Genomic DNA, 130,912 nt, shown 5'->3' with positions numbered 1-130,912 from the left:
TCACTAAAATTTATTCAGCATTATAGAAGGTATTTACAGATAATACTTAGATTGAATCTGGGTGGCTAAGAATCAATTTTAGTGAGGTGGAATGACCCACCATGGTTAGGTCCGATGCGAAAGAAAATTTTTGAAATCATACCTTCCAGAAAGGTTAAAAGAACATCTTCCAGACCAAGTTTAAGAAAATACTATATCGTTCTGGATATTTGACGTTTGTCAGAAGAACAGAGTTTATTGTTTCTTGGGAGAAATTGGGGAGGGGAAGAGTACATAACTCTTAAACTCTAGTGACAGACGTTGGGGGAAAGAAAGAAAGGGTGACTTTGCTCAGAGTGGACATTTTTTCGCAATGTTTACAACAGACAATCGCCATACTGACGATTTTCACTTTTTCAAAATGAATGTTTTCTTTCGAGAGCAAGCGATTTTTTCCTGAAACCATATCGGATTCGAAAAGATAAGGATATATTTAAGAACTTTTCGGGCTCAAAAGGAACACTTTTAAAAAAATCGAGGCTAGGCAAAATTCATAGCATTCTTACAATAGAGAGTGTAGTCATTGCCTCTTTCTATAAAATTACTTCTTTATCGACGTACTACTTTCACGCAAATTAATTTTATTCCTTGCCCTCTTTGTCTTTTGGCTTTGATGCTAGCTACAGTTGAAAGCAAAAAATCAGAATTTCTTTTTTATGTCTATGCTATTTTCATGTCTATATGTGTATTTAAAATAAAGGAGCTATTATTGAGATCTTGATACTGCAATTCGACTAATAAAGGGCCAGAAACTAGGATCTTTTACGGCCCTTCTATGAAGTGTCACTTTATTAAAGAAACATGAACGAAAAATGTAGAAATTGGAAGCAAATTGCTTAAAGCTACTTATTGGTGAAAAAATTATAACTGAGATAGTTATTTTAGCAGTGCACTTTAATCAGTGGCGTCACCAAAGGGGGTGCAAAGAGGGTGTGGTACCCCCCAATAATTTATCCGTCGGCATATAAAGGATTTTTTCCGGGCAAAAGAAGCTATTCTTGTAGGCACCCTGGAACCTTTTTACAACAATTGTAAGGTATTAACTTTTCTGTAGTAGCTGAACTTCTAAAATAAGACGGTTCAATTAGAATTTTCTGAAAAACAGGCTGTTCAGCCAATAATGACAATATATAATAATAATATAAACATGGTCAACTTACTTAAAGTTGGGGCTACAGTACATAGCTATTTACAGTGAAAATAGCAAATCCAATCCAACTGTTAAAACTACTACATCAAATAAATGCATACAAGATTGAATACATAAAATTTTAAGAACAGAGTAAACTTTAAAAGCAGAATGAAAAGCGCGGTACTATAAAAATCTGAGCTATTCAAAACGATGGTTTTACAAAAATCTAAGTTGTGGTACGAGCGTCCTACATATTTTGCATATGCAGTCGGTGTCATTCCAGCTTTCAATTTCTTTCTTAAAATCAATGATAGGTTGAGCATTCCTTATGTGCTGAGGTAAAAAGAGCCAAAGACGCTGCCCTATAAATTTGATAGTTTCGGATCCGTAAATGGTTGCTCTTACCCTTGGTAACAAAATTTCATAATTTTCCTCGAATTATAACCAACATGACGCTGGCAGAAAATCTCCCTCATGAAAGGAGTGTTGATATTTTCCTTGGTTTTAAACATTTCAATTATTAGATTTTGCAGCTGCTTTACACGAATATTTACCGAGTCATCTTTTTCTAGTAGAGTTTTGAAGCTAGAATAATAGTCCTTGTATGCAATTCTCAGGGCTATTTTGTGTATTCTATGAATCTTACTATTCAAGTGCCTACTGTGGAACAGCCAGACCAATGGATAGTATTGAAAATGGTTTATTAGATTTTTAGTTGATTAGAGTTTATGTATCCAGATATGCGAGCGAGGGTTGAGAGTCTTTTGTCTATCACAACACCTAGTAGCTTTTCCTCTTCCGAATTTCCCATGATGGAATCTCTTACATTAACTGTGACCTGCTGATTAGAGCTTCTGCCAAGAATGAATAAACGACATTTGTTTGTATTCAACCTCACGAAGTTATCATCAGCAAACCATTGGATAATTATACTTGAATCATTCTCTAGCCTCGCAATTACATAATTAAGATTTTTATCGTACAATATGGTTGTATCATCCGCGTAATTGCAGATAAGGAAGGCAGTAAATCATTTATGTAGATCTTAAAGAACAGGGGACAAGTAAATGATCCTTGTGGGAAACCAAGGAACAGTTGTTTGTTAAGTACTGAATGACTTGTTAATCTTAACTCTCTAATGCCTATTTTCCAAGTAGCTGTTAACAAGACACAGTGCTTCATGGCTGAATCCGTAAGCATCTAGTTTTGCTATAAGGAGGTCCTGTTTAATACAATCGAACGCTTTGGATAGGTTCATTAGGATTGCGTCAACATTTTATCTCTTGCCTAAGCTTGTTTTCTTTTTTTTTAAGCACTCAAACCAATGCATGTTGCGCATTGTGCCCTCTACGAAAACCACATAAAAGTGACGATAAATAAGGTTCCATATAATCAATAATCTGTTTATCCACCAGTCTCTCAAAAACGTTTGAAACAGTTGGCAATACACTCACCGGTCTGTCATTTTTTTACTGGTTTTTTCCTCTGATTTATGAAGGAAGGTGACATCTGCTAGCTTTAATATGTCTGGAAAGAAACAATTTTGAACGCAGTTATTGAAAATAAGCTGCATGGATTCGGGGCAAATGTCAGAGATGTTTGTTGTTCAGCACTTTTGCAGGTATATTGCCAAAGGTTGTTGACTTTTTAGGATTAAGTCTCCCAGAGCGCAACTGTTCCCAAGTAACCTCTTGGAATTTAAAGTAATCGTTAATATGAGCAAAACTTCGATTTTTCCTAACGCTTGGGTGTTTTAAATACTCTATTTTAGCCTTTTTCTATAGGCTCTGATACACCTGTATTTACGGTAATCTCCCTGTTCTCTGTAAGACCTAATGAGTCAATAACCGATACAAAATAATCATTCATGGTTTCTGCAACTTACTTATCAATGGAGATTATCATATTATTATCGATAAGGGTAATTTTTTAATTGGATCGACTTTTATCGTAAAGGACAGATTTTACAGTTTCCCAAAATTTCTTGTTGTCAGTAATATCAGAAGTATTTAAATTTTTATAGAAATTTCCTTTTTCCTTTCTAAATAATTTGACACACAAATTACGCTGTCGACGAAACGCTTCCCAATGTTCAGCAGTAGTTTTATTCTTTTTATTTTTCAATCTAGAACGCACCATAGTAGCTTTACGAAGAACTCGATTCATGAAAGAAGCATTATTGGCCCTGGCGTATTCTTCATCGGTGCATTGTACATGCAAGTACTTTTTGAAAGCAATTTTGAATAGAACTGTAGTCTAAATCAAACGTTTTAATACTATCCAACTCTTCCTTAAGTTATCGTTTGACAAACTGCTCCGAAAAGTTCTTATAAACTCTATAGTTAATAACAGTGGGTTCAGCTTTTTGGTACGTTGTTTGGTACGTGACTATCGTTTTGTGAAAGTCAGAGAGACCTGTTTCAAAAGTGGTGGTATGTTGGATGCTCCTATATCTGTTGGTTAAGATTATGTCAATACACCGTGGATTGTCAGACTTGAAACAGGTTTGCTCCTCTACCGATCAACTGCTTTGCCAAGATTCTCGTAGAAGTGATCTTGTGATTGGGATGGTGGTCGGCAAACACGGAAAAGAGCCCACTTATTTCTCCTTAAATTAATTTCAAAACAAATGCATTCTATGCCAAATTCAAACTTGAATGATTTTAACTGTTTCATTGTGATGTCACTTTTCACATAGACCAACACGACCAACAGGCCACCACCTTCACCATTTCTATCAAGCCGCAGTGAATCAGCATAGCCATTAACATAGAATTGTCCTTTTGTAGAAAAATCATCAATTTTCATTTCCGCAACCATTAGATTAACAAGATTCCGATCTCTTTTAATGCATTAAAATTCATTTCTAATGAAATTGATATTTAGATATCCGACAGTCATACGGCCTATGATCTTCAAACGCAGACTTAATCAGATAACGCAGTAATAACGCAGCTTTAAACGCAGAGATAATGTATTTTTAAACGCAGACAACGATCCTCCTGCAGAGGTTTCAAGCTCTTGGGGCTAAAGGGGGGGGGGCTGACTCCTCATTGTAAATCCCAACTGTAGCCCTTTTTCACTTCTTACTAATGTTTTTACGCAGTTTATCTAAAAGAGGAGATTGTACCTTAGAGCCAGGGGCGGTGCTAGAAAAATTTCTTAGGGGATGTCAAGTGTTCTGTTGCAGAGCAGGATATTTTTTAAATAAATAAAGTGAAGGCATACTCGGATGTCGAAAACAGAAGGGACCTTCTCCACCGTTTACTAACTATTGAGTTTGTGATTCTTGAACAAATTTCCTACTGCAAGTGTAAATAAAAATGTAAAATTCTTCTTTTATTTCGGCGCTCCAACAACAAGCAACTTTGTCGAAATATGGCCAAATTTACCCAAATTGTATTTCATTCGACAATTTAGCAAAAGCTCGGGTAGCTCTCACCCCGATAGTTCCGCCACTGCCTCTCATCTCATTATTTCTCTGTAGACACTCTTTGATATCTGGACATCGATAGTTTTCTAGGAAGCTGGCCTGCCTTGCCAGAAATTTTGTTCCGTAACGAGCGCTCGTTTCTGACAAAAGTTCAACTAGTCTGTTAAAGAAAGCTTACGTCAGTCAAGGGTTGGTCATTAATGTTGAGTTCCTTTACCGCAGTGTTTGAGCCAGCGTTAGTTGCTTTATGCATTGCCTACTTTTACGATTTGTATCTGAAGATTGGTATCTGAAGATTGCCTCCTTTTATAATTGAAGTCTAATAGAAGATAAAAGAAATGCTTTTAGAAGGAAGACTGAATGTTTCGATGTTGATATATCCACAGCTAGGCGTTTGTATTCAGTTGACTTGTAATCATCATTAAGAGTTTTTTAGCTAACTCTTCTCACAAAAGCTACTGGAACTCTTCTGCATCTCACTACCCTCATCAGTCACTTTCTTCAAATCACATTCCAATGCAAACCCATGCAAACTCACATTCCAATTTATTGTAATATTCTGGGTCTACTGGAAGAATATTTGGCGAATGAAGCTATTAAAGTTAGAATTGAAAACGCTGATAGATTTCAGTAACATAATTCTTGCAAACCGGACAGATTATAAAAACGCAAAGAAGCAAAGTTTATTTATAAATCTACTTCGTAAACTCAAATTGAAAGTATTGGGGAAAAAATTAGTCAGAAGAAGAAATTTGGAAAAAAAGTTGAAATTCCAACGTGATTTTAATGAAATGCCAAAACCGGACAGATTATAAAAACTCAAAGAAGCAAAGTTTATTTATAAATCTACTTCGTAAACTCAAATTAAAAGTATTGGGGAAAAAATTAGTCAGAAGAAGAAATTTGGAAAAAAAGCTGAAATGCCAATGTGATTCAATACCGGTTCGTGAAATTGAGCATGAGTTGATTTACGTGAATAGCAAGCTAAGAAGTCATTTTGGTGAGTTTTCTGCTCCGGCTTAACAAAAATGTTTAATTATTGTAGCTGATAAAAAGATACACTTGATTCAAAGTAGATGTTTCAATAATCAGCAAAAAATGGGAACTTGTGTTTCACAGAAACATTAAGCAGTGGCAGACTGGCCCACCAGCCCCCAGCATAATCTAGCAAAAAGGGGCCCCCTTTTTACCGAAAAGGGGCCCCGTTAAAAAGAAATATAAGACTTGTTTTTTATTTCTTATTACAAATAATTGACAACATGGATTGCATCAAAACTGAGGTTGAATATGGTTACTATTTTAAGGTGTGATTTTGCTACTTTTAATTCATTCCATTTCAAAACGGAGTTACATAAATTTTACATTTTAACATTCTAACATTCCAACATTCCAACATTCCAACATTCCATCATTCCAACATTCCTTTTGCAAGATAGCCAAAGTGGATACCTGTTAAGTGCTGCTTTTTTGTTAATTTTTCCGTGATTAACACATAAACCTATTCCTGCGTCTTTCTGATTTTACTACCCACTTTTCATTGAGAAGGTCTTCGTACAGTTCTTCACTTCAGAATACAAGGATCTTGGGACGCATTGGTAGCAAAAGGTATTTGATGCGTTTGTAAGTTAGAAGTTATGCAGTGTCACTGTTATGACTACCTGGCTGGATACACTCGTTCCGGTAATCCTGAAAGATCATTTTCGAAATTCAAAGCCTGATCTCCTTGTAGGTAAAGCAGAACACTTTGAAGCAAAAATGGACTGTATTTGGTATTTTCATACAGTAGGAGATTAGTCCCAAAGCATGCCTGTTACGCAAGAGCATTCAAGAAGGGGCAATTTCTCGGTGTATTGACGACCAACCACGAAGAACACTGTTGCAAAATCAGGCTGGCTTCGTGAACTGCCAATCGGCCAGTTTTGTCGACAATAAGTAATCTTGAACGAGGAAGCCAGCAAGAACTCCACAAGCGACATAAGCCACTGACTCAGCAATGGTTCGATGACTGATTACTGCAAAGTAAAAATGAGTGAGCGGTATTAGTAACATAGCTTCTCTTCTAAAAGTCGGGATTAAAAGCAAGCTAATAAAACAATTCTTTCCAAACTACTTTGAGCGAATAAGAAACACAGAAACACTAGCAAGATGGATTCAGTACGAAACCTACAAACAATAACACGAACTTTAGACTGGAATCAACCAGCCAGGGCCTGATTATATAAAGAGTCTTTGACGCTGTTTTTAAGATTACATCAAGTAGTAAGAGATTGAAATATCATCTGATTTTTACAAACTTAATAATGTATTTTTTGCGTAGCATTAGACAAAACGAGTTTTTAACGATGCATTCTCAAGTACGCACTAAATTCAAAACAAGTATATATAGTGCAAGGTTGGCTCAGTGGTTGGGGTCGCTGACTACACATCCAAGGTTCTGTGGTTCGAGTCCCTGGCATGACCAAACTTTTACTCAGAGTTGGGGGAGTCACCAGCTCCCAGGCGTAGAAATCACGAAGTCTGGCCACACTGAGAGGAAGGACCAGGACACTGCTAGATAAGCATAGCTTTTCAGTGTCCTAAAACTACATTCAGAGGCTAGGTAGCAAACAACACAATACACAAATTTTACAAAAATATACTATTACTACGTTAATGCTTAGTGCTTGCTAGGAAAACTGTTTTGGCGATAAGTACATGTGAGACAGTTATATCAATGAGTAAGACAAATTTCATGAGAAACATCACTGTCTCGAAAAATCAGTTCAGCTGCTACACATGAAAGAGTTATTGTGCTACACATGAAAGAGTTATCGTGCTACACATGAAACAGTTATCGTGCTACACACGAATAAGTTATTGTGCTACACATGAAAGAGTTATTGTGCTACATATGAAAGAGTTATCGTGCTACACATGAAACAGTTATCATGCTACACATAAAACAGTTATCGTGCTACACATGAAAGAGTTATCGTGCTACACATGAAACAGTTATCATGCTACACATGACAGAGTTATCGTGCTAGACATGAAACGGTTATCGAGCTACACATGAAAGAGTTATCGTGCTACACATGAAACAGTTATCGTGCTACACATGAAACAGTTATCATGCTACACATAAAACAGTTATCGTGCTACACATGAAAGAGTTATCGTGCTACACATGAAACAGTTATCATGCTACACATGACAGAGTTATCGTGCTAGACATGAAACGGTTATCGAGCTACACATGAAAGAGTTATCGTGCTACACATGAAACAGTTATCGTGCTACACATGAAACAGTTATCGTGCTACTCATGAAACAGTTATCGTGCTACACATGAAACAGTTATCGTGCTAGACATGAAACAGTTATCGAGCTACACATGAAACAGTTATCATGCTACACATGACAGAGTTGTCGTGCTAGCCATGAAACAGTTATCGAGCTACACATGAAACAGTTATCGTGCTACACATGAAACAGTTATCGTGCTACACATGAAACAGTTATCATGCTACACATGACAGAGTTATCGTGCTAGACATGAAACAGTTATCGAGCTACACATGAAACAGTTATCATGCTACACATGACAGAGTTATCGTGCTACACATGAAACAGTTATCGTGCTACACACGAATAAGTTATCGAGCTACACATGAAACAGTTATCGAGCTACACATGAAACAGTTATCGTGCTACACATGAAACAGTTATCGTGCTACACATGAAACAGTTATCATGCTACACATGACAGAGTTATCATGCTAGACATGAAACAGTTATCGAGCTACACATGAAACAGTTATCGTGCTACACATGAAAGAGTCATCGTGCTACACATGAAAGAGTTATCGTGCTACACATGAAACAGTTATCATGCTACACATGAAACAGTTATCGTGCTACACATGAAACAGTTATCGTGCTACACATGAAAGAGTTATCGTGCTACACATGAAACAGTTATCGTGCTACACATGAAACAGTTATGGTGCTACACATGAAACAGTTATCGTGCTACACATGACAGAGTTATCGTGCTACACATGAAACAGTTATCGTGCTACATATGCAAGAGATATCTGAGATATTTAGAGGTAGCTGCAACATACCTTTTATTGCTTCAGCATTTGAAGTTATAACAAACATTTTTGTTAAAACCAAATACCAGTAGCTGTTATCAGGGTTCCAAACCAACGCTGCTAAAGCTAGCAATTTTCCATAACTTGACATTAACAAACTTTTGGGTATGCTTTGAAAGCTGAAAACAAAAATAATTATTACTGATTGGATCATCTTTACAACTGCATTAAACATCAAACAAGGGGGTAAAACATTCAGAATTAAAATACCCCCCAAACAAATAATAGCTTGGTTTGTAAGCAAAAAGAAACAAACAATTGCTTCGAATCAACGAGCATAAACTATTGCAATCTATTGCAATTTAAAAGCATAAACTATTGCAATCTATTGCAATTTAACAGCATAAACTATTGCAATCCTTTAATCAGACCTCAAACTGATTCTTTTTCACGAATCCATTTAACGAAGAGATTATGAAAACTGCAACTGCATAAGATATGAATTACCTTTCAGAAAAACTCATCTTCTTGCGATTTGCAAATGATACGATTACAGATGTAACGCAGATATTAATGCAAAGTTCTAGAAAATAGGAACATTATCTTGATAAAAATGGAGGCTTGTGAACAAGGGGTAACGACAAAATTCATTACCAAACAGTTGATGGTGCAATACACAGCAATAATGCTTTTGCAGTTTGGTCGAATTCAAGGATGATATTAAAAATATGCGAGGATTAAATCTTTGAAAGTATGCGATTCAACATTCAGCCAAAAGTCGTTGGACTGTGACTTTACAGGGTTGGCCAAAAGACCCCACCAAAATTGAATGGAACTGACAAAACGCATATTGAAACGACATAAAAAGCACCAAAACCTTCTCATTTTCTGAATAAACGACTTTCTCATTTTTGAAACCCTCTGCATTGTAAATTTTGAAACACTGCGGATAATCTTCCGCTTAACTTTCAATCAATGCATTGTAAGAATAAAATTTTTAAATGTTTTTATAAAATCGGCAATAAACACGACTCCAGTGAGACATTGAAAATAAGTTAAATTATAATTACAATCTACTGTTGAAATAAAAAGTAAAGCGGAACAGCGTTGAGAAATTAACATATAGTATTTAAGAATAACAGGAAAGGTGACTAGCATGATATAAGCTGGAGCGGTGAGAAAATGTAAGAAAAACAAAAAGTCAGGTACTGAAAGTAGATACCAAAAAGGAATAAAAATGAAAAGTCAGACGTAGGTGATGAAACGATGTAAAAAATTTAGCCATTTAACTCATTCGGAAAGAGCGATTTAAATAAAAAAAGCGACGTATTTGATGACGACACAATGTGGTGGCGTAATGGAGGTACCTAGGGACGTAAGGAAAAATAGAGAGAAGACCTCAATTTACGGACGGCAAGAACGTAGAGCATTTCGTGTGTAGAGCATTTCGTGTGTGTGTCCAATGGTGTAGAGCATTTCGAAAACAAACACCAAGGTGTTGAAAGACAATTTTCCTTTTAAATCAGGTTTAAGAGAGAACTGAGTGATGGAACTTACGAAACTTCGAAACGAGTGATGGATTAAACTAAATACGTTTACTACAGTCAACACATTTCAGAAAAGGGCTTCACATCAAGAAGACAAACTTCTGTTGCTACGAATACTTGAGTATTTAGCTAATACTTAAAAAGCCAAACAGTTGATCTGCTTATACGGAAATCATCCATACTTCATTTTTGCAGATCGTGAATGAAGCTAGTTGTTTGTCCATTCACATGGTCATAATGAAAGACAATGTTCATTGCTAGACACTTTGGCAGGACGACTTTGATTAAATGCATATAAAAGAACATGACCCTAGATCCCACATTACACATCGGGAAGTCAAAAATAGCGCTCGGTCTACTTGGGATCAGACGAATTGTTTATGAGGTTTTGATTAATCAGCTACACGCCAATGAGATCAAAGGACTAATTTGCTTCAGGGCAGTAGTTCCAAAAACAAGTTTACGGTGACGGTAGGATACAAACACCATATCAAATTTAATAATCCCTAGGGATATATAATCCTGTTAAGATTATCCTGTTTTTAATAACCAGTTGGATACAGAACACAGTTTAAGACCGTACAGAAACTCTAAAAAAAGAACAACGAGAGACATGTACGTGCACCGTGATACGCAATTTTCTTTCTTCAAATAAATGACTAGCATTCCATCAAGCACACCAATCTCGGTAGTTAGATTTTAGTAAATCTGCTACATTGCTTCAAATAGAAACTGCAGTCTATAATTTGGACAAGACATCTTAAAATTGGGTTCAAAAGCAAACAAAAATTATGATTTGAAATATTATTTGGAAGAGCGGAAACATGTTATATCATGCTAAGGTATATTTCATCAGAGTATAAACGTCGGTCTTCCACGTTACTTTCGATCCGTTATTAATTTTCGGCTATCTTGAAAACATGGAATGTGGAATATTGGAATGTTGGAATGTATTTTCTGAAACCTTCCAACATAAAAACATTCAAGCATTCCAACATTCCACATTCAATGTTTTCAAGGTAGCCATAAATTTTCTGCTTATCTTTGGACATTTTCGACATTTATACTCTGACGAGTATCAGATGAAAAGTTCTTTGGCATTAAATGAAATGTTTCCAATCTTCTGTGCTATTTTCAAATTTTTCGGTACCAAGGACCTATTTGAAAAATCATTATAGTAAGAAAATGGTAAAAAAATAATTACCCAATGAGCTGATTCCTAGCATTATGTAAAACTGCAGCTCAAGGACGAGATGCCAGTTATTAGAAAGAGATGAGTCGTCGAAACAAAACTGATGGAATGCAGCCCATCTCATGTATATAAAACTTCATCAAGGATCAAGAACCATAAATAAAAAAAGAAATGAAGACATTAGTAGAGGTTGAATTCAGTATGTTAAGGAATTTTAATTGATGCATTGTGATTCAGAGGACGCTGTGGCTTCAACAGATACCTCAGCAGACCCATTGTCAATTGTAAAACACTTTAACATAACAATTATGTGTAACTGATGTTGGCTGCAAAGCAATCTAAAAACTTTAACATTATAACTTTAAAACTTCCAGGCATAAAATTGAATTGACAGTGGTAGAATTAGAAGTAAAAAAAACCAGTGAACAACTGACACCTATTCACTATATCTCTCCCTTATGTACACCACGTTATATTGCAGGGTTTAAAAGCTAGGCATTTCGATTTAAGAGTAAAATTCTATCAAGGGAAAGGATACAGGTATCACATAATATGCTCAGGACGAGAAGCTGCCTCAAAACCTGAAAAAAGTAAAAGAAAAAGTAAAGAATTCAAACATCAGTTTAATGATTTAATACATGAATTTTTAAATACATATTAAGTTTTAAATACATGAGATGGGCTGCATTCCATCAGTTTTGTTTCGACGACTCATCTCTTTCTAATAACTGGCACCTCGTCCTTGGATAACACAGCCAATTAAAAACTTCATCAGAAAAAAAATAGGGCTTATAAGTCTTTCATCAGAAACAAACAGCCAGAGGATAGGCTGGCAGGCCATTACTAACATAATAGCTCATGGATCAAAACTAATTGAGGACGCTAAGGAAAAATACCTTACAAAAATAGGGAGAACACTCTCAGACCCTGAAACAGGTAAAAAACTCTATTGGTCCTTGACCAATAAAATCTCGAATAAAGCTAAAATACCAATAATCTCTCCCCTTTTAGAAAACGATATATTTGTGTTGGATTTTACTGCAAAGGCAGAAATTTTTAATGATTACTTCATACAACAGTGCACCACAATCGATACTGGTAGCGAACTTCCTCCGCCATCAGTACCCAATACTTCACTGCTCACTGGCTTTTCTTTTTCTGATGAGAAGATCCTGAATATTATCCGATCTTTGAACCCAAACAAAGCTCATGGCTGGGACGATATCTCAGTACGAATGATAAAAATCTGCGATGATGCACTCTTTCTACCCCTTAGATTAATATTTGAGTCCTGCTTGACCCAAGGTGTGTTCCCCCAAGTTTGGAAACAAGCCAACGTAGTTCCCATCCATAAGAAGAACAGGAAGAGTCTTAAGAACAACTATTGTCCTATTTCTCTCCTTCCAATTTTCGGTAAAATTCTAGAGAAACTTATCTTTGACTCGCTTTATCACCACCTAGATACAAACAGTCTTTTAAACCAAAACCAGTCAGGTTTTCGTCCAGGAGACTCTACTGTTAATCAGTTACTATCAATTGTCAATCCCATTTTTTCAGCATTTGACTGCAATCCAACTCTTGATGTCCGTTCGGTTTATCTAGATATTTCAAAGGCTTTTGACAGGGTCTGGCACCAGGGTCTTATTTATAAACTAAGCCAAATTGGTGTCTCTGGTAAACTAATGATTTTAATACAAAGCTTTCTCAATGATAGAAAACGACGTACAGTTTTGAATGGTAAGACATCTACATGGGGTACCGTCTCAGCTGGTGTCTCAGCTGGGTTCTATCCTGGGTCCTCTTCTGTTTCTCATTTATATTAATGACTTGACAGATGGTTTAAGGTGTAATGTGAAATTATCTGCCGACGACACATCGATCTTTACAGTTGTTCACGATCCACATACAGCTGCCCTCGATATAAACCATGATCTGAATCTTATCGAGCTTTGGGCGCACAATTGGCGTATGTCCTTTAACCCTGACCCCAACAAGCAAGCAGTTGAAGTGACCTTTTCTAAAAAGAGAATTCCAATGAATCACCCACCCATATTTTTTAATGATGTCCCTGTAAAGAACGTCCAGGAACAAAAGCACTTTGGAATCATACTAGACTCTAAATTGTCCTTTACTAGTCACATCAAGTCAATTATTTCTAAATCTAGACAAGGAATAGGGATGTTGGGATTCCTCTCAAAATACTTACCACGACGCACCCTCAATGAAATACACAAACTGTATTTCCGGCCACACTTGGATTATGGTGACGCTATATATCATATCCCTCATAAAACATGCGAATTTAGTCATAGCTTTAAATTAACGAATCAAATGGAGAAACTTGAGGCTGTACAATATTCTGCTGCATTAGCAGTAACTGGCGCTTGGAAGGGCACATCGCGTGAAAATATATATGAAGAGCTTGGCTGGGAGTCTCTCGACCTCCGTCGATGGAGTAGACGTCTTGTCCTCTTTTATAAGATTATGAAAAATTTAACTCCGGATTACACAAGAAATCCTATACCCCAACGCCAGGAGTCAAACTACAGTCTGCGCAGGCAAGCTACAATAGGGCAAATACGTGAGAATACAGAAAGATTTAAATCAACTTTCTACCCAAACTGCTTGTCGGAATGGGAAAAACTTGACCCTGAAATTCGTGAATCCCGCTGAGTGAATGTTTTCAAGAAACAACTTCTAGGACTCATTCGTCCACCCTCTAAATCGGTCAAGGGAATTTATGATCAAAACTTTTATCTGTTTTAACGCAGCTACGCATTGGACTAAGTAAGTTAAATTACCACAAATTTAAAAATAATTTTAGGGATATGCCTGATAAATGATGGTATTGAGGAGACGGAGCACTTTTTGCTGCTCTGCAGTGCCTATGACATACACACACGTGATCTTCTCGACAGCGTTGATACAATATTGCGTCCTCATGGCCTATCTAACCCTCCAAACAAAGAACTATTGCAAATACTCCTTTATGGCCATGAAAAGTACCCTTTCGATTCAAATACAAACATTCTTGATGCAACATTAAAATACATTCAGGCCTCAGGACGGTTCCAGTAAGTTATCAACTTTCTCGTGAAAACCTCTCTCGTGTAAATTATTTTCTTTTTTGTGCAAATTTTATTCCTTTTACGATTGGAGTGGTGTCGCTCATCATATCTGGGCGCAAATTCGCTTGATTAGCAAGGAACATAGGTAGACTTGATATCTTCTTTTAAAAATGCTTTTTGTGAGTATTTGTCATATCTGCAACGCTATTGGAATAATGGGCGACACCACTCCAATCACTTTTGTAGCTTATTATTGTAATATTTGTGTCTCTATGTTAAGTGTAAGTCTTAGGGTTGTTATGCATTTCCATGCTCCCTAGGCTTTTGTATTGTAACTGTTGTCGTTGTAAATTTAAAAAAAAAAAAGTTTAATGATGTATAACTTAGGTGAATATTTTCTTTAAAACTGCCAAAGTGAAAAATGAATATCCTGTCTATCTTATCAGAACGAATATCCAGTCAAAGGCAGCCAAGAATAATCACCAGATCGAAAGATCTGGCACTAAGGAGAAATAAACCTCTTGGTCTATATATGAAACAAAGGGTAAAGAATTCTTGGTCTATATATGAAAAGGTTTGTTCTAATGGAAAAAGTTACTCTTTCGTGAAAAAATAAGCTCAAACAAACAGGTTGAAAAACGAATATTTTCATTGGAAATGTGGATTTTGAAGGAAATTTGCATCTTGGAATACGGCTAGAAGAAGGTTAAGTTAAATTGGCCTTAATGAATTGGAAAAAAATAATTGACTTAAATCTTTTGCAGAATTTGCATTTAACAGGGCCGGATTAAGGGGTGAGTCCAAAAGGCTTGGGTCCTGTCACATCAAGAGGGGGCCTGTCACAAATATGGGCAATAAGCTTGAATAAAAGACTAGCCATTACTAGATACACATCACTAAAACGCAATAAGATTAGAGGTTTTAATTAATACTTCACATGGAACATGGAACCAAAAGTACCCCAAAGCAGTGGCGGACACTTGAAGGGGCAAGGGGGGGCGACCGCCCCCCAATACTTTGGAGGACAATGGTCTTTTGTTCTAAAGCAATGGGAAATGTGACGTCATCTTACTGAAACAATAGGCTTGCCCCCTCAATATTTGATAAGTGTCCGCCCCTGCCCCAAAGTCGTCCGGTTTTGTTTATGAATGAAATCATTGTTTGTAATATCATCCTTTTTTTCTATAACATTCACCTCAGAACTACCAAGCTTGATTGTTGAACAAATAACATCAGAATCAAGACCTACTGAATTTAATAAATTAAGACTTAATGCATTTAATGTAGGTATCTCAGGAAATTGATCAAAGAGATCCTTTCGCTCATTTGTAAACAAAGGGTAGAGCAGGAGGAAATTCATGTTCTCCTCTTCCCCACGCCCGCAATGAAAAATCGGACACAGGCAGTCAAAGTAATGCAGAAATCTATGTTCATTTAATGCAATAAACCTTACTGGCAGTGTTGTTAGAGTCCTTACCTCAACAATGCATGTAGATTTTAAGTTAATTTCTTTGATGGTCTAATAATGGCAAGCAGCTTACATCTGAACTCTGAAATCGGCTTTGCACTTTTTCTCATTACCGAGCAAGTTTCATTCAGAAAGTGTGCTTGAGAAAGTGCACCTGTTCCTATCCAGTTGCCAGGTATTGGGTCTTTTTAGACCATTTCATGATATTCATCATTAATTTTTTATTATCCTCATGATAAATAATATCAAGGTAATCGTGGTGTGAGAGGCATCCAGCCATAACAATGCTTTTCTTGCCTTAGAAAAAAGTGTGACTGAAAGTTCCATTTTTTGTTGATGGTCATGCCAAGATGCTTGTGCTCTATCTACTTTTATCCTTTGAAGACAAACAACAGATATAAAAGGTCTCTTGTCCCAGGGGCAAGCTAAAAATAACAGCCAACAAGCATGGTTTGTAAGATTTGGCATGTGATTACTAGTTCATATTTTGTGTTGTTCTCTTTGCCAAACGACAGGACAATTATAAGTGGAACAATAGGAAGGCACTTCACAGTGTGCTAAACACCACAACTGAATGGAGTAGCATTGATAAGCAACTCTTAATTTCACCTAAGCAGTGTTTCCAGGACATTTTAACAATTGAGCTATTTTTGAACAACTTGGCTTAATAACTGTCATTTGTCTTTAAGTGAAGAAAAGAACCTCCTCGCCTGGTCAAAATTGAAGTGCATCTTCCACTGCCATGCTCACAAACATAATATTCCTAAACTGCTATTCACAGATGTACGAGACACAGAGGTGTAAGAGCTGAAGCCCCCCTCTAAATCAGACAAAATTTAACAAATTACAGGCCTATTCTCTCAATTGATGTCAAGTTCTGCGCTTTTGATTATTCTAACCGTCCAGTAATAACTGATAAGCTTTAATACCATAAAAATAAAATTTTTCAAAAAAAGTAGAGAAACTAACCTTTACTTCAACATTGAACAAGACATGGCGATATGCTTTTGAGTTATGCAGAAGGATATCCAAAAGGACCATAACACTGTCATATTCAATATATTTATCAACAACATCACCACAAGTTACCTAGAATGTGTTGAAAAATTCATCACAATATAAATCAGATAATATATGATGCACAAAACTAACATTTCTAAACAATAAATTCAAGAAAAAAAAGCTATGAACAGTAACATATTAAAAAATTCACTTCTGATCAGCAAAACTTGATGACCAAGGGGTACTAATTAAACTGCTTCTCTTGTTGTATTCCTTGCAATAGTTTATGAAGAGGGTCTTGTGTAAGTATAAACTATTATTGAATATAAAAATTTTTTATAGATGCAATTTGAAATGGTGGTTTGAACATTAAAATAAAAAAGAAACAATCAGAGATACTTTGTCCCATCAGTGAATTGTTTATTCTTGGCGATATCAGCAAAAGTCCTTTAAATAAAGAAACTTACAGTTTAGAAATAAACTTCTGTTGAAACTTCTCCCATGTCTGAAATATTTTTGCAAGAAATGCATATTTTTGCTGATTTAGACCTTATTTAAAGGTAATGTGTCCGTATAAAAGAACTGCGTATACATAACTTGTCAAGCCACCCATCAAAATAACGGCTTGCAATTGGTTAGTATTCTTGCGATGCAAAACTGCTCACATGAAAAGCTGACCTCGCAGCAGTATAGATAAACAAAACGACCATAATGGCTGTGGTGATGACATGAAAAATCACATGTTTCCAGAAACCCCCGCAGAATCGCTTGCTTTAGCTGGACACATTACCTTTAACTGAAATCTGTGCTCTTTGAACCCTGCCTGTACTTAGAAGTAGATAAATATCTTTATGCAAAGGTTTTGAAATAATTCATCAAGATTTTTTAGTACTATACCAGTGACTATATTTTGGTATATATAAACTTTTTAACTTACAAAGCTAAATTAAAAATTGGCAAGCCAAAATAGGAAATATTCTCCAACAACTTATTGTGGTACAAAAATTTGCAATGGCTTTGAAAAAGCAAACAGCTTGATAAATACCATTTCATTTACTAAAGGAATGGGGCAGTTTTTAAAGAAAAATTCTAATTTTATATATTTTTAACTTTAATAGAAACAATAAAAATAGGTTAAATGTCTTTATGTTAGTTTTTTAATTTTATTTGTATTTCTTTAAACAGGAGGTCCACATCAGCTTGCATAGCTGCCAGTATTTTAACCTCCTCATAAAACAAATTTGTATGTATGTATTATGTATGTATATAATGAAGCATTTAATCTTACACTCTTTAGAGCATAAAATGTCAGAACATATACATAAAAAATCTAAGCTAGAAACTATTGAGTTAAAATGGGCCAATCAGAAATGCAAGAAAATGGTGCACAATCCTATGTCTGAACAAACAACCCAAACATTTGGTGATATAATAAAACAGTATGTTCCTTCTAACATTGCAGATAAAAATGATAACTAAGCTTCAGTCTTGCTCTCAGTGCCTTAACTGCCAACTTAGATTGTACCAAAAGTATAATGGTGACATGTTTGAGAATATTGGTAAAGCCTAGTTGCTGTTCTATCGGGCAGATATAGAATCTACCTACATTTTAAATGAAAAAACTGCTATTGTGAAGACAGAGTAATTTTTTACACATTTTAGCTCCACTGGCAATATTTTCAATGGAAAAATGGCACTGATTGGGCAACCTTTACAGACATGTGCTCCCATTTCTGATTGTCCTATTTGAATCCAAATGTTTTCGATCTGTGCATTTACATTTTATGCTCTTAATAGACTGTTTGATTTTCAAAGCCAGAGGCATCAATCAAACCATCCCCCCTACTTTTTCACTTATTAGAAAAGAATGCAAAATATTAGAAAGTGAACCACCAGTATTTTAGCCTCTTTCAGTTCGGTTTTAGCCCCACCCACTTTTTTATACCCCCCCCCCTTATTTTCTCAACGCTCCTCATTGCATGCTTTGGCTTAAAATGATAAAAAAATTGGCAGTTGGTTAAATTAGTGAAAACCACTGATCTATGGTGAAAACCCAGCTTGCACATCCTCGGATTCATGAAACGAAAAGCGAGGCTATGTAGTTTTGTCAGTCACCATATTTTACTCACACATTGGAAAAGCTTGATAGCTCCACTGGGGTATTTCTTGAATTTCAATGCCGAGTATGACCCACACTCTACACAAATAAAAGTTTTTGGCTTTGGGTTCGCAGATGTCACATCCATAATCCGCCTGTGTCCAAGCACACCAAGCAAGTCCAAGCAGCGCCAATGAGCAGCCCTCTCTCGAATGAAATCGAGGCTACGACATCAGTAATCAATAGAACTTCCAGAGAGAACTTCTGAAAACAAATTTTAAAAAACCAGAGCGAATTTATTGAAAATGGAAAATATTTTAAGTAGATATCTAAGATTTTCGTTGATGCGTGGGATGACTGTCGTAGCTGGTTTCAAGTTAGGACTTGGAAGACAGTCGTTTAGAGCGATTCATATATGCAAGTTCCACAGACGCCTGAAAGACAAATCGATTTTTGCCAGAGAATTTTCTTCAAGTGAAGCAAAGGATATTATCAATGATGAATCAGTTATAACTTCTAAGGACATGAGAAAAATCCTAAAAGCATACGTTGGCACAGGAGATTTCTTTAAAGACAATAGCAGAAACAGTTCAGCCTCCACTTTGTCACAGGACGATCTAGAAACTAGGACAGTAAATGACAGTGTTAAGCGAGCAGTTATACCCCTTGGGGAAGACCCACTTCGACGGGATAAATATCTTACATTCTATAAAACTGTTCGAATTGGTATGTTGCTTGAAGATATGGACACCCTTGCTGGACTTGTTGGCTACAAGTATTATAAAGGACCATCAACTGAAAGAAAAGCACCCTTTGCTCTGGTCACTGCAAGTGTTGACAAATTTGACATCAGAGAAAGCTATATTCGGTCAGATAGAAATATCTGGATGACAGGATTTGTTTCTTATGCTGGCAAAACATCACTAGAAATTACAATTCATTTAGGTGAGATATTGGCATGATGCACATGAAATTGAGTCATAAACACAAATTTCTATAGGGGCTTTTCACACAGGGAATAGCAGTTAGGCAGTTGTCAGAAGTTTGCCTGAATTATATCCAGACTGTCAGGCTCCACAATGTAAAAATTTACCAGTGAATCAACAAACAACAGTCCCTTTTAATACGGTTTTAGCCCCCCCCCCCACCTTTTTTATAGACATCCCCCACTTTTCTCAATGCCCTGCAGTGCAAAATAAAGACTGAATGTTGGCCAGAGCTACCTTTTGTTTTTTTAGGCAATTTGGCTTATGATTGGTAAACAACTTATGTAAAACAGATTAGTTAGTTCCATTAAAGTGAAGAGTAAGATAGTTATATTTCAACTGTCAGCTGTTTTAGCCAATCTATCTAAAAGATAATCCTTTCTACTGTATCGTAAAACCTTTCTTTTATAGCTAGGTAATAGCAATTATAATCAATTTTACTTGTAAAAAATGATACTTAACATCTATCTCTATAGACATTTTTGAGACCTGAAAAATATCTTTGATGATATTCTGCCAATCAAGTTTAATCTCATGACTCAGTTTTGTGTCGCCACATGTTTTACTTTATTCCTTCTTGTTGTATGTATACAGTTCCAGCCAACCAGTTAGACACAAAATGCATTCTGATTGTTGCACACCCATAAGAAGTTTTATCTTAAAAATGTTATCAAGACATATGAAGAAAAAGATTTAAAGAATACTATTTTGCAGTACAAGAACATAAAAACTTTCACATGTGCTTTGCTGGTTGATGCACATGGCTGCTTGTCCACAGCTAATCATGCACCATAACTTTCCCTCTTACACACATTTTTCTGACCCTGGTTAGAATAAAATTATTGAAGTGAGCCTATATTTTAAGATTGTGCACTTATAAAGCCAAACAGATATTTTACCCTATTAATTCCCTAATTTACTCAAAACCACAAAGCTAGTAAATTTGTCCAAGGTTTTAAGCATGCTGAGCCCTCCCTTTTTAAAAAGATAGAGTTTTGGACAAAATAGAAACTTCCAAGATTTATTAGTCTTCAGCTTGTTCAGAGAGGATAGCACCACCCTTGGTCCCTCCTACAATGCCTTTAAAACCAGCATGGCAACATTCACAAAAGGTCATTGTTGATTTCAGTGATTCAACTAGAGGCAATGGTAAGTACAGAGGGAAAGGAGGTTAATATTTTTGGGTAGGCAATTATAGTCTCAATTTTCTGATACAGTAGTTACAATCCTGTTATATTGTACTTGGTTGTAACCTCCTTCTGGATATGACATAGAGGTGTACTTTGTCCCAGCACAAGGTGCGTACTTAACATTAAACCCCATTTATAACATTCTCATTTATAATGTACTCTCTGTCATAGCATGCTTCTTCTGCAGCCCTTCTAAACAAATTCCATTGGACACAACATACTTCTTGGGTCTTCTTTGTTAAAAATCAATTGTGTTGTGTCACTTGATTCAAGTTGCCATGTGTCATAGGAAAAGTGAGATGTCAACCTTTGCAATTGTTTGATAACATTCTATTATTTGATAACCTTTGCGATTGTTTGATGAAATGCTGTGTACATTTAACAACAATTTCAGATTTGTCGAAACATTGAAAATGTTGAGCAAAATTGATGCTGCAGTCAACGATTGCATAAAAGCTATACTTAAATTCTTCTAGTCCTCACCCATCTCGCTCTTGCCCCACCCAGGGCCGGATTAACCAAAAGGCCAACTAGGTCATGGACTAGCAGGGGCAGCACCAGCCCCAAAATAGTGGGGTGGACATTAAAGGGGAGGAGCTGATAAAGGAGTCTAGATGAGAAACCGGTGCAACACAGGAGGAGAAATGGTGCTCATTATTGATAATCAAGTTTGACTTACTTTGTAACCCTCAAAAGAAGTATTCAATTTCATTGAGTAGAAGAGTTAAATTTCATAGGCAAAGGTTGACACACAAAAAAACTAATATCAATGTAATCAGAGTGGTAATTTTTAGCTAGCAGTGGTTTTTAATTTATTAATGAGGTTTCCCATGTCTTATTTATCTGCCATATCCCACTTGATGCTAATTTGAACAAGGTTTTCCAAGCTTTCGTCTGGAATTGAGGCTCAAAGGTAATTGCTGATGATCTTTACCCAATAAGGTGTCTTTACCTTGTTGTGTGGCCTTTCGCTTGATGAAACTGTAACAGGTGGGGCTGAAACTTTGCTATCCTTAGAGCTTAACAAATGTTTGGGTACAAGTTTTTAAGTTAAGTATTGCCAAAAGATCTGCAATAGTCTGGATTGGGCCCTCAAAAAACCTTTGCTGACCCCGCCCTATATTTTCACCATTAATGCGAACGGAACCACACCATTTTTCCACAAATATACTAGAAAAAAGGATTCATTAGTGGTTTTTATTGATATTGCAATTTAAATCTCAGCTAAGGCGACTGGTAATACCAGAGGTCGTGTGGTTGCTCTTTTGACAAGTCATTAAAAATATCAACATATCTGTAACTTCTTCAACTTGATGAAAAACAATGAATCAAGCGTTGAAGTATAAAATTTTCTGCTCTTTATGTTTTCTTTCTTTTTTTTCATTTTTCGACATTTTATTGTCTTCTTCAGTAGGATATACACTTGAAAACCACTATTGTTTGGAAAAATTCGACGGATAGTTAGGCCAACCATAAAAGTTCACCAGGTATGTTTCGGGCTGCCAAGAGGTTTTTGAGGTCCTGAAGATGGGAAAATGAGAAAATTTTGGCAAACACACCCTTTAGATTAGCTTAAAAATAAATTTCACAATTATTTCTTGCAGTCATTTTTTGCATTTGTTTAAATCGTTTTGCTATTTTGTAGGTATGTTTTTGTTCATTTGATAAATTTAGTTCTTAAAATGAAACTCATAACTAGATGAGGCCCCCTACATCTTGGGTAATTTACCCCCTGCTCTCCGTTTAGGCTGTGAAATTCCTTTTTCATAGTTCAGAAAGTTTGAAGTTTTTGTGAAAAATGCGTACCATTTGCCGCCATGGCTGTAAATACTATAGTTAATCATTGCACAAAAGCAGTTCATGCACTGCAAAACCTGGTTTATCACTGTACAATATCAGGTTATCACTGCACCTTAAAATTAACTTTCTGTTTGCTGACATTGTTTTTGACTGACCAGAGATTGAGCACTTTTTACGGGGGATAATTATGGCAAACTTTGATTTATTTTACTTATTTGTCATCCTCATTTACAGATCAAGAAAACGGAGAGTCAAGAAAACGAGTTGCTGATGCAACATTTGTTATGGTTGCAAGAGATCCAGTAGAGCAGCAAGGGGTGTTTGTGAATAGATTAGTACCTCAGACACCAGAAGAACAAGAGATTTATAACAAAAGTGCAAAAAGCCGCAAAGAAATGAAGCTAAGCAAACAACAGTCACTTTTTAAAGCCGCTCCAACTGCAGAGGAGAGGAATATCATACATGATCTCTTCCTGACTACACTGGATCGGACAAAATCCACTTTTCATAATAGAGTTAAGCCTCCTAACACTGTATGGATGGAACAGACAAGGTTAAAAAACCTCATAATCTGTCACCCTCAGGTAACAATATTTGAACATCGAACTGTTGGAGTTAACCACTTGTCAACTGCTAGTCGAATGATCCTTTTTACGATCGCCAATGTCGACACTTAACATTATTTTAGAAAAAGCTAATCCGGCAACATTTTGATTGGGGCGGTGCTCCCTGGCCTACGTATCTTACGCTCTGCTTGTTGAAATAGCAAATACAGTAAAGTTGAAGTAACAACATTTTGAATACGAATGTGTTTCATCTGTACTGCAGTGTCTGTCATTCAAGCTATTGATCAAATGTGTTTACATCGATTCCACTGAATTTATGAAAGCCAGCTATCTTTCAGTCTAGGAATGTGTATAACAAGATATTTGGTGGCTTTCTCATGCGAGAGGCATTTGAATTGGGATGGGCAACCACTTGTGTGCATATCAAGTCAAGACCCTCTATAATCAGCATGGATGACATAAATTTCCGGAAACCAGTAGAAGTTGGATCTCTGCTCTATCTCTCTAGTCAGGTATGGAAAGCTCTTTTTCAAACATTGTATTGTTGCAGCACCTTAACTTCGTTAAAACTGTCTGAGTTGCCTCGTCTATTGAAAAAATTGTATATTTTGTTTAATCAGAGTAACTTCATAGAAGAAAAGACACACCTGCCAGGAATTTGAAGAAAGTTCGAATATCTTTTCTGAATCTTAAAACAAGAGCTTTCTACGATGATTTCGCTAAAATGAGATTTCCAAAAGAGCAGAAAAAGAAGATATATCATTGTTTTACAATAACAGATGACAGATTTAATAAGAACAATTATAGACCCATACTGGTATTACCGTCAATTTCTCAAACATACGAAGTAGTTATCGAAATGACATTGAAGTCTATTTTGAAACCATTCATCCATAATAATTATATATTTTTCTAATGTTTCTAAAGTCTGTGTAATGTTTCAATCTATCGCATAAAGTATAGAACCGTCAGCGCAGTTGCATACTTGGCTATTTGCCATATACATTAACAAATCATTCACATTTACATTAAACATTTGAGGTCCTAAAACTGGTCCTTGTGGTACACACGAGCTCGTGAATTTCCATACAGTAATAGAGCAGTTGACCTCTTGTGCATAAATCACAGGGCGGTTTTACTAAAACCATAATCCATGGCTCAAACAATCTAAAGTTTAGATATATCCACCAGAAGTGTAATACCTGCCCATTAAGTATCTACAGCCCATTTTAAATTTATATAAACATTTGAAATTGAAGTATGCTGTGTGCTGTACTTTCTAAAACAACTTAGTAGTGGTGACAGGAAACCATGAGCGAAAACCTTCTGAGAGATTAAAAACCTTTTTGATACCAAAGCAACTCCATCTGTGCAGAGTTTTGTTTATTGTTAATCGATTCTCGCATGTTATGTATCTTTATCCCATAGAGTTTCATTTTGGCATTATTCCAATATCCCCCTACTTTTTAAATATTTTCTGACTCTCCAACCCCCTGTCTTTTTCTGACTCCCATCTTTTGAGTACCTAAGAGTATACGGGTGGGTCCGTGTCAATTTTTGAAATCCCAGATTTTCAGAAATTCAGGATCTCTGATTGAGAAAATTCATAAGTTATCAAAAACAGAAAAATCAAACATTTAAAAGAAATAATATGATAGGGCAAGGTGTAGAGCCTACCATGTAGAATTTTACGTGTAACAACAACCCTTTTTGCACATGTATGAAATATTGAAGTATTTTACATCTTTTCAAATGGTTTATAAAAATAACTGAAAAATTGAATGTATTGGGGTTATTTTTATATATTAAAATGCTGATATGGATCCCACACAGAGAGAGACAAGGAGATCCCTTTTTCCATGAAGTGACGCGCTCTTCGGCTTACTCAAAATTTGTACCTGTGTTTTGTGAATGCTCAATTTTCGTTTTCTAGGAATTTTGCCAGAACTGTTCTTGGATAAAATACTTAAAGCTCTTTTACATTTAAATGACAAATTAGAGCTTTTAATCCAAACGTGGAAAAACGAAAAATTAACAGCAACACCAATAAGGTATCTCAACTGTTAGACAATAGAACGTTGTTAAACAGTTATAAAAACAATAGAAAGCATATTACTCACCATGCGTTTTTCACTCTTGCTTCGTTCTTTGTCTTATTTTGGTTTGCGAACTGAAGGTAGAGCATCACGTTGAAACAAATGTTTTGATGTTTTCGGTGTCAAAATCAGGCAGAGAGGAGAATGTACGCGTACAATCAGTCGAAAGAAGGTGCTCTTGAGTAAGATGATGGCTCGATATCTTTACGTTGGGGCAGGTTTTCCCGTCTGGCAGTCAAGCACAACGGTATCTTCCACAAGGGGGTATTCATTTCCAAAAGTCATGTACACTGGTTACCGGAATGCTCTTGCCCGTTTTATGGTAAAAGTCTTCTAATTTTGTTCTTATAGAACATGTCTATTTTAAAATAAGTTTCCTTGCAAATAAACTTGGCTTGGCCATATGATAATATCGTGAGTTGCGAAATTATGACCATGGCTGGCGATGTATACCTCACGTTATTTCAATTTTTATCAATTATATTAGGAACGAAAAATTTTCCTAAATTACTTTCTGACCTTTGATGGCATTGCTTGAGTTATCTTAATAAAACTTGTGGGTGTTGGAAAATCCCGTTTTTTTGAGGAAAGTAAGTCGCAAATAAAAAAAACTAAGTTCACCATCATTTCCAGCGATGTCTCTTTGATGATTTAAGCGATTTAACTCAAGTTTCACGAAAGAGATCTTTATTGAGAATACTACAGGCTACAATCTGAGAAGCACATTCCGACTTGCACCATCAAAGTTGAGAGTAAGCTGGCATGGTTCAGAAAATGCAATTACAGGGTTGGTAAATTCTGGCATGATTAAATTAAACAGTCTTCAATCCTAGCAATATTTAAGAAAATACTAAAAACTTGGAATAGGGCAAAGTGCATCTGTAAGTTATGTAAACCTTTTATAGCCCAGGTTGGATTCTTGGCATAAGATTCGTCATTATCTGTACAGAACCACTGAAATATTTTGTAATTTTTTATTTAGATTGTCTTATAATACTGGAATCTATTTTTTGTGAGAACCCCCAAAAGTTGTTAAAGAATACTTTTCTTTTAATCTTAGCAGTATTTTGCAATTGTTAGGTTAATTCTTTATTTTTATGGCAGATAAATAGATAATATTTATAATGATATTATATGTCAAAGCTTGCGATAGGCATTGTAGTTTTGCATTGCATTGTAGTTTTACAAATTGCAAGTTTTCGACCACCCATTGAACTGTCACCTTTCTCTTTAAGGTGGCTAGCATAGTTTCGCAGTCTTTATTCGAACTTTTAAAGAAGGAGTGCTAAAGGCAAAAATACAGTAACAGCACAGTTGTGTATTCGCGAGTTGAGTTGAACACATCTTCGTTTGGGTGCAATCCCATTCAAATTGCCAGGTTTTCTTACAATTTTGGGCAGTAACATCTGGATAGTCCAGTGCTCCTATCTATAAGTTACGGTACACAGCGCCGAACCCTGCAATCATTCACTTGACTTTTTATTTTGTGTTGTTTTTAAAGTGATCAATAATCAATTAATCTGCTTTGTTATAGATTGTTTTTACTGATGGAAACTACTTGCAAACAAGAGTTCATGCTGAAGTTTTAGATCCAAAGACAGGACACATAGACACAACGAATGTATTCCATTATCATTTTACAAGCAAGCAAGAATTTCCACGAGTCATTCCGATGAGTTACGGTGAATACATGCTGTATTTAGAGGGAAGAAGGCACGCAGAAAACTATACAAGGAAGCAACAAAGTAGTGATGAGAGTGTTGGCTCTTTATAAAAGTTAGAAAGATTGCGTTTCGTTCCCTGAATACAAAATTGAAGAATTTCTTTGAGGTAATCTTCCCAATGGAAGTTTTTTGAGATGTTCGATGTAACTCATATATGTCAGCCACTAACTACTTTTGTCTTTATGAATAAGAGAAATGTCTTTAATCTTTCGGTATCATGTCTTGATTTACTTTCTTGGGGAGTACTTTTGCTGCTGGTAGAACTTTCATAACAAAACAGAGGTTTTTACTCTAGAATTTGCTCTCATTCCTGCCTTTATGATTCCTGGCATTTTTGTAGATGGCACTAAGACTGTGTTTAAATGAAAATGCTTCTTATTTTTACATCTACAATCAAAAGTCATTAGCTAGTAAGTCACTGTGTAGCGCTTGTCCTGGAAAAACTTTTCTGATGTAAAAATTTGTATTTTGAAACTGTTCATTTTTCTTATAAATTTGTGACAGTAGTTTACTACTTGACGAACTGTCAAGTAAAATGTATTACTGTTAATATAATTTTCCAATTGCACTTCTTCTCGAGCATCTATAAAAAATAAAATAAGTTTACATGTTATTTATTTGTTTTCATCCAATTTTGAAGTGACTTGCGTTTTTCAAAGCTAAGAGTATTTTGTTTGTCGTAAGACATGACTTTAGAAATTTAAAAGTACAGCTTACTTGGATTTAATGAGTAGGGATTTTTTCGAACACACACTTTTTAAAGAAATGCAGAATTTTCATTTTTTCCCCTTTCTAAACAATGTAACAGCAACAGAATGGTAACAGTCACAGAAGGCAAATGAAAATTATTACAGTATAAAACGTCCGTTTAATGTACCAATCTTGTTCCTCTGCGATGTTTAAATACACTTTTCTAAAGGATCGCCTTGCAAAATATGGAAACCTAAAAAGATTTAGAGTTAACGAATTAACAACGATTTATAGTGCAGCTTTAACTTTTTTATTGTCATGCAATCATCTTCGTTGTCATCCCTTTAGATTATACTAACACTACTTCGTTGTTAAGATAAATATCCAAAACTAAATGCCAACAAAATGATCAATAATGTCTCTGGAAGAGACTGAAGGACCAGTAACTTTCTGACGAACGTTTCATCGAATTAGAAAAGATTCCTCATTCAACTGCACCTACGCAGGTAAAAAATGCGCCATTGCTGTATCCGCAGGTAAATATATATTCAATTACCGTTAAAACTGTAATGTTGAAGAATTTCAATACTTTGATGACTCAGAAAATTTACTGAGACTTAAAAGTTAATGTATGCCTACGCTTTTCTTTCAAGTAGACAACTTTATTATGTGGCTGGACACATCTACTGTGGCAATGGTTAAGTACCTGGCCTGCATTAGTCACTACGACAACAGAACTGTAATGTAAGCGCTTCAAAGGTTGATCCAATAAAACACCCTCCATTCGCATCAAGGATATCCGCTTTCATTTCCACACAGGTTTATAGTGTCCATGGCATAACCAATTTACATGTGCACTTTGCCCTGTCTCGTACGTTGTGGTCGCAGTGTAGGTTGGCGAATACGTAACGGTTCAAATTTGAGAACAATAATTCTTCACAATAAATTTCTTCTTGGTCAAGTGTTTATCTATTTTCCCCAGCGGCGTAGCTGCAGGGGGGGGGGGGGGGGTTGTTGGTTTTTTCTTCAAAACCTCTTATATAAACAACCCAGGAGAATCGGTCCTACGAAGCGTTTTTCAAACACTATGAAGAAATCAATAGAACTGACAGGCGCGGATCCAGAAAAAATTTTGACAGGAGTAAATAGTGGGGGTCCGAGGGCTGAAACCCCCGGGGAATTTTTCGTGACCACGCCCTTGGGATTGGCAGAGATCGCACCTTTTGAAGATGGTAACGCCCTGTACTTCTCTTTTTCATATAATCAACATTACACTCTTTTTTTATAAGAACAATTTTATAAGAACACGAGCCTCAAAACTGGTCAAAAGTTAAGAACAAATTAAGAACAAGCTGAGGCTGAGCTTCTGCAAAATGCAATTTCGAACAATGCTTTTTCTCAAAATCGAGGATTTTTAGCGATGTGTGGGTGCTTTTTCGGTGAACATTCAAATTTGTCAGCAAATTAAGGCTGTCTTACTCACTTTGTTGGCAAATGAACACCTCCTTAGAGCGAAAAAGCTAGCAATAGCACTGCTAACACCCTCTTAATTTAATAACAAATTAAGAACAATCCAGCCTAAGATTTTCGAAAAAATTAAGAACAGTCAGTCTGAACTTAAATTTACTAGTTTTATAAAAAAAGAGTGTATTTTGAAATCCTATAGTTTTTCAACATTTTTAAACGTGCGTGCTCTTTCGACGTCAGGGTACTTACTTGGCTATATAGCTCTATCATAATCTGTTAACGTTCGTGCATTGTCTTGTGTACAGTATTGTTTTCGTGCAATGGGCTTTTTTGAGCTGTTGATTTTATGTGAATTATGTATCATACAACTGTTTATTGTGCCCTACTACGTTTACTATGGTTTACTGGAAGCTCTCTGAACTTCCAGCAAATTTGCTAATACTTCTTCAACTCAAGTGAAAAGAGGCTCCCACACTATCATAGTTCCAGGGGTAAGAAGCCTGGCTCTCTACCTTTTAGCCTTGGCCCCCTACTTTTTAGCCTTGGCCCTCCACTTTCAAATTCGTGGCGCGGGCACTGACTCCTATTATTTTTCTTGAATAAGCGTTGTCTATCATTTGCCGAGTTTAAATTAAAGTTCACTGATTCGCAAAGACCTTTATAAATAAATTTGAGTTTAGGACAGACATGACCAAACCCATTCGTATGTAACCAGAACTTTTTATGTGGAAAAAGAGGGGGTTAAACCCAGTGGCATAGCGTGACTTTTTTAACTGGGTATTCTCTATTAAACAAAAGGGTGGGGCAGGGTGTGGCTCGATGGGGCTTGATAAAAATAAGGGGATAATAGGAAGATTAAAAGGACTAGCTATTGACATTTTATCTAATTCTGTTTTTGGTTCGGTTGGCAAGTACTGCACTGTCAGGGCAATACTATGATGAAAACGATACTTTGCTAAAGAACCCAAGCAAATACACTCTTCGAACACATTCATTGCATCAAATTACCACTAACCATTTCATCAAAAGTAATTCAAATCAGAATCTATCATTGAAAGTCAGTAAAATTTTACTGGTCGAAAGTTGTTGTTGAATCCTCTAAAATTTGCACTGATGTAAAGAGAAAGTAACTGTAAACACCTACTCTTGATACCTTAATACAAAAGGGCTTTCGAAAGTTTCAAAATTATTCACATAGGGCATGACACGAGTTATAAATAGTTTATGGTATGCAGTCGTCTAGACTTTTTCTTCATGGCCTAATCGTGATATTTTCAATACAAGTTAATGTTTGAAAGAATCGAAGGTAATGAGACTGCACCAAAATGCAAATAAATGCGCTCGAATAATGCAAACAAAATAGGCCAACAATATAACTGAATGCACCAGGCAACTATAAGCATAATATCCAGGCCTATCTGCTTTTATATACTAAAATGCGTGCGGTACAATATAAAGAATTTAAATAACGACGAATGTAAGTAAATTGTACCAGGAAAATTTTTTTCTAAAATAATTTTTCTAAAAATTTTTCAATTTTTTCTATCTGCATTTTCTTTAATTCTATCACATGATACAAACAGAAGCATCCCTGATTGACAAGCAATAACAAAATTGGCATTTCAAGAGGGCACAGATCTGAGTCAGTGTAGTTATATGCAGAAGCCTACCTTTCCTTTCCACTTTGCTGTTGTTAGATTAAGATTAGGGGTCAAATGAGAGAATGATTACGAAACAGTAATACTCTAAAGTCCTTAAAAGAAGGGGGATGCTTATTAATTTTTTGATTTTTTATGACCCCCCGGAGCTTATTTTGACCCCCTGTTTATTAATTTTTATATGCACTTATTCATATTCCTTATTTCATTTGTCCTTTGATCTTGCAATTTCTGTAAAGGTTCTCTTACTGCAATTTCTGTAAGAGGTTTCATTGTACAAACGTTTTAACATAGAAAAGTAGTGACATCCTAAAAAATTTACAAGGCTTGACTGATGTCCACAATGATAATTCGCCTGCTCATTTTAGTAATGCAACAATACATTATTACATGATGATGATTGTCATTTTGCTATCGATTGTATTCAGAAGAAAATCTCATTTGACCCCAAAAAAGAATCATCACGTGATTTCTCAGATTTTTTACATTTCCGACCCCCCCACTTACTAGGACCCCCGCTTATTTATTCTTTGAAAAATTTCTGACCCCCCCAACTATCAATACTTTCTATTAAGGATCTTAGAGTATGGGCATTGCAATAGCTTTTGAATGAAGTCATGTTTACTGTTTTCGATGAAGATCCATCACTCCAACCGCTCCGACGTCCATTAACTGTTTATATCGATCTCAAAACGAGACTATTCTGAACCAACTTTGAGGCTGTACGCTGCATATTTCTCAGCGTACAGGACCATTATTTTAGCTGATTAACTGCAAATATTATTCCTGGAAAGGAGCATTTTGATTGGTTAAAGTACCATCTAGGGTATTCACTGCGTATTAATGACCGATCTCTATTCAACATGAAGTAGCTCAATCTTCAATATTAGCTTCAAAGATTTCCCAGCTTCTATTTGCTTCGCAGCGTTATTGATTCCATGAATTTCGTGATATTTTGTACTTGTACAAACTGTAGAATATCGAAGGTAACGAATTCAACCAGAATCAAGAGCCCCAAAAAATTTTTTAGCTATTACAATTTAAAGTCGTATTAATATTTTTCTGAGAAATCTCAGGGTGTTCACTGAATACCTTGAATACCCGGACGCTACACCACTGGTCAAACCTCGAAAGTCGAATTTCTAAGTTTTTTCACTCCCGCCACAAGTTTTGATCCTCTCAATATGGCCACTGATTGGCTAGCTCCCTCTGACTGGAGCAAAATTCACGTGAGTGGAGCACACATGCGTTTTCTGATTGGCCAGAGAAGAACCTTCGCATGATAAAATACAGACCAATGGAGCAGAGCGGAATGTATAATTCTAACACCACTCAAAACAAGACGATTTTCATTTGGGATGGTCTGCAGAATAAACCATAGAAAACCGGGGGCATATTGACTTATTGACTAAAGATTGCAAATGCCAATGACAATACCGTATTTAATTTATTTAACGCGGGGCATTGATTTATTTTTTATTTTTAGGGTGGGCGATGATTAAAAAGGGACGATATTTAGGAAGGGGGCGTTGAATAGATCAAATACGGTATGCATGACCCGGAAAGTCAAGGACATAAACAATGAAAATATGCTAGTGAAATAGGTGACAGAAAATTTGCAGTTTTTCAGAAACTTTCATCCTATTATTATCAGGATCATTTTCCAAAAAAGGAAAGTTGACATGCGCCATAGAAAATCTGACTGGAGCACTTGCCCCTTTTGCTCCCGTCAATGGGAGAGGGGCGGCATTATCTCATGACGGAAAATGCCAACAGATAAGATCGAATTAAATTTTTCTCTTCGCAAGCGCATTAATGGGAAACGTAAGTTGTTTGGGAAGACAAGGGAGCACAGAACAGGAGAATTCTTAGGGTATAGTGAGGTTTTGGCCTCCTTGGCCTGTTCAGTTTTAAGAAGACAAGTTCAGAAAATATTCTAATTGCTTCCGTGTATTTCCTTTTAAATCATTTTTAGTTTGGTATCAAAAACCACATATCCACTTCTGATTGAAGTTTAAAAAACAGGTTGAAAACAAAATGCAAGGGTAAGAAGATTTATTGACAGCGAAGGGTGCCCACAGCAATGTTGCTTCCCCTAACCCCCTTGAACACTCCTCCCCTTGGATTTGATATTCTACAAACTTCATCTACCACTAGACAACAGATAGCTTTTTTCAGTTACCTTTGCACTCAATAAGGAATATGTTGCAGGGCACACCACTTTGACAAGGTTGTAGTACTATCAAAATATCAAGGGGGAAGTTGCGTAAAATGTTGCAAAAAACAATAGCAAATGTAAAAATAAGCTACTTTTCGGCTCAGCCCCTTGGCATTACACCCTTGCACGCTGACATTGTGTGGCAACCACTCCTGGCTTTTCTGAAACCACTAAAGGAATAAATCGCGAGTTTCATCACACAAGTTGTTTTAAAGTTTGTTTAAATTTTAATTTAGCATTACCAGCGAATGATATAGCAAGCCGCACTTTCAAATGTTATTTGCTTGTGTATGCTTTTCAGCGAATTTCTCTAATTTGGAGATTCGATTGCAGAGCTTTGTGGTAGGAGGTTTTCGGTCTTTCGCATAATTGGGCTATCGCCATTTTGTTTGATAGCTTTGTATAAAATTGTGTGTGCGGTAAAAATGTCTTTGTCAGGGTTCAGCCAGCATGGAAAAGAAGATTTTTAATTCTGGTACCCTTGAGACAAAAAGCGGGTATTGTATTATTGTGTAGATGGAAACAATTGGCATCCCAACAGACTGATTTGAATCAGGCCCCACAGCAATCTTATGCTACGCTGTATATGTGGGCCTCCGGTTTCTGTGTCAACAAACGGCCTAGAACTCTTTGAAGATTCAACGAATTCGTGCTCTACCTGTTTACACTAATGATGGAAAAGGATAAGGAAGCTATGGCATTGCTCCAAAATAAACGGCAAGAATTTCGTTGCAATTTAGTTCTAAAGGCAGTTAACAAGGAGCAAAATATTCGCGAAAGAGAGTTATCGCACGAAAGCAGCCAGTTCAAGGTTAGATTGCAAAAGCTGATACAAAAGAGGAAGGAACTGAATCTAGATCCGATGAAAACGAGAGAACTGGAATTGTTCCTAAACCCTGGACTAAAAAGCAAAGTTGTATCTCAAAGTCCTCTAAGAAAAGTTTCACCTTGTACTATACAGGAAAGCCAGCTTACAAAAGAAATAGACAATAAAACTTTCGTTACAAAAATGAAACAAGAGAGCAATAGCAGTGATCAAATTTCTGGCGAAAGGAGAGCTGCTGTAAAGGAGCATGAAACCAGGCAGAGAGACTGTAATAATGGTGAGAACACAAGGGGTCAAGGCGTAATGGAGGACACGACCCACTCACCGTTTATACCACCCCTGGACAGGGCACAGAAGCAATATTCTAAAAGTAGCCAATCTCTAAACAACAACAACACAAATAGCACTTCTGACGCAGTGGTTGAAACCATGCCTTTCAAAGGGGGAAAGTGGCTGAGTTTTATAGAGAAAGGTATGAAAGGCGATCCAGAGATGACAGACCTGAAAGCAAGGGCACTGAAAAGAAGTGCATCCAACCTTCAATTGAAAATCGGCAACGTACAGCAGTGGCTTGAAGAGATGGACAACGCAAACGATTCTAAGTTTATATACAAAAGGTTCAGTACTTCCTCTTAAGAAAATTGTACAATTATCATATCTTGTCATTCATAGACGTCCAGTAAGTGAGTAAATATGTATCGCATCATTGCTACATAAGATTGTTATTATCGCAGATATTAACTTAGAAACAAATGACGATATTTAGAAGAAACTTCTTGAGTATAGATAAGGTTAGAAATACACTAAGCACATATCATTGAAATTATATTAGTTCAAGTAGACAATATCAGATGAAAGCGTTACTTTCTTATATATTCTCAGTTATCTGATTCAAAGCTGCTGTTGTAGATTAGCCAGGGCCCTTTACGTCACTTTCAGGTCGATTGTTGCAAATTGTGATAATTGCATGAAACTTTGCAATAAGGGGCAGATTGATACGCTAAAAAGGCGGGATGTGCCCTAGCTGAAAATTACATTCTTCGGCTATTTTTAGACTACCTTCCTACCTTGCCCCAAGACTCCTCTAACGACGTTGTTTCGTTGTTATGCTATAAGTAGTAGATACAATTGCATAAAACGTTGCAGGAATGGCAGTTTAGTAAGTTGAAAAAGATAAGATATAGACCCAAACTGAAAAATTACCCTCTTGTTTGATTTTTAGAATGGCGTACTTTGTCCAAGACCCCCTATCTATCTCAGTCTCACATTTGAACAAAAGCATGAAACTCTGCAATAAATACAGTTTGATACACAGAAAAGGATAGGATACGGGCCAAATCTGAAAAATGTACCGTTGTGCTATTTCTAGACTGGAAGACCTAAGCTAGACCTCTTTCTAATTGCCAAAAAGGCTTTTCACGATAAAGGATATCCTAATAAAACCCTCGAAAGCCTAATTGAATTACCTTCGTCTGGAATGTTCAAAACCCTTATTACAACCCCCTCTTTCATCAATAAAACCTTCGACCGATTCTACGAGTAGGCGAAAATAAATCGGATCTGTTTCTACTTCTTGCCAAAAGAGTTTCGGCGTATTACGTGATCGGAAAATCGATATTGGCCACAACGGGGAAAACAATAGCAGCTAGTTGTTTAGCCGATGAAGAAAGTGAAGAAGCACGAGGAAGCAGATACACATCTGGCATGATTCTTCACGTAAAAATGCAAAATATGCAGGACATCACGATATCGCGATTCGAACTTAGGATACAAATATGGCAGTTTTTGCTGAATTTTGTCTCAAGGTTAAATGTTCAAAAGCTGTGGATGGAGTTTGAAGCTGGAAACAACAAGCGGTAGATTCCTGTTCTTTAGAATGCGTTAAAGCGACCTTAAAATGTTCACGTCACAGTCAAACTACATTTACATGCCTTTCAGCTTGCAATGTGTTGGTTTGATTTATTTTCCCTGCAATTTACGCTCTATTCTTTAGAATAATACAGCAACAGCTGCTAGTAACATGGCACAATATACGCGGTGTAGATAAACACGAACGGGTTCCAGATAATAGAGCTGCGTGGATAATCTTGCCAGAACCATTGAAAGCTTTGCAGGAGTTAGTTGATCGCAACTATCAGAAGCATCACAGGAGAAGGTTCAAATGCAAGCAGTTTACTTTGCAGTGTACTGAAGTTTGTCAACTATTGTTATGTCTAGTTTTGGTGTGGTAAAATATGTGTGTGCTATTACAATAATATTTCATTCTGTTTACTTTGTGAAATTATAAGATCTGTTCAGCCATTTAACTTGAATCGCAGAGAGAGATTTAACTCACTGTCTCTAAATATAATACAACCAAATAGCTTTTAGCTGGGGCCCATCTGATATCATTTTTGTTGTAAAAGACTGCCTCTTGTCTCTATGTTTCGTATTGTTGTACCAATGTACGACTGAAATACGATAATACTGTCTATTAAGGTCTGGGGCAAAGTACCCGAGTCTAAAAATAGAGCAACTGGCCTTTTTTCATTTAAATTCTATATCCTATCTTTTGTATCCTATCAAATTGGACCTTGTTGCAAAGTTTCATTCTAGTATCACAATTTGCACAATCGTTTGACTAACAGCCCTGACTAGATAGAAAACCCTTTACATAAAAGAAATCATCAAGTATGACATCTACCCATCTACCCATCTATCTGGGGCATAAGCAACCGTACGGCAGGGGTATCATTTGCTCACAGAGACGTGTCATCATTTCCAAGAACGTAGCACCTAAAAAGAGAAATCCTAGAACTCGTATCAGAGAGGAAATGATTAATATCCAATTGAAGCTGGGAAGAATAGGTAATTACGAAGATAGCAAAATCGTTAAAAATAGTTTCTTAGTTTAGTTACCATTGATAAAATCTTTGAATCTGTTAAAATCTTTAAAAAAGAGAGTCACGCAGTTGACGTTTGGTACATTTGATGCTTAACTTTGATTTATTTATCATTGACCTTCCTCTGCCGTGACGATTTGTTCAATATGCCTCATGGTTGTGGCATGTTTTGGATGTGGCATGTTTTGGATGTGGCATGTTTTGGATGTGGCATGTTTTGGATGTGGCATGTTTTGGATGTGGCATGTTTTGGATGTGGCATGTTTTGGATGTGGCATATTCTGGATGTAACATTTTAGAACCAATTTTTTTGTGAAGCGTAGATATGTAAAATTTCAAGTTCTTGGGTGAGATAAAACATTAGTGCGGTTAGGAACAAAATGAAAGCAATTAAAACACTGGGTGCATTGGGTGCACATGCAATAATGCTATTTCTTTCGGCAACACTCTAAAATGTAGGAAGTTACAATAAAATAAGGTGAGTGGCGTAACGGAGGCATCTGGGGTTCTAAGCGAAAACTAAGATGGGGCCCAGAGAATGTCAAACACTAATGCAATACGTTACACTAATCCAAGTTAACTAGTAGAAGCCTCAGTTAACTAAGCCTAATTTTGAACGGAGATGTGCCATTTTGGTTAAAAAAATTTGGACCCATAATTCCGCAAACATGATGCAAACTATGCCCATAATTCCGCAAAGCAAATAACATTTTTAAAGCACAACAAAATCATCCAACAAATTTTGCATGTCCTTTGCCAAAAATCTCAATATTGCACATATTTCATACTTTCATTTATAACTGGACATTCATTTTGTTAATGCTCAATCTCCCTTCTAACAATTTTGCAATATTTTTCGAAAATGGCACCGATAGTTCTGCACATATTTCAAAAACTGATGCCGATAATTCTGCACTTTTCAGAAAAAGGTACCCCTAAAAAATGGCACGTCCCCCTACTTTCAAACTTGTTAACGTACCCCCCTCCCTCCAGCAAATGGCTAAACAACAGAATGGGAAATTTTCGACTGGCATTTTAGATTAAACGTTTTATCGGTACAAAAGTATTATGTTATATCATTTTTTTGTTATAATGCTAATATTAGTCATTGAAAATGTGCCCTTTTTGAGTAGCTGCCCCCGCCGCCTCAAAATGCTTCCGGCGCCCCTGCTTATCGCTGACAATACCCTGAGGCTAACGCCACTGCACTGCGGAAAAGCAGCTCTAATATGTTGACGACTTAACGACAAGTCAACTCTTTTTGACCCCGATGCCGCGCAATATCCAGCCGCCTAGGAAGAATCTTGGACGGCCTAATTCGCAAGTGGCCCTGTGAACATTCAAGTAAAAAAGTATCCGGAGGAAAAAGGCAAACAAAAACTTTCGGACACATTTTCGAGAATTTCGGACTAACGATTTTATATATGCTAATATTTCATTATATGCTAATGCCAACTGCAATTTTGGTCCTGGTTCACCTTTATATCCTAAGGCAAATAAATGAAAAAATAGCTATATTTCATAAAATAAGAGTATTTTGCTTACTTAAGTGTTGTGGGGTGCAAGGCCCCTGCCCCCGGTATCTCGGTCCTTGTCCCAGGGTACAATAGCGGGTTTGTTATTCAAATAGTCTTACGACCTTCAACAAAATGCTTTGAGCAATCTCTATGATCTTTACATGCATTGTTAGAATACAAAGCTCCCTTCCTTCGAAATGCAATCGTTAGAGGTGCTCAGAGTGGAAGCCTATTGAGACCCACTTGTATGGCTGGCTATTTTCGATCTCGGTTGTTTATCATCTTCGTCAGGGCTGTAGTGCTAGAGGGCCCGGGTGGGCTGAGCCACCCTTGTTAATGCCAAGATATAACCAATTTCTACATTTGCTATTGTTTTGGCAACATTATGTGCAAGAGCCATATAACCATCTTTTGTTATTTTGATAGCACTACACCACTGATCTCCGTGTAGTTCGTCTTTTGATAGCACTACACCAGTGATCTTCAAGTCTAAGGTAACATTTTCTGCGTCCGTGTACCTCTTTAAACCAATGCTGACTTTTCCTTTTCTCTGTTTGATCTTGCTTTCTATCATTCGATTTCAGCCATTCAATGACACAGAGACGAGGGTCCCACTATTCGAGCACAGGCATACTGAAATGCACGCAACGTTACAAATGTCGCAATGTGATAATGGATGTTTTCTGCACTGATTGCATGCACTGATTAGCCTCGCAAGATCAAACGGACGGCTTTCAATCTAGCACCCTAGCCAGCTTTTGCACAATTTGGTTCTTTTTGTCAACAGCAAAATTATAACACTTTACACAATAACATACCAGTTCTTGAATTTGTGGAGTTTTTAAGGTAAATACCATCTTTGGCCATTTGCCGATTCTTTTAATAAAATGCTTCAAGTCTGTTTCTGTATTGCGGAAACTTTGAAAGTAAAATATCGAGTTTATGCTCAACAGGGTACGAATGTATTGCTAATTATGATGTTACTTCGTGGTTTCCCTACCCAGTTTATGATAAGTGAGCTGCCTGGGGTCTCGCCTGGGGTATTAAAACTGATGTCAAATTGACATTGTCAATTTTGATGCAACAAGCTCAATTTTTAAGTTTTTGTAACTGTTAAATTTTTGTAGATTTAGGTGAAACAGCTCCACACTGAGCAACTGTATTGAGCGTGGGGCCCAACAATGCCTGAGAAGGGAAAGTGTTTCCATACTGTCCCGTGGTAAAAAAGATTTGACGTACATTTAAGAGGTCAGGAGTTCTTAAAACCTTTCTAAAGATTAAATAACACGTTCTTTCCAATCTAAATAAGTGCCAATTTAGAACCCTAGATACTTGGTATTTTGAGTCAATTTTTGTTTACTTATATGAATATTTATCAACAATCCCAAGCCCTGTCTTTAAGAAGTTTATGTGTTTGTTTTTTGTTAACAGCATTGAATTCGTTTCTATAAATTCTAGGAAAGTTGTCTACTTTTTAACCAAGTGTCCATTTGCTTCAGATTGTCATTGTTGTTTCATTTAGTTGGGTTATGTCGTACAATTGGTGACAGGTGGGTGTTTCGGGCAGCTTTTGAGAGACAATTAATTTTAATGGGAGGTAATAAGGTAACAAGGCCCAGATCTTGGGGCACACTAACATCTATGTTTCCTAAAGCTAAATCAACACCGTTTACACTAGTTTAGATTGGACAAGAAAATTGAAACCATAACTACAGAACAATAATGAAAAATGTTTTGAGCCAATCAGACTGTTTGTTTACATTTTCAACCAGCCAATAGTATAGCGTGAAAGACAATAGAAATCTGAAGAGAAAATAGCATCGAATCACCTGCAACACTAACGCTCGCACCTCCTATCCAAAGCTGGGGGGAAAACCCGGCGCAACGCTGAACGCGAAAATTGTCATTATATCTAAAGCTTTGTCGTCCCCATTTTTCAAATTTGGTGGTTAACCAGAGATAAGAGATGAAACGTTTAACCCCATTTTTGCCCTGATTAAATCTGCTTACGTTGGTTATGGTTGGTTGTATTCAAAGAAAACGGCATCATGTCATTCTATTGAAAAAACAGGTCATTTAATAATCCACTTACTGGTCGTTAATAAAATTTAAAGAAAAAATAAACCTTGAAGAAGAGTGCCCATTTTACTTGTTATTTCGAAAATTGCTTCATTATTGAGCATATATTTTGTTAAGTGGTACATTCTCCATCTCTTTTAATGAGACTTTTCGAAAACATTTTAAATGAATAGACATGCAAAGTTGGGAAACCTTGAACCTTTCACTCAACAAAGACGCTCTCCATTTTCACTGATAACAGTAAAGTAGAATACAATTCTTGAACACTCAAGCACTTACTTAGTACTTCTGAGTTTTTTCTTAAATTAATCTGTACTCAAGTCACTTGCGAACCAGTAGATTTATTTCAGTGGAGACAGATAGCGTGGGCCGTTGCGTGCTTAGAGAAAACATTTTCCCGTTTACTTTCTAACGTTTTGAAGCCACGATTTGATTATTCGTGCCCACAAAATTGGTTGACAAGTCGTCCTATAAAACTTTGCCATGAGAAGAACCATTGCTTGCACCTACAAAAATACCAAAATCAGGAATAGGCAGATGATTTTGGAATAAATATTTGCAAAAATGCAGCTATTTTTCAAGATATGCATTTTTGCTGTACGCAACACTCTAGAACGCACTCTATGAAAGAAAGCTGACAGACTGTCTTAGGGTAATACTTTGTAAGTGAATGACTTGTTTTTCAATAAAATGACATAATGCCGTTTTCTTGGAATCAGTGATGTGTCTAGACAATTTTGTTGGGGGGGGGGGGGGGGGAGACGTTCAGAAAAAAGTGACCAACTTTACTTGTTTGACCGATCATTTCTCCATAGAAAAATCATTAACAATGAAATAAATGATCACATGCACACTTAATGATAACAAGTAAGAGCAAATGATTGCATGAAAGTATAAGGAGATTATGTTTGCGGATATTCCTGGAGTTCGCGTTTTTGGGTGAATCCAAGAGCATCTTTTTGCGAAATGCCAATTTTAGGATTATCTGCAAAACTATAGCTTAGCTTCTGAACCATAACTCCTTTTGAGCTCCTCATAAAAATAATTTCAGCTTATAAAGTTTTCTTTAATCTATAGATTTTCATAAGAATTGAAGGGCAAATATAGCTGGAAGGCCGCCGAGAGGTTTCAGAGGCTCTGGGGCAAAATAGAAAGACGATACCCCTGCGAGCGGAGCAAGCAGAGAACTATCTTTTCTACCACACCCTTCAGATTAGCTTAAAATGCATCTCAGAAAACTTCTTGCAGTTATTTCTTGCAGTCATTTCTTATTTTAGCTTATTTTAGCTTTTAGCTTGCTCCTTATAGTAAGTTATTTGCAATACACTCTTTTTTTGTACGAACCAGTGAATTCGAGTTCAGGATGACTGTTTTTTTTAAAATCTGAGGGTTGATTGTTCTTAATTTGTTCTTAAATTAATTGACAGTGCGATTGCTAGCGTTTTCGCTCAAGGGAGGTGTTCAGACCTTATTTGCCAACGAAGTGAGTGAGACAACCTTCATTTACCCACAGGTTTGAATATTCACCGAAAAAGAACCCACATATGGCTAAAAGTCCTCGTTTTTTAGATAAAACGTTGTTCAAAATTGCATTTTACAGTACCTCAGCCTCAGCTGGTTCTTAATTTGTTTTCAACTTTTGACCAATTTGAGGCTCGTGTTCTTATAAATATGTTCTTAAAGAAAAAGAGTGTATTACAAAAACGAAAATTGACTATGACCAACCATGACCAATAAAATGGATTAATTGTGGATTGAAATTTGGTCAAACTTTCTAATTGATGCTAAGGTTCTCGCTGCATGACCAACTTTATTGAAGTCTGTAGACATTCCTCTCCCGCCCTCCCCCAGTCGGCACATCCATACAACCAACCATAACCAACGTGAGCAGATTCAATCAGGGCAAAAACGTTTCATCAATCTCTGGTAAACGACCGAATTTGAAAAATGGCGACGACAAAGCTTTATATATACTACTTTGCTATACATAATTGCATGAAGCACTTCAATAATGACAATTTTCGCGTTCAGCGTTAACTTTTTGTGGCGTCTGTTTTTCCCCACAACTTTGGAAAGGAGGTGCGAGCGTTACCGTTGTGGCTGGTTCGGTGTTTTTTTTTGTCTTGAGATTTCTATTGTCTTGGACGCTATACCATTGGCTGGTTGAAAATGTAAACAAACAGTCTGATTGGCTCATGGTAAACAGAGTGTCATGGTCAACCGTATCCCAGGCTTATCAGATACATAGATACAAAATACACAAGCTTTCAAATATCCAAACAATTATACCAGTCCTCAATGTTTTAGAAACCAGAATAGATGTGGTCTAGATAGATGTTGTCGTTAAAAGTTTGGTACACTTAGCTAGCTAAAATACACTTAACTGCAAAGAAAACCAATATTGGTCGACAGTTTGACTGTCAGCCTTTCCTCCCTCACTTGAAAATTGGGACAAATCTTCCTACTTTCAACCTGCATAGACCTGCATAAAAGAGCCACCAAATTTAAAAGCCTTTAGGCCTTCGCTAAAATTTCATGATTTTGATTACCTAAATAAGAACACAACAACTGACACTAAAAAAATTATGTCCTTGCATGCAAGATCGTAAAATTTGAATCTGAATACTTTAGCAAGAAAGCTGGAACCTTTTTTCAAGATAAAATCACTCTTTAATTGAGTATACACGCTTTTTTATAAGGAACCTACCTCAAGGCCTAGTTCCAAAAGTTCCTAATTCGTAGACCTCAAATCATCAAATTGTAGTACCAAAAGTTCCTTCAATAGTTCCTCAATTTGTTTTGACTAAATAAGCCGTTACAAATAATAGAAAGAGGGGCGAGACAGCATAGGCGGAAACTACTCAATGAAGCACTTGACACATGAATAACACACAATCTATGCGAGTATTGGCTGCAAATGAATGGAACCAGTTTTTTAGTTCTTGATGCTTGCAGTTATAAAAGTTTTTATAATCGAAAAGTTTCTTAGGTATTTCGTTTAAGTAGTATAAGTTCTTTAAATATATCGGCCTTCTACATGAAGGTTCCTTATTAAGTGGTTCTTTATAAATAAGCGTGCATTATTTCGATGCTTTAACGATGGTATCTTCAGTTATTTCCAATTATCAACTTGTCTTCTTATAAGTTCATACTGACATAAATCTTTCATTGTTTTCTTTTTACCAGAAAAATACTTGGTTGAGAAATTGTTTGTCAGAAGTAACCACAATATTTAGGTAAATGTTGATTTTAATTTCAGAAATAAAATTCATACTTATTCTCGTGGACGATAGTTAAAAATATTTAAACTTGAATTAACATTGATCAGGATAAGGGGAGACCTCAGCTACATCTTGAATATATATTGGTTTGGTAAATGGTGTCTGTAATAAACCAGCCCATCAACTTCTTTTAGTAAAATTTTAAATTGGATGACAACACCAAACTTTCAACTATTTTTATTTCGTAAAATATTTTTCCCACTGCTAAACTGGATTTGGTTGTGCGTGAGAACTCATTGGCTTATTCAGGTGAATAGGAACCACTGTCCTAATTATTCGAAAAAAGCGAGATGTTCTGACGTTTTATGCTCTGTAGAGTGTCAAACGAAAAGCTTCAGTATTCTCAAATGTTTGCTTTTTCAAAGCCATTTTTAGTAGTCTTATCTTGTAAACCGAGCTAGCCAACTTCAAAATATCAATATAATAGAGAGGTTTGTAATTGTAGTTTAATTGAATTGAAAAGTTTTTATTCTGTAAAACTGTATACCTGTTAAGCCTTGTAAAGTTATACCTTTGGTAACAGTTTGTTTAAGATAAAGTTATTCTTTCTTTAAGGTTTTGCATGACCCCATTCCAATTAGAAGCCGTTTTAATAAGGTTTAGGTACATGTTTGTTTCAGATGTTTTTATTCTGTAAAACTTTGCACGGTAGAGCGTGAATTTGAAATACCAATTCGTCATTTCGAAAAACTTTTATTTCTTTTTGGAGGTTTTATAAAAAATGAACTTTACAGCATGAATTGTTTAAGGGGGGCACAAAACTTGTTTGCTTATGGACCCCCAGTACTTGGTTACGTCACAGAGCAGCACAGAACCAAAAAACAAATTAAGAAAATCGCAGTACCGAGACTTGAGAACCTATTCTTTTAATCATAATTTGTCACACGAAAACTCTATCTGATACCTTATTTAACTAAAAGAATAATTGAAATACAAAAATATATTTTAAAGAAAAAAAACAATATTAAATGATCTCAATTTGCCAATCTTTCTAATGATCCTTCTTCGGGAAGGAGGCTAATTCTGTAGAAATTCCTTCAGTCTCCTTTGGCAATGGGATTCACTCCATGTCTTTGCTACAGAATGGGAACAATTTCTTTTAAAGAACTCTAGCTTTAACTTAGGGTTGTCTAGATCTAATTAATTTCTTGATGTGTAATGAGACAATTGAGATCTGGTGAAAAGCCTCCCCTTTAGGTTATCTTGAGAGAGACAGTTCATTATCATTTAGATCATTACTACCCTGTCGAATTTCATTACGTTCGAGACTGAAAGCTAATTAAAACTCAACCTATCCTTTAATCTAAATCTCTTATCAGTTTTTGTTATAGTGTGTAGACGTTGAAGATGCTGAAGCTCAGTGTTTGATAGATTCCCCTAACACTTTATCTCAGATGACTCTCAAACAGTACCTTGTGTTCCTGATAAAATTTAGATAATGGTAGTCTATTCTAAAGCTACTGCAGAGACGCGAGGGCAGTCCTAAATTATACTGTCAGTCGCGTACATGTTGAGGTGCATTTCTTTAAGGCACTTATTGATGTCACCATCATACAGAATGAACAGGAGGCCCCAGCCCTGCGGAATACCACAGTGACTGGATTTGTGGCCGTTCATTTGACAGCATTGCTTTCTGTTGGAGGACGTGAACCAACAAAGATGTGTCCCGGATATCTCGTATTTGGTTAATTGCAAGATGAGAATTCCGTGGTATACCGTATCAAATTTCTTCTTAAGATCCTAAAAATACACTTTGTGTCTATTTTCCGTTTCTTTATTGGAAAACCGTGAAGCTCTTATACTTGATTACTCGTCAGGGTACCGTGTATCTTTATAAAGATGCGTGTTTGCATTCAGTACTTTGATTTTTCCTTTATGTAGTTTGAGAATTGATCACTACAAATGTTTTTCTTGCAACCTCGAGAATATACTCTTTTCAAATGAAGAGTTGAATATTGCAGCTAGCATTAAAATTCCAACTGTTGAACATGAAAGTTAATAAGATAATATCGAGATACAGAAGACAAAGAGACAATATGTTGATTATCAATATTACTCGAATAAAAACTTCAGCAACCAACAGTTACCAGCACTGCATACTGAGTGTCAAAGCTTTTGTTACACATGCATCAAGATAATAATACAATAACTGCTGCTAAATAGCCCTAATATGTAGGAAGAATAGCTAGTGGCCTTTGTAGAAATAAAGACAGACTGTAGCTTATTTCAAATTAAATCCTGTCCTGACATAACTGTTCTTAGGGAAAAGTCCAAAGGTAAAATCTTAGTCACTACTACACTAGGTCATGCAAAACATGGTGATATTCTCAAAAATACTCTTCTGAAAACGTGCCTACAAAAGAATGTGGCTTTCATGGACTTTACTGCTATCTGGCAGTTTCAAAGGCAGCAAGGTAGCAAGTGTGGGAACAGGACTGTCAGGAAAAAGGCAAGGGGTTATAGTTATCCAGCTAGATGAGAAATGTTTACGTATATAAGGATAAATATGTCCCAAAATTCAACAACAACAACAGGTCAAAGCAAAGTACTGTCTAAATATGCATTGCCATGGGTGATAAAGATGGAACTTGTTGACCTGGAGAGTCTGGGTTCTGCTTTGCCAACATCTTCTTCAGTTCTTCTTCCTTTTTGGCTTGCTCTCTTAGGTGAATCTTCATGTGTCTACGCCTTTCATCTGAGCGAGCAAAACGTCTTCCACAAACATCACAAGCAAATGGCTTCTCCCCAGTGTGTGTTCTGATATGTGTTGTTAAATGATCAGACCTTGAGAAATTCCTCATGCAGATGCGGCACTGGAATGGTTTCTGTCCAGTGTGTGTGCGCATATGTCTTGTGAGTTCATCTGATCTTGAGAATCGTCTGGGACAGTTTTCAACAAGACAGGCATATGGTCTTTCATTTGGGGGCACCTTGCATTTGTTGTTACTCTGCATTGGATTTGTTCGCTTTTCTTTGAGTATACTTGATCCAGCCTTGAGAACACTCTGCTTTGGTGTCAATGAAGGATAGAATTCTGACAAAGACAGACATGTTTTGGGTCCACTTTGTGGCTCAAAAGCAGAGTTCTCTGAAACACCTGGCCATTTCATATTCAATGCTGTTGGGAATTTGTATCCATTTACAGGGTAGAAATTCTGCTGCTGTTTCTGCTGTATGAGTTGTTGCTGTACTTGGTACATCTTTTCCACAATATGTTGCTGATGGTACTTCTGAATTCCAAGCAAAAGTTGGGCTTGTGCCTCTTTGGCATTCACATCACAAGAGGTGTTTGTGTTTTGGATGCACCAAGAATCTTGAGGTTGACTAGTTGCTGGACTTGGAATAAGCTGGCGTTCTTGGAGCCACCAGTTTTCTGGGGATGTTGCAGATTGTTGGGAATAGGGATTTGGTGAGGAAGGCTGAGGACTACCAGATGACTGAGGACTGTAAGTTGGCTGTGGACTATATACAGGCTGTGGGCTATATTCTTGGTAGCAAGAGGATGGACTTTCAGTCTGTGCTCTCTGCAAGGAGGCTTTGAGAGACTGGATATCTGGCTTCATGTCACACCCATAATCATCTCCTAAAAGCAAGTAAAACAAACAAAATGAGTTTTGGGCCAATAAATGTCAATTCAACAAGCAAAACAGCCTATTCACATCCACTACATAAGAACTATAAACTAATTTTACGTTTTATAGTCTCTTACCATATCAAAAACCCATTCTCCAGATAATAGAACCGTTTAAAGTTCAAGGGATATGAAGTTTTAGGGATAATGATCTTATTGCAGCCGCCATTTTGAACTTTCTCTAGAGTGTACAGTAGAAAGAAAATATTTCTGGATTCTTGATTTTGAGTGTTGAGTCCTTGAGACCTTACCCTTTTTTAAGTATGCAAATGTTGATTCGCAATTAAATTCACCATAAGTTTACAACCGAACCCCACAGAATCATTTTTAATCCCTATTCATTGATTAGAGTTTCCGATTGCATTTTTCTACGTTTACTTCAGTTTCAATAAAAAACTGCACAGTACCATTTCAAACACAAGTTTTGACTTGCTTAGTAAACATAATTTTCAAACGAAAAAGTATCCAAGAGATAAATGTGGCGAGATGACTGCTTACCCGGCTGAGCACTTTCAGCCAAAGCCCCTTTAAAAGCCCTTCCTTTAGTAATTCATTTGCACACAATAAATTTTATATTTTTTAACCAATAAACAATTAGGGCAGGGGCTTAGTGCGAATGAGTTAAATACTGCAGGCTTATCATTGTTTATAACTAGCAGTGCCATAACTCAACATGTTTTCTTTTTCCTTTTTTATTACGTAATCATAAAGTTATGACTTTGTTCACGGTCTCTGTTCTCAATTCAATAAGTTTTCTCTTTTCGCGAACAAAGGTACTTTTGAGGAAACGGATCATTAACTCAAACATTTCATGGTTGACCGACTTTAACAAACACCATCCTGTCTACATTGAATGGCGGAAGAGAAAAGCCAAAGGATGACAAGGCTACCATCAAAGACCTGTGACTTAAAAACACTCTGTGTGCGTGTTTGCGTTTGTTTCCGATCGCTTAGAATTCCCTACATGTTCAAAACATATTTTGAAAGGTTTTACTGACAGTAAACACGGATTTAACTATCTTTGCTGAATTCGTACAAGCGAATTCACGCAAGCTACTGATCAAACGGCCTAAAGGTTCATGTAGTAGGAGAGGAAGTTTCTTGCGTATAATGAGATATCCAAAAAGAAGAATACCCGTAATTGCTTAGCACATGAAGAATCTTAAAAACCTTCAGATGACATTCATTAAATGTGCTTTGTTAAAAACAGTTAGAAACTGAGACAAGAAACGCCAACTGACGAGTCAGCGACGGAAGCCGCCTTGTTGCCTACAAGTCAACATCATGATACTTTGGACTTACCGAAGGCGCTTAGATCGTCTGGAAACTGCATAGCATCGCCATAACCACTAACATCTTCGACATTTGGAACTGTCTGAGACATGCTGTTGAGGTCTTCGCATGGTGATCGGCTTTGATATGAAACAATGTTTCCAATTTGAGAGGATACTGCGTCATAGTTGCTAAAAAAGTTCTCCGCACTTGCAGCCTGAAGTAAACTGTTGATGCAGTCCATAATGAATTTATTCGAAGTAGTAGCTTTGATAAAAATTCTCGATATTTTAAAAGAAGAACAGAGTATTTGTAGACCCTAGGCTATTGACCAGCAATACCTAATTTCGGGTTTTCTCTTTCGGTGTCGCCCGCGACCCGGTTTACTTTCGTTACGTTCTGAAATGAGCGGCTGTCAGACTGAGGAAAATGCGTAGGGCGTCATTCTTTGTACCTTGCTTTCGCCATGGTCAGTAATCAGGTTCCTGTTCTACCAAATATAGCTTGCATATTGTTCCACTCGCCCGGGGATAGCCAATAAACTACGCAGCCTAAGGAAAGCTGTCAATCATTTTCATTGTGGCTGTTGTTGGAGTTGCATATACTTCCGCTATTGAAAATTCAAGAGTAAAGCCATTTATTATCTGTCTTATCCAGCAAATTCTTTTGCAATGATGTATTACAGTTCTAAGATTGGAGCTGTTCCTTTCATTCATACGTGGATACTTGAACTAGAAAAACTCTCCACTAGGAAGGCACTCAATATGTTTTTCAGGGAAGCGGGAATTGTCATTTTTTGGTATCGGGAATTGGCAAATTTTTTGTGGGGGGATTCGGGAATCGATAAAACCGGGATTTGTATTTGTATTTATATTTGGGAATTGGTGATCGAGAATCGGGCTAAAAGCGTAACAGGCATATGGGAATCAGGACTCAGGAGACTTATTGGGTACTCTCCACTATGGTATGCGAGGAGAAGCGCAAACAGTGAATTGTTTTCTTCTATTTAATTAAATCAAAGAAGTAAATGGTTGTCAGATAACCTCTATCTGTAAATTTCGGCAAGATGATTTTCTCCGCCTGAAAATAGGGCGGGTTGCACTGCTCGGCGCTGCTTCAAAGAATGCCAACCAAACTGACTTACAATGTAAAAAGAAGACCTTAGAGAGTCATGAAAATATTGAGGTTCAAAACTTGTTATTACAAACCAATTTTTAATGTTGCTTCTTCGACCACGAGAAAATACAGCACTAGTATTAATTTTTAACTGAAAAGCACTTTTGGGCCATGGGTGGCTCACGATTATTCCTTGTGTCTAAATAAGAGAATATAAAATTGAATAGATGATTCTTGTCAGAATCACGTAAAAATGATGCGGACAGATGCATTTTATTGTATTTTTTTCAAAACGACCTAGATATTTTAAGCCCTCTTTCTGGCTCTGAATCCAGTCCTCTCATTTCCCTTGTAGCTTTAGAAAGCGAAAAGGATCGGTGATTCTTAGGCTTAAAAATGCTTGTGCGGTGCTGCAAACTCAGAAACCTACAAACTTGGTTGGGAGGCAAGTTTTGTTGACCAATACACAATCTCATTGATTCTCCGAAGTGGGAATCTCAATCTTAGAGATGACCACTTCGGATATTATATAGTGCGCATGCTCTAAAGAAGTAAAACTTGTGGTGCCATATTTCTAGAAAATTCCTTCAGACTTTGATGAATAATATCCCCAACAATTTTATTGTTTTCCTAATCCTACTACCTCTAGCGTAGAAAACATTTCACCAACAAATACCTATAACCAGGGCCGCGGAGAGGATTTCTGGGCCCGGGTCAAGACGAAAGAAAAAAGCAAGGCACACCGGAAGCGACCCTTTCATAGGGGTCCGGGGGAAATCATCAAGTAAACAGAATGCAACCTTACAATGTCGATAAAAAACTAGCTGATTCGATCTTGGAAGAAGCTCGTTTAGACGAGTGGGTCCAAAAAATTGAAGACCAAGGGAAATCAGTCAAGTACATCTCTATCTTGAAGTGAAAGGCCAGGTAAAGGCCTTTAGTAAAGCCCAATCTCCAGTGAGAAAAAAAACTGCGAAATGCGAAAAAGTTCGCGCGAAATACGTCTTAGGCATGCGCAGTGATCTTTTGCTGGGATTTCTCGCGAAGAATTTCTCTGCGAAAAAAAGTTAAAATGAGTTTAACTTTTTCGCTTTTCGCTTGCGAAATCCTTCAACAGCCAATCATATTCCGTATTCTTTTGTCACGCTTCCAAACTTTACATTCCTATGTCGTGAGGTCAACAAAAGCATTCAAAGGAATTTGTCGCGTGAAGTATTTCGCAGCGAAATTTCGCAAGACTTTTTCTCACTGGAGATTGGGCTTAAAAGTCAAGATAATGTCGGCATTGTTATTATTTATAGCATTGCAGCAAATATAATTAGGCGATTCGCGTCAATTGGCGAGATATGGTAGGGGTTAAGTATTCTTTGAGTATACACAAAGTTGAAGGAAGATGACCTAGCAAAAAAGAGCAAAATTCTGCACAGCAAAAAGGATCACATATCTCTTAAAATCAGCGGGTAGTCACTTTTTCTAAGGAGCATCAACCATTGCATCCTGTTGAGCAAGCTTAAGCATTTGAATTTGCAACCAGTGGCGTCGCTACGGAGTGAACTGGGGTGGACATGTCCACTCCAGTTTTCCCAGAAGTCAATTTTCTAATTTCTCGAAATCATTTGAAAACCTTTGTGGAGGAGGAGAGGGGGGGGTTGAGGTTTGGTAGGTGGGCTGATCAGATCGATTTTGACTTACGGACTTGCAAAAAAAGCTACATGAGAAAGTTGCTTGCTCAAAGATAGAAAAAAGATAAATTTCTGTATTATATTGTAAAATAGATTACAAATACTAAGAAAGACCTTTCCAAGGGTCTGAAGGGCCTGGCCGAAAAAAATTGTTTTCGTCCACCTCTCTTTTTTGAGCGGGCGATGCCACTGTTTGCAACGCTCATTTCCCAATGTTTTCATTGCATTAAGGTTGCTTCTGACTTTGCCTGCTAGTGTTGCATTACCCTGGGTACCAGACTCACTATATATAAAATAAAATAAATGTTATTATTTTATATAATGAGTCTGGTACCCAGGGTAGTGTTGCATCAGCTGAAATATCGTTCAAATTGTCCAAAAAAACTGAAATTTTCGAAAAATTTTATATAGCTCCATAATTGACCCTTTTACAGGTACAAATACTTGGAAACTGTTTTATTAACTAACTAGGAAATTACCTAAAGCTACTAGCTCTGTTTGACAAACATTATGGGGTTTTAATCATGTTGCTGCTTCTACCTTATTTCATTTAAAGGGTTTTTTCTATTATTTTGTCTATTATTGACAGTTTTGGATCATGGAGGTGCTGAATTGCTAATTATTAATTGTTTATTAACTGTTTATCAACGCTTACAAAGTTATTATCTATGGGCCCCTAAAGTCATGGACCCCCAGGTCAGTGACCCCCTGACCCCCCTCTCCTCAGCACTGCCTGTAAGCATTTCAAGTCATGTTTAATGCATGTAGATGGCAAGGCTTAACTTAGAATAGAGCAAAGTTGATCGGATACGGACAATAAAATTCGAGGAAATCTTTATGTGCATCAGGAAAATTGATTCTTGATAAAATTACAGCTTGAAGCAACTAGTTATTTAGAGCCTTAGTCGAAGAATGCTCCTTGGGGGAATTAGTAGTGGGCAGTTGGGTATCAGTTTTATGTATAAAAAACAACAGGGCAGGGAAAAATGTATCCTGTAACAACATTGAAGAAAGTTATTAAATCATATTAAACACAATGAATAATTGGTTACATGTAGCTTTTAAGTTAGCAGAATGTTACATCTTGGTTGCAGTATATATTATAATTATTCTAAAAACTTCTCGTTGTCTTCTTATTTCCTAATTCGAGATAGCTCTTTCAAAAGCGCAACAAATATTTATCCAGAGACTGTCTGCTCTTTTGAACCCTTTACTGCCCTGAAAGTGATTGTTTCCCAGGTATTGTTCGGAAGACGAAACTATCAGGCCTTTGTTTCGAAACAACACCGTCTTAAACAAATCAGTGACCCCGAAACGGGGACTAGTGCATGTCTGGAAGACGGGCATGATTCATCTCCCGAACGAGGTATTTAAGCAATGTTAGGACAATGTTTGCGAATGTGGATACCCTGAGACATCACCCTAAAATGGTAGGAGGGAGGATAAAAAGCATGAAGAAAAGGATATAACAAAATGTTTGATTCACATTCCCACAATAACCATTTTAATAGTTCTAATCAAAGCTATCAAGTTCAGGCCAGGGTATGAAAATTTGGGAAAAATACTCTTGGGCTTTTTTGAATCCCTAAAATACCCTTTTCAGCATTATCTTCTTACTCCATCCGGATAATTCTCTTACCTAAGTATGAGTGTAAATAGAATACTTTAGCAGAACAGTCAGGCAATAAACTCCGATCCAAATTCCAGAAAAGTTTTTGACCTTCCTCCTGTCAAATTTCTCCCTTTCAAGACCTTCCTCCTGCTTTTCAAGCAATCACCTTGGACAGGTTGTGGCCAGGGAGTGGCTAGAACATAAGGGATGACAGACACAATTAATCAAGACAAAGTTGTATTTGGGTTGATGGTAATTATCGCATACGATAAAACTTTGCTAGAATAACAATCACATTGCGGCTCAAGAATAATTTTTATTTTTAAATGTTTATTTATTTTTAATACAATTGATGAAAATATGATACAATATGATTTGAAACTTTCGACACCATGGAATGGAACACGGACAATATTCTCTTTTCAGATGTATCTACTTGCCGTAAAAAAGCATACCCTAAAAATTGTCTTTTCGTGCCACCAATCGACTGTGCGACGGATTCAACGTGTGTTTTAAAAGTGCAACAAAGAAACAAGTGCGAAATAAACCGTCTCAATTGCTGTTTAAAGGGCCTCTCCAGCCAAAAAAAAATTTTGTTTATTGACTAAAAAGTTAGCATCTGGTGCGTGTATTATGGCAAAGTCATTGTTTTTGCAAAATTCCAATTAGTTTAGAAGTTATAAGGCTTTAAAGTTGCACCTTTCCGAGAAAAAAATGACAAAAGCCGAATTAGTTTTGTGACATTCTGACGTCACAATGTGCGGCCCTCGCTCGCCATGAATTTCGTATATCTTCCACCGAATCGTGAAGGAGTCATGGTCACGCGTTGATAACGGCATCTAAATCTAGAGCAGGAACTTTTTAGGATCGAAAAATATTAAATGTTTACAATCATTCTAAAGGCCGATTTCCACTGGGCGAATTCTTTCGCGCGAATCGAATAAATTTTCGTAGCGATAGAGTAGGACCGTGATCTACTTACTGCGAATCGAATTTTTTCGCTGCGAAATCTGAGAACATGACACCACGCATGCTCACATTGGCAAAAATTCGATTCGCGCGAAAGAATTCGCCTAGTGGAAATCAGCCTTAAGTTTGCGGGTCGGAATGTGTCCATGCTGTGTCACGACTTTGTTTTGATCACCTGTGTAGGCCCACAAAGCTACGGCTTCCTGTTCCAGCTCTTCCCTCGCGTATAATTAATCAAAATTGACACTTCAGTTGTTCTCCAGAAACGATGAACAACTAAAGGCTTCAGAATTGACATCTGACATGCTCAAACTAAAATCCGGTGGAACAGAACTGAGAGTACCATTACTTGCCGTGTTCAATTTGCGAATTTTCAAGTTTTCAATTTTCTAAATATTCTAGTTTGCAAATTGGTAGGTTTTCATCTCTATTGGAATTTCGTTGCCAAAACGAGAAGTTTCAAACGGCAAATTTTCAAACTTGTCGGAAAATAATGGATGACCCATCCATTTTATCGGCAAACCTGACCTGAAAGCCTCTCTGAGCACAATAGCTAACGAAGGTCCTGACCCGGGCTGAACTGCCAGAGAACTGAAATGCACAAAAAACCATTGCATAATATTAGATATAGACATAAAGTCTAGAAGCTTATTCCCATGGTGGCCCCGCAGAAGCAGGGTTTTGCAAATTCCACCTAACCCGAGGTGCAATTTACAGCTTTCTTGCTTTTTGTTTCTTATTTCACCCCTTCGAGATTTTACGTTCACTCCTTTACCTTCCATTTTTGCTTCAGGGCATTCCTCGCCAAATTTTGCTATTAGGGCCACGGATAATGCATCATAGATACCAGCATCTCAATGCATAGCCAACCAACAAACCGCACTTATTTCTCAGATTCATAACTTATTTCTTAATTATTCAGATTCAACTCTTATGTTCCATTCATAGATGTTCCAGAAGTTAAACATAATATCACAACTATACCAAAACAGCTTATTTTAGTATATCTAATTTGTTGATATTTGGTTTGCATTTTTTAGCTTAAATTTTAAGGTATGATTTGCCTGCATATGGTGCCTATTCTGAATAAGTGATTCTTTAAACGTCGGCCCTTGCGCTTTAAAACAATCTATTCTGTTCAAAGAGCCGAGTTGTGGCAAAGACATTCAATAAATACGAAATATTCACGTTCTATTACAATTCACAGTTAAACCATTTTCATTTCTCTTAAAATTTGAATACTCAGCAGAAAATATTGACCATATTTAAGATGAATGTTTTAAGAAAACAGATAATTTCAGATTAAGTTGGTTTAAAGCCCTTTAAAAAAGTTTATTTCTATCTTTGTTGACATTCTATGTTTAATTGAGTTTAATAAATAGCATTACGTGATTCATCGTCGTTGTTTGTTTTCATGTATCATCCTTACGTTATACAATGGCCTTTAACAGTGGTTTACAAAAATAACTAACTGCATTTGATTAGGTATAAAATGAATTGGTCGGAGGTCCTGTCCTCTTCAAAGCTAGCTTAACAAATCTCTTAATATCATCTTGACTGTAAATGCAATATGTAGACAAGAAAACACTGGAATGCAAACACAGTATCAAGAGAGTTTTAAGTACCCTCTACGAATTACTCTGAAAAGTGACACAAAATAATGACATCGCTACTATATAATGTTTAACTAGGAATTTAGTCTATTTAGTCAAGGCTCAAAATTGCTAGAATTTCAGAATAATTTAAGAGCAATGCCAGGCTCAAGTTTCATCAAAAAAGAAATTATTTGCTTACTTGAGTTTCTTTGAAAATCAAAACAAATGCGGGTTTCACGCTATATGATTTGATATAGACGTATCCGGCCTTGAAATACATTAACAAAACTACTGCTAAACACAGAGTAATTATAGCAAAAAACACCAAGGACTACATAAGAGCTGATTGAACAGACGGAGTTTAGATTGTACTATTACACTATAAATGTTCTGTTCTGTTCTGTTCTGTTCTGTTCTGTTCTGTTCTGTTCTGTTCTGTTCTGTTCTGTTCTGTTCTGTTCTGTTCTGTTCTGTTCTGTTCTGTTCTGTTCTGTTCTGTTCTGTTCTGTTCTGTTCTGTTCTGTTCTGTTCTGTTCTGTTCTGTTCTGTTCTGTTCTGTTCTGTTCTGTTCTGTTCTGTTCTGTTCTGTTCTGTTCTGTTCTGTTCTGTTCTGTTCTGTTCTGTTCTGTTCTGTTCTGTTCTGTTCTGTTCTGTTCTGTTCTGTTCTGTTCTGTTCTGTTCTGTTCTGTTCTGTTCTGTTCTGTTCTGTTCTGTTCTGTTCTGTTCTGTTCTGTTCTGTTCTGTTCTGTTCTGTTCTGTTCTGTTCTGTTCTGTTCTGTTCTGTTCTGTTCTGTTCTGTTCTGTTCTGTTCTGTTCTGTTCTGTTCTGTTCTGTTCTGTTCTGTTCTGTTCTGTTCTGTTCTGTTCTGTTCTGTTCTGTTCTGTTCTGTTCTGTTCTGTTCTGTTCTGTTCTGTTCTGTTCTGTTCTGTTCTGTTCTGTTCTGTTCTGTTCTGTTCTGTTCTGTTCTGTTCTGTTCTGTTCTGTTCTGTTCTGTTCTGTTCTGTTCTGTTCTGTTCTGTTCTGTTCTGTTCTGTTCTGTTCTGTTCTGTTCTGTTCTGTTCTGTTCTGTTCTGTTCTGTTCTGTTCTGTTCTGTTCTGTTCTGTTCTGTTCTGTTCTGTTCTGTTCTGTTCTGTTCTGTTCTGTTCTGTTCTGTTCTGTTCTGTTCTGTTCTGTTCTGTTCTGTTCTGTTCTGTTCTGTTCTGTTCTGTTCTGTTCTGTTCTGTTCTGTTCTGTTCTGTTCTGTTCTGTTCTGTTCTGTTCTGTTCTGTTCTGTTCTGTTCTGTTCTGTTCTGTTCTGTTCTGTTCTGTTCTGTTCTGTTCTGTTCTGTTCTGTTCTGTTCTGTTCTGTTCTGTTCTGTTCTGTTCTGTTCTGTTCTGTTCTGTTCTGTTCTGTTCTGTTCTGTTCTGTTCTGTTCTGTTCTGTTCTGTTCTGTTCTGTTCTGTTCTGTTCTGTTCTGTTCTGTTCTGCTCTGTTCAGAACAAAATAATATACATCTGCTTTGAAAAGTCGTACAGTGATAGCCTTGTAACCCAACATGGTAAGTATAATAACAAAGTCTACGCCTACAATGTATGTTTTGATGCAGGGATGCTGAAACGAACAAGGACCTAAGGGCAGGTTTCAGAAAAGGGGGTTTGAAAAATTCCCGGTTTCCACTAATTCTTTCGTAACTGTCATTAATTTTGATTTTCTGTATGCATCTTGGAAATAGGCTAACTCGAAGCATAATAATTTTTTTATAAGTTTTAAGAAATGTTATCATTAATAAGGTACTTTGGCCTCCCTTGTCTCTTCTATCAAAGGGCAAAGGGGCGGCTCTCCTCTTCGGCGTCCATGTTTAGACGCTTTACTATTACACTCTTTTTTTATATAGGAACCTGCGAATTTAAGTTCAGCCTGATTGTTCTTTATTTGTTCTTAATTTTATTGGGTATAAGCAGTGCTGTTGCTAGCTTTTCGCTCTAGGGAGGTGTTTAGGCCTCATTTGCCAACAAAGTGCGTGCGACAGCCTTTATTTGCCGAAAAGTTCGAATATTAACCGAAAAAGCACCCACAAATGCCTAAAATCCTCGATTTTGAAATAGAAGGTTGTTCAAAATTGCATTTCACAATAGTTAAGTGTCAGCTTGTTCTTCATTTGTTCTTAACTCTTGACCAATTTTGAGGCTCGTGTTCTTATAAAATTCCTCTTATAACAAAAGAGTGTATTCTGAATGTTTCTAATTTACTTTCTATGCTGGAGATCGCCTCTAGAGACAATGTCCAATCGGCAGAATCAAGTTTTTTGAAGGACCAACTGCTTTATTGTATGAATAATTTACATGCAGCTCTGTGTGCACAAGCAGTGCTGACATGATTTTTTCTCTTCAACACCAATTAGGTTCTGTGACATATTTTTAGCAATGTCATTTCAAACAATTAAACTGGATTACAGAACAGGTACGTCCAGTAGCTTAAGGAAATTCTTCCTAAAATGAACTGTGAGAATGATGAAGTTAGGAATGCGCAACTAGATATGGCCAAATTTAATGCGATTTCAATGACTTGTGCATCGTGCTACGGGTTGAGCATTAAACTAAAGCTTTAAGGGAGAGAAAAGAGGAGAGGTTTAGGGGTTCACGAGTTCTGGACCAATTCTAGGCTCCATGGTATTGTGGACCAACTTTCTATATTTGAAGACAGGTCTGGATCCTGGCTTTCAAAATATAAAGTTCGATCTAAAGTTTCATTTCTCACAACGTTACATTTTACGTTTATATGATGGTTTACAGGGGTATCATCCTAGTAGTATCAAAAAGTAGTTTTTAGTAGCGTTTTTATTAATATATATTACATATTTTGAAGTATATAAAGAGACAATTTTCATGAAAAAATTTATTTAATTTTATGTGGCCAAGTTTTTAAAATGATCATTGCTAAGTGGAACTAGTGTTTTGTGAATAATAAAAGGGCTTCTGAGAAGAGATAAGGTGAAAATCAAATTGAACCACGCTCTTTGACAGAGTGCTTTTCATTGAGAGAATCTCTCTAAATAAAATTCCATCAATTCTTTCACCATGGCCCTAGAATAGCCCGAAAATTAGTGTCTTTTAACTTTCCCGCTTGCAGTTGCAGAATACCGCTTTCATGACTCTTCAACGAGTTTTTAAAGTAAAAAAATCAGCTTTAATAAAAATGCTCGAGATGAAGAGTCCCTGTTGTACTATCTTTCTTGCCATGTCAATAAAGAAAGAGTGCATTGAACATGACAGCAAGACTGCTCTACTGCAAATAACTAAAATTGACGAAAGTACGAATATGAATATATATTTACAAAAGTATGAATATGGTGCTATAAAATACTGGCGATAAAAAGTTTTTTATTATTTGTTTTGAAAAGTAGTAAAAAAGTAAGCTTTACATGGTTGTCCTGGTGAATCAATTCAAGAGGGGGCCATAAAGAAAAATTTTCTAACAGAATTTCTTTGATTTATTCAATCAAATCGAAGTATTTCGAGTACGTGTGAGGGTAAGACAGAAAAAGTCATAACTTCTGCCCTAGCTGGAAATATATTTAAAATATGTTTATACTATATCCTAGTTTGTGGTACCCTAGTATTTTCTTTATAAAAGTGAATTGCCCCTCAATAACACTTTAGTCCAAGTAATTTATGTAGCTAAAAGGTTCGTTTCACTTTTCCTTTCTACCCACAGCTCAAGTTTGAGAATTTTCCGACATAGCAATGATTTTTCCGAAAATTCGTCAAATTTCGAAAGCAGAGGGGGGCCACTGCCCCCCCCCCCTCGGCCAAGATGCCTCTGGTTTATAGATTAGAGTTTTCTCTATGCTTGGGGAGTATACTCTATGCTTGTGTCAATAACAATTGTAAAATGCTTTGCTGTTTACTGTAGCTAACATGAATCAAATAATGGGGAAAAATTTTGCAAAAAGGGCGTTTCCCCGCATTTGCGATTGTTTGAAGGGCGTGGTCCAAAAATATTCTCGGGGCTACGCCCCAGGCCCCCCAACTGCTGCAGCCCTGGGTACGCCACTGCCAGCATTAGAGCCAAATAGGAATACATATTGAAACAAACACGTCTACAAAAAATTTTAGGGGGCTAATCACTGTTATAGCTTGAAAACTTTCAAGTTAAAACTTTCGAATAACATATTTCATTTTTATTTATTTCAGTTATTATATTTATTTGGACCATCTCAGTTAAAATTTAGAGGGACTCACGCCCAAGCATACCCCAGTGGGTGCACCCCCAGTCGTACTAGTATAATTTTGCTAGAATAGGAAATGCTAGGATAATTACGAAGCCTGAAGAGTTGGTTCTTAGATAAATAAATTCTCGACCGATATCAAATATGAAATACTTCTTCAACATTTGGCCCCTCTGCCGCCGTAATTTGTATCACGAACATAACGAAAATAATCAGAAACAACATTTCCTTGCACCTCTGTGACTTCCTTTCAAATAAAAAAGGTCCAATCTGAAGCAAGGGTTGAGAAATTGACTGATATGAACATTTTCTGCTCGAAAGGCTGCTTCTATGCAGGGCAAACTTGTCTCGTCTCTGATCTGTGTAATTTGAATAGTTCATGTAACTTCTGTCCCTACCCCGCTGTTCGATGATGCCAGTCCAAGTATTGCACACACAGAGTACGTCGCCAGCACGTCATGAATTCAGGCTGTAATTAAGAACACATGTTGTAGTGCAAAATCGGAGAAACCAAAATGGAACTATTGATGAGATTTTGTCGGGAAGATGAACTAGTGAAAGCCTTGTAACGAACGAGCGTAACGACAGTCTTGTAACAACAAGTACACTACTTGTATTGAATGAATGCATGAGCAACGAAGTGACTTACTTTTGCCTGAGCACCTTGACACAAAACATTTCTAATTTACAACAGAAATAATTGTGTCCAAGGTGATAGATAATTAACTGGCATCAGTTTTATCGAAAACTATCGATAACTAACTGGCGTTTCGAAAAAATTGAATGAAATGGACCTGAAAACATCTTTGCAGCCACTTTCTGAAAATACTAAGCTTGCAAATGACCATTGCAAATATAGAAACGTCTATTTTACATGATCTGAAGACAATTCTATTCTCTTCACTCAATTTATCTTTAACTTGCTTTTCCAGAATTCAAATATCCAAACGAATTAGAACATATTACATCGTATTGAACTAGCATGTGACATTTTGTGAGACTGGTAATAGTAAAGGTTGGACCGGTATTGAATGATTGCTGCAAGAGTATTTAATGACTGTTATTGTAGTATTCAATGATTGTTACAGGAGTTTCAATGATTGTTACAGGAATTTTCAATTATTGTTATTGTAGAATTCAACGATTCCTGCAGGAGTATTCAATGATTGTTGCAGAAGTTTTCAATGACCGTTGCAAGAGTATTCAATGATTGTTTTTGTAGTATTCAATGATTCAATGATTGCTGTAAGAGTGTTTAATGACTGTTATTGTAGTATTAATGATTGTTACAGAATTATTCAATGATTGTTGCAGGAGTTTTCAATGATTGCTGCAGTAGTACTAAATGACTGTTGCAAGAGTATTCAATGATTGTTATTCTAGTATTCAATGATTGCTGTAAGAGTGTTTAAGGACTGTTATTGTAGTATTAATGATTGTTACAGAATTATTCAATGATTGTTGCATAGTATTCAATGATTGTTGCAGGAGTTTTCAATGATTGCTGCAGTAGTACTAAATGACTGTTGCAAGAGTATACAATGATTGTTATTCTAGTATTCAACGATTGCTGTAAGAGTGTTTAAGGACTGTTATTGTAGCATTAATGATTGTTACAGAATTATTCAATGATTGTTGAATAGTATTCAATGATTGTTGCAGTAGTATTAAATGATTGTTGCAGGAGTTTTCTATGATTGTTATTGTAGAATTCAACGATTGCTGTAAGAGTGTTGAAGGACTGTTATTGTAGCATCAATGATTGTTACAGAATTATTCAATGATTGTTGCATAGTATTCAATGATTGTTGCAGGAGCTTTCTATGATTGTTACAGGAGCATTTAACGATTGTTTGTAGCCAGATATTTCTTTGCACAAAAAGGGTCTTGAAAGTCTTAATAATTCTTTTTTGGAAAAGTGAAGTGTCTAGCTGAAGACTCTTTGTAAAACATGCACAAAAAATTTCGGATTTTCATCATGGCTTCTAGCCTGGCTATTAAGCAAAGATCTGTAACTAGGTTTAGGTAGTTCGCAGTAATTTACTGTTGGCAGCAATTAAAAGTATTAAAATTCGGCCTGAGCTGAAAGTATGGCCAAATATGGCCTTTTTCAACACTGAGCCTTTCGTTTACAGCCAGAACCTTGATTTTGAGTGCCAACTGCTACACTAATTAAGCGGTACAATGAGAATAATACCGCGTTGAGTAAGTACACCCCAAATAGCAACAGTCATATGTTCCAGAATGATTGAATGATCACTTCACATTTTTATGTCATATTGTGATGTAAAAATGTGATTTTGTGATATATGAGCAATACCAGAAAATCTCTATTTATGGATTTGAGCACAAAAAGAGCGAGAGAAGGCAGATTTACTTCTAACATTTGGATTCAAAGTACGTGCGCAAAAAATTATAAATAAGAGCGCTCTTGCATTTCATCAAATATCACTCTACTTCGTCAACATGAGATAATTTGTGATAATAGAAATTGTTGGAATTATAGAAGCATTAAGTATTTGTTTTGCAATTCATGAGAGAAAATGTATGTATGAGTAAAAAATCCCACTGATGGAACAAAAAACTGACAACCATATAAGAAATAAATCTGCTACAAATATGACACGAGCAATTCCTTTGGCAGCAGCTTCAAAAAACGAGGGAGAAAGTGAGAAACTAGAAAAAGTTTGCCATGGTTTGCGAGCTAATGAAGAGGAACGGTAATGGAAGTTCATTTGGGAAATGAAACTTTACAGAGGCAAGTATGAAAATTTTCAATGCCTTCAAAATATTGCCTTTAAAATATTGCTTTGGTCTCTTTTTCAAAAAACTAACCTCAAATTCAATTTGGCCTTTTTGGTTTTTTGGCCTTTTTGGTTTTTTGGCCTTTTTGGTTTTTTGGCCTTTTTGGCCTTTTTGGTAATTTGGCCTTGAAGCAACCTACAAAACCTGATCGAAATGTCAGTAGATGCTTGACTTTCTAAAATATGCAAAATAAACGCTTTAACTATCATATTTGATTATCATAAACATGGTGCTCAGATACTAAAAACAACACTTCACAGCCTAAATGGTCATGGTATATGCTGCTACAGTTGTATAAAATCTCTTTTCGAATTTCGAAACTACGACACTGTTACGCACTGAAGCTTATCCAATGAACAGTTTTACCTTTTGTGGAAAGCAACCTTTTTCAATTTTATAATTGCTTGAATAAAAGAGTGGGAGTGGAATAGGGACGACACTGAAATGAGCTCATTGTACATCCAAGTACCTGCGTTTTAAGATGCTATTATTATAAACCTCATAAAGACAAGAATAATATAGCTTGCATCACACAGTTCTTTTGTTGATTTTTAGGGTCATTAGTAAGTGTATCTGATCCATTTTTTCGCTGAATACAATGATCTTAGTTTTTTCTATCACGACTGGTGTATTGTGCACATTATTGCCTGATAATCGCATTAAGCATGAAACTCGGAGTAGCAACTTCGAACCATCCTGCTCTTTACACCAAACAGCGTATATATCATGGAATATTAAATATTCTATCATCTTCGAATCTATTTTGATTTTCATTCTTATCCAAATTTCATAAGAGCTAATGCCAGATCATAGTGGATATAGTTGCCAGATCAAAGTTGATAATACGCTTGCAATATAATTTGACAAGTTTCTGATAAATTTAGGGCCCAATTCTCTCACAAAAGAACTTGGTCATTTTTTTCAAAAATCAATGACCCTGGATATGCAAAAAAATGTAGAGAATTATCAAACTTCACAAAAAACATTTTTTGGCTCGAAACAACCTAAAATGCCTTATCTCATGCTCGCAATGTCATTTGACAATTATGGCCAAAGTTGGACCTATTCAGCTTTAGAAAAATTCTCGCCTGTCCTCACTTTGGCCTATTTCAGAAATGGGCCTAATGCTGCAGCACCATAGCACCTACTTAAATCCGGGCCTGATAACGGCCTAAATTTTCTTTTTTATGCTGCAGCTAAAGATTCATTCGTACAAAATGTGAAATTTATACGTAAATATGAAATAAAGATATAACGTGTTAACGCTGTCTTATCAAAGTGAAAAGAGAATCTTTATTGTTATCTACTGATTTGAGTCATTACAATTTCAAAGCTATATCGTACAGGATAATGCAAAAATGAGCCATACTTACTTTGCTTCTTCTGTCCACAATCTGCATAACATTCTCATTTCAGAAAAATATCAGTTTGTCACGTGACTGGGCAGAAGGAAAAGCTTACTATTAAAACCTGAGGAGATTCGTCACCAAATAATGCATGCAAATGTTACTTTCTGGAAAAGCAAACAGATAGCATGTTAGATAGTTTGTCAGATAGTATGTCACTGTCAGACGTTATGTCAGATAGTTTTTGAGATAGTATGGCAGATAGTAAGTCAGATTGTTTGTGACATAGTATGTCAGATAGTAAGTTGGATGGTTTTTCAAATAGTATGTCTGATAGTTTGTCAGATAGTAAGTCCGATTGTTTGTGACATAGTATGTCAGATAGTAAGTCAGATTGTTTGTGACATAGTATGTCAGATAGTAAGTTGGATGGTTTTTCAAATAGTATGTCTGATAGTATGTGAGATAGCATGAGAGATAGTCTGTCAGATTGTCAGTCTGATAGTTTGTCAGATAGTATGTTAGATAGTTTGTCAGATAGTATGTCACTGTCAGACGTTATGTCAGATAGTTTTTGAGATAGTATGTCAGATAGTAAGTCAGATTGTTTGTGACATAGTATGTCAGATAGTAAGATGGATGGTTTTTCAGATAGTATGTCTGATAGTATGTGAGATAGCATGAGAGATAGTCTGTCAGATTGTCAGTCTGATAATTTGTCTGATAGTTTGTCAGATAGTAAGTCCGATTGTTTGTGACATAGTATGTCAGATAGTAAGTCAGATTGTTTGTGACATAGTATGTCAGATAGTAAGTTGGATGGTTTTTCAAATAGTATGTCTGATAGTATGTGAGATAGCATGAGAGATAGTCTGTCAGATTGTCAGTCTGATAGTTTGTCAGATAGTATGTTAGATAGTTTGTCAGATAGTATGTCACTGTCAGACGTTATGTCAGATAGTTTTTGAGATAGTATGTCAGATAGTAAGTCAGATTGTTTGTGACATAGTATGTCAGATAGTAAGATGGATGGTTTTTCAGATAGTATGTCTGATAGTATGTGAGATAGCATGAGAGATAGTCTGTCAGATTGTCAGTCTGATAGTTTGTCAGATAGTGTGTCAGATAGTATGTTAGATAGTTTGTCAGATAGTATGTCACTGTCAGACGTTATGTCAGATAGTTTTTGAGATAGTATGTCAGATAGTAAGTCAGATTGTTTGTGACATAGTATGTCAGATAGTAAGATGGATGGTTTTTCAGATAGTATGTCTGATAGTATGTGAGATAGCATGAGAGATAGTCTGTCAGATTGTCAGTCTGATAATTTGTCTGATAGTTTGTCAGATAGTATGTTAGATAGTTTGTCAGATAGTATGTCACTGTCAAATAATATTTCAGATAATTTTGTCCGATAGTAAATCATATGGTGTGTCAGATAGAATGGTAAAAGAACCAAAAACGGAGAACGACAAAAAACATTTCGTTTGGTATTTGAATGACACAGATGACTAAGATATAGATTTTGGTGATTTCTGCAATTTATAGGACTAGTTCGTTTTTTATATTTAACGTTCTTGTATGTTTTACCAGCAAATATGACTTTTTTCAGTCCATATTAACAAAATATAGGGAAATATGCACAGAAAAATGGATAGTTTCGATCCTCATTTTCTGTTGTAGTGTGTTATGTTTTCTATTTCAGTCTCTCAGGAAAATAAATGTTCTGATCACTTGTTTAAGAGCAAACCCTTATAGACAAATCATATTCTATTCCATACAATGAACAGGAACGTCGCAACCGTTGGCAAGAGAAGGAGCGCCAGATCAAGTGCCCCAAACTTGTATAAAGATGCTCCTTTCGTACAGTGCCCTTTTTCTGAGACACAGTGGCCCTTTTCACCGGTCTCCTTTAAACCATTACACGCTTCAGACGTCCCTGATTATCTAAAAAAACATATTTAGGAAAATATACATTTAATTCTCACACATTGTATGAAAGACATGTCTATTTTAAACTCAAAACCAACTTAAAATACGTAAGCGCCAAAAGTAAAGCAAAACAAAGAGGGCTCTGACCGCAGCATAGACATGAATGGGAGATCTAAGCGACTGGGTTTTATATAAGCCATTCCACTATCAAGGCTGCACAGAAGTTCATTTAACTTTAATCGTTCTTGTTTTTATTGCGGGCTTGCTTCCTAGGTGGCCATAGGACACCTACGCAAAACAACATAACCAAAGTGCTCATAAACAAATCTCCGAATATAAATCCAACTAGCAAACAATAAGCTCACTATGCGGGCTGATAGCCCCTGCATAAAAGGCCTCGGAACCTTGATAGCCAAAAGAACAATAAAGACCAATGCGCCTGCGCACCAGTCCAACTACTCTCCTAAATATATGGAGCATCGAAATGCGTTACAATTCCACGTGAGATATGCTCAAAATCTTTTGAAAATCGCCAAGAAATGTAAGCATTAACCCCCTTCCCCCCTACCTAGCGAGCATATAATAAACAAAGGGACTTATTAGGGAGTGAAAAGAACCTAAAAGTTACTGATCTCATTTGCACTCAGGGCACTAGTTTAACACACACACTGTCAAAAAAACATTAATATGAAATAAAAACAAGACAAAACAAAACCGGGGATGTATCAGACTGAAAATATTCTTGAAGGACTAAAAACAAGAGATGTTGTAAATAGATAAAAAAACTTGCATGAAGATACAACATTTTCCTCTATTGTAAGTTACATCATACGCGGTTAAAGATTTTTATCGCGCAAAAAAACACCCCAGAGACTGTCACTGCTAAGAGAGTAATAAACTAAGGAGGACAGTAAGGTTTACAATTTCATCTGAATAAGTTATTTTTGCTTTAATCAAACAAGAATTAGATTTACTACCAAAAGTATTTCCAACTTCATTTAAAGCTTAACTTTTCTCCACAAGAAACCCAAATCTTCAGAACCAAATCCAGCGGTAGATTTCTCATGACAACCTATCCAAGTAACAAAGTAGGTCCTGGGAGTGCTTCTTTACCGCAGGAACTTCCTTCATTTTCTGTCTCTTTCAATGGTGTATGTAACTGCAAAAAGAGGAGTAGTCATTCAAAAAGCTCAAATTGTTACAAGAAGTGAATCTTAAATCGTTTACGCTGAAGATGATCATAAACCTGTAATTAACCACATTTAAAGTAGCAGGATATAAGAACATAACGTCAATGTACGCGACTGCAACATTTCTACTGATTCAGATACTGGGTATTCACCAGATACTCCATATCATTCGATTTTATCTTCAAATATATATAAATCGTGACCATACACAGAACTGGAAGAAGGGCATAGCACTGAACATGAACGTGAACGAATTGCACAAAACACGATATGTTTATACCCTCTAATAACATCATAACTTTATGCATAAAACACGATGCATATAACATAAAAGGAAGAAAACTGGGCGAGCACATATGAAGGCAACACAACCATAGGGCCAACGGGAATCCTTACAAGCGAACTTGGGTGGCAGAAGCCATTATCGGTTGTGGCTGTTGCGCTCCTTGTACTAGGCGACTTAGCCAATGCAGATCAAAACAAAGGGCAACGATGACACACCAGTTTAATCAAAAGTAATCAGAATCTATTGCTAGTACTTTTTTGTCCACACCCCGAATCTGTGGTTTCCAATCAGTCCTTGATGCTTCCAAACTTAATTTCATAATGAACATTTTTAGATTTTTAAAACAGAACAATTTAGATTAGAAAAAACATTGCCATGGAATTTTCTAAAGGAGGCTGATAGCAAAAGAGTCGCGGTGGTCTGCCTGATATCGTGGTTGTCAAATTGCTGACCAACTGCCTTGTCTTGTAGATTTAGTATAGGAATGCTCGCGGTACATTTAGGGCTTAGAATTTTAGTAAAAAATAAAGGTAATTTAGGATTAGTCACCTGCTGGAATATTTTTGGGTCTCCATTACTAGAGATTATCGAACAAGGAAATTCGTCGTAAAATCTTATATTAGCCACAATTAAGTATATACATTAAGGAAAACTTTGAATCTGCTGTAACTGAATTGTTCTTAAAAACAAAAATACAGAACTTTGCAGCTACCGTGAAATCCTCACTGGCGGCTTGTAGACATGAAAATTACTGTTCGATGTCGTTTAGGAAGAGCTGTACAAGCTATTTGGTGTATAAAACAGGACGGTTGTAAGTTGCTACGCTGTGTTTCACCTTTAATGCGGTTATCGGACAACTATTTCCGTAGATCACATTTAACGTGAATCAAACATGGTGTAGCATGTTGGAACCGTCCTGTTCTATACATCAAAGGCTGGCTTGTAAACATTTAAATGTGTCATGAAAGTCATTTTTTTCGGAATGATGATTTTTTTAAATCTGCATTTTTTAAAAAGTAAGTAACGGAAATGATATTTTTCAAACTAAAAATTTGTGACCCAACCGAAGCCCTCCCTATCCTTAACACCGGTGTGTTAACACTGGTGAGTCGAGTCTCACGGGAAGCTACATGGCACGTTGTTCTAAACGTATCGCAAAACGAAAATTGCTACGACAATTGTCACAGGAATGCTTGCTGTCGCGGGCCCAGCGGGTTCACTTCCATATGACCCTATACACCACGTGAGTTCCAAAAATCTTTGAGAAAGGCTCACAAATTTGACACACTTCTGGGACATAGATTTTCAAAAAAAGGATGTTTCCCAAAAATATTTTCAGAGATTTTGGTAAAAAGGGTAAAACATCTTGAGTATATCGAAGCAGTACTTCCAACAAATGTCAAATTTCATTCAAATAAGTCTTTACAGAACTCTTATCATGCTAGATAAAGTCAAAGTATAATGTGGTATGCTTACATAAAGGATATATTGTATGTTTCAACATCATTTTTAGTGTTTCAAATACCTTAGTGCTATTATAGGGGATTACCTGGATGGTTCAAAGACACTTTACTTGCAAAAATACTATTTGAATTAGGGTCCTGTTGCTATGATATAGCTTTTGTTTGTTACCTTTGCTTTAAAAACAATATTAATATGCCTTATAACTTTGCTCCTTAGTTTATAAAACCATAGAGCATCCAAGTCAGGGAAGGATTTATGCATAGTCAATGATTTATGCTTGCAGAAAAATTTTATGCATGGTTGAAGGATTACAAATTAAGGACTTAGGGCTAGTTTTTGTTGCAAATAAGGAAATAAACATAGTGTTATAGCTCCAGCTGGCTGCAGTAGACAGACAACCAGTAAAATGAACAAAGATACTTTTAAAAAGCAACTGTCTATATCAACATACTTCCAATCAATATTGCAACATAAAACTTGGGCGAGTACAAGTCTGCAGAGTATGGCTGATGCATGCACAAGAACAGAATAGTGCTGCATGTCAGAATCTGAAATTGGTAGGTTTCTGGCTGAGATGCTTAAATTGACCCAACATCTATATGAACATGACTCAGCAATTTCATGGTAAAAGTAAAAGAAAAAACAAAACTCAATTCTATTTCAACTGCTATCTCATCAAATGCATCATACTAAACAGCTTGGACCAAAAGTCATTCTAGCAAGATGTTCCATCTAACAGAAAATCTTGTTCCTTTGATAAAATAACACCTATAATTATAATATTTCTGCTTTTTTATTTTGTAATTCTAATTACAAATCTTAATTTGAGTTCCTCTGTACGTAGAGGGAAATCTAAAAAAATATACCTGAACTCATGGTCAGGCCTTGAAGAATTTCAATTATAGGCCATACTTAGCCTCACTCAGCTCAAGCTTCACTACAACCAGTGTTCGCGAAAATTTTTGGACGGAGCCCCTTTCATATTAATACAAGCAAACACAAACACTCTCTCCCTGCCCCATTTATTGGTGTCTTTTATCCGTCGTGACTTTTCGGACAACAGTCTTGTTTCCAATGCCCGCCTTTCCCGCCAATTAAATCATGCATTCAAATCACTTCAGTTTTCATTTTAAAGGGGCCTATCGGGTAAAGTTTATGGGAGAAGCGCTGTAGAAATATTTAAACGGAAGGTACTTCTAGTAATACATAGCAAAAGCCAAAATCACTTTATGTATGTTCAAAGGCAGGAATTCATTTTTCAGGTAGGGGTAGGGGGAGGCAAAACCCACAAAATAACCAAATTTGCCATAGTAAGCATATTTTGTAACTAATTAGTTTAAAAGTCCCTGTAATTCGATTTTGAATAGTATTTTGTGTTGGATGAACATTAATTTAAGTGCAAGTTGTTTAAATTTGATCGCCCAAGATGCTCAAGCTTTAACAGCAAGATCTCAATGATGAAAAAGAAGCTGACAGTAAGCTGTTCATGTCACAATACAATGAATGCAAATATGACATTTTAATTTGTAAGAGTGGAAATGACTTTTGAGAGAACTTCGACCTTCAAACTGAGATGCAGTGTTGTTGCTTACTTGAAAGTTTAAGATTGAGTCAAGTTAAGAAGCACCTGCAAAGTTCAGTCTGCAGAGTATGGAAGGTCTCCACAAGTTCTTGTGTATGCAAGAACAAATATGAATATGTGTATGTGTGCAACTGTGCAGAAACAGTGTGCTATCTTGTGTACGAGTATGGGAAACTCTGCAGAACAACTGCCACAGCCTTGGATTGTACCAGGTTTACAGCTTGACTTGTTGATAAACATGGATTTTTTAACAGGCGACTATTGTTTATACTTTTTGGCATTCTAAGCACTAGGCTTCATTGATTAAGATCTCTGGCTCAGATTTTTTCTTCATGCCATGACACAGATCTGATTTGACCTTGACATGTCTTTAGCATGAATTTCACATTGGGTGCACATTAGCATCAAAACTGAAGATAGGTTTTTTACAGCACCAAAATCAACATTGTTTAATCCTTATAATTATATTTTTCTAATTATTGGAGTTACTGAGGCAATCTACATTTTACTTTTTATCAAATCTATTGCCAAGGTTGATGGGGCTGATTCAATTTAACACTTTTTTTGTGTCAGAGAAAAGGGGTGTAACATACCCAAATATTCAGAGATTAGGGTGCGTTGCAATGCCGGTTATGTCAGAGATAAGGGGGTAGAAATCCATTTTCGGAACTCACATGGTATATAGATTCTTATAGAAGTGAACCTGCCAGGGTGGCGGGTAATATTTCGAATATCTATAAAGATGTATTTCACTATATACTGAAAAGTCCAGATTGGTAACCTCAAGTGCAATCTCAGATAACTGCAAAAGATATATTTGTACAATAGTGTAGGAGATAAGCAGAATGAATATGCAAATCGTGATAAAACCATGAAAATCTGTACAAACATACAATTTGACATGCTGAAAAAGATGGGATCGGGACCCAGGCTGAGAAATGTCCTTAAGAGCTTTTTTTACAATGATTCACTGTTCCTAGACCTTTGAAATGATTATCTCTTTAACTTTGTTGAAAATCAAATCAATCACATGAAAATTGGTATAGATACTAATCATAACACAGTAATGTGATTTAGATTCACATCCATCGTCAAAATGCCCTCAAATGCTATTTTTAGACCATGTACTTGTTCCCAAACCTCTAACACGCTTATCTCTACAGCTTCGCTAAAAATAAAATCAATACCAAGAAACTTGATTTAGATAATAATTATAGCAAACTAAAAGGATTTTGATCGACACCGATCTTAAAAATACCCCAAAATGCTATTTTTAGAATGCTTAATTGTTCCCAGACTCCTAAATTGATTATCTCTATAACTTTGTTGAAAATCAAATCAGTGACATGAAAGTTAGCACGATTACTAGCATTTGGGGGTATTTCTCAGACTGGGTCCCGATCCCATCTTATTCAGCATATCAAACTGTGTAGTTGTGCAGATTTTCGTGCTTTTATCACAATTTGCGCAAGATCGTCGTTTCAGAGGCCTTGGCTACTACACTATAACAGAAACAATTCCTCAAGAGTTGTCATCTTTTCTCCACAAATCACTACCTTAGAGGAATTTATCAGACATGTTACCAAATTTTCCCGGAGTTACGTCTAACTAAGCTGCGGGAGGACAAGAAAATCAGAACAAATGTTTCCTATTACTGTTGTCTCAGGCAAATAGTGCGTGGTCAATGCAGCCTGCTTCTTTAAGTGCACGAGAAGTTGGCGTGGAAGAGGCCTCCAATCCACTCATCTAAAAAAAGACTGATCTATAAAATATTCTGAAGTCCAGAAATTTCACTCTTTAATTTTTTGTAGGCAATGGTTATCTAAAAAAGATATGTCATGGCGTTTCGTAACTTGTCAACTTGAAGTTTGACAAGGTTTTGTATTAAAGAAGCATCGGCTTCTTGACTGGAGCCAGTTGACACTCTGGAGGCTTCATTCTAGAATAACTTTCAAACAACGTCCTTTACAACGCCAGAAAGCATTACTTTTGCGAATACTAAAGTAATGATTTTTGGCAACATGATTATAAAATAAAATACAATTACCGGTTGCATCTGTACTCGAAAGTGTGCATTTTAAAGCAAACTGCCATGTGCTTGCCAATATCTAGCAGCATGGAAGTAGTAAACATGAGAGGCCAGGGTCGAAATAGACAGAAGTAGCGTCACCTGCTTTTAGCAAAAAAATAAATTTAATACTCCTTTTTGGAACGAAACATTTGGACAAGATTTTTTTGCTATTCTTTCAACAGCTATGTGTACAAATGGTCAACCATGAGTAGCCACAGGGGCAAATGGGCAAACACACTGAAATAAAAAAAATTGCACTTGCAACTTTAACCTAACATTCTACGGATGGGCGTTATTGGACCTTTCTTGAAAGGTGATTAAAATATACGTATTCATGGTATCGCACCAGTCAATTTTCGGTCTTTCATAAATAGTTCACTTTGTGCAGAATCATTTTGATATGAAATACTTGATCAAATTATAATAAACTCTTTCGTAATCATAGAAGAATATTTAGAAGAAACCCCGCACAAGCAATGACGTTGAGACTTAGAAAATCTCAGTAAAACATATGTCAATACAGCAGATGATGGAGCTCGTAATTGGCAAGCGAGGACATTCTAATTAAAAACGTGATTAGCTGTAAATCTGCACATCAAACAGGGATAACTTTGAATGTATTTAACTGCAGTCACTGCTTGCGAAATGAAAGCTTCTTGGGCATTGTACATCTGCTCCTCAGATTCCAGAGCACCTGCTTGTCACGAAAAAGCAACTCACGGTAACATTCATAAACAAAATTTCCCACTTGGTTTGAATTTTCCGAAAAATATGACTTAACGAGTTTACCGTAATATCTAAGTATGAGGCAAACTGACGGAAAGTCAATGTCACAGCTTTATGCAACAAAATATAACCTCTTGTTAGCACTTTGTTTACTTCACTGATCATGACCAGAAAAATTTGTGACTTTATATATAGACTGGGAAGTATAATCATTTCTGTGATTTGTTGCAATACGCCAAACTTCCATTGAACACCTTAAAACTACACTGAGCCTAACATAACATAGGGAGTTTTAACACTTTCGTCTAGCAAATCAGGGCAATAGACAACTGAATACAAGAATGAGACTCTGAGAAGGAAAGCGTTGATAATTAGCATTGGGATGCGATACAGTTAAAATCGCAGCAAAAGATGAATCAGCAGAAGGAGACGCTTTATTGGTTAGATTTTATAAAAACTTCTAGTATTGTATAATACGATGAGCGATAAAACAACATTCTCTGCATATGGTCCTCATCAAATACACAATTTTGATTACGACAACTAACCGATTCATCTGAGAAATCATTTCATAGGTCTTAGTACAGAGTTTTTTGCATAGATATTGTTGCTAATAACGATTATGCGCATGGCCTCACACTGGTAGATATCAATTATCGCGAAATGAATTATCCATGACTAAAGACCTTGCGAAACTAGCAAATACAAACAACAACTACTGGTATGGGGCTTTACATGATCATTTTCGCTCGATTTCAGTGTTCATTGGAAAAAACGTGAAACAGCTTGAACCTGAAGCTGATCCGACCTAAATGGTTTTGTTGCTGATTTTATCACTCAATACATGAAGTTCAGTGAAACCGGAAAAAGGAATAGGTCCAAGAAAGATCTCTGGGTTACACCAAATAATACACTGTCGTTCTTTGATCATTGCAAATGACACACAAAATTGTTTGACTGAACTCAAACCGAACTCAAGTAAAAATAAAAGTAGTTGGTCTGGCATGTTATGTTGAGATATTCCACGCAGGTTTGAATTTTTGATTGCATATCGACATAGTGGAAACGTTCTAACTGAGATGATTACTAAGTTTAAACGTCTTCCAGCATTTACAAGGTGGGGCTACTTTGAATAACTTTTCAACTTTACACATATGTCGTGGCATGGTGTGCCCAAATGCTTATCGATACAAGTAAAGCTTTCAACAAGCTTTCCTGTTAAGATAACCGATAAATGGGGAAAGAAGAGAAGCAATATATCTACTTCTGAGATCTCCGCGTTAAATCGAAAACATATTCTGATTAAGGTTATATCGAGGGTGTGTCCACGCCCATGCGACACCCCCGGAACGAGACTTTGCATCGCTAGGCCAGTCAGGTACGCAAAAAGTCAACAGCGGTCAATTACATTTCACTCCAAATCAATTGGGCACATTAAGAACTCTATTCAAAAAGAAAAATACAGAAACAGGATAGAATTTCTTGCGGCATTGATTCAAGGCTTATTGGCGATTAGCAGCTATCTTTATTTTAGAATTTAAGTGGGCAACCCACATGTTTCCTGAATTCCACTAAGAACCATAAAGATTTTAGTGAATGAAAGGAACACGTCTTGGCCGCTTCCTATGGTGGCCAGGCCCTTTCCTTTTTCTATCTTGGATTCCAACTAACTGTTTCTTTACCCTCATGTTATGCTAATTACGTTGCAATAAAGTGTAAACAAGCAGTAACCTCAAGTTGACTCATAAATGCTTTTAATGCGATATTCTAACAGGAAAATTGAATGTAACGGACAACAACAGGATGCTTCCCGACACCATATACACCATATATACATGCTTTCAGTGGTTGAGAAGAATCAAAATGCACATATATTTCTACAAGAAACAGCTTATCACCTTATAAACGGACTGCAAGAAAATCCAATCAAACGCTGTAGATCATGTCAACCACAAAAGCAAGACTTAAAAACGATCTTTTTTTTCGTTAGCTAGGGTTATACAGCCGAGTTATAGAGGCTTCAGTTGAAAGACTTCTTAAGTTTTTAAAGTTTTAAAAGAAAGTTTTTAAAAATGAGTTGAACTTGAGCGAGGTCTTAAAAACACGGATATAAAAATAATTTGGAGGCCCCCATTTGGACCGTCGGTTATCGAACTAAGGTGGCCTAAAGTGCGTTACACCATTGACTCTTACGTTGCTATTATTTTTTGACAAGTGTGTTCTTTAAAAAAGAGTGCATATCAGGCGCTTTACAATATTTTTCAGCGTCTTCTATTATCACCTGGCTCTTCTCATAATCAATTTCATTACTGTAATAATATAACTTTGACCTTTATATGTGTTACAATCGTTTACATGAAGTATTCTATCCGCACTTATAGGCATACCATATTTAAATTCAGAGGCTGTCATGTGGCCTGGCCCTATTCCTACATGTATTATTACCATTTACATTCATTAATACAATTGTCTAACGATCATATACGTACCATCAATCCCATTCGAAACCGTAGACGCCTGCTTTAAAAGCAAAAAAGGAATATTATAAGACTGTCTTGAGTTTTGTGAGCTTGTGAGGTGTCATGTTTACCTTGGCCGCTCTACTGAGTTAAGCCACTTATTACGAATAAAGATAAGGGTCTAATACCACCGATAACAGATAATCCCCACGATTTTTTATACGTTTAATAATTTTAGTGTTTTCAAAATGATACATTTATGTAACCCAAAACGCCGTTTACATGTTACGTGGACGGAATTAAACTGACGGAAAAGTAAATTTTATAATCGGTAACGTATACCTGTAGTCAAGGTCTAAGAAAAAAGTCAGAACCGGACTCCCATTGAATCACATCTACAAAGGCATATATTGGAACACTGGCAGAACAAGAACCTCCATTTATGGCCCATAAAAGCAAATAGACAAGCAAAATTGTGGGCTATGATCAAAGAAACAGAGGTGGTAAATAGCCCACATGGCCTATACTGTTTGAACACAACTAAGAAACTCATTGTCGCTTGGCTCTGTGCAAACCTCGTCACCTGAATGGCCAGTACCAGACAACTAAGCGACCTAATGTTTGGTTTAGCATATGTAAATCGACCTTGACCTACATAGTCAGTACCTTTTTAGATGCAGCTAAGCAACTGACTTTTGTTTGGCCGTGACTTTTTGTAAACGTAGTCTGACGTATGCGACAAGTACTGTTGAGGGGCAAACAAACGTATTGATATTTGGTAGTCTTTGTGCAAATGTTGCTTGACAGACGTAGCCGATACCTTTGGATGCAGTAACGTAACCTGGCTGCACGCAAAGGTAGCTTGAAGTACTTTGCTAGTACTGTTTATACGAGTGTCTGATTGAATTTATGTAAACGCACCCTTACCTTAATAGTCCAGAGGCACAAGGGGGAGCATTGCCACCCGAGCAGGGACTTTACCAGCCGAACTTTTTTAAAGCAATGTAGCAAATAAGGCGCCGAGAACAAACAACAATAAACTCACGTGAATTAACCTTGGCCAACACTTTAAGACTAGTTTTTGACGTAAAATTCGAATCTGGAAGTTGATTGGGCGGGAGAGAAGACTTTTCTGAGATATAGGGGGTTTTGTCCAAAACTGGAATGCAGCCTGTGAATCACTAGATCAGTTTTTGGTATTTTTAGTGCAGAATTAAAAACCAAATGTTGACCGGGTGGGATAATGCTTTTCCAATATACGGGGGGCTTTGCCCAAAAACTTGGATAAAGCCTCTAAATATCCTGTGCATGGATCAAGTTGTGTTCCTTATCCATGTTTAGCAAAAATACCATCTTCAGTGGACCTAAACTAGCACTGCTGTCAGCACTGGGGCAATCGACTTAGGGAGAGGTATGAAACGCAGGTTCAGTTTTGTTTGGAAAAAGAATTAGTTATCAGTTTGATCCGTGATTTGCCTCATAACGTTCTAAGCTGAAGCCATAACAGACTTATAAATTCAAGATCCTAAGTTGCCATGTCGTTAAAGTTCTCCTTTATCTGTTCTTTCATTGAATTGTTCAGTGACCGTAATCATCCTAATCGCTAAACTTTCTTGACAATAATCGGACTGAATCAAAAGTTCTTCTTTCATTTATGTATATGGCTCTTCTATCTGGTCTCCAAAGGCTCCCAAAATAGTTGAAGCGTTGGATGTGCTCCGTAATGTTGAAACTGCGTAGAGGCAAAGAGATAGATCTGCAGTTTTCTTGTATCTTCCCGATGTTCTTTGAAAAAGCTTTCCTCTTGCATCATCCACCGCATTAAGTCATTTGCCCCACACATCCAACATATGTCCAAAACTTTGATACAACATTGACACGGCAAATGTCATGATTTTGGTTAGACATTTTTTGGAGTTAAAAGTGAGATTTTTGATTATCATAGGGGGGGGGGGTCTTGGGGTCTTTGGGGAGTAACAAATACCGTGATTCCGCAAGAAAATTTCCCTTTTACCGTAATTCCGCAAGAATACTTTGATATTCCCGTAATACCAAGTTTTCAAAATGAAAATTACCGAAAACATTACAGTTTGAATTTTAATTAATTTGAGTTTCGAATAACTTCAAGGGAAATCGTCAAGATTCAAGCATGTAATATATGCCCATATATCAGCGGATAGTTTATAATATATCCAAAACTCATCCGCCCACGAAATATGAAGCTTGTGCAGGACTCCTTCTCGTCAATCTTTCTAAAATAAATTCTCTGAACAATTTCATCATATTTAGCTGACTTTCCACTCTGACATTTTACCTTTACAGCTAGTCTTTTTACCTAAGTGTTTTGAAGTTTAGTGGTAATTATCTGATATATTTGATATCAATTCCTTTAATGTCCAATAATATCCTCGTTTTTATTACACCTTGATATTTTTAAAGGTTTTCAAACGACATATAAAAATATGAATATATAAATGCAGTAATAATAATATTTAATATCATCTTATATCAGTTGAAGTTTCAACAACATTTCATCAACAATGTAAGCGGCAAAAATGTTTAGTGAAGATTCAGTATTACTAATGAATGAACTTTGGGGTGAATAAGTGGTAACCAAATTCCATTCTGAAAACCAACACACATAGAATATTCAAGCAGTTACGTGATATTTCTCTAAAATCCTGAAAGCTAAATCGAATTCAAAATGATTGTAAAGATCAATGGAAATAAAGCCTTTTAAATGTTGTTCTAGCTTTATGCCTACAATCGAAAATACTTTTATCTTCTACTGTGCTTTGCAGAAACTGTACGCAAATAGAGCCAATGTGATCTAGCTAAAAATAAAGGACCATGTAGATATGCCAAAACATACTCGGGTGGATTTTGTTAACACTGGACAGAAGAGACAGAAGAAAGTTTGAAAATTTTTCTAAAAAAGCGTTTTCTTAGCGTCCTGTTCAGGTCGTTGATACACTTGGTAGAAGAAGAGATCCTGTTTACCTGTCAGCTTTGTAGACCAAACGGAAACCCGTTGATTGGAATTATTAATAGGAGAGATCCAAGACAAGAGCCCTGTGGGACACCAAAATGTAATTCTGCCATTCATGACGTAACACCGTTTAACGGAGCAAACTTTGAACTCCAGGGCCTAAAGAAGGACCTGAAACAACCCACATTTATTTCTATTTTTCAACTGGAAATGGATTTATTAGTTCCTTCTTTAGGCTTTTAATATCCAATAACTGAAAATGAAAAAGTACGGTTCTGCTATGCTGATGACTTTATATAAAACAGAAGCAGTTAGCAGCAGCACCAGAGTTAAGAAAAAATGGTTAGGGCTCAGTTCCGAGCAAATCCTAGAAAACAAAGTTCTAAGTTGAGCATTCCTTTTTATATATCAGGAAGACACCACTACCTATCTGTATTACAAAAGCTAAACATGGATGTATTTTGATAATATTGTACTGTTTTGGAAAGCAAAAATTAAAGAAATTTGACCTATGCTAACACAGCAGATACTTCAAATTAAAATGCCATTGTCAAAAATGAGAAACCTCTCCTAAAAGTCCCCACCTGAAGTCGAGTGTACTGTTTATATGACTTATTGTATATGATATATGGGCAAAACGAGAAGTGGGTCTCTAAAGCCGGCTCCAGCGAATCTGCTTATATATTAGTCTTTTAAGATTCGGAGGAAAAAGAAGAGAGAAAAGGTAATTATAAATGATATGAAAATAAATCATGGACATTTGCAGTTGCAACTTCAGAATTTTGGATTTATCGGCCAAAAATCACGGAGGTTTCAACGTGGATACAACAAGATTCTACCACTAGCATCTCACCTTTCTAACTAAACTGCAAATACCGCACACTGGGCATTGAATTCAACAAAAACCGTTCACCGCCAATTTTTTCATTACCGAAATACCGTACAATTTGAGAAAGATTACCGAATTACCGACAGAGGAAAACATAGTTAAAATACATATAGTTTGGAATAGTTAAGATACCAAAGGCCTTATAGTTAAGTATCAAATCTTTTGTGACTCTGCTGAGCATTTGAAAGCAGATCTCGTTTGAACCTGTTGCTTAAAGTTGCATATATGTGAAAAAAAGTTTGGAATAGCTGTGAAACTATACAGCATACTACGCGGAACTAACAGGCAGCAGGCAACAGGCTGTTATGTAATCAGAAGAACACGTGGTCTATTAAACTTAAATATCTTCTTAAGAGTTAAAATTGGATGAAAATAAAGGACGTTGTGAATGAAGCCCAACAAACGACGTCACCTCGCCGCAACTGTCACCAATCCAATAAGATGCTTTTAATCTTACCGCTGGAGGTCATTGCTCGGTTTATAACATCTGCTTCTTGTTTAAGCAAGTCATCAATTTAACTTTGGAAGAACTAAGAAACTCATAGTTGGGAGCACGTGTCACAAACATCGATGCTTGCAAAGATTTAGCATTATTTTACTAAAAGTAAATCTACAGAATAGCTTTTCAGTATAAGATTAATCCAAAAATCTAAAATTCAACGAAAAGGTTAATTAGATGACGATGCCATAATCAATTTAAATAAAAAAGACCCAACTGCATGATTGGAAAGTTAAAAAATTTTCAACTGATTTTGGTGAAGTCCTTAGCAACATAGATACATAAAATTAAGAAGAAAGATGAAATATAAGATTGAACTACATTTAATGGTTTTGCTGGTGCTGTAGGAAATGTTCTGTTGTATAAACGAATGATTCCAAGATATAATTATTTTGGTTACGCCAAAATCGTTTATCGCCAAACAGCATTTCTTTGTCTATCATTTACTACATATAATTATATATTTGCTTCAAATGTTATTTTATCAAGTCGCTCGTAACAAGAAATTTGTGATGGGATCATGTAACTGCAGGTCAACTTCAAGATTGTTGCCATGCAACTAGTGCTGTCATTCAATTGCTGAATAAACAGATGCTCATTTCCTGCCAACCAGCCCTTGGAATCAAGGGATAGAAAAACCCCAAATGTACCCAGAATGGAACTAGTGGGGTTTATGGATATTGTCAAAAAGGTGGTTGAAGTGAAGCCTGAGTAGAAAAAGCGACTGGAAGAGCAGGACATAGCGGACGGTTAAATCACCGTTTCTGTACACATGAGAAGTATTATTAAAACATGAATATTGCTGACTTTACTGAAGTTTGCGGTTATTTTAGGAAGCGACTAAGGGAAAGGAAAATAGGAAAGCCATTTTAGATAGATACTAACTGATGTATCTAGATACAAACTTAACTACCTAAATGAACCGCGAAAAGTTCGACATCACACTAAACATTTACTGACAAGTGACTGATCATATGAACGTTTTCTATTTTCATCAGATAGTATTCCGTGTGAATATTGTGCCAAGCAAGCATGTTGGTGATACTCATCAAAAGTTCAATTCATGTTGGTGAATTTATCACATTCTGATGTAGAGTTAATTTAAAGTCTATATTAGACACCTGCGTCTTAAACATTCACGTGAGAAAATCTTGTTCCTAATTGCACAGTAACATTGTCTACACAAAACAGTTCGATCTTGATGTTGCACCTCGATCAGCAGTTATGCGGCTTAACTAGCCCTAGTGAAAGCCATCAAGCATTACAGCACGACAAAAACATGAAGACCTATCCTGAGTCGTGTCATTACCATGCGCTTCGCATGAATAAGCTGGCATCGTCTACTTCTTATTTACTATGTTGCACATGTGGGGAATCCAAGGCCGCATTGGTTTGAATTATATTCCCTGTGAAACACATTACAGTGACACCTGTGACACATTTACATCACATCTTGTAAGGCTTACTCTAGAAGTTTCTACAATTATTTTAGTCAACTTTTTCTAGTGTGTTCTACTTATAAGCATTACTAAGAAGTTACTAGAGAGGTCCAGTTCACCAAACACTCCTCCTATTAAAGTGCACCTGCAGCTTTAATATCAGTCCTTATTCTTCCTCGGTTTCATTCAGTTGAACACCAACGATTCTGTTTAGTGCAGTTTCTTTTGCGACTCTTCGGCTTAGACCATGTGGTACAAACTCTCTGCTGCTGGGTTCAGGTCACTTCCCTTTTTGGTCTTTGTTATCCTCTAGAACGTCACCACCAATCTCAAGATCTGCAATTAGCTGTAATGGTCTTTCGACGACGTAGCAATTTCCTGTGCGTATTCTGTACCCTCGGACAACTCCAACACTACCGATGATTTCACTTTCAACTCTACCAATCTTCCATTGACCCTTGCCTTTTGTTGAATTCTTGATCAGGACAACTCTGCCAGTACTCAGTTTGTTCTCTTCAGATGCAACTTGTGTTATTTTCCTTTCCTTCAGTGCATTCAAGTACTCGCTGATCCATCGTCTCCGTAGCTACTCTTTGCAACGTTTTATGTACCTCAATCGCCTTGCAACATCTGCTTGCAAGGATAATGTATGGGGTTATTATTTGCTTGTCAAATTCTTCACCAATGTATGTAAGTGGCCTATTGTTCATAAAGCACTCAACATCTAGCAAGGTTTCTTCGAGCTCTGCACATTTGAGTAATGCATTCCCAATAACCTTTGAAAGTGCTGACTTCATAACTCTAATTAGGAGCTCAAAAACCCGCCCCACCACGGAGCCCGCGACAGGTTGAATACCCATTTGATCGATTGCGATGCTAGGAAACCATTAATTTCTTCATTGTTCTGCAAGCTCTCCAACCATTTCTTTGTTGCCTGGAACGTCTTTGCGTTGTCACTTACCATGAGGTGTGGTTTGCCTCTTCTTACAACGAACCACTTCAGAGTTCTTTTGAATTCCTCTGTAGTAATATCTTTGCACAGGGTAAGATGCACCGCTCAGGTGCTTGAGCATGTAAACAGCACAATGTAAGCCTTCTTGACTTCCTTCTTGTTTGCCTTGTAGTATAAGGGACCGGTGAAATCAACTCCAGTTGTCGCGAATGGTTAAGCAAATTCAGCTCTAAATCTTGGCAAAACTGCAACCCTTTGTGATGGCATACCCTTCACCCTTTGTTTCTGGCATCCATTGCACTTAAAAAGAAGCGCCTTTACCATTTGTTTCAATGAAACACATGGTTTCAATTCCTCTTTTTGTACGTTTGACCAGGTACGTTGTAATCTCGTTTGGTGTTTTTTCTTCTTCCAACATTTGATCTTATGGTGCGATCGATAGACAGCTCTACTTTTCTCACTAGTTCACAAATTTGCTCGTAATGCAGTTGCAAATCTTCTCCATCCCCTATTTCATCATTATCGGAGATCTCCTTCAAGGTGATTTTTGGTATGTTTCTGTCTGAGCCATCTCTTGCAATTTCTTTCTTGAATTCGTCTCTGCGAAGAAGAGTCCCAGTGACCCAGTATTACCTGACAAATTGAAAATTCCTGGAAGGTTGTAATCCCACTGCGTGCCAATTGAATAGAACAATTGTTTTTTATCTTTGGCAATACGTAGAATGTTGGCGAAGTGTGTGGCAAGTATCCTTTGGAGCGAGAGACAGAAACTGTTAAACCTCTTCGTTGAATCCAATGTCGATGAATATTCCAAGATGTGCCTTCGTGGTCGCCATTTTCAGTGTGGGGAATCCAAGGCCGCATTGGTTTGAATTATATTCCCTGTGACACACTGAATAGAGTCACAAACAAAGTGCGTCTCTTTCAACGCTATGATAAGGTACGTTTCCAGCTTAGGCCCGTAAGTTTTCTTCAAAGAAATCAACAAAGCGCATGTTTATGTATCCATCGAATTTCACATACCAGATCCTCAACTAAAACCGAATTGCTGCAGCAAGCAGCAATTTCTGCAGCAAGCAGAAATTTCTAGAATATGCTGGTACAACATCACGTGTTTAGGAATAATATGTAATAAGCAAGTTACAGCATGTCTTGTAAGGCTTACTCTATGAGTTTCTACAATTATTTTAGTCAACTTTTTCTAATGTGTTCTACTTATAAGCATTACTAAGAAATTACTAGAAAGGTCCAGTTCACCACACACAGTCGAGTTGCAATATTCGAACATCAGACTCAAGTTTAGCAGCAACAAGGAAGCTTTCGTTTTTGCAAACAGCATTTTCTATGGCTTGGTCTATGCAAAAAACGACTTATGGCCTTGACTGTCCAAATATCCTAATACCTTTTAAATTGAAAATCACGTGTTCTTTTCATCATTTTGAAAAAACTACCGTTCGTCAAAGATTTATGTCTTCTTGTAACTTAACAACGTTGGTTTATTAAGGTGCTGAATTGCAAAGCATTATGTAAATAAATTTGAAATCTATATGAAAATTATTAGTTCAAGAACAAAAATGCTTCAACTCAAAGACGGTGCATTTCTCGACACAAAAATTCGGCAAGTTGAAAATGCTTGTACTCTAATAAAGAGTGACCATCTTAGTCCAATTCCAGCGGTAAATGATCTCAGTCTAATTAAAAATAATAAAAAGACTCACCTTTCCCAGTTTCTGTGATCAAGTTTAGCAAAATCTTCTAGTGTTGCGATTTTCTTTAAATATTTCGAGATTCGTAGCAATTCTTGGTCAGTTGCTCTATTAGCATGCGCGTTTCGAAATGGCCTAATCTACAACGAGAAGTGCGGAAGATTGCAGAAGCTATCAAAAATATTTCTTCAAAACTATATATTTATATATAATGTTTTATAGCTTTACATACTCTTTAAAACTAGCCTTGCAAAACATTGAAGTTTATAAGAATCATAATTGTACATTAGTTTGCAGATAGTTTCATATTAAATGATGAAAAGAACAAAGGCAAATAATACCATTAAAACAGATACAGAGGTTAGTCCTTGCACAGTATATTTATGACTGATGAAATACGAGATTACTTCAAAAGACTCCAAAATATTAGAATATTCGAATCAAGTTCAAAAGGGAAATTCTCTGGACAAGAAATACAAGTCCTAACGACAAAGATCAATCTATTAATTTGTAAACTAGGCCATAGACTTTTTTAATTTGCACCTTGAATCGTTGAACCTATTTAAAGGTCTATGAACTATTGAGCATAATTTGAGGATCAAATCATAAAAGTCATAGAATCATTGCCTTAGCGTATTGTGCGTCAGCCAAATTTAGCGTATGCTTACAAAAATAGCGTGTATTCGAATGTTTTCGAGAGAAAGTTCAAAGCAGCTGAAGTTAGGTTTCGCATAATAACATTAGTCTAGAAAACGTATGTTTGGCTGCAAATGATCATATAAATAATGGATACGAAATCAGCTTGAAACAGTTAGCTGAAGAGAATGCAAATCAGCTTATAAACAGTTAGCGCAAGACATATTCAAATATCAGCGAATAATTGAATGTTAGTTTGACATGTATTGCTTTATTTAAATCTCATGACGCACGGATATATTTCAGTAACTCAAAACATGTCAATAATCTCTAAACCATTTCTAAAGCTGGTATTTTGGCAAAATACAATTCAAAAAATATGATAATTCGAGGAATCTCCTAACATCAGCAAAAAAATTTGAATTCACAAAAAGTTTGTAGCTTTACAATGTCTCAAAAATCAAGAATGTAGCCAGTCAGGATTGACAAAAAAATAATTTCTGGTAACGAAATAAAAAATAGGTGCAACAACTCTGTCAAAGAATTAAAAAAAAGGTTTTTGTGGCCATCTCACAAGAAGTCTTAGCTGCTATTTCGGATAGTCGAAACAATGGGGTTGTTGTTAGCATTATGTCAGTTGTGCGATAATGATTATAATGGAAAGTTTCATTTTCAATTCAGCTAAAACTACAATTACAAATTTCACTATTATAAAGGTAATTTGTAATTGGCTAGCCTGGGTTTACAAACAAAAAGACTTTCACAAGCACATAAGAACATTAAGAACATTACAAGCACATTAAGAAAAAAAGGAAAAAGCTTCTTTGTCCTTTGTTTGTTTTGAAAGTTGTCAGTAGCAGAAATATTTAGAATTGAAGAACGTAAGGATTATTCCAAGACTTATTTCTGCGGCAGGAAATGTAAAACTCAGTAAGGATAGTTAAGTTGGATTGTTTGGAGATCAAGAAGCGGAGATGATTGTTGCTGATATCTAGAGCGTTGCACATGTCGATGAAAGAGGAACAGGAGACACCTAGGGAACCGTTAGGAAGCAATGGCGTAATGCACGGTGTGCAACGTTAAGCACAAAATTAAAGGCCCCCAAGCATTTGGGCCCTGAAGGGGCCTCCAAGACTTTTTTCCGAAGAAAGGGTTTTTGCATGACAGCATGTGTTTCTTAGTAACGTTCGCAGCAGCATTGAAGTGAGCGTAAGGCTTGATATGATTTGCGAGCAACCACATAGTAATGAAGTAAGATATAGCATGCTAATAAGATTTCCATCTAATGGACATCTATATCGTTATAAAATTGTGTATTTAATTTACAAGGATAACACAGATATCTTAATGTCTTCCAATCCCCGTGTTTATGAATCTGGTGAGAGCAAAAGGACCAAAATGAAACGTAAAGTCGAAGCTGCTACATCAAACACAAAGAAAATTTCACTTTTTTGAAAAAAAGCAAAGAACAAGATCTACCAAGCTCAAGTTTCCCTCCGCAGGAAGAAAAGACCGAAGACAAAGTCACGAGCATTGCCTTTGATGAATCACAAACTCCTGAAAAGAACGACAAAAGTGCGAGTCAACCTAGAACTCAAGTGAAATCATGCAAGCTTGATCTTTCAAAGTCTTATCTAACTGATCATAGTCATCTTGACTAAAATTTAGTCAAGCAAAGGGGCCTCAAAATACTTCTTTTAGTAAGGGGCCCACGCCGCTTCGTTACGCCACTGATAGAAAGATTAACAAACATGATAGAAGAATAGGCTGAGCTTTGGCTGTCAACGAGTGGAGAGTTCTTATCTCTCTTACGGTTAGCATTATCATCCAATTTCCAAATAATAATAATTGAAAATTATAACCAATTATTTAAAGTTGGCGCTACATAGCTATTTACAGTGAATGTTCCATAGTAGACACTTGAATGGTAAGATTAATAGACTACAGATGCTTAAGGAACACCAAGGAACAGTTGCTTGTAGGTACTGAATGGCCCATTAATCTTTACTCTGTGATACTTTTTTAAAAAAAGAAGTTGTTAACAAGACACATGGCTGAATCTGGAAGCATCTAGTTTTGTTATAAGGAGGTCATGTTTGGTACAATCGAATTCTTTGGATAGGTTCATTAGGATTGTGCCTAATGGAACGATAGATACAGGCAGATGGTAAAGAAAAAAACCTGCTTTATTATCAGGTCTTGAATGAAACAAAAAGAAAGGTTATGGCGTATTAGGTTGGAAATGCTGTTCGTTAATTGATATAATTATTGATTGTAGGGTGTAGCTTTCTCTTACAACAAAATATTTGAATCGACTGAGCTTTCTAAAATAAAATGATCTTAAAAGCATCGATCTGGATCTAATTGACAATATCATCATTAAAAATTTATTCCTAAAAAGGGTAATGAGGGATTATTAGGCCACATATTCCGCTTCTTTCAGCTGCAGCTTGCTACAGAATTGAGAAAACTTAATGAATGACTTATACAAGCCCTGAAAGAGTCACGTTAAAGAAATATCTGAACACAAAATATAAGGCAATGAAGACAGAAAAAACTCACTTTAAGGCCATTTGATGGATTCATAAGGAAATTCCTTCTTAGATCGTCGATTATAATAGAATTTTTGCTAGAGTACTGTGCATATTTTCCCCAAATGACTCCAAGCGGCTTCGTCTGCAAAGAAAGCATCCACTTAATGCTTGCCACACTGGCTGGGATCACAAAATGAAAATCCAATCTACTCGAGTAAGTGTCAAACCGGGTTTTGAATCAGGTTGCAAGACAATTTAGACTTACGTAAGAGTTGATCATGAAATAATAAAATGTGAAACAATGTACAACAAAGAGGATAAAATCAAAGACAGCAAACCTCATTGTCGCACCAACATCCTGTTCTATACACCACATAGAGAAATCTGATTGCATACAGATTTTGTTTCACGTATAAGACTTGTATACGGTCTACTGGGAAAATACAGCCTATTTTGTAGTCGACAGGACAGCATAAAAATTATAGACAGGTTCAGAGTGCAAATAGCACTATCGTCAGAAGCAAAAATCAATTCCCAGAGAATAACCAGGAAAATCAGCCGCTTTCCTTACTGCACGTGAGCCGCATTTCACAAGGAAAAGGGTGACCGAGATCAAAAATGCTTTCGAATAAAAACAACGCATGCGTCGATATGTGATATATTACCTCGATGATTCCGTAAGTGGGAGACTGAACAGTGATCATTGCATCGCTATCTAACATGAACATTATTTTGTAATTTGGATTATTGGTAACACCAAGTTCCTACGAGAAATAAAGCAAATCTAAGAAAAACTTTTCATGAAAAGAAAACTTTTCTACTACAGTCACTTTTCCTCTACACTTTGGACGGAAACCTAAGACAATGACAGTTCAGTCAAACCCAACATACAAGATGGTAGTTTTACCAAGGCCCTATGAGTTGAAAGAATTCGACTGCATACTAGCGGCTAATGTCCTTTAATCAACCTTGAAATGCAAATTATTGCGTGATCAAAAGAAAAATTTGTTTGATTGTGTGCGGTAGCACAGTTTTTGTGCAGTAGCATAGATTGTTATGCAGCAATTTTCTTACTAGTAAAAGTCTAGGAAAACCTAAAAGGTTTTCAGCAAGAGATAGGATGTACATCAGTACATAGCACAACGATATTTTATATATAACTAACCAAGTCCGCATAAAATCAAACTGCAAATTCTTATACCAGTAAGGCTTATACCAGTAAATCAAAATTGCTTTGCAGCCAATACACCGTTTAGGCGGGCAATATTTGCAGAATACTTAGTAAGAATGAGAAAACAATCTTATCCTCATAATTGAATCTGTGAAAAATTAAATAACAAATTTTATTGATTGTGATTGAGCATAATATCAGACGCATACCTGCATCTTAGCCTCAATCCATTTCATGCTTGTTGCCGCTGAATATTGGAAAAAGAAAGAATTTATATTCAAGAAACGTAAAAAAACCTTGTCTTGAATTACGGGGTCGAAGTCCTTTCAGAAAAAAAAACTTAAGCGTCTGGTTGATGTCTCGTATAGAGAAACAAAGTTTGTCAAATACCCTTTTGTGCGTCTATTGTCAGATGCGTTGCACACCTGAGAATCTCTGCCGTTTAGTATTTTCTTATTTGAGGTCAGCATGTTGCGAAGGAAGTGTTTATTTTGATACTTAGAAATATCACATTAAGGGAAACAAATATTCACTTGAAACAGCAGCCAGCCGTTTGATAATCAATCTGGCAGGAAGAGTTGCTCCCAGGGTAAATAATTCATCAAAATAAAGAACTCGATTGATGAAAAAAGAATCGCCAACTAAAAGATAATTTGCTTCAAAAGTGCACTCCCCTCCCTATATCTGAGGTGCACTCTAAGAGGCGCTGGTCTTTAGGCTTATTATGGCGCAAGTGATACTCGTTTGGTTCATGAAAAGCACGTTTTAATGCAGATTATCAAGCCATGAAACATGAGAAAACACAAAGCATGCAAGCAAACACATGTCAAGTTGCATTGGTTGTTCATTTCAGCCCGCCCAGACCCCTGAATTAAGTATACGTATACGCCGCGTGTCTTTAGGTATAATCGCTACCAACAGTACTCAAGAATTTTGCCTTTGTCAAGTATAATAATTCTTGGACAGCAATTTGGCAGTTTGAGCAAAGGCAAACAATAGCTTCTAAACGTCCTAGAATATAAAATGGCCAAAGAAGTCTATATGGGATCCTTTATTCTAAACGTCCTAGATTATAAAATGGCCAAAAAAGTCTATATGGGATCCCTTTGTCAACGTAAAGGGTCGACGTCACAGTTGACAATGTGGAAAATGCCACTACAGAGAAAGAAATCAAAATTTTGGAAATACATTGGAAAGAGCTGATGAAATCAACTTAGAAAAACAATATGCATCATTCTTGCAAAGGTGGCAAATTTTCTTCAAATATAGAAAACTTTTTGTTTTGCATTTTTATTTGGTACAGGACCTAGATGGCGATAGAAAATTTATTCACAATAACAAAAGTTATAAGCAGAAAATATGAGATCAAGAAAGCAAATGATGCACATACACCAAATCACAATGTCGTAACAATCGTATGCAGAAGTGAGAAACTCGTGTAAATATGGTCGCATCAAATCAAAGCCTGTCTCTGCGACTGATTTGTGGTCTGTGAAAGGAATAGGAATATCAACATGGTCTATTCTACCGATTGAAGTTTATGATAAAAGCAGGGTCATGTGACATTGTGCATATGTCATAATATAGTCTACAGTATTATCCACAACAAGAAATTATTCAAAAATTTCATAGCTGCCTGTATATTTATGATAACGGAATCAATTATTCTATTGCTATTCTATTCTATTGTACTTTACTCGTAATATTCGTAAAAATAAACAACATAGGAATTTTAAACATAAAAAGGAAAACTTTATGAAAAATGCAGAAGTTGCTTTTTTAATTAAATCTACATGCTTTTACCGAAAAGTGTGTAGTCGACATCGAGAACGAGAAGCTTCTTTCCAGGCCTAGGTTCATTCAGCACTTTGATCTGATATGATGCAACTCTTCTTTGAACTTTCGCTAAAAATTCTTCCCTTGAATAGAAATACACAAATAGTTGAAAATAGGCTAAAGACAAAACAATGACAATAATCCACCAAAAATGGGGTTAATCTATATTGAACTGTGATAATTTCAGCAATTTTCTTTAAGGAGACATTCACCATAAACCCTTTAGGAGGCGTAAAACTTAAAATTGTTATTTCAATATCTTAATGATATGGCATTTTAAAATTACGTGATATTCTGATACTCTTAAGATGAGATATTGCCAGCTGATATTTTGCAGCGGTTCTGAACTAGCAAGATCCTTGAAAAAGCTTATGGAAATCACGTAGCACAACATAAGTTCAGCGTTCTATGAAACGGTCAAATGGTTAATACTGCAAATTTTGAAAATACCATTATGGCAACATTATACCTGTTTTCCAAAGCCACTTCTTCATCACCTATATCTTCATCCTCTTTAATTTTTAGCTTTATAACGTCTTCAGGAGGTTTAATGATTGTTTCCTTAAAAATTTAAAATCGAAATGATGAGTTTATTACAACAATGTTTTTAATCATGTAAAGATGTGTTTGTGAAAAATTTAGAGCAAAATTTGTGGTGCAAATTTGATTGTCACCATTGTTTTGGGCAAATATGCGTCAAATAAATTTTCATTGACGACACAGTCAGCTTACATGGACATATAAATAATAATTTTGGCTTTCTGGCAATATTACTTATAGGTTATTAAAGAAAATGGAAAATACAGCTTATTATAATGCTTATTATGAAAAATAAATAAAAAAATAAATGTTAGAAGTAACAAGAAACATAAAAATTCAGCGCCGATAACTGAAGTAAACTATTAATAAAAAATAAACAAATGGCATAAAAATCGCAAGCGGGGGTCGTAATGGCACCAGGAGCGTCGCAACAGGGGGTCGTAAGGGGAAGCTTGCCAGCCCCTGCTGAAAGGTGATATATTATAAGGTAAAATAGGATCTTTGTTCGGAAAAAGGTTTCCTTAAGTTCGGACTCAATTTTATTAAAAAAAACAAAAAAGCTTTTGAACAGGAAGGTCTTTTACCAGTAAACAGTGAAAAGAAAACATGCATAAAAAACAAAACAATCAAGAAAGACTTAGGGAAAGTTTAGCGCCAGTTGTCACAATATGCCATTGAATCATATTGTCGTTTTGGATGTTGTTGGTATAAAACAGAGAAACGTACGTGTATCTTGTACATCTACAGAAATATTCCATAAAATACACATAATGCTGACTCTCCGTTAGATAGCCCTTGAGTCAGATATTAGTGTGCAGGTCGATGACAATGTGTCCCATCTTGCGAAGGTCGTTAACATTGTGTTCTATACTTTGAACAAAAATAACTAGCTTTGCGCATCCATATACAAAATGGATCAATGTGTGCTCAAGTTGCTTTTATAAGATTTGACTTTAGTTTTGTAGTTTGACTTGGTAAATGTCCATGCCCAGGTTTATTATAACTAACATTATCTTTAGATTTCACAGACCATTTTAGAAATATGCAGGTCTTCACCTTTCAAATTGATGTTCGAATGGGTTTTAAGAAATGTACCGATGTTGATAATTCGACTGGCGTACAATAACTGGTACGGGGGGGGATTGGCTCTCGAAAACTGTTTAGCCAATGTTTTTAGTCCTTAGGTATGAGCATTTGTGATTCCCAGAGCTTAACAAAGTTGGTGAATTCTCATCAATTAATTTTCAAGTAATCCTCTCCTAATAGGGTTATATTATTCTCCTTGTTATTTCCAAGTTTAACTTAGAATCACGTAGCCATTGTTTCAGTGCTGGTAGGAAACTTTCAGAATTGTGCCTGGCTGCACCTAGTTTGATGATTAACGTATGGTTTTTGGAAACACGATGTATCAGTGGGTGTACTCAATATAACAACATACGAGGGAGTCAGTTTACCAAAATCTGAAAGAGCCTAAACTCTCAAATATCAGAATCTGTCTGTCAAAAGACTGACAATAATCAAAATAAAGTTTCATAAGCTTCGAGAGAATGCAAAAAGACACATTAGTCCAGAGGCACAAAAGACTTTGCCACCTGGAAGGGACTTTGCAAAAACCAACTTTTTCTAGACCAGAAAGTTTTTGGTGCAGAATTTGAACCTGAATGTTGACCTGATGGGCGAGGTTGCTTTTTCGGGATACAGGGGATTTTCTCCAAAACTGGGATGCAGCTAGTGAGTGTGATGTCAATGACCATCCGAGGAGTAACTCTAACAAACTAACTTTTTCCAGACTAGTGTTTAGTGCAGATTTGATTAACTTAATGTTGATGGGGTGGAAAATGATACTTTTCTGAGATATGGGGGGCTTTGTCGTATTTCTTATCTATGTTTAGCAAAAATATAATCTCCAGTGGACCTAAAGTAGCACTCCTGTCAGCACTGGGGCAATTGACTTAGGAAGAGGGATGAAATATTGGGAAATTTTGTTTGTAAAGAGGAATTTTAGTTAATTGCTTTGATATGTGATTTGTCTCACAACATTCTAAGCTGAAGCAATAACAGAATTACATTAGCTTCTAAAGTACTGATCATAAATTCAAGATCATACACTGCCACTTCATTAAAATTCTCCTTTATCTGCACTGTCATTGAATTTTTTTGTGTCTGTACCATCTTTATCCTCTAAAACCATTAAAACATAGCAATTTTCTTTAAATAGGACACTAAGTTTAGTGCAGATGCTTATGACCCCTACAACTCTCATTTGGGATAAAATTAGTAGATCAGCCATTTTGATGAAACTATTTGAAATCTCTTTGCAAATGTATTACCTTATGAGAGAAGGCATAAAATGCTTACAGCAGATCCAGCATTAACTGGGTTCCTGCAACTTATCTTTGTGGGGTATATTGTATTAATTCATATAGGTAGGTGATAGCAAGTATCCATATAGGTAGGTACCAAGAGGTGTGTGCCCCATTCAATTTTCAGAATCAAAAGTAAAGTTTCCTATTTGCAGCCCACAGAGGAGCCCCTAATTTGCCTTTCTGCCCCCACCTTCTGGAATGCTTTGTACATTTATTCAAACATTTGCTGAGGGGTTCCTAAAAAAAATATTACTGAATTCTTCACAAATGTCTGTCTATGGTGGTCATGAAATGTTACTGGAGACCATAGGATAATTAAAGTTTAACTACAATGATACAAAAATAGCAAAAAAAAATGGAAATATTACCAAATTTTCTTCAGCTGTGCCCATCATCATAATTTTCATCCCAGGCTTGACAGAGAGTGCACCCAACTTAACATCATTGCCAGGAGGTTTCCCTATTTGGCAAGAACAGAATCTGCTATAAAAACACCTGCCTTGTAGTTTGAAGACTCAAAAGTAGGTACTATTCATTTCAAAAATTAATTGGACTTTGTTTACTTAGAAAATTTATTGTTATTCATCTAGTTTGGTTCAATAATTACTGACACATTTTAAAAATTAATTAAAAGCATAAAATAAAATCTCTCTAAGAGCTAGAACCAATAGCACATATTTTTTGTCATGATAACTGATGTCAAAGATAAAACTAGAAGTTAGGTCCTCAGAATCAAAATCCTGAAAAGAAACACCTGTTTGAAAAGCTGTGAACCGCATCACAAAATTTGTGAAGACACAACAATATGCATATAAGGCTTGGCGCAGTAATAATGATGTGAAGGAAAAACAAGTCATAAACTTGACTGGAAAGTTGGTAAATAGACTTGAAATCTTTGATGTTTTGGTTCCGAAAGAAAAACATGGAATAGTGTGTGTGAACTAGGGTCACATCGCCCTGATTGAGTATACATAGATACAAATTAAAAATTTTCTATTTCGCGTAGGCTTAGACATAAAACTTGGCACTGTCAAAATCCTTCAGGCTCTTCTGATATATATTTCAAAAGATCAGGTAATTGGTTCTACAAAGTTTTTTGAAAAAGCTGCAATACTTCTTAGTTGTTTTGACGGCCTAAATTTCTGACATCGCCCTGATTGGGTATGTTTTCTCTATGTAAATATAAGCATGCACAAATAAAAGATCAAAAAGAAAATAAGTGATTAAACATTTGCAAACACCTTTAAAACATTCTTGCATGCCAATGTTTCATTGAATTTTTTTAACTGCCGATCTGGCGCATGCAAGATTGTCGCCTTCAAAGTGTCAAAACAAGGGGAAAATTAACGGCTTTGACAAAGTGCAATATTTTAGCCGAATATTGTATTTGAAATGTATCAAATTTGCTCTAGAGTATTTTTGTTTAAAGATCTTTGACAATTTGAAATTTGCAGGTCTCTTTTTGAGAATTAATGTGAAACAACTACCGAACTAAAACAGCCGTTTTAATGTACCCAATCAAGGCGAACTTAGGCCAAGTCAGTCAGCTTTACTTCACTCCTCTCTGTTGTAGCAAAACAAATTGAAAACTGAGCAATTTATGCAAAGATCCTTACTCCTCATGCATGATATGTACCTAAGAATGCTAGGTTAGCAGCTAAAATATGTTCGTCCCTTTAAAAAATAATTATGAAAAAACGAGTACCGAAAACATCCTACGCAAAATGGCAGACATATACATCTACGTTTCAGGTGAGTCATTTTCTTGTCTAATTATTCGTTCATCGATTGAGATATTGAACGGAAAATGTTTTCTTAACTTCGATAAATGGCGTATTCACATGATTTCGCGCTTTTTTGCTCGCAGCTTAGCCCTAATCTCCCAATTTTTTCGCAATAGTTGAAGCAATGTAAATGTCACGTTTCCAGGTACATACACAATCAGGGCAACGCCAACCTAGGTGAACGGAGAAAGAGATGCAACCATGCATGATAATAAGTACCTTTGTACTTTAAACCCAAGAGTTTTTGACGTTCTGGAAGAACACAAGTTCGATCTTTTATTGCCTGCTTAAGGTCTGCTACAGTATTTGAGCTGGATATATTGTCAATATTGTACTCTTTACCGCTCCATTTTATAACCAGGTTAATTGATTCTCCCGGTTTGGACGCCATTTTCGTTGAAACTAAACAACAACAACAACAACTAATACCAAAACAGTTGTTGTTGTTGTGGGATGTGATTACTGGATGTGTGACAACTCGTGGAGGCAGTTACAAGAACTGTTCAATCTAAGTTCCGTTTACAGTCACACTATGCTTACAGTCACAACTTTTCTAGCAAAATTTGGGAATTTGTATTGTACGTGAAAAACACAAGCGGGGTCATTCAACTAAAAATATCGTTCAACGACGGTAGAAAATTTAGATAGCAGACTAACGGACTAACGGATTTATTCTGTCAAATGCGTAATAGGAAACAAGACTTCTCTTCACAAAGACGCTAAAAATTTCAGTAAATTGCAAAAAAAACTTATCCGGTGCAAGGTGTGACAAATCTGTATAAAACTCTTTATCAATTGCAAGAAAACAATATTTTGAAGATTCCTCAATAACAAGCAACAAGCTTCTTCGTTGCGCTCAATTGACAAGCCGACTCTAGGTCGGCATTGCCCGCACCCGTTTTTATAAGAACCAGTAAATTTAAGTTCAGGCTGACTGTTCTTAATTTTTTGTCTGAGGTTAGATTTTTCTTAATTTGTTCTTGAATTAATAGGGTGTAAGCAGTGCGATAGAACTTTTTCGCTGTGGGGAGGCGTTCCGACCTCGTTTGCTAACAAGTGAGCGAGACAACCTTCATTTGCATATTCACCGTGTTCAAGTTTGGATATTCACCGAAAAGCACCTAAACTTGGCTAAAAATCCTCGTTTTTGAGAAGGAATTCAGTTCAAAATAGCATTTTATAGAAGCTCAGCCTCAGCTTTTTCTTAATTTGTTCTTAACTCTTGACCAGTTTTGAGGCTCGTGTTCTTAAAGAATTGTTCTTATAAAAAGAAAAGTGCTTACTATTTTTTTAATAGTTGTGAAGTGTTAAGATTTCTGTAGCAGCTAAACTTGCTAAATGTGGCACTAAAAGTTCTTCAAATTCTAGAATTCTGAATATTGAAATAGAAACACATAAATGCAGCATACAAATTTACTCATCTTATGACTTCATCCAAAATGAGTGCGATACGCCCTTTTGTCGGCAAAACGCATTATGGTACCCCTTTTGAAACTTTTTGGCTTCGCCCCTGTTGCCCACCCACCTTTTCAGTGCTGGCTTCGTGCCTGTACAACAAACAAATTCCACTAAAGTCAGCAAGTAAAGCTGTGTCAGCAAAATGTTTGTCAAAATTGAGGCTAGTGTGGTTTAGTGGAAACTTTATCTAATTTCTTGGCCCCTCCAGTTTAGGATCAGTGACATGGACTACAATTTACATTCTCGTGAAATTTACACCCAAATTCGCTGTGTTTGGTAGAGCAAAGAAGAGCTTCTATTGTTCTGAAAGCTTTTATGTCGATGCACTTTAGATCGTTTGATACATCAACAAGAATCTGTTTCTTGAAAAGAATCTTGATCGTCTGCTTCTTGAAAAGAATCTTGAAGTAGAACATTAAAAACAGCCAAAAATACAACAAGTCAATGCCTGAGCTTAATATTTCTGCAATCCAGCAGTGGATCCAAAATAAGGAACTAGAACCTTTTTCATTAGAATCTTAAAAACATGCAGCGAGGCTTAAAGTGAGAAGTAAACATTTCCTTGTCTGACCTGGCAATTATTTTCAAAATTTTCTAGCAAAAAAATGGTCACATACACCTTTTTGTAAGTCTGGCTTTAAAACTGACTATTGTGAAAGCCACAATCGCATTTTTAACCATTTTTCTTTCATCAGCAGAAATAGCTGAGACTACGGAGAAAGAGAAGTGTGGTTTTGATATCTTTAACAAAAACTGCGATGCTTTTATTGCTGGAACAAATACGCGGAGAGTGGCTAGTGACTCCTAGGAGGGGGTGCACAGCTTGCAAATTTTCTGTCAGTTCATTTCAATTAAAATTATGATGTTATCAAGCGCATGCGCAGCTTTTTAGATGCAGACACAAGGACAGGGCAAACAATATGTATCTTTTGCAGCATCACTTTTACTGATTTCAGGAAGTCGGTCAGAGGAAAGCCAACATCCGTATTCGAACGTTGGGAAATCATAATCATCAGTACCTTTGATGAACAGTTAAACTCGCAATAGGACTGATAATTAATATCTTAAGATTCTAAAGACTTTCTATGCATGAAAATTCTCTTAAGCAATGGTGTATCAGCAAATTTGTCAATTACTTTGCCATGCCTGAGGGTCAAATAAATCGGTCTCAACATTTATTTAACCTCTCTTCTCTAGGCCCATAGTAGCAGCCTGTCAACCTTGCCATTACATGTACAAGCATACAGATATGGCTAGGCAGACACCATGAAAAAAACAACCACGAGTTTTTTTATTTTCAGATAATTTTTTTCTGTTTATATCTTCCTTCTTATACCTATTAGTTCCTTCGAACTTTCTTCCATTTCTTGAGCTACAAATGTTCTTTTGCCGAACAGATACGAAATTTTGGACAAATTGCCGAATGGTCGGTGATATGGGGGCACGTGCCTCCCCCCATGCCCCCATCAGCCACAACGCCCCTATGTGTCAGATAATGTTTTAAGGGCATATGTCGCATGAGCAGTTGGCTAATAAAACAAAAGCGTTTGGAGTGGAATTCCATTGTTTCATGACTTTTCACTGCCGTAAAAATTCACCCTCGATTCCATGCTTTGTACTAAACAAAAGATGTAATGGTATTGCATAAGCCAATCATGTTAACGACACATGCCCTTTAAAGGAATAGAAATATTCTGAAGACTTTCAACTCTATATTAGAGATTAACAAATCAAATGACATTGAATATCTTTACTAATTTTGCTATGTTATTTCAGCTCAGTCCAATTTTCTTGAAATTGAGCCCAAGCCACTCTCTGTTTCCTTTGTCCTCGATCCATGTTGATGTGCAAAATCTTCTAAAAACCTACCTACAAAGAAATCAGACTAGGTCCAGATATTTGGGCACTTTAGGTCCAGATTTTCTGTGTATTGTTCATGAAAAGACTCAAGATTGTAAACATGCAAACGACTAGTAAACCCCCAGACATGGTACTGCAAAGGTAGTTTTTTATTCTCCTAGCCTTGATGAAAATTCTTGTTCAAAACTTGTGCTGCAAATAAAATCAACTTGCACAATTTCCCTGTGGTCTTGAAAAAACAATGTTGTCGCGATACTCCTAAAGCCAGATAATCAGCAGCACTAGTTGGAAATTGAGCCCTCTTCCCACGTTGGACTTCCTTTTTCGAATATATCTGGAACCAATTGTGGATTGCAGACGCTTCTTCCGAAAAACATTCTTGGAAATTTGAGACAAGGCATCCTTTAACCCAAGGGGCCCTGATTTCTTGGATTTAGTGCCAACTGTCTTGAATTTTATTTAGCTGCAATTGTTTTGTAGGGGGGGGGGGGGGAGGTGGTTTGTTTTCCGATATTGATGATTTAAATGGCTTGTTGTTTCAAAAAGAAAAATAAAAAATTTCATCACTGCCCGTTAAAATTTTTGGCGATCGCCACCCAGGCCTCTTCAAAAATTTGAAAAGCGCGTCCATCATAAGGAAAAATTTTAAAATTTATGCACAAATTTATAAAAAAGTTATCGAAACAATTGTTTATTCGAAAGAACGGCCGTCACATCCAATTTCTCTAAGGCCCCACCGAATGAATAGCTCTATTGAAATCTTCTCGAGGAAAATTTTACATTGCATATCATCGACGATACAAAAGTTACAAGAAGACAACTGGAGTTTTTCATATCAAAACGGAGATTCAGAGACCACTGTAAGAATTAGACAGATCAAATACAAGAATAGCGGTAAATCGAATAACATGTCATTACTTTGCGTGCAAATATATATGCCTGTAAGAATGCAAGCAACAAAAATAGGCAATTAACAGAAGTACAGCTAGCTGGGGACTGTAGGGGGTATATGACAGCCTCCCCTTGAGTCTTCGTGAGACAGTCGGTGATTTTTCAGCTGTTCAACGAAACCTTCTGTTGGTTAGCAAAATCCATTCGGTAGTTGAAATAGCACCTAAAGTATTTTTGAATCTTTTTACATTGTCCCTTTGATGACCTACACTTTCCATGTTTATGATGCTGAACCGGAATTTTGCACAATATCCGGATTTTTATGTATCATTGCTGAGCCGTGTTTCATTTATTCATCTTCTCCATCTTATTTGGTTCCTTATTTTATGGAAAAAATTGTTAACTTGTTGCACAAACTTTCCAATTTTATCTCAACATTGAAATATAATAAGCTTTAGGACTCTTTCACTCTCTTTATTTTTTTTCAAAACCACCACTATTTCCTTTACATCTTCTGGAAGATACACTGAAAGGCTAAGTGGCCATATTGAACTTTGTAATGCCCCCATTTTGCATTGAAATCTATTATTTGTTTGCCGAGCAGGGAAAGGCCTAGGTATTACCTACCCTTGATGTGGCTAACACAGTTGACTTTGTCCATTTTCTATCCATATCCAATTATTCTTATTATATCCATAAGTAATACTGTCGATATGTTTTTCTTGAATAGGTCTTGTTAATGAAAGGTTAATGAAACCACAAAACAAAACTAACATTGCAGCCTCTGAACTGGTTTGAAGGTTTTCCAAAGGTCTGGTTTACCAAAGGTCTCCCAAAAACTCTGAAGAAAGGTTTGAAGAAAGGTCTGAAGAAAGGTCTGAAGAAAGGTCTGAAGAAAGGTTTGAAGAAAGGTCTGAAGAAAAGTCTGAAGAAAGGTTTGAAGAAAGGTCTGAAGAAAGGTCTGAAGAAAGGTCCGAAGAAAGGTTTGAAGAAAGGTCTGAAGAAAGGTCTGAAGAAAGGTTTGAAGAAAGGTCTGAAGAAAGGTTTGAAGAAAGGTCTGAAGAAAGGTCTGAAGAAAGGTCTGAAGAAAGGTCTGAAGAAAGGTTTGAAGAAAGGTCTGAAGAAAGGTCTGAAGAAAGGTCTCAAGAAAGGTCTGAAGAAAGGTCTGAAGAAAGGTCTGAAGAAAGGTCTGAAGAAAGGTCTGAAGAAAGGTCTGAAGAAAGGTCTGAAGAAAGGTCTGAAGAATGGTCTGAAGAATGGTCTGAAGAAAGGTTTGAAGAAAGGTCTGAAGAAAGGTCTGAAGAAAGGTCTGAAGAAAGGTCTGAAGAAAGGTCTGAAGAAAGGTCTGAAGAAAGGTTTGAAGAAAGGTCTGAAGAAAAGTCTGAAGAAAGGTTTGAAGAAAGGTCTGAAGAAAGGTCTGAAGAAAGGTCCGAAGAAAGGTTTGAAGAAAGGTCTGAAGAAAGGTCTGAAGAAAGGTCTGAAGAAAGGTCTGAAGAAAGGTCTGAAGAAAGGTCTGAAGAAAGGTCTAAAGAAAGGTCTGATAAAAAGGTCTGAAGAAAGGTCTGAAGAATGGTCTGAAGAATGGTCTGAAGATAGGTCTGAAGAAAGGTTTGAAGAAAGGTCTGAAGAAAGGTCTGAAGAAAGGTCTGAAGAATGGTCTGAAGAAAGGTCTGAAGAAAGGTTTGAAGAAAGGTCTGAAGAAAGGTCTGAAGAAAGGTCTGAAGAAAGGTTTGAAGAAAGGTCTGAAGAAAGGTCTGAAGAAAGGTCTGAAGAAAGGTCTGAAGAAAGGTCTGAAGAAAGGTCTGAAGAAATGTTTGCCAAAAACCTTTCTTTTGATTTTTTTATGCAAAATAATCTGAAGAAAAATTTCTATTGTGCAAGAGCTGTGCAATGAATCCCACAGTAAATAAGGGCTAAGTTGGAGAAGATGTAAGGCTTATTCTAGCAAAAAATTACAATCGCATGGTATCATACAGTAAATATTATGACCCAAACAATTGTACAAAGCAAATGAAAGTTTTTATTATGATAGTGAATTGTTTAAATCATACAAAAAATCAATATAGAAAATTTTCTGAAATAGGGGGGTTTTGATCATTTATTGATACAGAGAATGCCTGAACTAGAAAAGTATACGGTTTATATACACATCTATACTTTGCCTACCTTGTCTCTTAGTTGAAGGGCAAGGATGCAAAAATTCCAGCTTGGTTCTAGAGACTTTGATTTCATTTTTCAGAGTTGTCAGAAAGTTTTTTACGGAGGGTCTGGTCCTTTTAACATGGGGTAGAATATCTTCCCCGTCTAATGTATCCATGCTTCAAGGGGGCACCAGCCCCCTAGCTTTTCAGTAGCAGCATCTTCAAAAAACATAAATCACTATGAAATGGACATTATTAAGGACAATGTATATATTCACGATAAATTTCATTATATATTCAAATTGTAGCAAGGCTTAGGCCAAACAGAACAGGGACAAACAAATTATATTGTCAACATTCACGCCTTTCATACGAAATTAATGTTAGATTTTTACATAGCTTGTTCTTTACAACCAAGTATGCTCGAGTAAAAAAAATTGCTTTTAAACATAAGGGAGCTCTTGTGAATAAACTAACAGTTGTTGTCACGATTTCACGAATCAAGTTGATGGGCCTAAACTCACCGTATCAAACTTCGGCTTACTATCATCATCTACCGCAAAAAATCTAAGCAATCTTTGCATTATATATGACATATCTTTTGGATTTCCAGTAAATTTAGCAGTCATCTTGAACTTAAGAATATATAAGCATTTTGAACTTTTTCTCGAAGCTTCGCTGTACACTTCCGCCATTACCACATGGTCACTCTAAAGGTTAAGCCCGATTTCCAATGAGCAAGTTCTACATGTATAGGCACGGATCGTACGGCCACGCATGCGTGTTTCTAGTGAATGTTTTAAATACGCGTATCTCAAAAACGTGCACATGCACACAAACAAAGTTGATTTCGATCGTACTTTTTTACGTACTACGCCGTATCAAGCCATAAAACCACCAATCAACAGATTCTGAAATGCATTTTAAGATAGTCTGCTATCTTGAAATTCCTGCCCGCTCCGTTCGCAGGGAGCCTCGTCCTTCTGTCTTGCCCCAAGGCCTCTGATACCTCTCAGCAGACCTGCCTGTGAGATCTGCTCATACAAACTAAGACTCTATTAAAACCTGCTGATTTATTTGAATAAATGGGGATATCTCATTGCTGAAACTTGACTTCTGGAGTAAAGTCGAAGGAAGTACTCTAAGTATTCAGGCAAAGAAAATCACAACGCAAAAATTGAAGCGATGATTGATTGACGAAAACATAATCTTTGATCATTAAAATAAACTGTACTTTGTTAAAATACCACACTCAAAAATTGATATATTTTTAGGCCACGCCCTATTTTGTCGGCAAATTGGTGACTGTCACGCCCTTAGTGAAAGTGTTTAGCGACGGCCCTGATTTAGCCCTCTCTCTATTAAGCCCCATTACCATGCAAAAGTTTAAAATAAGCCCTCCCCCTCTATTAAGAACTCCTCTTTAGCCCCTGATGTCAAACTTAGAAAACATGCGCGTTGAGTGGTTCTCTTGATGAGTGTGATCATGATAAGGTCATGAGCATTAAATACGGTCAATATAAAGATTTCCTTATGCGACTTAGAAGTCAAAAAGGATATTGTTGTTGATTCTTTCGAAGAAATCCGAGAGCATTGTAGCATTTTTAAAATATGTTTTATTTTGAGTAATTGATAAGCCCCCCTCTCAAATAAGCCTCCTTCTAGGACTGAAAGAAATATATAAGTCCCCCTCCGAACTTAAGGTTGCGGTAAACGTTTCTGACACGATACTTGGTTTTCTCTACCTAAAAGCAAAACTGTTGATGGAATTAGATTAAACTATACATCATTCAATGCACAAGAGCGTGGTGATTCCAACCATGTCAAAGTAATTGGCAAATATTGTAAAATGATACTTTCCAGGCAAATATATTGCTTAAGTGAGTGTACCACCTTCAAAATCTGACTTATATCAGCAGAAAGCGCAGATCCTTAGCTACCAAAGTATGTCTCAGATTTTTCGAATTCCTCCTCCCCGTTAAATTATACCCTGTCAAAAAATGGCAAACAATTTTTCTTCCCTCTCACAGTTGTATTTGGCTATAAAAGACGGATGTCCTGGCCGTGTACAAATTTTTGAGCCATTCGATTGGTTCCTTGGGTACAAAATAGCTTTTTCGTACCTGTATGAAGAGGAATTGTAAGTCCGTAGAAAACGGGAATTTACTGATCGCACTTGCAAGGTACACTCGTAAACCATAGTGTCATCCGGGTCAAGTCATTTGAAGCTTTAAGATCAGTACGCCTGTTTTAATAAACACAGCCGTACATAGGATACATTGATGTTGTAAATGAGAGAAGCGAACACAACCGCAAAGCAACGATAATGGGCTTAACAGGTCAAGAGACTTTCAGACCTCAACTAAAAGTTTTGACAAAGAAATTATGGAAACCTTCGTTTACATGGGTTTTTTTTCCATTTTCAAAATTTCTGTTAGTTTCAAAGTTGGTATCATTGTGTGCCTTGAATATTCGGCTACTTGAATGTGAAAAAATTGAAAAAATGATGTTTTCATCAAGAATCTTCAAGTGACTTGACCCGGATTAAACTGTGGTTTACGAGTGTATCTTGCAAGTGCGATCAGTAAAATCCCGTTTTCTCCGGACTCGAAATTCCTCTACATGCAGGTACGAAAAAGCTATTATGTACCCAAGGAACCAATCGAATGGCTCGAAAATTTGCACACGGCCAGGGCAGACGTTGGGCAAACAAAGTGTGTCTCAAAATTTTTTTATTTTCTCTGGTGTGTCTTTTATACCCAAATACATCTGCGGGAGGGTGGAAAAATTATTTGCCAATTTTTGACAGGGTATAGTTTCATAAAGAGGAGGAATTTAAAAAATCTGAGACACACTTTGGTAGCTTAGGACCTGCACTTCCTGCTGGTCTAAGTCAGATTTTGTTACCTCAAACGCAAGGGTACATAATAGCTTTTGAAGGTGGTACACTTTTTGACCATTAAATTCGCATGGAAAATAACATTTAACATTATTTGCCAATAATTTTTATCTGGCTAGATACGCCATAATCTTGTGCATCGAATGATATATAGTTTATCCAGATTTCTTGAGCCGTTTGGCCTTTAGGAAGGATAAACCAATTTTCGTGTTCAAAACGTTTACCGTAACCTTAAGTGTAACAACTGTGTATCTCTATCAAGTTGCTTTCTATCACAATTTCCATGATTTTTCACTAGCCCTGACTAATATGACAATCATTATTGAAAAACGTGGCCCCACTTTTTTGCAAAGCAAGTGGTTTCAAAGCTGCAATAAAAGGCGAAAGAAGCTTGGCCCCCATCCACTTTCAAACTTGTGGCTTTCTGCGACAACGGTAGTGAAGAAAAACGCGGGAAACATAAGGTGGCAACCAGGTATCAAGGTGGCTGACAGACATTAGAGGAGAGGGATGCATGAATGGCAAAGCGGGTCAGATTATCGAAGGAAGCAAGGTTTGACAGGCCAATCCACAGACCATTTGAGGACGAAGATGATTTTCAACCCGCTTTTAAAAGGCGTGGAGTGCTGGCAGACTCCCAAGCGAAGCTCAAAACACGAGGTTGTCGAGAGCTTCGGAAAAAGAATGATGACCATGACCACCATCATAGAACAAGTGTTGAATTTTGTCCAGTCTGCCAGTTTCCGTTCAGACATCTTATAAGTCAGAGTAAAGAGTGGCATATCACAGAATGCTTAGCAAACCAACGGAATCCGCAAAAACTTCGTAGTGAGTTTGTATTCATTCTTCATCAATATCAATGAACGCCATCACCGCAGGGTACCAACCAAATACGTACCTATATAGCAGTCTGAGCTCAGAAAACAATATATACGATGCAAATTCCCCAAAAATATGACAAGGTTGCCAAGTCTCACGGTTTGGCCGTGAGACTCACGGATATTCACCTCTTTTCACAGTCTAAAGACGGGAGTTACTTTTCTAACGGATTTCTTCCTGGGTCTCATTCTTCATTAAATTCAGATAATACGCCTCAGTGGTTGTTGAACACCTTCCATTTCACTACATTGTTTATGACAATCACTTGCCCCAGACATGTTGCGCGAGTGATTGTCAAACACGTTAATGTATAAGTATTATACACTATTATTGTTCAATGCTTCGGTTGTTTATTCTTATGTTTAAAAGCCTGTTCTCTGTGTTTTTCTGGAATGTTATCAATTTGAAATAAACACTTATGTTTAGGCACTCTGAATGGTTTAGTTTTAAGACGTCTGAGCACTCCAGATTTACTAAAATTCGGAATTATTTTGCCCCCAACTCTGGACCCCAGTTCCATTGTTCACTATCTGTGCTCATGAAATATCACAGGTATTATTTTCCAAAACTTGGCAACCTTGTATGAAGACAAAATCAAATGTGATTCTGATTACTGAGAAAGGGCCTGATGGATTGTTGTATTTTTATTGCCACCTTGCATCCAAAGGGCTTATCCCAGGCTGGAAAAATTGCATATGCTTGCAGCGACACTACTGGACTTCTTTTGCTCACACCTCGCACCTCTAGCGACCCAAAATGTCAAGGAATTCCAATTCATATATCATACTAGTTATGTATAGTGTATAGTGGGGTGTGTCCTATTGCCTAGGGAAAACGAAGAACTCAGTTGCCTTAAGATCAATATCAACATGCATTAGTTTGAGAACAAAATAATTATGAACCATGAAGACCTCTTACTTTGTTGATGCTGGCTTCTTAATTGGTATCTAATATGCATAGTTGCAGTGCACACTTATACCAAAGTGCAAACTTGTTCGCTTTTCATCTATTTGTTCAGGAAGTCATCCATGCCGGATATCTCCAGCCTAAGCCACATGGATTTCACATTGGCACCATCAGTTTCCTTTCAATTATCCTTTATTATCCAAATGAAATTAATTACTGTGTGTAGGCATAAAATTATTTTAAATGAATTTTTAAGATGGTCATGTTGTTTGAATTACAAGCATAGTATTATTTTTACAATAACAATTAGACTCAAGACTTCATATGTTGCCAATCCATAGCTGTGAGCTAATTGCATTTTGTCATCTGCAATCTATTAGTTGTGCCATTTGTGCTGTGAAAAACGGGCTTTGCTTGTTTGCCATGCAGGCCAGGTGCAAGTGAAACTCCAGTATGTAGTATGGCCTGTAGATGGAATGAAGGAAAACACTGGGAGAGACCAGCTGATAGAGTAAGGACAACAAAGAAAAGCACTGTTGAAAAAGGGTTAGATTTGATGAAGAGCTTACAAGACTGTGCAAGGTGGAAGCTGATCCTATTCTGATTCCTAATTGCCCTAGTGCAAATGGGCTTTCAATGAAACTAATGAATGACGAGTTATGAGCAGCTCTGATGTTCTCATTGTCAGCATGACCACAGTACACATAATTGCTACTCTACATTTGTATACTTGCTGAATGTCAGTTTAATCAATTTCTGATCAGTCAAAAATAACTTAAGCCACACATGCAGCTCCTTTAAGAATAGACACTCCATCATTGCATTTTATTTAAGAAATTATTATTTGAAGTTTTAAAGCCCTATGGGACACAACAAAAATGTGTTTTGATTTTTAGGTGAATGCTTTATGGGAACCCAATGCACCTTTAAAAGCCTGGATCACTTTAGAATGTATACCCATAATGAGCAATCAAGGCAGAGAAGCAACATAGCAGATTTCAAAGTAAGTAAAATCTCTAGCTTTCAATCTATGACTTACCTTTTCCAATTTTGGCAAAAAATTACTTGTTGTTACTGGGTTTGATTATTCTTTTTATTTTTTTAGATTTTTGAAATATTTTTCTTTGCCATCTGAAAGGTAAAAATTGGCTAACAATGTTGTTTTTTAAGGAATGCACTATTGCTACCAAAACATCTGAAGATATAGCAAAAGCTGCTGAAGATTTAACGCAAGTTGCTACTGGGTCTTCAAGTCTTCATTCTCCGAATAGAACATTCTGTCACAAGAATAACCAATGTAAAAGCAATACAGAAGACTATATTTTTGATGATGCTGATGGAGACTCATTTTCATCTGTTGCTAATGCAGATGAATCTGCTGTCACTGGTACATGTCATTCAAAAATTGACAACAAATTTAACAGTTCCACTAATCATATCATGGGCAACCTGAATCCAGGAACCCAGAATTCATCTGTAAACAACCTGGAGAAAAAGGGTATGAAAAATAAGTTTCAGACAAATTTAAACTCATACTTTGGTGTAAAAAACAAGCTTCAAACAAATGCTGTCAGTAGTCTTTCAACTACCACCAAAGACTATGGTGAACAGAGTTTTAAACAGAAAAAAGCTGTCCTTTCTACAAAAAGATTCCAGGTACCAATAATTTATTTCTAATACAAAGAAAACACATCAAATGTATTTTTTATTGCCAGTAAGACCAGATACCTTGGTGCCATTATGAAATTAAAATCTAGATTGGTTTTTAAATTTTACACCTATAGCAAATAAACCTCATTCAAGCATGAAAAGCTGTTACAAGCAAAAAGTCTGTACCAAATGTGTTTGGAGAAACTATACTCGTGAGAAATTTCTAAAGACATTTTCCATAATGTGAAATTTTTGATGAAAAGGAATGTATTATACAAAATTGCGTTACATTTGCCACTTGTGTGCAATTTTCAATCAGTATACAACATGTTGTCTCCTCCAATCAAATAAAAAGAATAATTTTGCTCAGATACTAGAAGCAAAACTTCCAACATTTCTTTGAAGAACTGCAGTCCTAGGAAGGTCAAAACCAATGGTCAAATATCTTACTCATGCATAGGCCAATTTGATGGCATTATTTGCTCCCTCCATGTGCGTGGCAATGCCTGACCATTTGATAGCATGCATTGAATGACAAAGACAGAAGGGGTTCAAGGTATCTCTGAAATAATGCTGAAATTAATGAAAACTTAGCCCAACACGTAGCTGGGTTATCATGGATAATCTAGATACTTTTAAAACTTTATAGACTTTCTAAAATTTGATTATAAGCTATAGTCATAGGTTTTGTCACACACAACATGATAATTAAAAAAATCTTTTGCAAGATAATGTTTAGATGTTGTAGAACTAGGATGATAATTTATTGTCTTTGGATTTTGTGGAATCAATTAGTGTCAAAAATTCTAACTGAATTCTATCTGTTTGTTATTTATTTGTTTTTTGTAAAAGCAAGCCCCCCTCAGGTATGTTTCTTGCACAAGTTTGCCCACCCTAGCCGAAATCTACAGCTATGTGGTTGCACTGCACACCATTCTAAAAGTTGGGTGCTGGAAAGGGCGTTGCCTGCAACAAATGTCATTAACTGGCCTATGCCATTAGGATCATTGCAGCAACAAAAAATTTCCAGCCAAGACTTTTAGCTTATTCTCTATTAGCAGTGAGGGGAATTAACAGTTTCAAACACCCAAGCACAAAGTAAGTCAGACTTCTCAAGTTTCAATTTGGAAAGTGAGTGTGTTTTCTGAAAAGAGGGATGTTTGGGATCATAAGGCCAGGGGGATCCAAAATTAATCTTTACTGCACACAGTGAAAAACAGTGGCTTGGGGGCAAAGTACCCATTATTGCTCCTTTTCCACTTTTTGTATTTTCAATAAGTTGCAGGTCGTGCAGTGCTTTTCAAAACCAAAGTGCAGTTCTGTCTTTAGCATTTTTTTACATTTATATAAACTGTCTTGTGGCTTCATGATGCCTGGAATCAGTGGTCTAAGCCTTAGATTGGGCATTGCTGTATTAATTTCCTTTTATAGTTATTTTACTTGTCCACTTTAAGACAAGATGTTTTCCAAGCTAATGTTTTGTTTCAGGTACATCTATAACTGTAGATGCATTTAATTATGGAAGTATTCCTGGTTGTATAGCCTACTTTCTAAGTCACTTTCACTTTGACCATTATTTGGGCCTGAAAAAGACTTTCAGAAACAATTTGTATTGCTCCAAGGTAAGAGTCTTTCTTTCTTTTCTAGACAGTGTTTTCCAGCCAATTAGTATTTATGTATAGCTGAATATCCAATGAAGTCTCATTGTTAGGAAAGTAGCAGGCCTGGCTGTTTGTATTTTCATAGGTGAGCTGTGAATTGCTCCCCTCATTTGCTGAGGCGAGCTAGATCAGTAACACATAGAATGTGTACTTTAAAGACAATCGACAGATGACTTAATAAGCCCCTTTAGTATCTGTCGGTTGCCTTAATGTAATAGCCTCGGTCAGGAGTGTGCTGTTTTACTCCTTTCAATTTTTATTTGCTTCAACCGTGACTTAGGCACCCCCTTTACTTGAAGTATTCATAAGAACAGACTCTTTCAGTTTTTTGTAAAGCTGGCACAACGCAAAAACAACAATTCTCTTGCAAAACAATTATTTTATTGCACAGAATTTTAAAATGGCTTTGAAAAAAAAAATTTAAACCAAGCTGAAGTTATACGTCTAGCACTCTTCAGAGAATAAAACGTCAGAACATAGATGGAGAACTCTACGCTAAAATACCCAGTTTTGGATCGAAATAGGCCAATCAGGAAACGCAAGCACATGGCTGTTGAGGTTATGTCTACACAAAAGCAGTCGGTCATGTTTATGTAGTAGATATGTTCACACACTGCTAGATGGAACGATGATCAGGCTTTGCCAATAACGCGAAACATGTCGCCGTTATAGTTTTTCACCCAATCTGGGTTTTTTAGTAAATGCTGCTGGATAGTGGAATTCCATGTTTTGGTTGTCGTTTTTGATCTGCAAAACAGAGTACCTTGTTCTCTTTGAAGGATAGTTTTGTTTCTATTGCTGGAAGGGACCTGCTGTCTTATTATATCCCCAATCTACAATTCCTACCAATTTCTTCGACTTTCCTTCCAAAAATATTCCTGTTTTATTAAGATTGAAAGGTTCTAATCGCTACAAACGTACTTTTCCGTTAACGATCCTTTTCAGAATAGATCGAAGTTTATGCCTATGATAAAAAACCGCCCAACAAGCAAAAAGTTAATTGCAAAAAATGCAATGACGGGAGAAATTGCTGTTACAAAAATAAACCAATTAACCCTTGTACGTTTTCAGGGTTCTCTGAATAGGAAAGGGGCAAATGAATGGAAATTTTAGGGGAGCGATTCTCCCTTCATGTTCTGTTTAGGAGAGCAATTCATAACTCGCCTCAGGTTGCAAGGGGAGGGTGGAGGCGAGCGCGAGCTATCGCTGGCCTCAAACGGCCAGGCCTGAAGTAGTTTTATGTCTTATGTATGAAATCTTTACAATTTTAATTTACTTAAGTTGGATATTCTGGCAAAATATTTATTTCTTGAATAATGTTGTAATGCTTTCTTAAATTCCTGTAAAGCATTTGCCTATGTTTTTGCTGCAGATCACTGCTTCCTTAGTATGCACACAGTTGAAGGTTGATCCACAACACGTCCACACTTTGCCAGTTAATGAAGAGATAGAAATTGAGGGTGTTAAAGTTACTCTTTTGGATGCTAATCAGTAGGTGATACCTTGTTCACTCCTGTTTTACAGTTTCTTGATAAGTGTAGCTGTTGGTATTTTTAATGCCAAGAGCATGGGGAGCAGCTAGCTCTAGCTTAGCCAAAATAAGGTCTATCTAATTCCTTTAAAAAGGGATAGATACTTGATATGGGAGAGGTCGAGCACTTTCTTTCAGTATCTATGGAAGCTAGTATGTATGATAAAATAGTGCAGCTCTGAAATGTGTCAAAAGATGCATTTTGGTAATATGAAAGGACATTGTCTCACAACTTTACTCAGATTACCCAAACCCTTCGAGTGATGTGGCACTAAAGCTTTGATTTAAGGGATGCAATGACAATTTTGCCACGGTGAATTTTTACAAATACAGTACCAATTTTTCTAAAATGTATAAATATTAATGGGCTGATTTTTGTTAACCTTTACTTCTCTATTATAGTTGTCCTGGATCCGTCATGATTCTTTTTGTACTTTCTAATGGCCAAAGAATTCTGCACACAGGTAACCCATTGCAACGTATTCCATGAAAACATTGGCAGCATAAGAGATGTCAAGTTTTGAATGAAATCTGTCTTTAATTTCATGTTCAAATACTTTCAATACAGTAGAACTTTCAACAGGCAATGAAGTGCTTCACAAAAATTGAAGATTTGCAAAATGAGATATTTTTTAACGCTAGCAAAAAGTCAGCAGTTGAGAAAAAGGATGCACCTTAAGTTACCTGAGATTTTTGTTACTCGGCCCTGTCAATTTTTAAAATTGTCTTTAGCATTAATATTAAATGGACTTCGGTTAAAGAAATTTGAGAAAATCTTTGATTTTCTGCTAGCTGACAACAACGCAAAGCATTTTTTTGTAACCAATATCTCAATAATTGCGTCTAGCTCCCCCAACAAATGTCTCCCTCTCCTATCCAAGGTCTTCATCAAAAGCCTTCATCCAAGCATGAATTTTACGCCAGTGATGATAAAATTTAGCACAACACGGGTTTTTCTTTAAGAAATGCTAAGGCTGAGAGATTTGTATTAATCTTTAAGGCGATTTTCGCGCAGTTCCATCAATGTGGGAGCATCCAGCTTTGAAGAGCAAAAACACTGATGTTCTCTACTTAGACACAACGTAAGTTGTTTTACCTGCATTTTTACACTGAACTTAGCCAAGGTGTTGTTATTTGTTCACTAAAATTGCCTGGATCCTGGAATTAGTTTAAGTTTGAATGAAGTAAGCAGGACAGTACTGCCAACTGAACCTTAGTAATTGAAAAGTTACAGATCTTTTGAGAATTTCCATGGAGCTTGCGTATATCCATCTTTTCTATATCTTTCCTGTTCACTTTGTTTTGATGGCCAGTTATCCTTTTTGTCCCTTTCTGCAGCTAATGTCCGCCATAAATCTTCCCAAGTCCCAAGGTGTAGCTACTGAAATGGATTGCTAGCTGATAGTGTCTCTTTCTAGCTTAAAGTGTCACTTCTTTCTAGCTGACAATTTCTTCTATTTCTAGCTGATAGTATCGTTCGTTTCTATCTGATGATGTCGTTTCTTTCTCGATTGCAGTATCGTCTCATTCTAGCCAACAGTGTTGTCTCTCTCTAGCTTACATTGTCGTCTCATTCTTAGCTTACATTGTCGTCTCTTTCTAGCTGATAGTGTCACTTCTTTCTAGCTGACAGTTTCTTCTACTTTTAGCTGATAGTATCGTTTGTTTCTATCTGATAATGTCGTTTCTTTCTCGATTGCAGTGTCGTCTCATTCTAGCCAACAGTGTTGTCTCTCTCTAGCTTGCATTGTCGTCTCATTCTTAGCTGACATTGTCGTCTCTTTCTAGCTGGTAGTGTCACTTCTTTCTAGCTGACAGTTTCTTCTACTTTTAGCTGATAGTATCGTTTGTTTCTATCTGATAATGTCGTTTCTTTCTCGATTGCAGTATCGTCTCATTCTAGCCAACAGTGTTGTCTCTCTCTAGCTTACATTGTCGTCTCATTCTTAGCTGACATTGTCGTCTCTTTCTAGCTGATAGTGTCACTTCTTTCTAGCTGACAATTTCTTCTACTTTTAGCTGATAGTATCGTTTGTTTCTATCTGATAATGTCGTTTCTTTCTCGATTGCAGTATCGTCTCATTCTAGCCAACAGTGTTGTCTCTCTCTAGCTTACATTGTCGTCTCATTCTTAGCTGACATTGTCGTCTCTTTCTAGCTGATAGTGTCACTTTTTTCTAGCTGACAATTTCTTCTATTTCTAGCTGATAGTATCGTTCGTTTCTATCTGATGATGTCGTTTCTTTCTCGATTGCAGTATCGTCTCATTCTAGCCAACAGTGTTGTCTCTCTCTAGCTTGCATTGTCGTCTCATTCTTAGCTGACATTGTCGTCTCTTTCTAGCTGGTAGTGTCACTTCTTTCTAGCTGACAGTTTCTTCTACTTTTAGCTGATAGTATCGTTTGTTTCTATCTGATAATGTCGTTTCTTTCTCGATTGCAGTGTCGTCTCATTCTAGCCAACAGTGTTGTCTCTCTCTAGCTTGCATTGTCGTCTCATTCTTAGCTGACATTGTCGTCTCTTTCTAGCTGGTAGTGTCACTTCTTTCTAGCTGACAGTTTCTTCTACTTTTAGCTGATAGAATCGTTTGTTTCTATCTGATAATGTCGTTTCTTTCTCGATTGCAGTATCGTCTCATTCTAGCCAACAGTGTTGTCTCTCTCTAGCTTACATTGTCGTCTCATTCTTAGCTGACATTGTCGTCTCTTTCTAGCTGATAGTGTCACTTCTTTCTAGCTGACAGTTTCTTCTACTTTTAGCTGATAGTATCGTTTGTTTCTATCTGATAATGTCGTTTCTTTCTCGATTGCAGTGTCGTCTCATTCTAGCCAACAGTGTTGTCTCTCTCTAGCTTGCATTGTCGTCTCATTCTTAGCTGACATTGTCGTCTCTTTCTAGCTGGTAGTGTCACTTCTTTCTAGCTGACAGTTTCTTCTACTTTTAGCTGATAGTATCGTTTGTTTCTATCTGATAATGTCGTTTCTTTCTCGATTGCAGTATCGTCTCATTCTAGCCAACAGTGTTGTCTCTCTCTAGCTTACATTGTCGTCTCATTCTTAGCTGACATTGTCGTCTCTTTCTAGCTGATAGTGTCACTTCTTTCTAGCTGACAGTTTCTTCTACTTTTAGCTGATAGTATCGTTTGTTTCTAGCTGATAGTGTCACTTCTTTCTAGCTAACAGCTTTGGTAATTTGTTAATGTGGCATTATGGCTATCACTTTTTCTAGTGCAAGCCACTTTACCTCATTTCCTATACTCGCATGCCACTCGGCCAGCTAATTCTCTACAGGCTTTGATGTATTGTTCCTGATGACAGTATGCAGCATGTGTGGCAGCCTTCTGGGTGTTGGTTTTATTCTACGTAGTTGTATCAGTTCATTACGATGGTTAAGTATTGGAAGATCGTTACCTTTTTGCGTGTTCTGCTTTTAAACTGATTTCTGTGCGCATCTAAACATCATTTTTTTTCTTTTATTTTCAAATAAAAAAGAAAACAAGCCAAGCTTGAGCAATGGTTCATTTTCACTTCAACTGGCAAATGCAGCATATAACTTTTGATTTTTTCAAATAGGCTCTTAATGATTCAGAGTGAATGACTCGAATTTGATTTTCTCATAACTTTTTAGCTTAGCTATATGTTTGTTATTCACATTCCATCGCACTGTTTGTTTCTGTAGCATCCGTGCATAATCTATGTAACTTTACAGATCAGGTGGCGAGATCAAGAGCCCACCTTTTTTAAATCTCCGTAATTTTGCGCTTAATCTTTTCCTATCCACTTTGTTGCATTACCACCGTGAATTGACAAAGGTCGAATGTTGATTTCTGCAACTTTCAATGTAACAGTTCTTTTCATACCAATAGGTTTGATGTAAAACATAAGAATTGAAACCTGATAAGTTGTGGTAGTTGCAGTAGTTTGTACAATCATTGAGGTATTGGATGGCAAAGCCGTATTTTTTTAATGTTTAGGCTAGTTTGGCGTATTTAAGAAATGAAATCAATTTCAAATACTCAACTTATGTTTTGATATGTTTAAGATTTAAGAATTTTTCCTTTCCATCTGCTCCCTCTTAATCAAGTTTTTTTCAAAATACTTTAGATACTGCAGCCCCGAATACAATTTTCCGACACAGCAAAGGGTAATTGATTTCACAGTTAGTAGATCATTGGAAGCCCTTCGTGCAAACAAGAGAACTTTGATAGTTTGTGGTACTTATACTATTGGCAAAGAAAGGATTTTTCTTGGTAAGGTTATGCATTTGGTTCGATCTCTCACCAAGTATGTTTCGAAACTATAGCTATTGGGCTGGTAATCCACCTCTGCTTAATGTACTGATGTACACCGCTTGCCAAAAGTCTTGCTCCGTTTGATGTTAAACACGAGCTGCAACATTCACTCGGACCTTAAAAATGTTGTGAAGCAATTTAAAGTACAGATACAAGTGATACATTTTGTATCTATTTTTCAGATAGCGAATTAGCATTGCATGAGGGAGAGGGGAGTTAACGCCCTCTTTGTTTGCATGGGAATAGAGCTAGTCTTCCGAATTTATAAAAATCTCAAGGTCCTGTAGGCTCATTAGATTTTTCTGCAGATTTAGATATAACTTGATATATGTTTCTTATTCGTTTTTTTTACATCGCTCTGATTGTCTAATTCCAAGGTCCTTTCATTATATAAAGCGTCGAAGGATGAATTGCCCCTAGCGAATTCGCAAGGCCAGCTTTGTCTAATATTTAAAGCTGTATTTGTAGTATTTGCTGAAAAGCTGCAAGAAGATTTATGATGCAAAATCGACATAATATAAAGCTGGAACATTTATTTTGACAGAAATATTTATTTTTTCTATGATAACTTAGGAACTTTTTTGATGCGTTATATATTTAAATTTCCCTTTCACTGCACCATATCAGAACATTTATGTAGGTAACTCTTCTAAACACACAGTTGCCTTTGATTCAAACCAATAGCCAGAAATTCCACATTGCTATTTCCGCCGATGCTATTTTTGACTCTTTTTTATGCACAAGGCTGATATGATGGTCTTTAATTTTACCACTTTAACATATGAAAGAATTGTCTGGTAAAAGAAAATGCTAATAATTGTTCGATATATGGACGATCGAACATACCTATTTTAAATATTTTGGGTTTGCAACCCTATTTAAATTTAATTAATTTTTTTAAATTGAATGTTAAAGTACCGATCGAGCATTTAAGCTTTCCATGTGGCTAATGAAATATCAATTTTTCACCAGCCATCGCCAATGCACTTGACTGCATGATCGGTGTGAAAGGAAGTAAAAAGAAAATACTAGCCTCGTATAAATGGCCTGAGCTTGAGAAGCGCTTGTCTCAGCAGTGGAGTCAATCACAAATTCATCTTTTGCCAATGAACTGTCTAAACGCTAAGGTATGTTGCCTAAACTATAATGAATCTGTTGGCACACATTCACTTATATCCCATTATGTTTTGCACCATTCACAGTTGAATGGTTTCATGGAATCTTTTACAAGTTGTTTTCTTTTTACCAACTTATGTGCCTTGGTGGCTAGCATTTTCAGCATCCTGCGCTCGTATCGCTAATGTCACTAGCGTCCGATATAACTCATTCCACCAAGGGATATCCCATGCATCCAGGGATGAGTCGTAAAATTTTAACAAGGGGGGCTCCACGAAATTTCTAAGTCGCTCTTTGTCATGTATTCATTACAATTTGAACATGGTAAGAGTTGATGTTTTTCTGAACATTGGTTGAGCAGCCAGGCACATCGACTTCGCTGAGCGGCAACTGAGATGAGAGCATCGATACTGTGGGAAGAGTCCGGGGGGGGGGACTTTATAGCAAGTTAGGAGGCAAATTGTTTATATTGCTCAGGGTTCAGTAAAAGCCGCCACCATTCGTAAAAGGGCATATCTAAAAATAATTTCTCGTTGGCAGCGAGAAAAATGTTGAGATTCAGCCTTCTAAGAATGGCAAGAAATGCATCTTGAATATTTATGGCAGCGATAAGGAAGAATTTTCTTTTTAATAATAATGACCAATTAGTTGGATTTTGAATTGAAACAATTTCTCTCGTGTTAACAAAACAGAGGCGATTTTTTCAGCTAATGAACAGTGCTACTAACTAAAAATGTCATGCAGAACTGTTATTCATTGGACTCAGGAAGTATTCATAGTTTGTAGATACAGAAAAATCAATTTTGAAAGAAATAAAACTAAGAACACCAGAGCCTAAAATTATCCAAAAAATAGGAGCATCCAGTGTTGAAAAAATTGTATTGTTCTTATAAAAAAAGTGTAGTGCATGAAATATTAAAACTAGACAAGACAGAGTCAAATAATATCAACCGGTTGTTGAATCAGGCATTTCTAAATGCAGCAAAAAACCAACTGTCTATACAAAACTGCAACTAAACGTACTCGGTACGAAATTATTCAAGAATTTTCCGTCTATATGTCAAACTTTGTGTACATTTTCATACATATAAAGCTTGCAATGCCTTTGAATCTGTCAGTTGCTTCCTTACCCTGTCGTCAATGACTGACCTTTGGTGAAGTAACAATTCTTCACAGCTTTCTTTGCGTTATATGATTCTTGGCTGTATCCAAGCACAAACAATTCTCTTTTTTCGAAAATTTTAACAAGGGGGCTGCCCCCCCCCCCACATCCCTGCTTTCATTTAGTACCGCGTGAAGTTATCCAAGCTTATCTACAGCAAAAATTTCATCCAAGCAATTTCTTCATTAGGATACATGTAATTGTTTCTCTTTATTTCTCAACAGGGGCTGAAAGCACATTTAAAATCAAATCCACATTTCAATAGAATAATCGCGTTCAAGCCAACAGGCTGGACTCACAATTCGGGAATCATAGATCTTTGGAACATAAGGCCAACTGTATCTGGATCAGTAACAATTTATGGTTCGTAAATTTGTTACTAAACTATGAGGACTCCTTGCTTGGAAGAGGGAGGGGACATTAATAAAGTGATACATTTTCTACGTTGTAAACAATTGATGCTCCCTATCACATGGAATGATAATTTTATATTACTACAATCTGAAATGTTCTGTTCCCATTAGGGTTTTGATGACTGAATACTGTTAGACTAAACTTGAGTTTATTTTTATTGATAACACAATCCTTGAAAACTAAAAACCAGTAGATGTGTTCTGACAGACATTTTTTCATAATAATCTCTTCCGCTTGGATAGGAAATACCATAAAAGCTCAATAAGCCCCTTCTCTCTTTCAAGCCCCCCTTATTTGCAAAAATTTACAATTAGCCCTCCCCTCTATTTAAGTCCCTCCTCTTAAGCCGCCAATGTCAGAGCATTTGCATTTGTTTGGATGATGCCCCAGGGGATATCAATCGATGCTAGTGACTCTGAAGAAGATGAGGACTTTATAATTGATTGATTTTCAGAACCTTTCGAAGTTGCTAGCAAGTTTTTGAGAGCATTTGTATGAAATTTTCATAACAAAAATGCATAAGGGCAGATTTATTACATTTTTTAGATTGAATTATTAATAAGCCCCCCTCTCTCTAATACGTCCCCTTCTCTTTTAGCCCCCCCTCTAGGACTGAAACAAATAAATAAGCCCCGGGGACTTAATAGAGCTTTTACGGTATGCATTGCATCATGGTCTTTTGTTGGATGGTTTCATTGTTTAAGTTGAGGGGTAATGTCTCTAGACTAATTAGCAAACTTTTGTTACCTTTAATACCACAACTTTGATAACACATTTAGCATAAAAATGAAAGGTCTACTCCATTTTTTCTACTGGGATATAATGATAACACTGCCTGTCTATTTTTTCTTCTCAGATATAATGATAACACAGTTTCTATTCAGACCAGATCTTTTCTTGAAAACAATATTGCGCTCAACCGATGATTGATAATTCTGATAAATCCTTCATAGGAGTTCCCTACAGCGAGCATAGCAGCTTCTCGGAGCTGGAGTCATTCGTGAAGAGTTTGAAGCCCTCCAGAATCATACCTACGGTAAACAATGGCTCTCCAGAGCGGAGGAAAATGATGCAAAGTATATTTACAAATTGGCTGGCAAACACAACCTGAAAGGAAGATGATGTCACCGTAAACAAGCTCTACCTTCGTTAAGGCGAAAGATGAAAACAAATCCCTTTATTCAGAATGATAGAGCGGCCGTTGTAGCACACGATCTAGTTCCATAAGGTGAAGCGATGCATTTGGTTTATACTATTACCCTTGAGTTTTTAAGATAACGACTTAGCGATCAGATAAAACGATTCATACAGTGAAGTGTTAACAAGAAGTGTTAAGATAGCTTTCTTAAAAAGTATTGTCAGATAACCGACACAAGCGCCATCTATGAATACTTTAAAGATATCAAATATATTTAAAAACTTATTAATTTGTTGTTGCTTTCTTCTGCGTTTGCAACGTTGGGTTCGATGATAAAAGCAGTTTTCATTTAAACATCTTCTAAATGAGCCAGTCACCAAATATATGATAAAGAGAGCTCCGACAAGCTCTCATCTGTAACTGATGACATCAAGCATTGCTATTTCCTCAGTTGTGCACCTAGAAGTGTTATACTTGATTTTAGTCTTAATTAGTTAGCGAGACACATTGGTAAGAAGGATGATAAACAATGTAGCTACTACGTTTGCAAATGAAATCAACGCCTGTGATCAAATGTTTGATGTCAATCATCTAACAAAACAATCTTCATATCAATTTTCGTAGAACAGGAGAGCTCTTAGCACGAGCTTCTCCCCGGCCGGTCATTATGAAAGGCATCTTGTTTATTCAAAATCACTCTTAATAGAGGACCATGGCGAAAAAAAGCTGAGAAAAAAAATCCGGACACGAAAAAGAGAGAATTTGAGAAATACAACTTTTCATCTGCTGGTGTTGTTATGTTCCTTGGTGTTTTAATAATACTCACGAAAGTGATTACACCCTTTTATATATGACAATTTTGAAACAAGTTACTAGAAGGTATACGGCTGGCTTAAAGATCGTCTCACTGCTAACTGAAGGTCTCAAAGAGATGTGGTTGGTACCGTGAAAAATTTGGCATTAAGGTAATCAATCTGGTACAAGTCAAATCTTTAAAAAAAGATACAACATTGTTCCTATCAAGTCCAACAAAGGACATCCCTGTAATGGTATTATATTCTGTCAATTGGCTTACAGCATGTCAGCTGTTCTATGAAATAGCTAATTAAGTTACAACGAGTAAACGTAGATAGCATTTTGTTCAGATACGCTTATCATGATTAGGGTTGAATTATCTTCAATAAGTTCGCTAAAAAGGGCAACACAGTGCATGACATAACGTCCCTTGAAACTTGCTACGATGGTTACATCAAATCATCTGCCCAAAAATCGAGGGGAAGTTTTTTCTCAAGTAAACCTATGAAACATGTTATCAACATTATTCTTACAATACAATAGCAATTTCGTATTTTGGGAAGTGTGATCAAATTTTCAAAGTTTCCAAGTGCCTCAACATACATAAATAAAAATGGAAAACATCCAAGAAGTTAAGAGAGACGAACTGTCGAACGGCGGTGCTGCATGTGCTAATAACAAACATGCAAGCACATGTTAACGCTGTTGACCATTTCGAGTTGGCTTCGGTTCGTTACAAGTTGAGAGAAACATCAACTTGTGTGTTGCAACTGTAAACATTGTTGACTAATACCCACCGCCACAAAAATGACAGTCTCCTATAATTTTTCTTGGAACAGGTAAAGATTATTAGTAGCAGCTAATGCAACGATGTTGTCTTTTGGATGCCAGGCGATGTGCAAAATTTTCTTGCTAAAGTCTAGGCATTCAACGCTGATTTCATCTTTTTTACGTTTTCCACTTGTGGTGATTTTCTTCGACTTTAATGACTGTCTTGGCCGCATATTTTCCCTTGTTGCTTCTAAACACAGTCCAGATTTCTGCTCTCTTCCAAATATTCGAAAGAAATTGTTATAAGAACCGGTCAGTATTTCGCTGAAAAATGGAGAATTTTGTTACAAAACCCTAGAAAACTCTGTGAGAATAATAAGATAGGAGACAATTAAATTTATCGTGAAAAGTCCTTCTCAACTATCAAAAAATTTGCAAATGAAAATTTGGCAGAAAATAAAAGCAAAGTTAATACACCAATTCGACTTACGACCTCGTTTTGGAAATTTCTCCAAACTTAATTATACGACTTTTTTAAGCTCAGATTTGGTTTTATCGCTATAATTTTAGGCGGGATACCATTTTTCATATCGTTTCAGCTTGTATTTTAGATTTTACGGAGAAATGAAGTTTGAAAACTTGTAAGGGATTTAACCGCAAAAATCGTTCCGGGGAAAACTTTACCCCCTAGTCGCCAATCACGGTCAAATCCCTTATAAAGTTTTTATCTTTGTGTCGTCATAAAATTAATATCGTGAGCAATATGCTAATGAAAACTTACAATCAGACTAAAATCATTGCTCTCAATCTGAATCTGCGGTCAAAAATTTTATACAAATAAATTTTGAAGAATTTTTCAAAATGAGGCCGTAAGTCAAATTGGTGTATTGAACCACGAAAAAAGGTGCTGAAAAAACTACACATGGTTTCCCTGGCGTATTAGAGGCAAGATCCCGCTATGAAAGTGGTAAAATTTTGTTTATTTTGGATTCCAATGGTATTAGAATAAAGAAAGAAAAGTAGTTTCAATGAGTATCCAGTGAAAACCAGAAAATAATTGTGGATATGAGTAGGGTCAAGGAAACGCCTGCAACTTAACAAGCTAAATTTGTGTTCACTCATAAGTTTTGTAGTGGCACTGCAAAGGCTTTATTGTGCATTGCATTGCGTTGTATTTAATAATCGCTAAGAATTTGATCTGAGGACTTTGTAAATAAAATCTTAAGAACCAGTTCTTTGCATTCAAGATAAAACGGATAAATGTTCGTCAGTAAAGACGGAACATTGTTCTTCCTACTTGACACCAACAAAAAGATGACATTGAAAAGGGTGATAATGAAATTACAATAGCTGGTCAACTTACCTATCGTCGCAGCTCCAAGCACATTCAAATTTATCAAATATACAGTCATTCTCATACAACGCACAAAGTTTGCTTCTTAAGTACTCGTGAACCTGGTATGTTTCAACTGGCTGTTTCTCCATATTCAGGTCCCAAACCTTGACTGTAAGGTAATCCCTGGTCAGCATATAGCGGCCACTGTTACTGAATTTTACATCTGCTATCGATGAAATTATTTCCGAGAAAAAAGAGCGAGTCAGTGGATCTTCCTGCTCTTCAAATACTGTCAAAGAAGAAACAAGGGCATGTCAAGTCAGGTCCAAACCAAAAAAATTTACTAACTTTTCAATAAAGATATTTCTTGAAAACATTACCGCAACAACGATTTTGGAACTACATAATGCAACGGTGACAAACAAAAAACAAGAAGAGTAGAAATACTCACATTTTGCATGACTGTCACACAGTGCACTTTCTCTCATGTCACACAATCGCACTGTTCCTTTACTGCTGCTGTAAACAAATACATTGCAGTGAATGGGATGGAACTCTGCTGCCGTGATTACCTCCGTCAAATCTTCCATATTTGCTGGCTTGATATCGACAATATCTTAAAAGTATAGTTAAAGATTTATTCGGCTAGAGATTGAAAGATGCGGTGCTCCTTTTCTTAAAATCTTTCCCAAACAGCCTATTAATGAAAAGTGAAAAAGACTTGCAGGAAAATATTCAAATTCACTTTGGTGATTTCCTTCGATTGGCAAATTATAAAAATTGACGAGAATCCCAAATCAGCAGCTTAAGCAAAGGCTAAATCTATTTCTCAGTATTTTAATCACCCTCTTCACAGCTTAGCTGTAGAAGACAGCAGTAAAATGGAATAAGAACATACAATGAAGCAACAGTGAGATCGTTGAAATGCTTACAACAGGCACTCAAAGAAAGGATACTAAAACTTTGATCTGTTCTCTGGAGATGCCATAAATTGATTCTCAAATCATCTGCTGATAGGTAGGTTTCCTCATCACTGTTGATGGCAATTGAATTAATATGGTAAGTGTGCGCGTTTGAAAATATCTTTCTGGGACTTGCTTCTATCATTAAGGACGTTGGCTGCAATTTAGGAATCTTTAAAACGCTAATATCTTGTGGATTGAGATCCATGGTACCATCCTGTGTCTTTGTGTTCAAAGGACCATCTATACGAACATTTCTCTCTGAAATTTTCCATAACTTGATAGTTTTATCTACAAAATTAAGTCAGATGACACTGAGATCTTCTTAGTGGCAGGTTGATTATTGGTTGATAACAGAAAAATAATAATTGCATATGCAGGAATTACCTACATAATTGGAATGGAAAATCCAGAAGACCGGCTCTAATAAACTCGTGCATGCTAGATTACAAACTGAACAGTGAATTTGTCATTGAAACAGAGCTTTAAAAAACTTTATATATATACATGATTTCTGCAAAAAAATCAAACCAGGAATTGATTCCTACAATGAAAATTATACCTGTAAGATGCAGGATGTACACCTACAGTATTAACTCTTTTAATACCCAGTCATAAGTAAACATTTTTTGCGTATATAAAAGAAGAGACATATTTGCCATCAGAACATGGTTAAAAAAAGCCTTAATGAATATAGAAAATGGATGTTTGACATAAACTGGTCACTGTTTAGAATACTTTTGAATCTCTTTACCATATACAGTTAACAAAAATAGTATAATATAGTTTGCTTCATCCAGATAAATGTTAGAGAGTGGCATTAAGTTAATTTAATTTTAAAAAGTATATAATACTCCAATTGCTATGAGATATAAACATAGCTTGATTTAAAACAAACACTAGCATATTGTATGAAGCAATGACATTGAATAGGGGCCAGTGAGATATTGTCCCAGAGCCAGAAAATGGAGGCTTGCAAAGTTATCAAAAGGCATTTGATTCTGTCAGTGAATTAACATCATGTGTGTTAGAATATAAAATACAACTGCTCAAAATTGCATTTGATAAAAAAATTCAAATGCAGATTACTGTGGTTCTGTATGGCTACTGAACAAAATAAAAACAGGTTTTTTGACATTCTGCAATGATTCCCTTCAATTTTTATTAAATTCAAAAACAATTTTCATAGCAAATGCTGGAGTTTTTCAGATTTTGAAAATTTGATACATAATTTTGAAAAGACAGTTAAACATAACTTTGAGAACCTTTCTGGCTAAAGCAATAGACAAATTTGCAACTAACCAGACTATACATATAATCATGTCTATGTATATACCATTTCTATGCATATCTAAAAATGTCTCACTCACCATTGGTTGAAAGTAAGAAATGTGCAGCATTACACTTCTTCAACCATTTTATTTGATTGATTTTTTCATCAATGTCTAAACTTTTGAGATAATCAAAGTCTGGCTCATGACTTTGGAAGGTGCTGTAAACATTGTATTCACCATAATGAGGAGATGTCTTTGGCTGCATGGAAGAAAAAGAAACAAACCTGGTAAAAATTTAATCTGGATAGTTTTCAGTATTTGTATCAACAGGAATACTGACTGCATCAGTGTTCTATCATTAGTATTCAAAAAAACGAGTTAACCACGAATTTAACACTTTGTTATTTGTTATGCTTTCTATTATAAAAATGACAAGCATCGTCAGATTTCAGCGACTTTTGTCTACTTAATTTAATGCCAGTCCTTGTATCTCAAAAGTAACATGAACCAACAATATCTTGTCTTTTTTTGTTTCGTGAACATTCGTTGCAATGTAGCCTGTCAATAAATGGTTCAAGGTCCAAAAATCATGCAACAATGGGTTTCCATCAAAGATCACAGTTAGGGAAGATCAAAGATCAAATAACAAAGATCAACACTTCAAAGCTAAAATGTTAGGTCATGTTTGATGCTAATTATTAAATAATGGACAATTTTGAAGTGAACAGAAGAAGGTGGTCAAAGCGTAAACACTTTCATTTTTTGATAAAAACATTTTTTCCTCAAATTCATGTTTGGTTATTATGGTCCCTGTTAGCAGCTGTTTTGTTATAATCAAAACAAAAAAAACTCATCAAGCTACTGGGTAAATTGGTCAGATAATAAATAAAACAAAACAAAACTTCCTTTGGACCCTTCCATCTCTTAATCAATATTAAATTGAATTTAATTGCAACTTTCTGCAGCACAATTTCTACTTTCTTGAGCTTAGCTTGAAACTCCCTCCATATGAAGTAAGGAAGACATTTTGGCAGAATCTAAATACGTGACGCAGTGATGCAGCAGTAGTAAACTGATAGCCGTGCAAACTGACAGCCTGTTGTGATCCTTCAAAACATTTAAAGAGTTGACACCCGGATAACAAATATGTTACCAATTGCTTTGTAAAAGGAAATGACATAAGGTTTTCATTTTGTTGTTATCAACATTAAAACACACATTCAAGTATGCTGAACTTGCCAAAGATGCACTCTGCACATAGGCTGCTGCCCCTGATATCAGGTAGCAAGTTAGGAAAAACAGCCCAGCTTGCACAGAGCTTTTAACAGTAGTCCATAAAAGATTTGTCTCTGCTGTCCTTCAGTTAAATAATATGCAAAATCAGTTAATTTAAGTTTGTCTACTTAATTTAATTTCTTGTTAATTATTTTCAAAGTACTTTTCTAACTTCTTTTGTATGATTTATCTTGATACGGTTTCTGGGGTAAGTTGTTTTATTACTCCATTTTTATCTGATCACATATCCTCTCTTTGAAGGTTTTTAAACAGATTCAGCTTTTGAGTACCTCTTTTTTGCTTTAACTATTGGAGAAGGCCTGCAATTACCTTCATGCAGATAAGTTCCATATTACCAGGACTGTATTTATTTGCCATTTGTTGTCTAGGTTCTATGCCTGAACATATTTTAAAGTACATTAGTAGCTGGCCCTTTTGCTTGAACTTCTTTGTTTATATCAATTATATAATTTCAATCGATTATTTGTATTGTTCCTGCTTAATGTTCATAGACAAGGATACAATTTGTTCATGTCTGTATAGCACAAACACAAGTGAATATTACTGTTTACAGGTCTGTCATAAAGTCCTTTATGCGATATATGTAGAAATATATATGCTTTGGTGTAAATTTTTACACTTAATGTGATCAGACAAATGTTCTAACACCAACAAATATTTAAATATTTTGTGAAAATTAAATTGTTGAGTCTTGATGTTCTTCATTCTTGCTATTGCTCAATTTCTAAACATCGTTTGTGTTTCAACATTAATTTTTCTACAATTACATTCTATAGTACATAACTTCAATAAGCAATAGAAAACAGTTTTTCGTTAATTTTTAGGTTATATAATGGAGCTTCAGTGCTCTTACAGACATTCAGCAATTCAAAATCTTTCTGAAGCTTTGGCAACACAGTACTATGCTCTAGTGGAGGGCCATGTGGACAAGTATAAAGTTCCAGGTAAGGGTAAGGGTTGAAGAAAACCATACTTAATCATTAAGCCAAATTTGCAGCAAAAAAACTTTGCAACTAAAGTCTTTGAACAAATCCCCACCTTCGAATAAGGCCCCATTCTAAAGTAATTTTTGTGACATAAGCTTCTGCCCTTGATTAAGCCCCCATTGCCATGACAGCAATAGGTTTATCCCAATATATCTGCATTACTGATCAGCCTCAAAAAGAGGAAGAAAACTTACCCTGTAAATATTTTGGTTGCTGCTAAATATGTCCCCAGCTTCAAATAAGCCCACACCAAGGAATTACAGTAGTTCTTTTGCCTTCCAGAAAATTTGGTATAAAACTATTATGGACAATATGAGTCCAATATGCAGAGCATGGCAATGAAGCACTCATCATGCAGACATGGCATCATTGAGGGTGCACCTAAAGACTAGCGGAAATCAATTCAAATCCTGGAAATTTGATAGTTCTGGCCTGCCTGGCAGTTTTGGGTAATTTTTGCACACCTGTTCCTGAGATGTGGGGCTGTTGGTGCATTCAAGATCTTGTCAAAATTGACCAAACACCAAGCCTTCCGGGGAAAGGCGTGCGATCACACTCGCCCCACACAGGTCTTTCTAGCCCGCGCCCACACAAACCCCACACAAAAAAATTTTGCAAGGGCTTTTTTCTGCCCATGCAGTTGTTTATAACATTGCTCTCATTGAATCTGTTTTGTCTCACTCCCTAATGTTTTAACTACCTATCGCTATACATCAGGGTATTCATAAATAACTTTGTGTCAAATAGATATATGGTTTTTAAAATATCGTTATAAAAAGGAAATTTCTGTTTCGTTTGACATCAAGTGTTAACAAACTAGAGTATTACCTGTTAAAACTAGCAATGGAATAGTAAATGGTTGTGCAGGAAAGGAAAAACAGATAGAGTAGAATAGCAAGAATGAGAATTGTTAGACAACATTTTCAAGTATGAAATTTGTGTTACGAATACACTCATTTTTTATAAGAAACACGCTATAAGAAACAACAAAATGGCAATCGGGAAAAAATTTAAAAAGTTTCAGAAATGATTCATTTTTGCTCTTTGACTCAAGGTGAGCGTTTGGAATTTGTCAAAAACATGTAACCATTCATTCACCCTTTAAGAACTCTCTCGCTACTTTCGATCTGCATTTTTGCTTCCATTTATGCTTTGAGGTTTATGCATATGTTATTCGCCGATTTATATCAAGTTATTTTTCACTCTTCTGTGCTTTTTCCGATTAACAAACTCCTAAGAAAGAATCAGTATTGGAATTTCCTATACCATTAATAAACTGGAGTACTCCAAGTTGATCTTCATTTCTAATAGAAAGGAAGCGTATTTCAGTTATTCTTTCTTAAATTTTTAATGCCAATCAACTTAATCTTCCAATACATTGTACTGCTCATTGTACTGCTCTTTATCTTTACTGGTTCACCAATCATTTTGATAAGCTGTTGTGAGAACATTTGAATGCAATCAAACACAGACCAAATGACCATAGCATCAGGGCTTGTAGTAGTTCGGAAAATTTCATTTATACATCCAAGGTTGCAGAAACCATCATTATACACCAATTTGCAATTATCTTCTAGCCCAGTGCTTGTAAAAACTAAGTCACATTTTTTAGCATAGACCTGTGTTAGCATGCAAATGTTTCTTAAATATCAATTTTATAATGGTGAATTAAGCTGAATTTTTAAACAAAAGGTATCCAGTTTAGACAAGATTTTTGCAGTATGTCTTCTGATCTACACTCATAAATTTTGAGTCTTAAGCAAGAAAAATTAAGGGGACACAAAGGAGCTCGCCATATTCCTGAAATGGGGCAACAATGACATTTTAGGCTACACTATTTAGGCCCATGGCAATAAGCAATATGTAACAAAGACTTTGTGCAAAATATCAGATCATCAGGCATACATCATTCTAAGGAGCTGCAGTTTTTATGTGAAAGAATCTGCTGAAGACCCATGCTGGAAAGCTTGCTTTCTGTAGGCTATTGGTTTTACAACAGTGATTTCAGTATACAGCTCCTACCATTGGCAAGGTTAAAAATAAGTGGAGCACAATGCAATGCTAAACAACCCTCCCCAGAAGGGCTTAGGCAATATGGCCCGTTTTTCCACAAATTATTCAATGTTGTATCGTTTTCATATGAAATCAGAAAAATTTGGAAAAGGACAGGTTGTGAAAAAGGCATGAAATTCTCAAGGGTTACACTTTGAAACAGAATGATAGCACTCTGGATTCAAAGAGAGGGAAATCTGGTATAGAATTGTTTTGTTTCAAGCGTTTGCACTGAAACATGTTGTGCCATTTTCAAATTGCACTGTTTTCAAAACCGTTTTCTTATCCGTCTTGATGAGACACAATTGAAAGTGGGGACCAGAATACTAACATTTTAAAGGGTTTCATGAAGACTGCCACCATGCTTGGTGGTAAGAGGGATTGCGGGGAACTGCATCTGAAATATTTTGCGGGGAACTGCAGAACAACAAAAAATGTCATAACTTACAGCACCATCCTTCTGAAAAATAACAATCCTTCCTCCTTTATCACCAGTTGCCAATAATTCACCATTGTGGTTAAACTCAACAGTTGATATAAGGTCAGCTGTAAAGGCCAAGATAATTATATTGCATGCAGAAAATTTTCTTTTTTATGCTATGAAAAAATTTATAGGATTTCAAGTTCTGATAGAGATTTCAACCATAGAGGCTACAAAGTAATCACTTTTGATACTTAGTATATTCTACATAATATATTGAGTTGGAAGGGTGCAAGAAATTTCTGCAGAATAAGCCTATACACTTCAGTCTACACAAAAGTGTATTCCAATTGCTTTAAGTTTCTTTGGCACTCTTTGGCAGTCAGAAAGAATTCACAAAGAGGATAAACCAGTTCTTAACACTGCAAAAACAAATAATTTAAGCAAAAATGTGCTCAAACACTGCACACGTAATGAAGTTTGTGAAAACTGAAAAGAGAACATTTAACTATGGATGGGTGTCTTGCACGAGAGGAACCTGATGCAGTCTTTTAGTAAAGTAATATATTGTACTGTAGTGGCTGCAGTGGGTGTAGGTGGGTTTTTCTAAATTTCCCCAAATGAAGGGGAAAATATGCCAGTCTTTATTAATCAGCAAATATGTCAATGCTGCATCTCTTTCTGCAGACCCTAGACTAAGTTATCATCTTAGGCACACTGAGGTCTGCGTTGCAAAGTGAGCCACTCTCGCCTTTTGGCGCACAAATAGTAGAAAACAATATGGGCAATGTGCAATAAATGGCTCCGTAACACTTGTAACTTTATTGCCCCTTGAGAAATCCCATATTTGGAGTCGCGCCCCTGCAGGAAAGAAGATGGCTGGAAAAACAGAAATATTGATGCTAAATGAACAAACCTTCGGTAATATCTTCCTCGACAGTGCCTTTCACTTGCGAAAAACACCATTTCACTGGTGCATCTTCCGTAACTAAAGAAATATAAAAATGCATTGGTCAAATTAGGCCTAAATACCAGGAAATGCCTATCAATAGGACAAGAGCAGTTCCAAGATGTCTAGGATCTGTATTTAAATTATTACCTGAGGTCATATTCACGAAGATTACCATAAGATTCCTTCAAAGATATCATGTATTCTTTTAATCATGAAACATCCAGCTTTCGACACACGATGTCATGGATGCTCACTGATAATCACCACTGGCACTTGTACCTTAGTTTGGAAGGCGCCATTATATACATCAACCCTTCACTAGGGAGGCGGAGACTGTGGCGGAAACTATGAAAGAAACACGTTCCCAGGCCGGTCGTTTCATCAGCGGTTTTCAACAACAGTACAAATTTCTTGCAAACGGTTCTTCTAAGAATTCACTTCATTCAAGAATTTTTGACGCGTCAATAAATTCTTTTCTTGGCAAATCATTAACTTAAAACTTTAACCTAACTTACGTTCAAGCCTTCATCTTGGCGTTATTTGATTGCTACTGACTATCAAAAAAAATTTTTACTGAATGGAAGCAAAGTTCACCGAAGGACACAGGAATATTGGCGGATCCGGATGTTTTTGGATCCGATCCCTGAAATGGCAATGGGTTTACACGGGATCCGATCCAGAACCATTTGCGTTTACACGGGAACGGATCCAGATGAATTCAATTGGTTACGCGCATGCGCTTTTATA

The 130,912-nt window shown here is 36.4% G+C and overlaps 5 protein-coding genes across 7 annotated transcripts; 1 reads left to right on the top strand and 4 right to left on the bottom strand.

Annotated features, from left to right (window-relative positions):
• Positions 1 to 5,828: 5,828 nt before the first annotated feature.
• On the bottom strand, positions 5,829 to 19,219 carry LOC135696490 (protein ARV1). Its single transcript, XM_065215888.2, has 7 exons — positions 19,087 to 19,219; positions 16,925 to 17,044; positions 11,959 to 12,000; positions 11,432 to 11,546; positions 9,188 to 9,263; positions 8,711 to 8,859; positions 5,829 to 6,616 (listed from the first exon to the last, which is right to left on the bottom strand). Exons 1-7 carry the CDS (start codon positions 19,201 to 19,203, stop codon positions 6,489 to 6,491), a joined length of 747 nt encoding a protein of 248 aa, XP_065071960.2. The 5' UTR covers positions 19,204 to 19,219; the 3' UTR covers positions 5,829 to 6,488.
• A 141-nt stretch (positions 19,220 to 19,360) lies between these two features.
• LOC135696487 (acyl-coenzyme A thioesterase 9, mitochondrial) lies at positions 19,361 to 27,585 on the top strand. Its single transcript, XM_065215884.2, has 4 exons — positions 19,361 to 20,000; positions 23,266 to 23,615; positions 23,936 to 24,109; positions 27,228 to 27,585. Exons 1-4 carry the CDS (start codon positions 19,361 to 19,363, stop codon positions 27,465 to 27,467), a joined length of 1,404 nt encoding a protein of 467 aa, XP_065071956.2. The 3' UTR covers positions 27,468 to 27,585.
• Positions 27,586 to 46,070: 18,485 nt separating this feature from the next.
• On the bottom strand, positions 46,071 to 49,369 carry LOC135696076 (uncharacterized). The gene is made up of 2 exons (XM_065215354.2): positions 48,969 to 49,369; positions 46,071 to 47,618 (listed from the first exon to the last, which is right to left on the bottom strand). Exons 1-2 carry the CDS (start codon positions 49,180 to 49,182, stop codon positions 46,588 to 46,590), a joined length of 1,245 nt encoding a protein of 414 aa, XP_065071426.1. The 5' UTR covers positions 49,183 to 49,369; the 3' UTR covers positions 46,071 to 46,587.
• Positions 49,370 to 67,079: 17,710 nt separating this feature from the next.
• On the bottom strand, positions 67,080 to 95,725 carry LOC135696067 (ubiquitin-like domain-containing CTD phosphatase 1). Of its 2 annotated transcripts, XM_065215341.2 has the most exons (10): positions 95,543 to 95,725; positions 93,908 to 93,999; positions 91,103 to 91,194; positions 90,601 to 90,716; positions 90,188 to 90,286; positions 89,007 to 89,044; positions 88,292 to 88,390; positions 87,655 to 87,768; positions 84,469 to 84,596; positions 67,080 to 67,363 (listed from the first exon to the last, which is right to left on the bottom strand). In XM_065215341.2, the coding sequence occupies exons 1-10, from the start codon at positions 95,712 to 95,714 to the stop codon at positions 67,348 to 67,350; spliced, it is 966 nt and encodes a 321-aa protein (XP_065071413.2). In that variant the 5' UTR covers positions 95,715 to 95,725; the 3' UTR covers positions 67,080 to 67,347. The 2 variants fall into 2 exon arrangements, with proteins under 2 accessions (XP_065071413.2, XP_088968520.1); XM_089112394.1 differs by lacking the exon at positions 67,080 to 67,363 and having other exon boundaries at positions 84,465 to 84,596.
• Positions 95,726 to 116,461: 20,736 nt separating this feature from the next.
• LOC135696056 (serine/threonine-protein phosphatase 2A 55 kDa regulatory subunit B delta isoform) lies at positions 116,462 to 130,513 on the bottom strand. 2 transcript variants are annotated; one of them, XM_065215325.2, is made up of 9 exons: positions 130,313 to 130,513; positions 130,130 to 130,201; positions 129,241 to 129,338; positions 124,555 to 124,717; positions 123,179 to 123,475; positions 122,674 to 122,838; positions 122,250 to 122,511; positions 120,913 to 121,210; positions 116,462 to 119,779 (listed from the first exon to the last, which is right to left on the bottom strand). In XM_065215325.2, exons 1-8 carry the CDS (start codon positions 130,338 to 130,340, stop codon positions 120,934 to 120,936), a joined length of 1,362 nt encoding a protein of 453 aa, XP_065071397.1. In that variant the 5' UTR covers positions 130,341 to 130,513; the 3' UTR covers positions 116,462 to 119,779; positions 120,913 to 120,933. The 2 variants fall into 2 exon arrangements, with proteins under 2 accessions (XP_065071397.1, XP_065071396.1); XM_065215324.2 differs by lacking the exon at positions 116,462 to 119,779 and having other exon boundaries at positions 120,111 to 121,210.
• Between the last annotated feature and the right edge of the window lie 399 nt (positions 130,514 to 130,912).

The sequence above is a fragment of the Rhopilema esculentum genome, chromosome 14 (genome assembly GCF_057945365.1).
Source record: "Rhopilema esculentum isolate cy_ngs chromosome 14, ASM5794536v1, whole genome shotgun sequence".
Taxonomy (NCBI): Eukaryota; Metazoa; Cnidaria; class Scyphozoa; order Rhizostomeae; family Rhizostomatidae; genus Rhopilema; species Rhopilema esculentum.
This window is presented reverse-complemented; position numbering and strand designations above follow the sequence as displayed.

Coding starts and splice junctions, on each gene's coding strand:
- LOC135696490 (XM_065215888.2), bottom strand. CDS start 19,203: ATGGATGTGACATCTGCGAACCCAAAGCCAAAAACTTTTATTTGTGTA. Junction 17,045..19,086: donor CTATCAAGCTTTTCCAATGT/GTGAGTAAAATA, acceptor AACACATTCTAG/GTAACTTGTGGTGATGTTGT. Junction 11,547..11,958: donor TGAGCATATTATGTGATACC/TGTATCCTTTCC, acceptor TGAAGTTTTATA/TACATGAGATGGGCTGCATT.
- LOC135696487 (XM_065215884.2), top strand. CDS start 19,361: ATGGAAAATATTTTAAGTAGATATCTAAGATTTTCGTTGATGCGTGGG. Junction 20,001..23,265: donor AGAAATTACAATTCATTTAG/GTGAGATATTGG, acceptor CCTCATTTACAG/ATCAAGAAAACGGAGAGTCA. Junction 23,616..23,935: donor TCATAATCTGTCACCCTCAG/GTAACAATATTT, acceptor GCTATCTTTCAG/TCTAGGAATGTGTATAACAA.
- LOC135696076 (XM_065215354.2), bottom strand. CDS start 49,182: ATGGACTGCATCAACAGTTTACTTCAGGCTGCAAGTGCGGAGAACTTT. Junction 47,619..48,968: donor AGACGATCTAAGCGCCTTCG/GTAAGTCCAAAG, acceptor ACTTGCTTTTAG/GAGATGATTATGGGTGTGAC.
- LOC135696067 (XM_065215341.2), bottom strand. CDS start 95,714: ATGGCGTCCAAACCGGGAGAATCAATTAACCTGGTTATAAAATGGAGC. Junction 90,287..90,600: donor TGTCGACTACACACTTTTCG/GTAAAAGCATGT, acceptor TTCCTTTCACAG/ACCACAAATCAGTCGCAGAG. Junction 87,769..88,291: donor CCACTTACGGAATCATCGAG/GTAATATATCAC, acceptor CTTTCTTTGCAG/ACGAAGCCGCTTGGAGTCAT.
- LOC135696056 (XM_065215325.2), bottom strand. CDS start 130,340: ATGGTAATCTTCGTGAATATGACCTCAG. Junction 130,202..130,312: donor CTTCGTGAATATGACCTCAG/GTAATAATTTAA, acceptor ATATTTCTTTAG/TTACGGAAGATGCACCAGTG. Junction 121,211..122,249: donor GCTTGGAGCTGCGACGATAG/GTAAGTTGACCA, acceptor TCCATTTTTCAG/CGAAATACTGACCGGTTCTT.